Source organism: Podarcis muralis, chromosome 4 (genome assembly GCF_964188315.1).
Source record: "Podarcis muralis chromosome 4, rPodMur119.hap1.1, whole genome shotgun sequence".
NCBI classification, from domain to species: Eukaryota; Metazoa; Chordata; class Lepidosauria; order Squamata; family Lacertidae; genus Podarcis; species Podarcis muralis.
The window spans coordinates 103,897,153-104,041,331 of record NC_135658.1 but is presented as its reverse complement, the minus strand read 5'-3'; the positions used below and the strand labels follow the sequence as shown (position 1 = coordinate 104,041,331).

At 42.8% G+C, this 144,179-nt stretch overlaps 2 long non-coding RNA genes across 13 annotated transcripts; one reads left to right on the top strand and one right to left on the bottom strand.

Moving 5' to 3' along the window:
- Positions 1-61,181: 61,181 nt before the first annotated feature.
- On the bottom strand, positions 61,182-123,989 carry LOC114595436 (uncharacterized). Of its 12 annotated transcripts, XR_013392704.1 has the most exons (11): positions 115,984-116,041; positions 105,430-105,477; positions 100,704-100,813; positions 85,495-85,541; positions 83,599-83,670; positions 83,452-83,543; positions 72,823-72,852; positions 72,680-72,741; positions 72,036-72,181; positions 66,718-66,837; positions 61,182-61,415 (listed from the first exon to the last, which is right to left on the bottom strand). It is a non-coding gene; the product is annotated as an uncharacterized LOC114595436 (long non-coding RNA). The 12 variants fall into 12 exon arrangements; XR_013392713.1 differs by lacking the exons at positions 72,680-72,741; positions 72,823-72,852 and adding exons at positions 66,427-66,611; positions 85,766-85,950 and having other exon boundaries at positions 83,452-83,670; positions 115,984-116,047; XR_013392703.1 differs by having other exon boundaries at positions 72,680-72,852.
- Positions 66,850-71,991, top strand: LOC144327561 (uncharacterized). Its single transcript, XR_013392715.1, has 2 exons — positions 66,850-68,944; positions 69,437-71,991. It is a non-coding gene; the product is annotated as an uncharacterized LOC144327561 (long non-coding RNA).
- Positions 123,990-144,179: the final 20,190 nt, after the last annotated feature.

Sequence of the window (144,179 nt, the reverse complement as noted above, 5' to 3'; positions counted from 1 at the left end):
CACATTGAGGAATACAGTTAATAAAAAGCCAAAAATAAAACATAGCCTTGGATATAAATTGTGTCTGGAAATATAAAATGATTAATATACAATGGCATCCCTCTTAATATCAACAACAGAAGTAGTTATACATACATTTTAAAAAAAACACGGAAGAAAACACATGCCACCCCTCCTTTCTAGCACAATTCAAAAACATGGCATTCTCCAATCTTGCCAGCAAATCCCTAAACAATGATGGATTGACACTCTTCACAGAATGAGTCTTGGGATACCACATCGCCACTGAACAAGCACCAGAAATGTGGAGAAGAAAGAGGATCTTGTAATTGTTGTGGTTTTATAAGAATCCCTTTGGATTACTTCCCATCGTTTTCTCTTATGAATGTATATTTTCATTGTCTCCACTACAGACAGGCATGCTCTCCGTCACTCATTCACTATTGGGGAATTTACCGATTATTCCATTGAATTCCTTGCTGATCATCTGCTCTATTTGCCACTGCCAATGACTCTTTGACTTCTGCAGAAACTGTATAGCATTTTTATTGTATGGGATTTGCATGTGGGTAAGCTTCAGTGACTCCCTGGCTTTTCTTTCTTTCTTCGTTTAATGCATCATTAAAGTTATCCAGTCAGGATTATTCAGTCATCTCTCATTAGAACAAGAGGCTATTGTCAGAAAGGCAGAGGGTTCAAAAGTATCCTATGCTAAGCAGCTTCTCTCAATAATTAATGGACACAGTGGTTTTTAACACTATTGTTTTAATACAGGCCATCTCATAAGCCAATTTATCTATGTGAATTTAACAGTCACTGCACAGCCAGACTAGTGTGCATGTGCAAGCTGATTTTGCCTCCTGCTAAGGACATTTTACATTCATACGGGACTCAGAATGCACCATCTTTCCATGAGTTTCCTCTTTCAATGGGAAACAATACTTTTTACAAGCTTTCCGCATAGTCTATCAATCAATCCAATTTACATTTATAAAGTGGCCTTCTTGTGAGCACCCCTAGGCACTGTGAACAACTAATTTAAACGCAGATACAATAAATATTTAAAAGACTCCAAAAGCCAGAGAGCTGGTTATAATTTTCAGCCTCACAGAGAGGCAGTAATGCCAAAAGGATATGTGTGTATATTAGGGCCTATCCTTAAATGTTCACTGTACTTTAGCATCATAAAATACCAATTTCCAATTATTTTTCAGCATTTTTAAAGCAATGTTCACCTCTCCATTCCCATTGCTCTCTCTTTCTCTGCTTTATTGAACTTTCCTGCCCTCATTGATGTCATCACATGCTGCACAGCATTTGAATGCCATTCCAATCACTGGCTGGAATTATGCAAGTGACTCAATCCAGGACTGTCTCTCTCTTGGCATCATTATGTGGCTAAATCTGATTGGTTACATAATGCAAACGGCAATATGGCACTAAAGTCACAGCAGCTAGTTGCACAATTACTCCAAACAGTCCTGGATAATGCAGTAAATGTGATGATATCCCAATAATGTATAATTGATTTGACTGTGGGATAAAGGCAAGGGCAAATGACAAACAATTGCAGCTGTATATAAATTTACTCAGAAGTCCAGCTGACTTTAGTGAGACTTATTCTCAGATAGAACTGGGTGAATCTGCCAATTTTGGTTTTTCTGTTTCTTATTTTTTTCAGTTCCACATCAGTTTGCAATTTTTAAAAATTCAGCAGCATTTTAGTGCAATTTCCTGCTAATTACACATTTTTTTGCATTCTATTTTGCCTAACATACCTTTTTTAGTGACCAGAGGAGCACAGTGCATCTGCAGCAGCACAACAGGATGCCTTCATCTGCACCACCTTCAACCAAACATGTCTCTCCCATAATGGTTTGACTTTACTCCTGATAGCACACTCTTCCATTGTCTCCCAAGACAGACAGATGTCAATGAACAGCAAAATCACACTGCAAAATTCAGAAAAGTGTGACTTTTCTGGAGAGATGTGTTTCAGGTCTTGTATTGTTTCATAAAGTGCGAACTAGGAATTATCCCATCCCTACTTTCAGGGAAGTGGGTTTAGGATTGTTGTCTATGTGAACAGTTTTACAAGGAGTACTGGGAAATTGCTCTTGCATATTAAGACTGCCAAAGAGGAACCTCTTGGCCATTCCATCGTCCTTGGTTGTTTGGGGGATGGCATTGTTGAAAAAGACATTCTCTGTGGCAGCCTCTGAATTGTGAAATGCTTCCTTCACAGAAGTGCATCTGGCATCTTCATTATATATCTTTAACTATATGCTGATGATGCAGCTCCTCACTCTGGGCTGTGACACATGAGATACATATTTTTAGCATGCACCCTATTTTTTTGAATTCAATTTGTTTTAGCTGATTTCCATACTGTATTTTTTCACTGTGGAAACCTACCCTGGGACCTTATTGTGAAGGGTGGGGGAGAAATCTAAAATCTAAAATCTAATAATAATAATAATAATAATAATAATAGCAGAAAGGGAAGTAAATAAATAAATAAGTGTAAGTAGCTTCAGCTCTGCTCTGGAATAAATGAAGTATAACGTCAAGCCCACTAGCAAGAAATTCCCCACAAGACATAAAATTAGCTGCACCAAATAAGTCTATAGATCACAATACTAGACATGGTAAGGCTGGAAAATTCAGCTTTCAGTGGAAAGCTAAACACAAGCCAAGGTAACGGCTGTCACTGGATGGTATGGAAAGACTGCCACCAGTTACAACATTTTAGAATATATTCAGGAAAGAGCTAATCAATAGCAAATCAACTTAGCATATGTTCAGCTAAAGACATCTTGAAGAGATACGTGCTTGAATATCTCATCTGCAATTAAGAAATACATGAAGCTGCTTCACAATCTTTTGGAAGATGTGAGTGTCATCTAGCAATATGTGAACAGAATACTTACAATTTGGGCAAATGAGAAGTAAGAAGAACTGGATTCAACTAACCCAGCAAGCTAACGGAAGCCAGAGCAAGGGCTCCTACTAGTGCCATGGAGTTCTTTCTCTCCTCCTCCTCCTCCTCCTCCTCCTCCATCCTCTCCCAAATCCACTCCGGAGAGTGGGGAGAATCCCCAGAAGGGGCTTTCGTCTCTCTGGCAAGCGGAAATGCTTGTGCAGAGGGAATGATCAGAAGAGTAGGATGCTGAATTCCCCCCGCAGGAAGAAAGTAAGTAACACACACACACACACAGAGCGCCAAGATAGTTTCTTCACCCCCATTTCAGTGGTCTTCTTTTAAACCAATTAATTATTTAATTAATGGGTTAAATGGAAACACATTAACATATCTGCAGATATGTGCTTGGAGGAAGTATAGCAACTTGCAAAATGACTCTATTTTATAAATGTTATTTTACTTTTTATTTCCCACTACAAAAGCTAAACAACTGTGTTTAGGGAAGTTTTTAATGTTTGATGTTTTATAGTGTTTTAATATTCTGTTGGAGCCGCCCAGAATGGCTGGGGAAACCCAGCCAGATGGGCGGGGTATAAATTATTATTATTATTATTATTATTCATTCACAAACATGTCTGTTAGTATTTTCTCACACAAATTTCAATAGGCTAATAAAATTGCAGCCCTCCTTTTTAGAAATTTGCACAATTGTCTCTCTGTATTTAGCACCTGCTGTGATTGAGCAATTCATCATTTTGGCAAAAAAGTCAGTGTTGTACATGCGATGACTCAATTCCAACATTAAAATATTGGGAATATTACTTACTGTTCTCCATCTGTGAAATGGAAGAAGAGTTTTGTGAGTCATAGTGGAGTAGACAAAGCAATACTATTCTCTCATCATAATATTAAACTAAATTACTATTTCATGCATGTGAATTTCCATTTGCCTGGAGAGGAGGGTGTCACAGATAGTGCAGGAATCCAGTGACAGGATATAATATTATTTGGGTTTGGGGGGTGTTTTTTTAGAAACTGGAACTTTATTAGCATGTTAGGCAATGCCCAGCCCAGTCATGGAACAACAGCAATGTGAAAAAATTCTGTTCTTCTTTGAGCATGGGTTTGCCATCCATTGTTTAAAAATCTTTTCAAACAGGCTCAGGGAAGACACACAGCTCTAGTTTCGTTCTGACTTTTTCTCACTGATTTATTTCCATAATAAAGTTTTCACAGCTATATGCTCCAAAGAGCACCTCAATTAACATATCTTTATCCTGCTATTTGATTATTCTCAAATTATAAATTTAAACAAGCTCTCTTTCACACTTCCCTTCGTTCTCTCATACATACACACACACACACACACACACACACACACACACACCCTTTCAGAGTAGACAAGCCCTGATGCTGCTGCCAGGCTAAGGTCTGGAAGCATTTCCCCCTGAAAGGCCCATCTGGCTTCTCTGAATCTTCTTGTGAGGAGAAATTCACAGCTTACCCCATGGGGAGCTCTGTAGCGCTGTTAACAGCTTTAGAGTAATTTCCTCATTAAGTAATAATGTAACCTGGTCAGGAGCTTTTGCTAAGTGATAACTGTTTAGCTAGAATTAATTAAGATGTTTAGCTAATCTTTAGTAAAAAGAAAGACAGAATGGTTTAGGAGACAGGGAGTACAACTGAAAGTGTGCTCTAAGAACCTAAAAGCCATGTTGGACTGAAGGAAAGGTCCGATATTCAACATCATGCTCTTCTGAATGTTCGTCTGTACAAGCATTGCAGTTTGCCAAATGGAACAACCCACCCTTTCCTCTCCCAGCATGCTATTCTGGATGTTTTCATGACACCCTGCCCCCAGGCTAATGTGCAGGAAGCACATTGGGAAAGGAGGGTGAAATCCCCAATGCAAAAGTGGGTGTTCTCATGCAGACCTTCTGCTGGCAGGCTGTGTTAGGTGAATCCTACCCTATGCTTCTAACACTTGGGGGAAGCTTTGAATGAGAATACTAGTGGTCAGGGCTGGTTCAAGAAGCCCATAAATTATAGGAGTTGTCCCACTCAAAGGTAGACTTTACAAAGGAGTCTGGTAGATAAGGCCAAATTGCTTTCAACACACTCAAACCTTTCAAAACATTTATCCACCTGGGAATTAACAGATTATTTCCTCTTAACCATGCTAGGACAAACATTAGTGCCTGCCCTGTATTGTATGATCTGTCTGCAACTTCCATCATGGGATCATATTGGAGAGTATCTGGTGCCCCCAAGAGGCTGGTGACCCAGAGGGGATTTTATGAAAGAAGCAATTGTGTGAACTGGCACATGGGACATGAACACCCACCATCACAGAAGAGATTTGTATTATCTTGAAGGCTCACTAAAGTGCTTTCACAATAGCAGGATTTGTGGGGACTTTTGACGATTTTGAAATGGATGTGCCATATTGCTGACTGCTCTGTGCTATCACTGCTGGTGCTGAGTGCTGCCACAGGTGTTCATTGTAAACCCAACCTAAATCCTAAGGTTCACCAGCTTCCATCATAAACATAGTGACTCAAGATCCTCCACTGTAAACAGTGATCCGAGATCAAGGCATTAATGGTAGCTGTGCAATACTTTATCTATGCACCCATAAAGAGAAGGAAAGAGATGGAGAGAATTAGTCATGGCTTCACATCCTTGAGACCATTCTGGCCCCCTGGAGGTAAAGAAGGATTTACTACTGTACCTGCAGTCAGTAATACAAAATCGAAGTCATCTATTTAAGCCTGTGTGCTGACATTTTGGGACTCACAGTACTCAGACTTCTCCTCAGAATCCAAACACTACAGAATTATACTTTAAAAACACCACCTCCCTGGCATTTGAATTCAAGACTGTTCTTAAAAGCTGAAGTAGCTTTTGTGCCTACAGGGAAACAACTTTCCCCTTCTCCTCTTTCGCTGCCTGTAGTGTACATGCCCAACTTAGTACACATTTATTCTTGAAGTCAGAGGGGGGAAATGATATATGGTAGTAATTTTTTAAAAATAAATTGGATCTAAACATTATACAATGGAATGGAATGTACTTGGGAATATAGTACAGGAGGTGCTTGAATGAAAAGTGTTTTAACAGTGGTGCCACTTATGAATGTAATAAATGAGTGAACCATTCATTTGAGTAGTTGTTTTCGCCCATTCAAACAACATCTGCACCGGGTCTGAAATTTAGCAGTTTATATCTCCAGCACCCTTGGGAGAGGGTCCCTGCAGAAGACCACATCTCCTCCATGATGAAAAAGTCTGTATCTTGCAGAGAAAGACAAGATATTCTATTTCTCTGAGAAATAGAATCTTTTTTTCCTTAAAACAAAAACAAACAAAAAACACAATTGTTGAGTGGATGAGGCTGAAATGAAACCCTCCTGAAAGCTCAGGGGAAATTGTTACGAAGTTTTAGGCAGCGGGGTACTATTTATCTTACTTAAACTTTCGATGCAGTCACGGGTTTCCCAAGTTTTCCTTGCTTTTAAAATGTTTTTAAAGTTCTGCACTGCTCACATTGGGATAAGGCTCTCTCAAGAGCTTTCTCCTGGCCACCCTTTCAGCAATGCTTTCATGTCATGTCCCTCCCAAGACATTCCTGGATATGCAGCTAGGAGGAAGCTGTGGTGGAAGCTTTCCCCAGTTGTGTTGCTGGGGATGTTGCTTTTGTTTCAAACATTGCAAGCTTTGGATGGGATGGATTGTTTCAGGAGGCGGCAGAGGGATGTTTCTAGATTTGTTTGGCAGGGCAGGAAGCCTCGAGTAAAATTTAAGATATTGACGGAGCCAAAGAAGGAGGTGGACTTGCCCTGCCAGACCCCTAAACTTTGTTGTGAACCATCTGCTTTTTGCTGGTTGAGAGAATGGCTGCTTCTTGAAAACACTGAAGTGTTGGATAATGGCAGACGAAGTTGATGGACTATATGGAATTGGCGGAAATGACTGGCAAGATCCGAGACCAGGGAGAAGAGTCGGTGGAAGAAGACTGGGAAAAGTCTAAAGACTATTTATAGAAATATTGTAAAATTAATGAATGTTAGAAGAATGTTGGAATGAAGTTATATGGCTTTAGTAGAAATGTTATAAGGAATTAAGTATAAATAGATTAATAGAAAATTAAAGGAAAAAATAAGGCAAGAATGTGTTAAGATAATTATAGGATAGAAAACAGAGGAAGATGGAAAGGAATTGCTGAAACAATTAATAGAAGTGGAATACAAAAAGGGAGGTGTGAGGAGGTCGTTGGAAATAAGCGAATGAAAGATAAGATATTGAAAATGTTTGAGGTGTTTTAAAACTGTTTTTGTTTGTTTTTGCTTTGTTTTGTTAGTTTAATGTGTTGGTGTTATGTAGTGTTTTTGTATTGTATTTGTATTGTTCTTTTTCTTTTCTTTTTTGTTTGTTTGTAGTCTTGTGTTGAAAATGTTGGAAAAGTAATAAATATCATTTAAAAAGAAAAAAGAAAGCTTTCCCCAGTTGTGAGCTGTTAAAAAAGCAAATGGGAGAATGGAACACCCTCAGTCACCTATCCTGTAAGGTTAAATGAGGTAAGCTGTAACCTTCTCAGAAACAAACAAAAATCTGGTTTTGCAGAGGGAAAATATTTTGGGGAAACTGGGCGAGGTGAGTTTTGTCCCAGCCTTCATGAGAACCCTCCTCCAAGGTGCTCATGGGAACACCGGAAGTCAGACCCCTGGTCTATCTAGCCCATTATTCCCTACACTGCTGGCAGCTGTCCTTCAGACTCATCTGAGGCCACGCACAGAAACAGATATCTGCATAGGTAAGACTTCTCTAATAATGCCTGTGCCAGTTTTTACTGAGCAGCTGTTTATTTGGATCCTCCCTAAAATCGCAGGCAATGTATCTTAGTAATATACAGCCATTTCTTGCAACCCAGCTGGTGAAGAAAGAATGTGTTGAAGCAATTGCAAGACTAGATGGTCTGTTTGTTTGTTTGTTTGTTTGTTTGTTTGTTTGTTTGTTTGTTTAAAGTAAGAGCAGTCATAAAAAGGAAGAATAAAATTGCAAGATAGTGAAATAATCATAGAAGGCTTGAGTGAGTGGTGTACAACATATATAATGGAATACAAGATCCATATTTGTACCAAACCTGCCATGAAACATACATCTGTATTTTTCTCTCAACTAGCTGAATATTTCATACTCTGGCATGTGTTGACCTGTAAGAATAAATGAGCATGAGAAGTGTTCTGCCTTGCAGATTCCATACATGGATTATTCAGATAATGTATGAAAAGTGCACCAAGAACACTGTGGGGAAAGAATTGTGTAAGTCTTGTTTGGCCCTTCATTTTTAGAGGCTTGAATTCTGACCCCTGCAAAGAGTGTTAGTAATGCCTGGCTCAGAGGTGGATTTGGGGCAGCACAACTGGTTCCACCACACTGGACACCTAGTCCAGGGGGGCCACAGGGCATCACAACTATGACATAGTGAGTTGAGCTGAACAGAAGGCGGGAGGTGGGGGACACCAATTTTGATCTCATATAGGGCACTTCCCCCGCCTGTCTTCTCTGGGGGGGGGGCACCATTTCCGATTTCAGTGGGGGGGGGAGGAAAAGGGAACACAAATCTAGTATATAAGCAAAATTCAGGGCAAGATTCAATGGATGGATTCAAGACAAGACCTTCATAGAAGTATGTATCTGGAAGGAAATCTAAGTGAGTTCAGTTTTAAAAGAAGTATTTTATCAACATCTGTGTAACTGTTTTTTTTTTTTAAACTCCTAATAAAGCCACTTCTGAACCTGAGCAGGAGGTGGGGTTGCGGGCTTCACGCCCACCCCACGTGAGCGGGGGCTGGTTTCAGCCCCCGCGAGAGCAGGGGAATCCCGGCCACGTTGTTCCCCACAGCCAGCCAATCGGGTGGCTGGGGGGGTGGGGCCTGCCCTATTTAGGGCCGGCGCGGCCAGGCTCATCCTCTCTTGCTGGCTAGCCCCCACATTTTCCCACCCTCCCTCCCTTTAGGTAGGTTTCTGACTTTGCTATGGACTTCGGTCTGTCGCCGCAAGGGGCATGGTAGGAATTTTTTCCCAATCGGCAATTTACAGCCTTTTGGTTTTTCGCCTACCTCATAGCAACTCTTCACAACTCCTCGGCATTGGCGGTTAGGCATTGGTAAGAAGGGATTAAGAGGATGGGGGGGGGAGGAACGCCATCACCTCCCCCCAGTGAATGAAGGGTGGTCCGATAAAGGACTCCGGGGGGCGTGGCCCTGTCCGAAGCCTATGGAGGTGTGGGCCAAAGGTACGCCCCCGAGCGGTGACCCGGGGGAGCTCCTAGTTGATGTGCCTCAGCAGGAGACTCCCCCTCTATGGTGTTAACCCTTCCCGTGTCTCCAGCAAATGGGCTGGAGCCGGATAGTCGATAGGACCAATGCCTAAGCCAATGCCTCTCATTCCTGAATTCAATAAAGTTGTGGCCTAATTCGCCCATTTAACCTTAAATTATGGTGTCTCATGTCTTTATTTATCCTTGGTGGGGAGCGGGAACTCGCCAAGCAAATACATATGGCAACGGTCCAACAAAGACGGCAATTTGGCAGGAACAACCTACCCAGTCAAAGTCACCATGTCGTCTCCTTACTCAACTTGCTAGTTATTGCAGTTTTCTGGGATCGCAGCATGGGGAAGCAACTCAGACATGGGTTGTGTGCTGGTGGTCTAGTTCCAAACACCAAAAGCACTCTTGTCTTGTTAACAGCAGTCCTTCTCCCAGGTGCCACACGACAAACAGCTTTGGAAAGCGAGGGGGAGTTTCAAAAGCACTTTGTGATATGGCATTCAGGTTTGCTGTTGAAAGAGGGGGGAAGTCAAGAATCCCGCTGGGAACAAACTAGCCTTTAGGCATGCCTCCATCCTGGTCTCTATTGTTGTTTTGAGAACACTTGATCCTGGATCAAGCAATGCACTGCAAATGCAGCCTTGTTACTTGAAACCTCAAGAGATCAAATTTGTTACCTTTAAAGAAGTGCTTCCTTTTTATTTTCTTCCCTTGGATGGTTTTCTTTTGTCACCCCTTTGTAATACAGGGAACATCTGAAACCAAAAACAATTTACGAGTGGCAATTATATAGCCTGCCAAAGCTATATTCCCCATTACCATCTGGCTTCTCTTATCCTTACAAGCTAGACATTGGAAAGATAAGCAATAGAATTAAAAAGAATAAATCTTTTGTTGATCTTGAGACAAATAATGATGGTATCATTATGAAAATGGAGCTGCTTCTTTTTTTAAAATGTCACACATAATTGTGCACAGCCAGAGTTAAATGAACCGGTAAATGGATTGGTGTTAATAATTATATTGGATATGCATGAGATTTTGAGTATTAACTAATAAAAATGATTTATAATTTTTAGATAATTGTGCAAAAGAATATGAAAGAAGTTTTAACAAAATGTGACTTGTCACTTTTTAGAGGAGTTAATTAAATACATGTTAAACATAATAATAATTTATTAGATCAATGGTGGCTTTATGAATAAAATAAAATACAAAAGAAAGCCATTTATACTTTCTTTAAGCTGCAGTAAGTGTCAGGGACCTGTAAACATCGATCTTCATTCTTTATGTCTACTCCAAGCTTATTTGGCTTTTTAGAATTTATATTTGGTCTCGCTCCCATTAATCTACACAAAGAATCCTGCATTTGCTTCTTATTATGGGCTTCTTGCTGAGATATCTGATAGTTGCAATGGCGAAACAGAGAACACTGAAATTACTGAGCATTTCAAGCCTTCTGACCCTGGAGCTTTATGGAGATACTCAAGATTGAAGACAGAAAAGGACAGGGGAGCGGGGGGGGGGGGAGAGACTAGCACTTTTGTTATTGTAATAAAATCCAAAACATTCTTATCACTTGGAGTTGGCGCTCAGGCTGTCAATCCAGGGAAGTGATAATTGCTTCAAATAATGGGTCTAATTTCCACAGGATATAAAACACATTTCAAATATCGGCTTTGATTAATAAATGTGCACTAGACCTCTAAAGCAGTGCTTCCTAAACTTCTGATAGTTGTGGCACACCATTCAGAATGAATATTGGAAATGTGTAAGAAGAGAGATGCCTCTGAGATTCAGATTTCCTGGCTTGGAAATACGAATCTCAGTGGATTGTAATAACATTTTAACTCTCAAATTCTTCTCTGGTTAGGATTTTAATACAATGCAGAGACGTTCAACTCTTTCACCGTCCTCACCCTTAGACCCCTTGCCTCCTACCACACTTAACAGCACACAATGAGCCTGCTGGATCAGGCCAATGGCCCCTCTCGTCCAACACTCTCACACTCTCAGAGCGGCCAACCAGACGTCTGTGGGAAACATTTGAGCCCCCCTCCTCTGGTTTTCACAACTGGTATTTGGAAGCATTGCCTCCCCCAACTGCAGAGGCAGAGCAGAGCCCTGGTGGCCAGCAGCCCTTGACAGCCCTCTTCACTTCATTGCTGGTCTAATGGCAAGACGTCAGAGGGAGGGAGCTCTCTCCCCACTCCAGCACCTGGCATGCAGCATAGATGCCAGCAGAACTGGGGTTTAGCTTTTTCCAAGGGCTTCAATAGCTATGGTAGACAGGAACAGCTAGTAAGGAGGGGTGGGGGGCACCTGATCTCACTGTGGCCTACCAGGAATGAGTGGAGAGGGGCAGGGGCTGAGGCCAGTGGCATAGCGTGGGTTGTCAGCACCCGGGGCAAGGCAAGTAATTTGCGCCCCCTAACCCATGGATTTGCGCCCCCCTAACCCATGGATTTGCCCTAACCCCAGATGTTGCGCCCGGTGCGGCCGGCCCCCCCTACACCCCCCACGCTACGCCACTGGCTGAGGCACAGTGCCAGCCACCCCACTCCACCCCACTGCCTTCCCCTGCCTTCTATAAGCCGCAAAGAGTGTGGCTGCTTCACATGCTTCTAGGAGCCACAGGTGAGAGTGGAGTGCAGGTTGGGAACCAAAGGTGGGCAAACTACCCCAGAAGGAGTACAAATTGTCCCCCACCAGAGGTACTGCCTCTCCCCTAACACCTCATTAATTGTAGTATTGTGCTGGTTCTTACTTCCGTGATTTTTAGTATACTGTATTTCTATCATTTTTGCTTTAAATAATTTTAATGCATTTGTCACTCAGAGAACATGTTATAGATAGCCCATGAAAAATAAAATAAATAAATGAGATAAAAGGTAAAGGTAAAGGGACCCCTGATCGTTAGGTCCAGTCGTGGCCGACTCTGGGGTTGCAGCGCTCATCTTGCTTTACTGGCCGAGGGAGCCGGCGTACAGCTTCTGGGTCATGTGGCCAGCATGACTAAACCGCTTCTGGGGAACCAGAGCAGCGCACGGAAATGCCGTTTACCTTCCCGCCAGAGCGGTACCTATTTATCTATTTGCACTTTGACGTGCTTTCGAACTGCTAGGTTGGCAGGAGCAGGGACTGAGCAACGGGAGCTCACTGCGTCGCGGGGATTTGAACCGCCAACCTTCTGATCGGCAAGCCCTAGGCTCAGTGGTTTAACCCACAGCGCCACCCACGTCCCCAATGAGATAGAAACACTCTTTTTGTCACCAGCTTTTGAAACATCCCACTGCAGAGTGTAAGGGGATGATTCAGGCAAGACAAGCACATTTAAGTTTCAGTGATATGGACAGGAAAGATTTAAGTGCATACAGAACTTTCTTATTGAAATCAATGGAACTAAACAGTGGTTTCCTTTGCCTGGATCATGGCCTTTGTTCAGAGCAAAGGAGCATCGAAGAATAGCAGTTATCTTAGCTGCCCTGCCCTCTTGTGTCTGATAAAAAACAAAAAGGCAGGAAATATAGACTACAAATAAATATAGCTAGACTGTATCTATATTGATATGACTTGGAACCTATGTACAGTAGTACCATTGTTAATAAAAATAGCTGTCTGTAAGGAAGTGAGTCTATAAGGAATTTGTGCTAGATGCACTAAATGAAATTGTGTTAAATTTTTGCAATAAGCCCAGAACAATGGAATAAATACAGATATAGCATTCCAAAGCAAGATCAAGGACAGTTCTGTTGTCAAACATTTCTCCCCAGCAGTGCATAATGAAACGGATTTGCATTGTGTAAGTGCAGAAAATATCATTACAAATCAACTTAAATGCTGATCTCCATGCAGCCAACAAACAAAAGGCACTTTAAAGGATATACTAACAAAGACGTTGCAGGCTTTGTGGGGTTTAATTTACAAAATGTGTATCACCTTAGCACACACCACATCTTCAGACATGAGAATCATGACTTCATCTCAAAGCAAGTAGCTTCTTGGCCTAACAAGAAACCCACAGAACAAATGATAAGGCCAACTAGGAATGAGCTAAAAGTGTTCACTTGTGATTACTTTTCATCAACATGTCTTTGAGGGTTGTTCATTATTCCTTGTGAAAACACATGTTTATTATTTGCATCCACAACCAGAAATAAAGACAATGAAATTGAGTTACCGTAACTAAGGTCACAACTTTGTAACAGTCAATCTGCAGCTAAAACCTGAAAGCTATGTGGACAGAGGCTTTGACACCTCTTTCTGACCTGCCAAGCCAATCCTGAACACAAAAACTATATGAGTGTGTGCCCAATTGGCCATATCTTGGTTGAAGATGACTTGTGCAACTCCCCCTCCCCCAAGTCTCAAGACTCTCCCAAGTCTCCAAAGAGCTTTGGACAAACTTTGAAGTGGGATCCTTTCCCTACACCGGAATCCCAAGGCCATTGGAGCAAGTCTCAGAATCCCCATTTAACCTCTGTTTAAAAAGCTCCAAGGAAGGAGAGTCCACCACCTCTTGTAGGAGTCTGTTCCACTGCTGAACAGCTCTTACCATCAGAAAGTTTTTCCAAATGTTTAGTCCTTTTTTATAACTTGAAGTCTTGAGTCATACCCTCAAGAGCAGGAGAAAACAAGCTTGTTCCCTCTTCCATGTGATAGCCCTTAAGATATTTGAAGATGGCTTTCATATCTCCTCTCAGTCTCCTCTTTTCCAGGCCAAACATACCCAGCTCCTTCAAGCGCTTGGTTTCCAGACCCTTGAACATCTTGGTTGCCCTCCTCTGCTCAACTTCCAGCTTGTCAACATCCTTCTTAAATTGTGGTGCCCAGAATTGGACACAGTATTCTAGGTGGGGTCTGACCAAGCCAAAATAGAGCAGGACTATTACCTCCTTTGATCTAGACACTATACTTCTGTTGATGCAGCCTAGACTACAATAAGCCTTTTTTGCTGCTGCATCACACTGTTGACTCATGTTAAGCCTGTGGTCACCAAGACCCCTTGATCCTTTTCACATGTACTGCTAGTAAGCCAGGTGTTTGGCATCCTATATTTGTGCATCTGATTCTTCTTGCCTAAGTGCAGAACCTTACATTTGTCTTTATTGAACTTCCTTTTGTTAGCTTGCACCCAATTCTCCAATTTGTTATGGTCATTTTGAATTATAATTCTGTCTTCTGCGGCATTAGCTACCCCTCCCAGTTTGGTGTCATCTCCAAATTTGATGAGCATCCCTTCAATTCCTTCATCCAAGTCATTTAAAAAGACGCTAAATAATAACGGGCCTGGGACAGAACCCTGCAGCGCCCCACTTGTCACCTTTTCCAGGTTGATGAGGAACCATTAATGGTTTGGTCAGTCTTTGGGTTTGGCCAGTCAACCAGCTACAAATCTACCTAGCAGTTACCTCGTTCAACCCATATTTTACCAGCTTCCACATAAGAATATCATGGGGGACTTCGTCAAAACCTTACTGAAATCAAGATACACTATGACCACAGCATTTCCCATGTTTGTAATTCCATCAAAAATGGAAATCAGATTGGTCTGGCATGACTTGTTTTTGAGAATAGCCCCAGCTCTGCCCCTGATAAGAGATGCCATAGCATCATCATCATCATTGTCATCACTGTTGGGATGCTACCTTTCCACACACAAAAATTATGCTCAAAGAATGTGTAACAGCATAGAACAAAACAACATTTCATTACTATAGAGGTAGTAACATTACACCTTCTGGCAGTAGCAAAAATAGCAAGGGAGTCTGAACAGTTTCAGCTTGGTCCTAGCCACGACTTATATGTCTACTTCAAATTAGCCAGGAACAAGTTAGTCTAATGCCATAGCAGCAACTTCTCAGCTTCTCGTGTCCCTTCAGCAGCAGCATTCAGGCAACATGAAGGCTTTCCAAGGTCAGGGCCGGGGAGCTGGAAAGACCCCTCAATGATGCTACACTGGACAGTGCCTAACTTATCCTGGGTGGCACAAAGCATCTTCCACCACCCCACTCACTTCATGAAGCTTTAGGGGAATAATAAGGGAGGAGACGTTTAATTTTCTCTCTTGGCCTCATTGTCTTTATTTTCCTTTAGTGACATCTTCATACAGCAAAACTGAATTGTTTGTGTGCAGTATAACAGCGGCATCATCCCTTTCATCTGGTTCCTGTTGTGTAGGATCTTGTATGTGATAAATCTGGGAAGGAGAAAGCAGGAGGATGGGAGGGAGCGGAGTGGTACCCAAGCAGCTTACCAAGGAGGGGTTTGGGGAGGCGTCTGGCATAACTTTATGTGAGCTTAACTTACACCACCTTGCTTTACACCAGCTTCTATGTATATGATTGTTCCCTTAGGCTCTTCACAAGCCAAAATCTTTTTGTTGCCTTTCTTTCATTTTCCATCTTGTAGCCTTGTAATTTTATGCCTTACATTTCCCCCTCTCTAGTGATTTGGCCTTGAGAAAGAAGTGGAAAATGGTAACATGAGTCTTGAAAAATCAAGTTCCACTTCAAATAATGCATTTCGGTGAGAAAGTGATATACATTTAATGCAGTGTGGCACCCTTCATTGCTGAGCCAAGTTTTTTGCAACTTCAGGAATCTCATCTGTCTCTTAAGTCATTCCCTTTGAGTTTTAGAGGGTGCAGTTAGTTCCCTGATGTGACTTAGTTCCCTGATGTCAATGAAAGTTAAGCAGGCTAATGGTGTTCAGAATCCCCAGTCCACTGCAACGTTCAGAATCCCCAGTCCACTGTTTCATAAGCCCCATTGAAACAAATGGGAACAACCTCTTCATTTCAGGAACCCTATAACACGAGAACTTCCTACTGCTTTGTGCCCCAAGATTCCCCCCCCCTTTGCATATGTAAAGTTCTTGATTATAGGTTTTAATAACATCTTTTTTAAAACACTACTTCCTTAAAAAATAAGCCTAAGCCCTATAATGTAGCATTCACCTTCAAAAGTATATTCAGTCCCACACATTCCAGTACATCTTGTTTCAAAGTCATATTATAATTTAGCTTTTTAAAGAATTCTTGATTGCTGGTATTTAATTTTTTTTAACAGTCTTTAAACAGGATTTCAGAAGCATCTCTCTAAAAGAAAGCTAATCCATATAATTTACCATTCACCTTCAAAGCATATTAGATTGCCCTGTTCTTTTTGTTACAGAACATAAAAGTGTAAGGACAAAAATGACTGCATAGTATTTCAGTCAAGATTGCTTCTGGAAACTAAGGAAAGTCCATCATTGTTATGAGAAGTACAGCTATCAAGGAAAAGCGGGATTCAGAAACAGATTTCTGAAGTGTACCTTTTCCCCAGAGGATACAATGCAGTAGTAATAGGGCAGGAAAAAATACAGCGCCTCCTTCCATCGATTGTATTTTGTGGAGAAATAATTGTCTTGAGTTTCATATGATATGATTGTCTGAGATCAAGTACACAGGATTTTAGAAAATGTCAGTGTATACATAGCTCATTGTAAACAAGAAACAGATCCAACTAATCCGACAGGTTTCTGGAAATGATCCACAACCTCCGACGTCTGTAAGGAAGAGCTGCCATCTTCTGTCTGAACTGAAACCACCAGAAGGAGACATATTTGCAAAAAGCAAGCTGTCGTGTGCTTAACACAGCAGTATTAGGCTGTTGTTTTTCACCCTCAACTGTGGGCTCTTAATATGTCACTTCACCTAATTAGGAACTGGAAATGAAATACAAACTAAAAGCAGATTCCCAGGAAGGGAAACAGACATAAATCTGGCATGCTCATACCTCTGTTTTGCAATCTCAGGGCCCGTTCATGCCATTTCTACATGCTTTTTCTTTGAAGATGAAGAATCGCAGTAATTGAGCCTATACAGAAACAACCACACACACACACAAAGCAGCAACATCTCATATCACATCACAGCTGAGACACATGAACAAGATTGAGAGCTGGGCTATCCCACCTTTCTAGTGATTTAAATTCAACTATGTTCATATTTAAAGCCTAATCAACCACATTTACACTTTCCAAAACAATATGCAAAAAATTACAGCCACCCTTAATATTTTGCATCTGTCCAAATTTTCCAGTACAGTTCTCCAGCCAAGTAATGGGTACAAGAATGCATAGGCAACAATAAGTTGTGCATTAAAACACATAAATTAATATACAAAAATGTTTCGTAGTAGAGGAAATGACTTGGGAGGGAGTAAATAATAATAATAATAATAATAATAATAATAATAATAATAATAATTTTTTATTTATACCCTGCCCTCCCCAGCCAAGGCCGGGCTCAGAGCGGCTTACAAGCAATAATAAAAACAAGAAGAATGACTACAACTTAAAAACAAAATTAAAATACAACATTAAAATAATGAAACATTAAAATATTAAAATGTAGCCTCATTGCAGGAGGAGAAGGAAAAGAAAAAAGAAAGAGAGGGAGGGAGGGAATCAAATTGGCTCCAAGCCAAAGGCCAGGCGGAACAACTCTGTCTTACAGGCCCTGCGGAAAGAAATCAGATCCTTCAGGGCCCTGGTCTCATGAGGCAGAGCGTTTCACCAGGCCGGAGCCATCACTGAGAAGGCCCTGGCTCTGGTTGAAGCCAATCTAACTTCCTTAGGGCCCGGGACCACTAGGGGGTTGCTATTTATGGACCTTGAGGCTCTCCGTGGGGCAGACCGGGAGAGGCGGTCCCGTAGGTACGAGGGTCCTGGGCCGTGAAGGGCTTTAAAGGTCAAAAGCAGCACCTTAAATCTGACCCTGTACTCCACCGGGAGCCAGTGCAGTCCATATTAGGAGAAATTCTCACTAAAGCCCTAATGAATTTTCATTTTTTCTAATATTAAAAAACCCAAACTGATTAAATGCAACAATTCAGTAAAAAGTAAAAAGCAGAAAAAGAATAAAACAGAATTAGTCTGAATGAGTATTTAGAAAGTGTAAGCAGTTTCATAATTCTGTCCCACCCAAAGCAGTAGCATATTCACCCAGAGATGCCTGAGTCTGTGACCCCAGCTGCCACCCCCACTTCCTGCACACAAATAGGCAGCTCTAGGTGTGAAGGGAGAGTCACACATCTCCACGGTGAAACACATATAAACCTGTATCTGAAGAAGTGTGCATGCACATGAAAGCTCATACCAATAACAAACTTAGCTGGTCTCTAAGGTGCCACTGGAAGGATTTTTATTTTATTTTATGTCCTCTTTTGGGGGGTCAACATGCCCATCTGGGTGGATTTTACATTTCAAAGGAAATTTCTGGGTTTGGTTTTTTTATTTTTATTTGGGAGGTTGGGGTGGGGTGGGGCACAGCCTGGCAGTGGAGCAAGACCATCACAGCAAAGGTCAGGTAGGAGCTGGGGTCCTGCCTCCACTTGGGCTGGCAGCGGCTTGGACTTGGGCTCAGGCGGCTCTGCATACCTTGGCTGCTGCCAGCCCGGGCCAGGGAAAGAGGCATGTGGACGTAGAGGCAGCAGCCCCTTGTGCCTGCGTCTCTGTCTCCGGCTCAGGCTGGCAGCAGCAGCTCAGGCTGTCTTCTTTTTGCTCTTCAAGATATGGCAACCCTACTCTAGACCTGCTTTTCATGGGGAGGCCCAAGATGGCTGGTCCTTCCTCAGGCTGCCCACAGCTGCATCTTATTCTCAGCTCTCCCCCCCCCCCCTCCGTCCTCTCCTCCTCCTCCTCCTCCTCCTCCAGCTGCTCCTCCTTAGTCATGACTAACATAAGTCCTTGATTTCAATAGTGCCCACAGCTAACTTCTAATGTTGTATTTTAATGCTATAACCTGCCCTGGGAACTTAGTGTAAAGGATGGTAATCAACAACAACTCTGGGTCCCACCCCTTGTATCTTTCTTCTTGCAAAAACAGCTTCTGTTTCTCTATCAGTCTAGTGTAATTTTGCTGTGTGTGACTTGGGAACAAACTGAGTAAAAGAGAAAGAGAGAAGAACTTTCAAATTCACCATAAAAACAACTGCATATAATTTACACTTTGTAAAGTTCATCTTCAAGCTACATAAACTGAAGTGCCATAATGGAAACAAATGAACTTCCACTCAAATTATACTCAACACTCATGTTAACATAACAGATTCTGTCTCCTTCATGTTCCTACTTCAACAATTCTCCTGCTTTGACCTTTTTCAGCAAATGAAACTCCTTAAATTTTCAACACCCACTTCTGAGCAAAATAGCCTAGAGTGGGGGGGGGGGGCAGGAGTACTTGACAAACTGGTTTAAGATATAAGGGGGATGCTGTTCATTGATTCTCTGCAATTCTTCACACCAGTAATCTTTCATTTCAATGCCTTCTAAAAATTTCTAATGTATTTTGGGATAATTCATCTCTGATGGGGTTCCATTGATTTCAAAGGTATCACATCAGGGATTAATTTTGTCCAATATGTTTACCGCAACACTCAATTATCACTTCAGCTCACAGCCATTTGTAGCATTAGAAGAATTCTGTTCTTGTAAATCCCACACACCTCATAATCCTGTCTGTGACTTCTCTTTCTCAATTGTATGGAATGTTATCACATTCTGTTGACTGAAGTCTTTTGTGATCTGATGTTATGTCAAAAGTATACTAATCCCCTGATAATTCACTGTAATGTCTAGTGTAGTCATTTCTATGCAGTAAACAAAAAAGCCAAAATTTGACTGACCATGGGATTCTAACTAGTGCAGAAGCAAAACTGTTTACCTCATTTCATGTTCCTTATTATTAGTGTTAAGAAGTTACTTTCATTCTCCTAGTTACAGAATCATAATAATAGAATTGTAGAGTTGGAAGGGACCCCAAGGGTCATCTAGTCCAACCCCCTGCAATGCAGGAATCTCAAGTCAAGCTTCAGTGACAGATGGCCGTCCAGTCTCTGTTTAAAAACCTCCAGGGAAGGAGACTCCACCAGCGTCTGAGGGAGTCTGTTCTACTGTCAAACAGCTCTTATCATCAGCTCTGAAGTTTAGTCATGTTCTCCTTTCTTGTACAGTGGTACCTCGAGTTACAAACGCCTCAGGCTACAAACTCCACTAACCTGGAAGAGTTACCTCAAGTTGAGAACTTTGCTCCAGGATGAGAACGGAATTCATGTGCCAGTGGTGCAAAGACAGCAAGAGGCCCCATTAGCGAAAGCACGCCTCAAGTTGAGAACAGTTTCAGGTTAAGAACAGACCTCCAGAATGAATTACTTTCGTAACTAGAGGTACCACTGTAACTTGAAACCATTCATTCGAGCCCTACCCTCTGGAGCAGGAGAAAAACAGCTTGTTTCCTCCTCCATGTGACAGCCCTTAACATATTTGAATATATCTCCTCTCAGGCTCTTCTTTTCCAGGCCGCACATACCCAACGCCAGCATTAGCTACCACTCCCATTTTGACATCATCTGCAAATTTGATTAGCATCTCCTCAATTCCTTCACCTAAGTTGTTTAGAAGGATGTTGAAGAAGAACTGGCCCAGGACAGAACCCTGTGGCACACACACACACACACACCCCATTTGTCACCCCCATTTGCCATTTTTTTCCAGGATGATGAGGAACCATTTGTGAGCATTCTTTGGGTTTGGTCAGTCAACCAGTTACAAATCCACCTAACAGAAACCTCATTCACCCCCATTTTACCAGCTTCTCCAGAAGAATATCATGGAGGACTTTATCAAAAGCCTTACTGGAGTCTAGATATAAAATCTGAACCCAGATTAGAATGGAACTAAATAATCTGTGTCATCTAGGAAGGCTTGCAGCTGCCCCACCATAACCCTCTCCACCACCTTCCCCCAAAATATGTCATTCGTGACTTGTCAATAGTTGTCCCAGTCTAAGAGCAGATTTATTTTTTTAAAATTTCATTATTATTTTTTTTAAAAAAAATTATTAAGTTTTACATAACAAATTTAAATTCAAACACAGTTACTTACAGACTGGTTGCAATACCATCAAGTAAATGATGTGTTTAAAATAGATAAGAAAAGTGGATTTTCAAGGTTTGAAAAGGAATTATTGGAAAATAATGTGAAGTTACTTTCTAAAATGTATAATTTGTTGCCAGAGTGGCATACTAAGGATGAAGAAGTCAAATCAGTAATAATAAAATGGGCTCAAGACATTGGGCACAATATTCAATTTCCACCTTGGGAAAAATTATGGAGGGAGGATTTAAAATTTACAGCATGCTGTGCGCTGAAGGAGATTTATATGAAAATGATGTATCGGTGGAATTTAACACCTGTAAAACTAGCAAAAATGTGTAGAACTGCTTCCAATGTTTGCTGGGAATGTAAGGAGAAAGAAGGCACCTTCTACCAGATGTGGTGGACGTGCAAGATAACTAAAGCATTCTGGGAAATGATTTGCAATGAGTTGAAAAAAAATGCTTAAAATAACATTTGTGAAAGAACCAGAAGGCTTTTTCGTTAGGCATTTTAGGCACAGAAATTCCGAGGGAGCAGAAACAACTCTTCATGAATGTGACGACAGCAGCGAGGATACTACTGGCCCAGAGATGGAAAGAAGACAAAGTTCCAACCAGAGAAGAATGGCTGATGAAGATGATAGACTATGCCGAAATGGCGAAACCGACTGGGAAAATCAGAAACCAGGAAGAGAAGAATTTCAGGAAGGAATGGGGGGAAATTGTAATGTACTTAAGAGAACACTGTAAACAACTAAAAACTTTGGCAGGATTTTGATAATGTATGAAAAACTGGAAAAAATGATTATTAATTTTTTTGGACAAATTATAGAAAATAGGATAAGCAGATGAAAAAAAGATTGATAATGGTAACCATGGAAGGGCGGAGGGAAGTCGAAGGATTCAGAGAATCCTAAATGAAGAGGTGAATGATGTGTAAGAGCTGATTTCTTTAGGAATGGCATCACCACTGCTTTTTTCAGGCCGCAAGGGATCATTCCTTCCCACAAGTGAGGTATTAAATCATGCTCTGGATACAACCAGTCAGACCCTGCTCTGCTAGATTTAATAAACCAGGTGGGAGAGTGGTCAAAAGGTCATGTGACTGGACATATTTCTGTCTGCACTTTGTTCACATCATCTGACTGCATAAAGTGAAATAGATTCCACAACACATTTCTGATGCTTTCATTGAGTACGTTAACCGGAGCTGCAACAAGTGCAGAATCTAGATCACTCTGAAGTTGAGCAACTTTGTCCTCAAAGTGTGTAGGCAGCTGTTCACCTCCCACAGTGGTCCCCCTCCCACAGTGTGAATCAGTAACCTCTGGACCAGATACTAGAGGATGCAATGCAAGCTGCGAAATGAGCCTTCTTTGTAGCCTGCATGGGCACATGGTAGGCACAGTTTTATGCTCTAACCATTGTCCGGTCAGCTTCAAAGCAAGACTTGTGCCACTGGGGCTCTAGTCTTCCTTTGACTTGCTTCATAGCTTGAAGCTGCTCAGAGTACCAAGAGGCCGCTTGTGCTCCAAAACACCAGAGAGGATGTTCAAGAGTGATCATGTTAACTGCCCATTTCATCTCACTATTCCATAGTGAGGCCAAGGCTTCAACAAGATCATCAGCTTTCTAGAACATTCAGGAACCCATCAGGTTCCATCAGTCGGGGCGGGGAGGACCTGAACAAGCCCAATACCCTTTTGTCTTTTTAGCACCTTACTGAGAAAGTCAAGAAAATCCAAAAATATGTCAGAGAAAACAAAACTTCCCCAGATACTTAAAAATGGAATCATATTTCTACATAATTTTAAATTATAAATCTGCACCATTCAAGCATGTCCTCCTTGATCCAGTAAGAGAGAGATCAATGTGGGGAAGCAGCCTCCCCCACACTTAGCTAATCAGGATTCAGGTGAATTATTTCCATCTGCTTTGCAATGCTCACCTCTGAAGTGTCTGGATTTGTCTTTTGATATGAATGGTGTTACATTTCTCTGTCTGAGGCCATCTGTAATTACATACGACCAATTAGGCATGACTAGAGTTGGATAGGGGCCAATGCTTTAGTTTCCCCCAGAATGGCCTTATTTAAACTCTAGCGTGTGTACACAACTGATCAAGTCTTGTACGCTTACAGGCAAATTACGCTTACCTAAATTTAACCCCCCAAAGTAATTATTCTGGCAGGTAGTGCTTTTCACTCTTTTATACCAACTTTGATCATTGGCCAGCCAGCTCTGCCTTTCCTGGTCTGTATGATGCTTTCTGTTCCTGCAGCCTTAGAAGATGGCAAGCAAATGGGCCAATGCATCGTGTCAGAAGCAGAGGAATACAAGCTGGAGGCAGGAAATATTTCAGAAATCTGAGGAATTATCTTATTATTATTGTTTATGCATTCTCCAATGTTTGTTTAACATCTTTTAAATTTTCCATCTTACAATATTTCATTAATTTGTTCAAGCTTCCCAACCTAACCCTCATTGGCATTCTGGAAAAAACTTAGTTTGCTGCAGCTCCATTTATTTCTCCACCCTTCTTTCACCCTATCTTTCCCTTGGCTTATGTTGACTGCTGTTCAGAAAGTTATTCCTACTTGCTGATTAAATCTGACATCTTCTCTTTTTAAGTATTCCCGTTCAACCGTTATTTATTTTTTCATTGCAGACCCTTATCTTGGCTGGCATATCCCCATATCTGTAACTGCTGTATCCACTTATTCATTCAGGACAATATCATGAGAGTTGGGGAACGAAACAGGTTGGACAGTGCTGGATCACAAATGGCAGGTCCCATTGCATAGGCAGCTGAAAATGGACCTTGTGCATTATTGTGTGGCTGGTTAAGCAGGCCTCCTTGGCTGCTTCACTGCATCCTCAGCTGAGCTTTTAAGAATTTTCTGACGGTTGTTGACACCTTTCTCAGCTAATGAAGCTTTGGATCCCTTGATGGCTTGCTGTGACGCTTTGACATGGCACCTTGAGGATAAACTCACCAGTCTCTTTGTTGAACCTGGTGCTGTCTTAAGAGTAAGTCCAAGTGAGATGTGCAATGCTATGTCTAGACCAATTTTGTGGGATCAGTTTCAATTGATGTGGCCTGATGATGTGGACAAGGTGCTTACAGCAATATGGCTAACCATGTGCCCTATGTTTCTCTTGGCTAGCTTGGGGGAGGGCAGCTTACAGTCTGGGTCCAGGGTCCACAACATGAGACAGTGGTGCCTGCCATCCTCAAGGGCTTAATGGTTTTCTGCATCTACCATTCCATTGGTAGCACACACACCCTTCTGAAATACAGTGGTACCTCGGTTTTTGAACGTAATCTGTTCTGGAAGACCGTTCGAGTTCTGGAATGTTCAAAAACCAAGGCACAAAATGCGGTCTGCAAATTTAATAAAGAAAATTGAGAAAAATGACATATACACCCAGTGGAAGCCATTCGACTTCTGAGGCATGTTCAAAAATGGAAGCATTTACTTTTGGGTTTACGGCATTCGAGTTCTGAAACGTTCATCAACAAAGACGTTTGAAAACCAAGGTACCACTGTAGTTGTGACTTCAGGCAGGGGCGAACGAAGGCGTCATGACACCCGGGGCGGCAAACTGCTATGTACGGCACATGTGTGGTGTCGCTACATACAGTGCATGCGCCGTACGTAATGACACCGCACACGTGCTGTACATAGCAGTTTGCCAGTGGCGGCGCTCCAGCACCGTACAGACGGTGCTGGGATCCTCTGGTTGCGGCTGTAGCAGCGATGGAAGGATCCCACCACCGTCCGTACGGCACTGGAGCACCGCCACTGGCAAACCACTATGCACAGCATATGTGCAGTGTTGTTACGTAAAGTGCATGCGTGCGACACCACACATGCACTGCCTTCTTGTCACCCTCCCCCCAGACATGGCACCCGGGGCGCACCGCACCTCCCCCCCGTTGCAACACCACTGACTTCAGGCATGCTTGGTGGTTACTTGTTATTTAATCTCATTTCAATATGTGTTCAGACATAATTTTGAGGTTAGATATTGCTGTTTGCCCTGATGGATGACCTTTATCAAGAGAGAGATGGGGGAGTAAGTTCCCATTATTCTTATTTGATCTCTCATTGGCTTTTGCTACCATTGACAATGATATCCTCCTGGACTGGTTTGGTGAAATGAGAATTATGGTTACCAACTTGTACCCTAAACTATTTAATATCTGTATGAAGCTGTTGGGAGCAGCCATTAGAAGATTTGGAATGTGGATTATGAAGTGATGCCACTCAACCCTATTTCTCTGACAGTTGACTCACTTAAGGGTGTGCGAGCCCAGAACCGTGTCTGAGCACAATGGTGAACAGAATAAGGCCCAATAAAATTTCTATGAACATAAGAAATGCATAAGGGCAAATGTAATATAATAACTGCCTTAAAGAACACACTCTTAGTTTAGAGGTCAGTGGTCCTCATATCCCGAAAGAACACTAAAGCAAGATGTAAAAAGCTAATGTGATTGTATTAATTAGGTTGTTATAAAGAGCAGACCTTGTCAGTTTTATTGCTGTGCTAAGGACCATAGGGTATTTATGCCTTCTGGTCAGAACAGCATTGCTGAAAGCAAAAGCTAAAAGAAGTATCCTTTGGACAAGATGGTTGTGGTTACCCCAAAGGTCTAAACCAGTGATTTTCACACTGTGTTACAGAAAACCAGGAGGATATTTGGAAGGTTACCAGGAGTAAAAAAACCAGCAATGGCAGCGGACAAACTGCATGGAAAGACAGTTTGCTCACCACTAGCAACCTTTCCATTCAACATTTAAGTCTCCTTTATGCGTACAGGATCTATGAGATGGTGGGACGTGAAGCTGCACAACACCCTGAACATGTTTACTGGCACTGATGACTGCAGTGGGGAAATCTATGCACAAGTAGCTGCTCACAAATAGGCTTCCCTGGCTTAGAAAGCTGCATCAATGTGCAGACATCCAGGAAGCAGGACAAGGAGCAAGACTCCATTTCCCAGTAACTCTCTGGAGCCCCTTTCATTCAATGGATGTGTGAAGAGGCCTGTAGCCAGGGGCGGACTTGTTCCTAAAAGGTAGAACATTTGAACAATACTATCTTAAAAGATCGTGATGGAGTTTTAATTTAGACAGAGAACAGAATGAACTTCATTTCCGTAGTCGGACTATATGCAGGGCTTTTCTCTTGAGATTTCTCATTTGTTCCCAGTACCAATACTGGCTTGGACTGATGGAGCTGTAGTCCAAAATTCCTGGAGAAGCCAAGGCTGGGGAAGGCTAATGCACACTCTGATCACTTATATTGGTTTTACTGGCACAGCTTCCCCCAAAGACTCCTGGAAATTGTAGTTAGTGAAGATACTGAGACCATTGTTAAACACTTCTAGGTCCCCACAGTGCTCTTTGTTTCCTGAATTCCCAGGTGAGTGGGCATGTTTGCTAAAACAATCAAAGTGTGAAATCCATATACACTTGAGGTGACTTGATGCCTAAGTACACTAGGAATAAGACCCATTGAACTCAGTGGGACTTAGTTCCAATAAACATAGCTCAGATTGAAGAATTATTCAGAAACTTATTAATGTTGTGTAGTCTAATTAACAGGAGCTGTTACACTTTTTGGGGGGGGGATAATGATTCAGTCTCTGTGCCTTTGATACTCTACCATTCATGCTGACATAGACAATGACTATTGGAAAGTATTTTCACATATAAACATGACAACTGGTAGAACCTGATCATCAATTATGCAAATCTTACACTGAAAAAAGGAAGACATTAAGGAACAGCTTCTAAAACAAATCTGTAATATAATGTCAACCCCTTTACCTTAAGTTTAGAAAAAATACCCACCACTGGCACACTTTAAAGTAGACCATAAATAGCATCCTTGAGCATAGTTCCCTGCTGATTTCTACCTAGTGCAATCTGGACATACTGAATATTAAAGGCCCAAAACCTGCTCATAAATTGCTCGAAATCCCAGTTTGTAGTAGAAGGAAGTGTGGAATAAGCAGCCTCATATAACCAACACACTTAAGTCTAATTACTGCATGAAGGAATTAAGCACTGCTGTGCATGTGTACCAGGTGCGGAGGCAGTGTGCTCTCCTCAGCTTAGTCTGTCATTCCCATGGCTTGGTGAGAATCTACCTGCTCCACTCTGTGTGGCCAGCCCACTCAACATCCTCAAACTTCATTGGGGTTGGAGCCAGCTGTGGAAGGTGGAGAGAGGGGTAGAACTGTTGGCAAGAAGGGGGCAGGAGTCTGTTGTCTTAACACCTTCATTCTCTTCCTAGGCAGGAGGAGAGAAGGTGCCTGGAAGCCATTAAATGAGTCTTGGGAAGGAAGGAGGAGGCCCCAGCCGGGACGGCTTCTGTAATTTCAGGATTGTCCCTGGAAAATAGGGACACTTGGAGGGTAGGCTTTCTGTGTTATAACTGAAGAGCTCTCTCCTGTCAGATGTGCCACAACGGAGTTTATTTCCAGTGTGCACACAGGATTGCAACCTAAGCCATCCAAAAATCTCCTATTCCCTTAAGCAGCTCAGGCTTTTCTTCTTTGCTGACCCTTATACCTAATATTCAAACCCAGAATATCTGCATGGTGAGACCTCTGTCTTCTTTCAAAGCCCTTCTCAAAGCTCAGCTCTTCTATGAAGGTTGTGACTTAAGTATACTTCACCCTCAACCCCTCACCAAAACAAAGTCTAAAGATGCGTAAAATCTCTTCTTCCCTTTAATTTTGCCTCTTTCACTTTCATTTCTTCCCTATGTAGCCTTCCCATTCTTTTAAATCGCACTCTCTTCGGGGCAGCGACTTTCCTCTAATGTTACTCTGCACAGTGACTGCATATTATAGATGGAAAGAAGGAGCAAACGGTTTGTAATGATGGCTGGGATTTTACCATTCATCCAGAGGGTATAAAAATGTACAAATGTTAATGAGCACTCTCTTGTGATATTCTTAACAGAAAGTGAATATGGATTCATACAATTAGCCTCCTGCAGTTTTTCAGTTACTTTTATAAAATGAATGAGTACCTCAATAGAGCTGCTTTGGTCTACTTGTTAAGGAGTAAATGCTTGGAAAGTGTTAGCTTCACAGTAAAGCAACCTCTCTTCCTAGATTGCATTGATACCAATTCAAGAAAAAGCACAGGGTGTGATGCAGTCAAAATTCAGCATTAAGAAGTCCCACTGATTCCAATGGGAAAGTTGATTTTGTAATTTAAGGTTGTGCAATGACCATGAGATTTGGCTTGGACCCTAATTACTGCTTTAAAAAACCCAGGCAAATTTGGTCTGAACCACTTTGGAGGCTGTCTGATTTGGTTTAGATCTGAATGCCCCTAGGTCAGAAACCTGCCAAACTGCAGGCAAATAGACACAGTGCTTTTCTTGCTAGGTACCTTTAAAGGTGGTTTTGGGGAGGAGGGAGAGCTAAAAGGGATTTACTTCCTTCCCTGTGGTTTTGTGGGCAACAATTTTGTTATAAAAACAATATCAATTGTAAAGGTGCCCACATTTCAGGGTGGGGGGGGCGGTTATGATGAATGGAAAAAAGAGCTTCAGGCACGTGTTTAGCTAAATTGGCACCAAAGGTTACAGAAACGAAGTAGTTGGCTTCTATTTCCCATGGTTGAGTCCTCCAAAACTCTTGCAGGTTGCAACACAGTGAAAAATTCAGGTGTTTACTCTGAGGGCTTCTTCTCACTTGTTTTAGGAGAGCTTGTTTCTGCCTCACAAATATACATATGAAAGGAAGACAAACCCACATGGAACACCAGTGTTGCTCCTCTGAGAAACTGAGGAAATACTGGCATGGAGAGGGGCTACAGGATGCGTCCTGCTCCATGACCAGAGTCTTCCAAAATTAGAGATGTAATATGGTGCAGTAGATCCCTTATCATGAAGAAAATGTGAAAAGGGAGGTATTAGTCTCTTCTGGAACCATTTTGGAAACAGCTTGAGAATTTATAGTTCTGCCCTACATCTGTCAGTGCCGGAGTACCCCTTAAACAACAACACCCCAGTTAGCTGCCCGGTCTACTTCTATGACTTCACTCTCTACATCTTACTTCTTTTCCCTGTCACCAGAAGGAGAAGGGGATGCTCCGCTTCATAAAAATCTGAGCTTAAAAAAAAGGAAACCAAGGAGATGTTGTAAATGTAGGAAGCTAATTGGATTAAAATGAGAAGCCCGTCTTTCATTTTTCGTAATTGCTGCCATTGTACAGAAAGGCCATTCTGGAAAGATAATTACTCTGGACAGTTTAGAAGACTTGCTTTGATTTTCCTTTGTTATCATCTTATATAAAGTAAAAAGCTAATGATAACAGATTTAATTTTTATAAAAGGTTGACATTCTATCAATGTAAAATATCATACGCTCTCTCCAGGACCTCTTATGTTCAGCAATACTCTTGGCTCAAAAGTGGAGCATGGAGGTGGCAGTGATAGGCAAGGGTGGCCCCAAAATCAAACCAGCAGCCGCTCCCAGAGGCATTCAGCAGGCAGAACAAATTCTGCATCAGTATCACACCAACCACACAGCTCCCAGAGGGTGCACAGCAAGCTCTTTATTATTTTATTTTATTTATTTAGCACTTTTAAGTGGCATACGTAAAAACAATTCACAGAAAATGGGACAATAAAGCAATATAAAATTATCATAAAACCAAATGTTACCTGATAATGCCTGCTGGAACAAGGAAGTCTAGTCAGCAAGGAAGGTGCCACCTAAGCTTGGACTGGAGGGAGTTCCATAGGCTTTTGCCCACTACACTGAATGCATGGCTTCTCGTTCCTATGAGCCAAGCTATGCATCTGAGCCATGGCTGCCACTAGCAGAGGACCCTGCCCAAGACCTCAGTCATCAGGCCAATGTACAGGGGATCAGGAGGTCCTTAACAACATTTTACACACAAGGGGGCTCATCCACACTTCCCGTTTGCCTGGCCACTTTCCCTTGAGAAAACCTGCAGTTTGGCACTGAATCAGAGCAAACAGCAATTGGCTTTTCCACGGATTGTCATTTGTCCCAATTTGATTTCCGGGTGGAAGGGAAAACCGCTCAGACCTGTGCTTTCTAGACATGGGACAATTGGAAGTGTGGATAAGCTCTCCATTTTCCAACTTTTTGCTGCTTAACACCCTCCAAAACTGACTTCCAGGGGAGTAAGTAAAGTGCACTAGTAGGTGAGACATTAACAGAGAGAGAGAGAGAGGGAGGGGGAGAGAGAGAGAGAGGGAGGGAGAGAGAGAGAGAGGGAGGGAGGGAGAGAGAGAGAGAGAGAGAGAGAGAGAGAGAGGGAGGGAGAGAGGGAGGGAGAGAGGGAGGGAGGGAGAGAGAGAGAGCTCCCTGCCTCTAAGGAGCTCATATTCTAAATTTGGAGCAGGAGGAAACCCCAGAGGGAGGAGAGATAAAGGCAACAGGAGAATGACACCCTTTTGTGCACATGGAAGGAAAGCCCCTCTCCTGACACAGTGACATCCTGCTGGTCCTCCTTACCCAATATCCATACACTCAGCAGGATATCTGCAAAGGAGGGGCTATTCCTATACAACTGCATAGACACAGTTGCACATGTCATGTGACAAAGGTCTTTGAAGAGCAGAAGCAGTAAAGTGTATAAAGTGTTGAAAAATGCTGAAAAGTGCAGATTCATTCAGCTAGCTGACTCACTCTGACTCATCCTCTGGAGATGACTCATCCTTTGTACAAATATTGTATCTTTAAAGACATAGGGAGCCAGGAAGGATAAATAGAATGAGCTGAGTGTGCTTCTCTAGCCTAGTCTAATCTTCTTCTGTTTTACCTTGCTCTCCTACATTATGTGTTTGTAAAGAAGTATGTTTTGCCTCAGTAAAGTTTTATTCATTTACTGTGAAGACTCTGCATTTTTACTTCGCTGCACGACAGCACATGTGTAGATACTCAATGTGATTGCAGGTAGTGGCTGTTCCTTGGATCTCCTGGGCATACACCCTGCTTAACATACAGAGATAAGTTCGGGTTAACATGAGGACCAGAAGGGATGCTCCTCTTCCTACACACATGGACTGACGTGTGAAAGGGGACTGAAAAATATTGAGAAGTTCTATTAAACTTCATTGCCAGCTACAATCTCTCACTCAGGCTACTTGAATCCCACTGAAACTCTGCAGGATTTACAGCTTAATGGTTTAAGCCAAAAGCCTTATGGGAAACATGGGTTTTTCCAAAAGGTACTGAAATAACCAAGTGGCACACACAGGTGTTTTAATAGTCAGCCATGCATCTGGAATTTCATAGTGGGGAAGCCCGTTGGCCTTATATCAAGCCTATTTGAAGAATAGTTTACAACAGAGACGCTACAAAACCCTTCCCCATTTGTAGACCCTGTTCTGCCAAAGGCAAAGAAGAAGAAGAGGAAGATTCGACATCTCACGCACTGGCAAAATCTCCCATCTCTCTCTCTCTTTGTCTCTACAAACCCCAGCTGCACTCGGGCTGTCCTTCCATCGGCATCAACAAACAGATTGCTGGGGGCAAATGGTACTGGTGCTCAAAAGAAAGAGAGGCAAAAACAATTGACAAGGAAAGGCATTTCAGACAATCTAGAAACAGGATTTTAAAAATTGCAGCTTGGAAAGTCAAATTCTATTATCAGGATAAGTTGCCGTACGGAATACATGTACGCAATGTGGCTGAGTTTCAGAGCATCAGTCTTAAGATCAGAGCAGGTTCAAATCTACACTCAGTCACGTGCACCTAGGGCTGACCAAAAACATTTGGTAACTGAGGTGAACCACAGAATGGAGCCCACCCCACCTCCCCACCCCCGGCAGTTTAGTGAGATGGAGGTGATGGTGTGGAATAACTTTGCTTTATCTGAAAAAGTACAAAAGCAGACTTTTAAACACAACTGCAATGCATACCACTTGGTGGCCCCCACACAAAAGTTGACTTGTAGTGTTTTGTGCCCCCTGGAACTTTCAAAAGGTTACCTGCTTTTAGCATTCCAATGCCAATACATGTGAACGCTGAGTTGCCCCAACCACACCTGCCCAATGTACACAGTGACACACTCAGGGATCAGGTTCAAATCCCAGCTTCTGCTTAAAGCTTGTATGGTCACCTGGAACCAATGTCAGCCTCTCATCCTCACCTACGTCTCAAGGTGGTTGTGAAGGGAAACGGGTCATGGTCAACACCTGTATCTCCAACCAATAAACAGAACCTACCTCACAGGGTTGCTGTGGAGATTAAACGAGGAAGAGAAGAACCATGTGCACCACTCTGAGCTCCATCTGTTGAATAAAAAGGCAGTTTCTTTACTAAACTCCTTGTTTTTCAGGCTGTAAGACTATGCACACTTGCCTTGGAGTAAGGAAGCATCAGGATCGGGGGGGGGGGGGAGTAAAGATTTGCATGGGGGAACGGAAGGAAGGAGGGAAGATCAACACTGGTAAAGTGCCAGCTTTGGCTTCGCCTTGTTCTCCTCCAGCTGTCTCACTTTTCAGCCTCAGTGAATCAAGGCAGTGTTGTTGCTGCACAGCAGACTCTGGGCAAAAAAGGAGGTGGAATGGCCGAAACTGAGCCAGAAGCCGAGGCCAGAGAAGGAGAGAGGTGGGCTGAATGGCCAATAAGGCAGTTTCTGAATGTGCCATAGAGGGAAGTGAGGGGGCTCAACCTGGAATGGTAGCCCATCTAGAAGAATGAAAATTCTGGTCCTAAACCTCTGCTGCCTTTAGGATACCTTTGGGAAGAAGAAAATGCTAAAGAGTAAACCCTACACAAATCCAGAGTGGAGTCCCTAAGGTGGTTGGGTGGTGCCTTATATGCCTCCTTCCAGCAGCCAAGCTGGTGCCAAACGAATTGCTCTGCTTTCCTTTGGACCACATCAATGAAGACGAGAGTCTTGTTGTCCTCTGGGTAGCCCAGGACCTCCCCACACACTGCCCAGGCTTGCACTCTGGAGAGGTCACTTTGGTGCTGCTAGGGCAGCAATTTGACTTCGCCCCCAGATTGTTGACGGACGCCAACAATATATATGAGATATAGAACTCACAAGATTTTGACAGGCAATTGAATTCCACATTAAATGTTATACTCTGTATTTCTAGCTATGCAGATTTCTCAGTTTAACCTGAGCGATGTACAGTTTTGTTTTGTTTTTAAATCTGAACTTTGTAATGGAGAAACAGCTGCCTCTAAATCTGCACCCCCAGTGAGTTTTTAAAGTGATCAAATAATAGCTTCACATGGGACACCGCACCCCTCAATATGACAAGAGTACAAGAGAGAATTGTTAACTGAGTGAAAGAAAGCCATTTCTATAATATATCCAGAGCTACACTTTGATTTAAAATCAGCCAGATATATTGTTGTGTGGATGATGACTGTATAGATGAAAGGGGCATTCTGGGCTGGTGATTGCAGAAGTGAATAATGAGAGGATCCTTCCTTGATTGAGACAGAGAAAATGTTACCTTTTCACATTCTTTGCTGGGAGAATAAAAGTCATAGATGAGGTGTTAGAGCTTTGAAGTAACTTCCTTGCAGGGGAAAATGAATAATGACACTTTTCAGTGAGGCAGCACAGATATAATGCTATGGTGGTAATAGGACTGCGCAAGATATGTGACAGAACTGAGCAGAAAAGGGGGCCCTGGGAAGGAGGGAAGGTCACTTTAATGATCAATGCAAGAAAGCATTTTTACTACTAATTTTTTCCTTTCTTAAAATACGTCAGATTAAATTAACCTCAATTCCTGTCTAGTAAGAGGTAGGTTGGAATAGCCTAGAAGGAAAATGTGTGGGTTGTGTGAAAGCACCAAAGCAGGAAGCAAAAGTGCGTCATGATACAACTAACTTTTTCTAAGGTTACCCGCTGTGTCTGGGGGGAGAATGGTGTGGCAGAATGGCCTCTTTCTCCAATTCAGCAGTGAGCATTGGTTGCAGCCATTGCTGCTCCCCCTCCCTAGCCACCACGGAGCAATCTGGGCACCACCAGGACCTCTGTTCAAATTCAGCCAATCCGTGGCAGGCTGGGGGCGGGGCCTGGGGAGCAAACCTGAGTGTTGCAGTCTTCACTCAGGTCCACTCAGAAGCAGCCTTGTGCTCCTGGCCTGGATGTTCTCACTAGCTCTGCTCCTGGACTTTACGGGGGGGGGGGGGCTTCAGGAGAGGGACTGCTCTTCATCAACATGGCCAAGACATCAGTGGCTGTAACTTTGGTGTCTTGTGCTAGAGCTTATTTGTTCTTTATTCCACCTGTTCTTTTTTCCTCATATGCTGTGTCTTCATATTGTGAACCTAACCTAAGGGCAGGTACTATCTTAGAATTTTATTTTATTTTTTGTAAAATGTTCTGAAAGTCTTTTTTGTGGGAATGTTGAGGGTGACAGGAGAGGATATATTGTTTATTAATATCCTTCCTAACTTGCACTAGCAAGTTTCTTCACTTAGCAGAGTGCATTCCCCTTCTTACGCAGCAAAAAGCTGGTTGCAAACTCGTGTGAGTTTCTTAAAACAATAAGCAATTCAATCCGGCTTGTCCAGATTGCAGTATGTTCTAATATTCCTGGTAAGACCCCTTTGACTCCCCCCTAGAAGAATAAAGACACCACAGTCTTATTCATAAGTAACAAAAAGTAGTTTTACTCACGATCAGGCAGAGCACAGCATGATCCCTGAAGGCAGGCTTTAGGCTTAAAGTTACAAAACATGTACAAAGGTTTACCCCATATGGGAGAACTGGGGAGCTGCTGTGGCAGCCGGCAGTCCAGTCCAGATGAGGCAGGAAGCAGGCGGGACAAACAGGAAGGTTGAAAAAAGAGGAAAGGAGCAGCGTGACTTGGCCTTTGACCAGGTCTGGAAAGGTCACGCCCACCAGTTACTAGTCACATGCAAGAAAGGATGCTCCAGGCCAGGAGGAACAGGAAGTTCGACTGGCTGGACCAAACTTTTCCTTGCATGTCCACTCTAACAAAACAAGGAATGTTGTATTTGACTGCTCCCAGTGGATTACATCCCACACTTTTTTCTGGAAATGAGCACTAAACTTGCACTATATGTCGCTATATTTCCAGAAGGGACTTTTCCGTCATGTGAAAGCTCAGTTATAATGTGGAAATTGTCAGTTACAGAAGCACTCGGGAAATTAAATAAAATTGGCATGTGAATGCAGCCCGAGAGTGACTTAAGAAAGCCCATGAGAATCACCTTCTGAGGAAAATATGGATATATGTTCATGTCTCAGAAGGATGAAGCCACCAAACTATGCTGGAAGGTACTGAATAAAGGTTATGGGGTAACAAAACATATCATTGTGAAATAATTAAGAGAAATGATTCAGTCTGGATGTTAACAGTATAAGTTGGGGTGGCCATATATTAAGTAAATGCATCTTGAGAGGAGAGGCCTTAAGGAAAGTAATAGTTATGTAAAAGGTGACTGCTATTTTGTCATTTAAGTTAGGACTCTACTATGTGGAATATATACTTTGCAGGACAGAGAAACTGAATGGGCAAAAAAAGGACATGGGACGGAAATGGTTGATGGGCCAACATCTCTTACAATTCCCAATTTTTTGAAAAAAAATGCTAAGACTTTACCTACAACTATCTGCATGGCACAAATATGGACACTGTACTTCCTTGGTAAGGGGAAATCGTTCTATTTCTATGGTGCCTTTGCCTCCCACTTCTGTGTGCTTGTAGTTGGAGGGAAACTTCACTCAGTGTTAGGTGGAAAGGATTTTCTTCCGAAAGAGGGAACTTTCTCACAAAATAGGAAGCAGCTAGCATCTTAGTTTTCTCAGTTTCCAGATGGCTCTATTTCCTCAACATGTACATACATTGCTTCAAAATGTGCTGCGGGCAGAGGCTGCTTCCTTCATCTCTCTTACATGCATCATTATTATTATTATTATTATTTATACACTATATATATATATATATATATATATATATATATATATATATACACACACACATATATTATTTAAACCACTGAGCTCCTGCCAACCTAGCAGTTCGAAAGCACGAAGTGCAAGTAGATAAATAGGTACCACTCCGGCGGGAAGGTAAACGGCGTTTCCGTGCGCTGCTCTGGTTCACCAGAAGCGGCTTAGTCTTGCTGGCCACATGACCCAGAAGCTGTACACCGGCTCCCTCGACCAATAAAGCGAGATGAGCGCCACAACCCCAGAGTCGGCCACGACTGGACCTAATGGTCAGGGGTCCCTTTACCTTTTATACCCCACCCATCTGGCTGGGTTTCCTCTACCAGCCCTTATGCCTTTCCATACATATGAAAAACTAGGAAACAAATCCGATTTCCCAATGAACCACAGTCAGACTGGGAAGAGGCCCACAAACAAGATGTCTTATTTCTGTCTATGCCCAGGACAGAACATCACAACCAAGCTTTGTACACCAATTTCTGGCTTAAGATATATCTATGCCCTGCACTGCTTGAGGGTAGGAAAAGATATAAACCAGATTTATTGGCTATGTAGTGGACTTTACAGATCTCTCTTCTTGTGTTCACACTAAGTAATTGCTGTGGCTATTGCTCTGGTCCCTAGTTTCTCTTTGATGACTGCCTGATGGCTCTTCTTCCTATTAGCAGCCTTTGATGTCATGCTTCCAGGCTGCCGTTTATCCCACCACATAAAATGTGTGCAGAAACTGTTCAAGATGACAGTTGCCCACATTTATCAACCCCCAGCCATTCCTGGCTCTACAAAATATGATGCTGTTCTTTATTGTTATTTTTATTAATCAGAGAATCTTTACCCCACACCTTTGTAAGGGATATATACAGTAAAGCCAGTCCTTTTATTTCGCCTGCCTTCATACTTTTCTACCCCTGTTTACTACCCTAGTTATTCATTACTGTTTATTTTAAGAAGTTTTACTCTTCTTAAAAGCTGGAGTGGTTTTCCCAGTGGGGTGGATACAGAGAGTGGCAAGAGCAATCATTGGCTTTGCCAGTGCTTCTGCTCAGCTCCAACCTTGCCACCGCATCCCTCTCCCTCCTGGTAAGCTGTGTGTGTGTGTGTGTGTGTGTGTGTGTGTGTGTGTGAATTGTACATTTGGAAGGGACCTCGAGGGTCATCTAGTCCAACCCCCTGCAATGCAGGAATCTAAGCTTAAGCATCCAGGACAGATGACTATCCAACCTCTGTGTAAAAACCTCCAAGGAAGGAGAGCCCACCGCCTTCCAAGGGAGACCCTTCCACTGTCTAACAGCTGTTACGGTCAGAAAGTTATTCCTGGTGTTGAGGTGGAATTTCCTTTCTTGCAACTTGAAGCCATTGGTTTGAGTCCTGCCCTCCAGAGCAGGAGAAAACAAGCATGTTCCCTTTTCCATGTGACAGCCATTTGAAGATGGCTGTCATATCTCCTCTCAGTCTCCTCTTTTCCAGGCTAAACATACCCATCTCCCTCACCCTTTTCCAGACCCTTGATTACCTTGGTTGCCCTCCTTGCACATCTTCCAGGTTGTCAACATCCTTCTTAAATTGTGGTGCCCAGAATTGGAGACAGTACTCCAGAGCTGGATCTACACCCAACTTTTAAACATTATTAGAATGATATTAAAAATATCATTCTAAAACATCAAGACAGAAAATATCCCATTCCACAAGGTCTACCTGGTTTTTGGAAGGGGGATTGCTCTGCGGGGACCTCTGGTGTCACATTAAAAAAAACATCATATTGCTATATTGTTATCAGAACCATTCCTTAACTCTTTTTTTGTATTTATAACCATGAGTGTAGATCTGCCTCTGGTGTGGTCTGTCCAAGGCAGACTAGAGTGTTACTATTACTTCGCATGATCTGGATTCTACACTTCTGTTGATGTAGCCTAGAATAGGATTCACTTTTTTTGCTGCTGCATCACACGGTTGACTCATGTGAAGCTTGTCCAAGATCATTTTCACATGCACTACTGCAATCAAATGCAGCTTATCACATGAGTTACATGCATTCATGGAACAGATCTGAGTCACTGATGAGCTGTGATTGACAGTGGTTCCCTGTTGACATACCTCTAATGGCAACCCTGGGGTTGCATGACATGTTAAAGTAATGATGGATGCAGACGCTTCATTCCTCCACAATTTAAAAGCACTGCAAACAAACAAAAAAGAGAGGCATCATTCTTCATTGTAATACTGTATATAATGATGCCTTGGTGCCAACATCCAGTGTAAACAAACAAACAAACAAACAAAAATCCTCTCATGGCATCGCCATTACTTTTTCCATTTCCTGGAGACAAGCAAAATAACTGACAAACATAACTCCACAAAATGAAAAGGAGAATCTTTTTTTCTTTAAAAGACTGGGAAGGAAATAGTAAGGGATTTCAAATTAATTATTTCATGAATATTTCTGTGGACAACCTATGGGAACAACTGAAAAAAACAAACTTATTTCAATCACAGTCTCCAGCCTTACCAGGATGTTGGAGGACACAGCCCAAGAAGGAGCGCTTGGTTTGCTCTGTGCTGTAAAGTGGCTCCCTGTCTGAAATAAATCAAGTTTGTTTAAGGCATTCCAGGCTGATAGGGAGAGCCTTTGTTTCCCCAGATTTTACTGCTTGCTGTTTCTGCAGTAGCCCAGCATAGGCCTCACACAGGAGCCACATGAGGCACCGCGTGAAACATCCAAAAATCACCTGCCACAAAAGTGCACAGCTGGGAGCATATAATGTTTTATTTAACATTCATTTGAAAATAACTAAGCCTTATGGTTTGAAATATCTGCTGAAACAGGAACCTTCAGATTTAGCCTGAGCTGTGCTGACTGTCACTTGAAGTGTCAAAACTAGCTTTGGACATTGTCCCCAAATTGTGGAGAGTGGGAGGAAAAGGGGAGTTTGTGGCTTGAAAATAAAGCTTTTTAAAAAATCATACTCAGATGCATCAGCCAAAGGGAGCAGGTTCAGATGCACAAGATAAAAAAGCCATTGTCACTGGAAACTCTGACTGAGGCTGAAGTTGAAAACTGGTAACTTCTGTCAAGTCATGAAACTATATTTCTCTGGTAACTGATAATTAACTGGGCTGAATAAAAAAGAAAAGAAAAGAAAAGAAAAATTCTGCTGTGTGCTACCCAGTACAGTGGTACCTCAGGTTAAGAACTTAATTCATTCTTGAGGTCCGTTCTTAACCTGAAACTGTTCTTAACCTGAAGCACCACTTTAGCTAATGGGGCCTCCCGCTGCTGCCGCGCCACTGGAGCACGATTTCTGTTCTCACCCTGAAGCAGAGTTCTTAACCCGAGGTACTATTTCTGGGTTAGCAGAGTCTGTAACCTGAAGCGTATGTAACCTGAAGTGGATGTAACCCGAGGTACCACTGTACTTTAATTTCCTTGGACAAGGGATCGGGGAGGGGGGGGGAATCTTGGTTTTGGATTGAAGTTTCTTTTTAAAATGTATGAAAGGATTTATAGATAGTTCAACATAATGGGTTGAATTACAAACTGTCATCACTTTCAGCAGGGAGCTGTGGCCTGAGTGAAAGTTTAACTCCCACAGTTAAAGAAGTCAAACCAGGAATAGTGCTCAGGAATAGTAAACAGAGTATCTGTTTTTGTCCTACTTAGTTAACCTTAGTTCGAAAATAGAGGCAGCTGTAATAAAGGATTAGGAAAAAAATAGTCATATCTTAGTCATATCTAAGAAAAAACCACAGTAAAATGTGAGACCTCCCCCGTATGACAATTTAAATGTTGCTACGTATAAATTTATTTATTTTTGAAGTTTTATGCAATGATTGCTAAATCATCTGAAAGCATGCAAGGAGATTTCCCAACGTGTCAGTGGTCATTGTGTGAGACCCAGGGCTTTTTTTCAGCCGGAACTCACTTCCAGCCCCTCTCAGGTGGGCACCATTACCATTATAAGAGAACAAGGTTCATGCTGAATTCTGGCACCTCTTTCTCTAGAAAAATAGTGCCGGTGAAACCTCTAAACAGCAAATTTTAAAATAAACCTAAAATCAGCCTAGTCTCACACAGCCTTAGACAGCCAAAAACCAAGTAAAATTAAACTCCAGTACTACCACTAGTTGTTAACAGCTGAAAGGTAAATATTGTACAAGGCGACAGGATTTCAGCAGTGAATTTCCCAGTCACGTCTTTTGTGCTGGTGTGACTGATGCTGTCCAAGTTGTTCTCTGTTACTGATTATACACGATGTTGACTGCTTCAGGTTTTGTGGCAGCTTCAAAGATGAACACCTAATCTCTTCCTTCTAGCTTACAGTTGAACTTAATTCTCTGTCTCTCAGGCCTGCCACAGACTGCTTTACGTGGCCCCGACTGAAGGGTTTCACTGAAGCTGACATCTTCCCCTCATCATCTTCCTCCTGCTAATCATTGAACTCCAGAAAACATTCCTCTGGGACATTTGAAAAGCAATCACAAATGACAAGCCATGTTCTTCTCTGTGACTCCCCCCCCCCCAGCTAAATCACTCGAATGTTTCTTTATTTTATGATAGTGCCTGGGTTTTAGAATCACTTTTCTGTTAAAGTGTAGTTTTCCTTTGGTGTCTGTCAGCCCTCTTTCCAGATTGTCCTCTTCCTGCTGCTTTGATACTTCTTTTCTCTAGCTAAAATTAGAACTCCTAGACGCAGATTCTTCCCTGGCAGTTTTAAATACGACAATGCTAGCTTTTAACTTTAATATTTCATTACAGAGTTAAATCTTAATGTTCATTATGTTCCAGATTTGAATCTCCCCCCAATATAGTACTAATGTTATGAGTCAGAACATCAGTGGGGAAAGTCAACAGAAAGCCACCTGTTTCCATGGATAAAAGAGATGTGAGGGACAAGGCAAGGTTTCCTTAGTTGCAGGTAGCTGCTTAGCTGTCATTCAAAAATCTTGTTCTACATAGTCTGACATCACATTGCATATTTTACATGATCTTTGGACTGACAGGACAAGCAGTTATACACAAGTGTGATCCCCATGCATGACGACGCCCTTTGCAACACTGCTCTAATGGTGCAGTTTTGCCATTCACACCTAGTAGTGCCCATTACAACAGTTGTACCCACCCCTGAACACCCAGCAAATGTATCTGGATGGTAATTGCAAAGATCATACACATGCACTTTTAAATGTGTACATTGAAAATGTTTTGTGCCTGAAAATACGGAACTGTGAAGCAGGGCTATCACATATCATGTATTTTGTCACAAATACACAGATGGGGGAGCAGACGACTATACCAGTGTGTGCGTGCGCGCGCACACATCGCAAAACAAGCCACCATGCCAGACATCATGCACGTGCAAGCTTTCCCCTAAATGATGGTTATCTCAGTGTGAGAAGAATGTTGTGTCTAAACTGGATGTAAGCATATGCCATTATGCCATCAGATTCACGGCTGTGGCCTGGCCTTATTGGTGTACCAGAAAATAGGCTTGACAATTTTACTAGCATGAGTAGCAGAATACAATTTTTTTATATTTGTAACTAAAATATTCTAATTTCAGTTCTCCTGTCCTGTTTAGCAATAGGTAAACTCCACAGTTTATTTATGAGTTTTCTCATAGAAAATGTCTGTGGGGGATTAAGATTCCAACTCGCAGATGTTTCCTACCACCCCCAGCTATGATGGTTTTAAGGTAACTACCATTCAGAGTTTAATTACTGTTATCCCAAACATCATAACTAAACAGAGCTTTGGGAGAATTGTGCAAAGCCCTCTGAAGAATGATTTTTAAGACCTCAGGGAAGTGTGTGGTACCCTATGGAAGTTCCTGAATCCTCAGCACAAGGAGTGTGTGTGATACCTGAATTTGTCTGACCAAACATGGGGAAAGTCCATGACCAAAATTCAATGCAGCTTAGGTAGAGGCTCTTTGTATTACTTTATTTGCAAGAGGCAAGAGAGTGAAAGTAAGCTGTAGCCAGGCTCTCCTGCTGTGGTTTAAACTTGCCACAAACCCCCAATGGCTTGACACAGCTTGCACCCACCCTCAAACACACAAACGCTGTAGCTTTGGATAGTTAAAATAGGACGGATAATATTTGTTTCCTATAGTCATTTTTAGCCATGAAGATTTTTGAGGTATCTGACCTTCAGCTGCTGGCTTATTTTCTGTTCTAGTCAGTTCACAAAACACACCAGGGAATAATTTCACCCACCAGTGAAGTGCAATCATTTCTGGAATAAAATACAGAAATTGCTCATGAGTGCACAAAAAAACCTTACAGAGGTTAGGACACGTGTGAAGTAGATATTACTGCAGAAGTATTTTAATGTGTTCACCATCTGTTCATGAGCTGCAAACAGATCAACATGCTCTAATGAATGCTCCTGGAGGCCAAGCCAGACGTGACGGTGACAGGTCAGTGCATTTAAACATAGATCCAACTGAAGCACATTGGAAGAAAGTGGCAAGGAGTCTGTCTGCAATAGCAAAAAAAGGGGTGCACAGGTTAGGAGTGCAGACTTCTCTTCACAGCTTCCTTCCCACAGCACACTTCCCTTGTCAGAGTGGGACCAATAAGAAAATCACTTGGAGAGCAGGTCTCCTGTCGCCAACCCTTATCACCCCTTATCACCACCCAAGTCATGACAACAGGCATTTTCCCAGTAAACTGTAAGGACAAGTTGATATCCACATCATATTTTCCCCAGAAACTTTTCTTCCTTTAGGATTTGTTTGTTTACTATTTTCATAAACCAATACCATTTTATCTACCCTTCTAAATATTCATCAGTTTAGTGCCTGCATTTTCTTAGCTTACCAAATTGTGAATGACATGTTAGCAAGCCAGCTTGTAGTTCCCTCAGCTGAATTCCTCTGCATGCAGACAGCGCAGTTTATTTCAGTCATTTGTTATGGATTGTTTCACATCATCTCAGCTGCACGAGCCAAAGTTATTCATAATTCTTCTCTTTTTCAGGGGAAGAAATGCTTTTTATCCTCTGCCACTTTAAAAAATTATAATTAGCCTAGATCTCTGCTTCTAGGTTCATTCATCATTTTCTTCTATTACTCTTCCCTTTTCACCAAGCTTCAGAGAATTGGCTAGTAACATTGCTACTATGTCACGTTTGAAATAAGGATATCAAAACAGATCAGTTTAAATGCCACTTCTTTGCTAAAAGTATAATTGTAAAGAATAGTATACTATGGTACTGGAATGGAAAATTCTCAGCTGGAATGAAGGCTGTTCTCCTTTCCTTTCCTCCCTCCTGGGCAACTTTGTTTAAAAACCAGCTGGAAACTACAACTAGTCCAGAAAACAGCAGCTAGATTGTTGAAAAGGGGAGCTGAAAAGTTCATATTACACATATTTTAAAGTGCCAAAGTAGTGAGTGCATTGCTCATATCTCATTGTTTTAAAAAGGTACACCAGAAACAGCATAATTTCCCTATTTTCCATGGGTTTTTTTTTTTTTTTGGGGGGGGGTCCTTGCCTTCCCCTGCTGTGCAAGAAGCAAGCTGCCACTGGTGCAAGAGGACGGAGTTAAAAAACCCTCTGCCCACCACTATAATCCCAAATCCCACTATTTAAAACAAATCCACATCCATAAAATAGGGCCATGGATTTCACCCCTCCTCTAGTTTGGTCCAAAGGAGCCACACTGGTTTCCAAATCGAATAAAGGTTAGCAACAGCAGTGGTGGACCTTGGGCAACGCCGTGCAATTTCAAAATTCCGTGCCCCTTCCTCCCTTCCATTATATATGGTAGATGCAGCGTCCTCCACGGCACCCAGAATGCTCTGCATCCCATGTGACTGAACTGGCCACACACCCCTAAATCCGCCTCTGGCAACAGCTTGAATTGTACCGGGAAAGCCTAGGTTGGGCCTAGGTTCATATGAAGGGACACCTTCTCCAGTATGAGTTAGGTCAGACATTGTCAGAGGGGAACCTTCCATTTCAGGGAGCAGGTTTGCTGGGGAACAAGATATTGGACCTTCTCTATAGTAGTCATAAATGTAAAGGTACCCCTGACCATTAGGTCCAGTCGTGGACGATTCTGGGGTTGTGGTACTCATCTCACTCTATAGGTCGAGGGAGCCGGCGTTTGTCCGCAGACAGCTTCCGGTCATGTGGCCAGCATGACTAAGCCGCTTCTGGCAAACCAGAGCAGCGCACGGAAATGCCGTTTACCTTCCTGCCGGAGCGGTACCTATTTATCTACTTGCACTTTGACGTGCTTTCGAACTGCTAGGTTGGCAGGAGCAGGGACCGAGCAGCGGGAGCTCACCCCATCACGGGGATTCGAACCGCCAACCTTCTGATTGGCAAGTCCTAGGCTCTGTGGTTTAGACCACAGCGCCACCCGCATCCCTTTTAGTAGTCATAATAATGTCCTATTCTAGACCAGTCTGATGGTAGGAGTAATATTATCCATTTACCTGGAGAGGATGGAAACTGGGAGTCTGGCTGCAGACCAAGATCATCAATCACATCCTTTGTGCCAGTCTATCTTCCTGGAGGACATAACCCAGCTGTTTCATTTCTGGATTATTCAGCAAGGGGGAAAGATTGCAAAACTTCAAGTAGCATTTGCCCAGGCAGGCGCATTATGTGACTCCTGAGAGTAGCAAAATAACCAGAATGTACAATGGTGATATGCCTGTTGTCTTTGTCCATGGAGTTTTCTTGGGAGAAAAGCAGTAGTGATGTATGGAAGTGAGAGCTGGACCATAAAGAAGGCTGGTCGCCGAAGAATTGATGCTTTTGAATTATGGTGCTGGAGGAGACTCTTGAGAGTCCCATGGACTGCAAGAAGATCAAACGCATCCATTCTTAAGGAAATCAGCCCTGAGTGCTCACTGGAAGGACACACAAGCTTGGGTTTGCCATGGTCAATCCTCCCCTCAGAGTCCATATGGGGGGGCCCTATACCATGCTGATCCTGATCAATGCCTTTTCCTCATACAATGTTCTTCCTAACAAATGAAAGTCATAATTTCACTGAGGGAAAGGCAAAAAAAGCCCCCAACCAAGTTCCAATCAGGTTGAGAGAGAGAAATGCCTTTCTGGCCCTGTCAACCAGTGACCCAAAATTGCACAGTGAAGGCTCTAACCTGAAGCTCTCAAAGGAAAATGGGTCTGAGCTCCAGGGGAAGCAACCTTATATAGGCGGCAAGGGCTTGTGGGACAGCTTTTCCCCATGAGCCCATCACACAGGGAAGATACTGAGCAAAACCTTGCCCAGTATTTAGCTGCAATCCATGGGGCACAGCGCTGCCAGGCAAAGGCATCCTGTGCTTATTAGGCATGTAACGGGGCTTCTTAATTATAAATTTTATATCTATCATTTTGACTTAAAATCATGTGCCTGATGTTATTTTCTTGCTGTATAGCCATGCAGATAGCATAGTCCATGCCTTAGAAGAGAAAAACAATTTCCCCAGAATTCTCCATACCTTTTCAGGTATTACCACAAGTAATGAAAAGAATCCAATCTGAATATTCACATCTACCATCTAGAGCTCCCAAAGCAAAATTAGAAATGCAGAGAGCAACAAATTGTAGTTTAGAAAGTCAGCAAGCCAACAAAAATAAAATAATCATTTCATTCCAGGTGCCTCAGAGAATTCTAGGAGAGATGCTTAATGGAAAAAGGTAAAGGGACCCCTGACCGTTAGGTCCAGTTGTGGACGACTCTGGGGTTGCGGCGCTCATCTCACTTTATTGGCCAAGGGAGCCTGCGTACAGCTTCCGGGTCATGTGGCCAGCAGGACTAAGCCGCTTCTGGTGAACCAGAGCAGTGCACGGAAACGCCATTTACGTTCCCACCAGAGCGGTACCTATTTATCTACTTGCACTTGGACGTGCTTTCAAACTGTAATGGAAAATACAACATTAAATGGCTTCAAGATATGTGTCTACAACTGTCAGCTACAGATGGGAGGACCTCTACAAAGTTATTTCAAAACCCAACTTGTCTGTTGGGAATAAATTAATTTTAGCAAATGAAATGGAATATCCCTTTTGTTATTGCTTCAGTGCAGAGCTGACTGTGACGCAGCTCCAGTGGTCGGCTTCTTCCCCTCCTGCTGCTGCTATGGAGGGGAAGGAGGGTTGCAGCAGCCACTGGCCATTGAAGCTGCTCAGCCACCACGTTTTGCTCCACCTCGCAAGCTGGCGCCTCTGCTTGCCATAGAATGAACATGTTGTCTGCTGATCTACTAAGTGTAGGACTGAGGTTGGAATTTTTCACAGGTATGAGAGCTGTATTCTTTGATATTTTCATTTTATTTTCATTTATTTCTCAAGTAGAATTGAAGCCCAGCAGAATCTAACAAATTCCAGGTCCAATCAGTCATTGGTGCTGTCGCAAAGGGAACATGGGGTTTTAAGGGACAGTACTTGAGTCTATCCTTTGGTGAAGAACAACAGGTAGTTTCATCCAAAAAAAGCCAAAAACTATGACACGCAGGAACTTCCATGAAAGTTTAAGTACACTTTCTTGTACACCTGTGCTACTTGGTAAGTTTTTGCATTATTGAATATTGAAAATGCAAAATGATGTTAGACTTGATTTCCAATTGGATGGTGACAGTCAGTTATGCAATTTATTTTTTAAAATATTTGTTAAACCATATCCCAAGAGCTACTATTTTAAGTGAACTATAGTAAATGATTTTGACACATTCTTAGTCTGCAGTTTAGTGAAAGCTGATTGGTTCTCCCTTTGATATACAAGAAAAAAATCAAGGTTAAGAACAAGGGTCACAGAAGTCAGTGAGATGCAGAGGAAAAAATGACAGGAAACAGCTGAACTACGTGATGCACCTCAGAACACCTGGGAAAACATGGCTCTCTTGGCTTTCTGAAAGTTGAAATAAATACACCTTTCCATCATTTTAATTAAAGGCCATTAATTATTTGGCTTTACACACTTCACAGACTCTTTAGCAATGGTGACAGAGCACAAGCAATTACATCCAGGAGTTCCTTTAGACACCTTTAAAAATGGGAACCAAGAAAGAAAAATAAAGGAGATGGGGAGCAAAACATTAGGGGGAAAGTTCAAAGCAAAAGCATGAATTTGAATGGAGATTCTTTGTAAAGGGTCAGTCTTGAGTTGAAGGGGCTTTACAAAGAAAATAAAGAGGGTACCTTGCACTGTGCAAAAATGCATGTGGATTGCACATACCTGTGTCATGCACTCCATAGCCTTAATAGGTGCTTATGCACTCAATATATCTTTCTACCAGCAGGTTTCACAGGGCTTCCTGCCTTTAGACCTCTAAAGCTGTGAGGTGTGCGGTAGTGAGGAGTATCTCAGAGCTTCCCTGTTTGCTGAACAGAGAACAGGAATTACTCCTTTCATCCATGGTGGTAGAAGAAAGCCAGTGCCATTGGGGGGGGCAATGATAGCTGGATTTTTTGACTTGGGTGAAGCCTCCAGAGGGGCACCATTGAGGCTCCCAGCCTCTGTCTGTGTGCGGATGTGGGTGAGGGGGTGTCCATACCCTCCAACATTTCTCTGTTGAAAATAGGGACAGCCTATTCCAACATCATCATAACAATCATTTTATTATTCATACCCCACCCATCTGGCTGTGCTGCCCCAGCCACTCTAGGTGGCTTCCAACATATATAAAAAACATAATTAAACATTAAACATTATACAGGGCTGCCTTCAGATATCTTTTAAAGGTTGTATAGTTACTTACCTCCTTGGTTCATGGGGTCTCATAACTCTGTACCCTGAAACCTTTCTCTGATGAAAATAGGAACGTCCTTAGGAAAAGTGGGGCATTCCAGGATCAAATCAGAAACTGGGATGGCTTCTGCAAATCCAGGATTGTCCCTGGGAAATAGGGACACTTGGAGGGTCTGGATGTGCCAAACTGGGTCTTTGACCTGGGTGAAATAAAGCCCAGTTTCGCCCCTAAGAAAGCTAGTGTGCATTTGCTAGCACACCTTTCCAAGCAAAATGGAAAGTTTTTAAGTCAAGTTGCAAGGAAAATACTCAGAATGGCAGGGGAACATGCTCTCCTGACAACACTTCCTTACCATCTTCCTCTCAGGGACCCCCCCCACACACACACACACACTCCCATAATCATGGTCCCCACTCTCACTGTGCGGTTATTTCATTTACCAATGAAATCACTCCACCAGATCCTGAAGTCCCAACCATAATATACAAAGTTTCAAAAATCATAAAGTCTCTCCCGCACACTCACATCGTTACCTCTCATTCAGGAAAGCTTCCCCTGCCACAAACAAGCTAACCTCCAAGCTTGTATTGCTCTTACTCACTGGGCCGGGACAAGCAATTTCAGCACATTTTATAGTAGTCCTGAAATAGTTTAACCACTGAGTATGGCAGCATACTCTGCCATATCTCTGTTTGTACTCTAAATGCCTCAGAGACTGACTCTCCCCATTGTGCCACCAAGATCAGCAGAGGACACTTACTGGGCCAGCCATGAGCCTGAACAGCAAGGCCTTGTATATAGTAGGTGTTCTGCTGGTTGAGAGGAGAGGCCACAGCTCAGTGATGGAGCATCTGTTTCAAATACAGAACACCCAGGGTTCAGTCACTAGCACTTCCAGTCTGAAGGAACTCAGTTTGCAGGGCTGGAAAGCATCTTTGCCTGAGACCACGGACAACTGCTGCCAGTCAGATAGACTGCACTGATCTAGATGGATCAGTGGCTTGATCCAGTATACGGCAGCTTCCTATGTTCCTATGTTGTGGGACTTCATTTTATATGAAAATCCAGAACTGAAGCTTTTCTTCTTTAGGGCTGGTGGACAATAGCCAGGATTAAGCAGGTGTGTGATGGTTAACCAAAATGGGTATTTGGTTTTTAAATTGTGTTTGTTGTGTTTTGTTTTTAACTGTTATCCCTTGGGGAATGTACATAAAAGGAACTGAACTACAGTAAATTCTCTGCAGAACCAGCCATTCTTCCTTGACTAGGACCTGGATTCCTTTGTTAAAGAATTTATAATCTAGGCATTTCCTCAATGCTATTAATGGCTGCAGTCCCAGTGCATTATAATCAAGAGCATTTTGACATTGATTTCAATGGAATGCAGACTGTACTCAATAAAACAGCATATCAGGTGGGGAGAGAATGGAATGTTATTCAGGAAAATTTACTCACTTCAAGGCTTACCATTTTACACTCACAAGGCATAACTTGACAACTCCAAAAGCGTATATTGGCATCATGACAGCATTATTATAGCTTAACTTGCATTTACTCTGTAATTACTAGAGGAGAGAGAGATGCAGAGGTCCAGTGATACAACAGAGCAAACAAAGGAGATGTGTGATGAAACCCTACACTACAAAGTCAAAAGAGTTCACTAATTCTTTCATTGTGGCAACCAGTACAGCCCCAAACAGCAGCATCTGGTCATTGTAGCCATCGTTATTCACCTTTGAGAGTCTAAATATATCCCTAGTGTTAGCTCTTTCCAGGAAACAATTACTTACTCTATTTTCACAATGGATTTTTAAGAGACTATGAAATATTGCGTGCCATCACAAGACTCAAGTACTCAGCATAAGCACAGTGGAAATAACCAAAACAGACTTATTACAGTTTTGCACAAGAGTATTCAGGCGAGTGAGCAGATGCTGGATTTATGATCAACCAAGTACATTCCTTAAGGTAATTAATGACAGATTTTAAATTAAATCAATCGGCCATGAACAATTCTCGTCTTTCAGTAGCAAATTCAATGCCTTTAGCAAATAAGAGAGTAGAAAAGGACAGACAGGAAGAAAGACCAAAATGTGGTCTGTCAAGCAACAGAGAACAACAAAATCATATTTTCTCTGCCTTGAAGAATTTTCATGCTAGGGTTAGCCACTCCTGAAGTGATGCAGGAAAGCCCCATCAAAGCCCCAGAAGGCCACCATGACCAATGCTGTATGTTCCAGCCATGGTGGGGAAAGCCATGTCTCCTTGCATGACACTGCTAACATGAACTTGGATTCCTCTGAAAGCCTGGAAGTAGCTGAAGATGGGCTCTGGCATTTTTATACCATTAGTGGTAACATGCAGTTCCTCACAGCTGTTTCCTGGTTCTGCTGGATCTCAGCAGCTTTTGATACCATCAACCATGGTATCCTCCTGGACCATCTAGGAGGGCTGAGAGTTGGGGGCACTGTTACGTAGTGGTTCCACTCCTTCCTCCTGGGTCATGTACAAAAAGTGGGCAATAAGGGAATCCCTGAGCACTCACTTGTGGGGTGCCTCAGGGCTCTGTCCTCTCCACCATGCTTTTTAACATCTATATGAAGTTGCTGGGGGAGATCATCCGGCTGGTTGTTCACCAATATGCCGATGATACCCAGCTCTAGGTAAAGGTAAAGGTACCCCTGCCCGTACGGGCCAGTCTTGCCAGACTCTAGGGTTGTGCGCTCATCTCACTCTATAGGCCGGGAGCCAGCGCTGTCCGCAGACACTTCCGGGTCACGTGGCCAGCATGACAAGCTGCAACTGGCGAGCCAGTGCAGCACACAGAACGCCATTTACCTTCCCGCTGGTAAGCGGTCCCTATTTATCTACTTGCACCCGGGGGTGCTTTCGAACTGCTAGGTTGGCAGGCGCTGGGACTGAACAACGGGAGCGCACCCCACCGCGGGGATTCGAACTGCTGACCATGTGATCGGCAAGTCCTAGGCGCTGAGGTTTTACCCACAGCGCCACCCGCATCTACACCCAGCTACACCTACATATTGCTTAAATCAGAACAAGTGAAGGTGGTGAATATCCTGTGTGAGTGTCTGGAGGCGGTTGGTGAGTGGGTGACAGTCTATGGATTGAAGTAGAATCCCAACAAGACGGAAGTACTGTTTCTGGGGGCAAGGGGCAGGAAGGTGTGGTCCTGAATGGGGTAACTACCTAAAGGACCAGGTGCATAGCCTGGGAGTCATTTTGGACACACAGCTGTCCATGGAGGCACAGGTCAATTCTGTGTCCAGGGCAGCTGTCTACCAGCTCCATCTGGTATGTCAGCTGAGACCCTACCTGCCTGTGCCCTGTCTCACCAGTGTGGTACATGCTCTGGTTATCTCCTGCTTGGACTACTGCAATGTGCTCTTTGTGGGCTTTGCTACCTTTGAAGGTGACTCAGAAACTACAATTAATCCAGAATGCAGCTGCCAGGCTGGTGACTGGGACCGGCTGCCAGTACCATATAACACAGGTCCTGAAAGACCTATATTGGCTCTCAGTATGTTTCTGAGCACAAATTTAAACTATTGGTGCTGACCTCTAAAGCCCTAAATGACTTTGGCCATGTATACCTGAAAGATCGTCTCCACCCCATCATTCATCTTGGACACTGAAATCCAGCTCTGAGGACTTTCTGGCCGTTTCCTCATGGCAAGAAATGAGGTTACAGGGAACCAGGCAAGGACCTTATCAGTTGTCACGCCCACCCTGTGGAACACCCTCCCGTCAGATGTCAAGGAATATACAACTATTTAACTTTTAGAAGAGAACTGAAGGTGGCCCTGTGTCAGGAAGCTTTTAATGTTTGATGTTTTAATTTGTTGGAAGCCACCCAGAGTGGCCAGTTCAATCCAGTCAGATGGTTGACATAAATAATAAATTATTATTATATTATTATCATCAGAGGAGCATCAGATACCACTAATCTCCTTCCCTGCTGATCTCTGGGAGCATGGAAGTGACTGTCATAAAAGAGGCTCCCATTCATAAGTTTTGCCAGCTTGCAATTCAAAGCAAACCTCCTGAGTTCCAGAAACCAACCTGGAAATGCAGCAATCACTCAGGATGGCAGGTCCTCTCTCCCACTGGCGTCTAGGTTTTCAGCAGGCATTCCCCTCTCCTCGCCCCACATTCAAGCATATATCACAGGCTGTATGGGCTAGAGCAGAAACTTGCTGAACCAGGCCAATGGAGCAGCCAATCCAGCATTCTTTTCTCACAGTGGACAACCAGATGCCCATGGGAAGCCTGCAAGAATAACGTGAGTGCAAGAGCACTCTGCTCAACTGCGATTCAAAGCAACCGGTTTTCAGAGGCCTACTGCTTATGACAGTGGAGGTAGAACATAGCTGTAGAGGTTAACAGCCATTGATAGCCTTATCATCCATGAATTTGTCTAATTCTCTTTTAAAGACATCCAAGTTGGTGACCATCATTGTCTCCTATTGAGCAGGTTCCAAAGTTCTATTGTTTAACCATGGAATCCACTGTTTTCATAGCTGCTGCACACTGGGGCAACAACTTTATTGAGTTATATCCACTATGACCCCATGATCTCATTCCTGGTCAGACCACATGAGTGTACAGGTGAAATGAAGACTTACCCCCCACCCACCATGTTTACATTGAATGGCAGTTCCCATTTTACTGCCCATTCACTCAGTTTGGAAATACATTCATACCTTGGGTTGAATACACTTCAGGTTGAGCGCTTTCGGGTTGTGCTCCGTGATGACCTGGAAGTAACAGAGCGTGTTACTTCCAGGTTTCGCCGCTCGCACATGCGCAGATGGTCAAAATGACGTCATGCATGGAAGCGGCAAATTGCGGCATGCGCAGACGTGGGTTGCGTTCGCTTCCGGATGCGAACGGGGCTCCAGAACAGATCCCGTTCGCATCCTGAGGTACCACTGTATCCTTTTGGAGCTCTTCACAATCTCTTTTTATTTTAACTACCCTGAACAATTTGGTATCATCAGCAAACCTAGCCACCTCACTGATTCCCTCTAAATCTAGATTGTTTTTGAGCAGGTTCCAACAGTGATCTTCAGGAGACTCCGTTTTCTACGTCTCTCTAGTTTGAGAACTTTCCCTATATTCCTACTCCTCCCTTGCTGCCTCTTAACAAACAACTGATTCACAAGAATACCCCAAAAGCTTTTTGAAAGTCCAGGTACACCATATCAACCAGATGACCTTGACCAATATGCTTTTCGATACTCTCAAAGAATGGAAAAAGGTTTGTGAGACAGGACTTTCCTTTGTAGAAGCCATGTTAGCTCTGCTCGACAAGGCTTGTTCTTCTATGTTCTTGGCTGTTTTATCTTTAACAATACCCTCAACCAGTTTTCCAGGGACAAATGTTAAGCTAACCAGTCTGTACTTTCCAGGATCCCCTCAGCGGATCCTTTTTTAAAAAAAGGTGTTGTATTTGCTGCTTTCTAGTCCTTAGGTATGGCACTTTTATCACATGGAAGCTGAGACTCTTGAGAAGATGGGGTTTCATACCAGGACTACACAGACTTGCTCCTGGTAATGGAATCACGTCGTCAGCCTTTAACAAAAGGATCATACATAATCCAAATGTGCTAATGTTATATATTACTCTTCTTCTGAGGCAGATATTCACAATAAACTTTACTGAGGATGTAGCAGCATTCAGAAGGGCTCCAGTTACAAGATTTATATCTGATCTCATTTTAAAATGACATTTGAAGAGAAAAGTAAAGGCATCAACATGATAATTAAACAGGAGGAACCTAGTGGAATGTGTTTAAAAGCAGAGAGCTTTTTATTTTTTTAAAAAAGCTGAAAGATCACAGCAGTAAGGACTTTGGCTAGAAAAATGAAATTGCTACATCATATTTTCTACAAAACTTTATATAGGGGAGGTGCATTAGATGCATGTCTGTTAGTTTGCAAAGACAGCAAACGAAGAGACAGAAATAAGGGTGTGATTCCAAGTGCCAAAATTAATCTTATAATGACTTCCCATGCTTATATTGTACACACATCTGCCTCTGCACACTATCACACAGAGCATGGACAAGTCACTGACAATACTGTACTTAACATAATCTCTCTATTTCCCAAATGCCCTTAATACTGTCCGCAGAGAAGTTATTTCAAAACCCAACTTGTCTGTTTGGAATAAATTAATATTAGCAAATGAAATGGAAGATCCCCTTTGTCATCACTTCAGCAAAATATACTTAAGAGTGACATTTAGAAAAAGGATAATAACACATGAAACCCCATTGCCCAGCAGTTCTGTCTTCAATCTGGTTGAGCATTTTATCTGTGATGCTAGGCTGGCAGTTCTTGCAAACATGCTCAGAACCTCACTGATCAAAATTTAAAAGGAGACTCTGATGGTGATCATTGCACGACTTTTGTTTCCCCCATCCTGGCAGTATGAAGCACTCCCCCAAAATATAAGTTAAATTGAGTTCAAGGAGCAAAGTTACGGTAACATATAAAACGGGGGTTGGGGGCCTGCTCTTTGCACAAAACAGCACATAGGGAAGGGAAACCAATTCTTCTCTGCCTTATTTACATTATTTGTAATTATGGAGCTGGAAAGATTCAGAAACAAGCCAGCTAAACGCTAACACAGCTGGTGCAGCTTCCCTGTAAGAAAAGGGTTCAGTGTATGGGACTTTTAAGGTTAGGGAAAGGGTGTGGAAGAGGGGACTTAACGGGGCGTATAAAACTATGTCTAATGTGGAGAAAGTGAATTCAGAGTTTTTATCCCTCTCTTATCCCATGATTAAACTGAATGTAGGTAGGAAAAATCAGGACAGATAAAAAGAAGTACATCTCCACACTGCACACATTTAAGCCAAGGAATTCACTTCTACAAGAGAAAGTAATGGGCACCAAGAGGTGGCTCTAGGAGGGGGTTAGACAAAGCCATGGGCTACTAGCCGTGGTGATTGTTTCCTGTCTGCAACATCAGAGGAGGGATGTCTCTGAATGCCAATTGCTGGAGAGCACAAGTAAGGAGGATGCTGTTGAGCTTCTGTCCTGATTGCAGGCTTCCCATAGGCTGGCCCCAGCAAAAACAGGAAGCTTTTCTAGACAGGAATTTGGCCTGATACAGTGGGGCTCTTCTAATGATTTACTGACTAAATCTGCAGTTCTGTAAACAGTTACCTGAATGTTGCAGCAAAAAGAAAAAAAGCAGATAGGTCAGGCTGTTGGTTGAGGATGTACCCACATCCCATCACATCAGAATTAAAGTTCTGATATGGAAGGCAGGCATAAAGAATGATGGCAACACAAAAACTGGTTAAGGACTAGATCCTTTGACATGATGGTCTAGCACTGTGGCCTAATAGATGGGTTAAGTCAACTGTCATACCTTGAGGTGTTAATTTTACAGGATCCTACAAGATTTTTGTTCCTTCAGCTCTACTACCCTTAGGAAAATGAAATTCTTAACAACCTTTTTTTTGTCTTAATCCATCAGTCTTTAACATTTTAGACCCTGTCTTAAAATTTAAACTGCACGTTCCCTGGAGCAGAGAGTAGAGACCTGTCTTTTGTGCAGGCTACACTGTAAAGTGGCATGTAGACTGATGGTATTATTTAAAACCAGCAACTAAAACTACAACAGAAGTACCTTGAAGAGGTCTGCATTTTCTGGGAGATGACAATTGCCTAGGTCTGGTGAACAGTGGCTGGTTATTCTCCAAGGCACCTTTATCTGAAATGCTGCTGGTCCCACGTTCAGGACCAGCTAGGCAGGCACAGCTGCCTAGTATCAACATGTGGGTGTGACAGTGGCATCAGGAGTGATTGTGAGGCACTGGGGAACAATTTGGGACAAGCCACGCCTGTACAAAAGGTATGGGTTCCACTTGAACCAGAATGGAACCAGACTATTTGTGCTTAAAATGAAAAAGCTGGCAGAGCAGCTTTTAAACTGATTGTTTGGGTGAAAGCTGACAGGAGCTGTGGAGGGACTGATTGGAACAAATCTCCTCCCTGGGATGAAGCTGAAGGTGAAATAAAGTATGATTTGAATGTGGGAAAATTATAAGCATTATAAGTGCAGAGGCAATTCAGACAGAACAATGCACTGCAGGCCAAAATGCAAGTGCCAAAGTCAAGTAGAGAGCAACACAGTACAGTGGTACCTCGGGTTACATACGCTTCAGGTTACAGACTCCGCTAACCCAGAAATAGTACCTTGGGTTAAGAACTTTGCTTCAGGATGAGAACAGAAATCGCGCAGCGGCATCACGGCAGCAGCAGCAGGCCTCATTAGCTAAAGTGGTGCTTCAGGTTAAGAATAGTTTTAGGTTAAGAACAGACCTCCAGAACAAATTAGGTACTTAACCCAAGGTACCACTGTATTGGAAACCTGGTGGAATGGAAAGAACTTGTGCAACACAGTTGTATCTGGATACAAACTCTATAGGAAGGACAGGGAAGGATGTGGTGGAGATGGAGGTGCTCTGTACATGAAAAGAGAGCATGGAATAGGATAAGCTAGAAATCCCAAAGGAGTCAGGTTCCTCCACAGAATTGTTGTGGGTCGTGATACCTGGCTCCAAAAATAATCTATTACTGAGGTGATGCTATTGTCCCTCTGATCAGACTGTTCAGGACATCTAGAGATGGAGAACGAGATCAGCGATGCATCACAAAGAGGAAAAGTTGTAGTGATCAGTGGCTTCAACTATCCTCACATAGACTGGCTACATTTGTGTTGCTGACACAATAAAGAGGTAAACTTTCTGGCCACCCTAAAATGACTCTGCCCTCGGACAGTGGGTCATGAGCAGTGGTGACCTGGATTTAATTTTAAGTGACACCTATGACCTGGTGTGCAATGTGGGTGTTGTTAAACCACTTGGGAACAATGACCATAGACATATCAAAGTGTGTGTAACCAGCCACTTGCGAAGAAAACCCAACACAGTCATTATGACTTCAAAAGAGAAAACAAAAGCAAAGTGAAAGGCTAAGTCAAGAGAGTCAAATCATTTCAAAATGCTTGGGAGTTGATTAAAACCACAATATTAAAAGCTCAGCTGGAATGCTTGCTGCGCATCAGGAAAAGTACCACCAGAGCCAAGAGGATGCCAGCAGGGCGGCCCAACAGAGTCAAAGATGCTATTAGAGGCAAGGAGGCGCCTTTTGGGAAATGGGAGTCTGGTCCACACAAGGAGAGCAAAAAGGAATAGATGCTTTGGCAAAAGAAATGCAAGCAGACAACAAGGGGTGGTAAAAAAGGACTTGAAGAGCACATTGCTAAAAACATAAAGCTCATCAACAACATGAATTTTAAACACATTAATAGCAGGAGACTGGCTAGGGAGGCAGTTGGACCTTCGCATGACAAGGGTGTCAAATGTGCTCTACAGAAAGATAAGGAGATTGCAGAGAAGCTGAATCTTTCTTCACAGCAGGAGATACAGGGCAGATATACAGTGGTACATCGGGTTAAGAACTTAATTCATTCTGGAGGTCCATTCTTAACCTGAAACTGTTCTTAACCTGAAGCACCACTTTAGCTAATGGGGCCTCCCACTGCCGCCGCACCACTGGAGCACGATTTCTGTTCTTATCCTGAAGCAAAGTTCTTAACCCAAGGTACTATTTCTGGGTTAGTGGAGTCTGTAACCTGAAGCGTCTGTAACCCGAGGTACCACTGTATATGTAGGCTGAGGAACTGAGGCAAAGAGTGATGGCACAAAAAGAAGTTCTAGGCTTTAAGAACAAATTGCCAGGTCTGGGTGATGCCTCCCTGAAAGTTCTTTTGAGAATTCAAATGTGAAATTGTTGGCCTCCCAACAAGAGACCAGCAAGTGTCCCTGACTCCCTGGCAGCCACCAGGTGTGCCCTGAAGTTAGGGTTCATTCTGGGGGTCTGAGTGCTCCCAAAGCCCACACTCTTCCGCTGAGCTACACCTTGGATTCTCTCTGTCTGAGAAAGTGTTATGAGGATAAACGCACATGAAGCCATTTCCCATCAAACCCTAAAGGGAGAACATCACATGTACGGCAAGTTGGAACACGCGTATTCTCTGAGGTATGCCCACAGTATACAGTACTTGGCTGCTGTCTCCTTATCTCTGGGTCACCATGAGAACAATGAAACACATTCTTTTCCTTGCACCATTTCACTTACTGAGACATATATAAATCCCTATAATAGCGGTGAAGGTCATCGTCAAGTATCAGAGACTCACACATTTTTTAGATTTGCCAGAGGGATGTTAAACTTCCAAAGAATATTAAACATCCAAACAATTATCCTTATTAAATGCAAACTGTATCTTTAGAACAAAAGAAATTACAAGCCTCCAAATCAGCACTCTGGCATAAATCTGTAGCAGCATTTGATTCTTTAAGGAGAATCTTAACTTTATCAACTGCACTAAGGGAAAGGCAGCTTCCATTATGCCTTTCTTAGAGCTGCAAAGGCTGGAGGAGGGCAAGCATTGTAGTTTTAGGTCATGTAACTTATCCAGATACATTTTTTAAAAAGTATTTTGTGTCAGATATCAAGGAAGACTCATGATGAAAGGGATTGCAATGGTAAACCATACCACACTGGCCTACGCAAACAACCCGACTTGCTGAGTAATGTGAATGCACATGTATAAAATCCTTTCCACATAGGTCCCACAATCAGAACACTCATTATCTGAATTTTGGTTATCCGGACACAAAGGAATTATACCCAAACATCATAACATGAAAGACAGATTCTTATATCCAAACAGCCAGAGTTTGCCCACTTCCTTATTTGTTTGTGTTTTGCTGCTTGGTGGCAGACATTTTGGGCAGAAGTCATGGAAGGCGGGAGAGATCAAACAAATCATGAATTAGAAAGGTTCCAATAGGAAATAATGGAAATGCTTGCCTATTGAACAATTTCCTGGGAATGCGCTTCGTTCAGAAAGCAAGACCTGCATGTGTACTTTGTTGTTCATTGGTCCCAAGGAATGGTGATACCTTTTCACACACATATTATTTTATTTTATTTTGTTTTATTAACATTTCTAACTCACCTTTCCTTCAAAGTGGCAAACACAGATCTCCATCCTTTCCATTTTGCCCTTACAACAACCCTGTGACATAGGTTAGGCTGTGAGGTACCAACTGGCCCAAGGTCACTGTGAACTCCATAGCTGAGTGGGGATTTGAACTCTGGTTCCTCTGGTCTTCCTCAAAGTTATATGGGAATTCTGAAAGCAAATGGTCCTTAAGAGTCATTTGGAAGCAATCCTGCTTAATGGGATCTTGAAGGGCTTGAGTGTTCATTTTGCGCCTTGGTTTCCTTCCTTGAAGCCTGTGTTGAGGTATAATCTTTATCATATTATTCATATTAGTATTATTAGTCATATTAGTCATATTAGTATTAGTCAGTGATCTGTCCAGCAGTCGTCGGCACTCATCATAGCTCTGGTAAGGAGCACATCTTTAGCACGGCGATCTTTAGCACGGAAAATAACATAGTCTAAGAGGTGCCAGTGGTTTGACTGAGGATGCCTCCATGAAGTTTTAAATTTATTTTTCTGTCGAAAGAGTGTGTTGGTAATAACAAGGTTGTGCGCTGCACACATCGTCAAACTAAGATTCCGTTCTGGTTGCTGTTTGCCAATTCCTTCTTTCCCAGTAGTCCCAGGCCACAGATCGAAATCTCGCCCAACTCTTGCTTTTAAATTGCCCAGGAGGATAATTTTATCTTCCTTAGGTGTCTCTGATAGGACAGTATCCAGTAAAAAAATTCTTTAGTGTCATCATCGGCAACCAGTGTTGGTGCATAAGCGCTTATAATAGTAGCCTGTTAGTTTTTGGGAAGTTTTATTTGAAGGGTTGAGAGTCGCTCATTAATGCCGGTAGGGACTTCTGACAGGAGCGTCACAAGATGGTTTTTGATAGCGAAGCCTACCCCATGTATTTGATGTTCTTGTTGAGATAGACCTTTCCAGAAGAATGTGTAGCCTCCTTTTTCTTCCTTCAGTTGTCCCTCGCCTGCTCTTTGAGTCTCTTGAAGTGCTGCAATATCGATGTTAAAACGTCGCAGCTCTCTTGCAATGATGGCAGTTCTGCTTTCAGGATGCTCGCTGTCTGTGTTATCTGACAACGTCCGTATATTCCATGTTCCAAAGCTCAACTGTCTTTTACGACTGCGAGGTGGTGACCCCACTAGCTGCCGTAATCCAGTCAGGGGGAAAGGGAAGCAGACTATGTTTAGGGCACCTTTTCTAGCCCCTCCCCCTTTTCGGGATGAGCAGAGTGGGTCCTAAAAAGGGCTTCTCAGTCATGGATACAGCTGCCGAGCTGCTCAACTGCCTCATTGCTTGAGTCAGAATGACTGAATCTGTATCCACCGCCCATGTGCCGGTTCATGGCTAGGGACTTTCAGATTTCATGATTCTGCCCCCGTTAACATTTGCCGATCACCATGGAACTTTTGGGGCTTGGGTTTGGGAAGGGTTTTGGAAGATGCCCGTGTGTGAATTTGTTTTATGTGTGTAGATCAGTGCACGCTGACCAATGCACAGTCTTCACAGTAAGACTCTGTTCCGATGGCATGAGTAGTCATGACGACCGGTAGATTCTTATCCGCTGCAGCCTTCATCCGTCTTCACAGTTGTTGTAACATACCACTTGTTCTCTTCCTCCTGTTCTGCCATTGAGGACTTCTTGGATCATTCTTTGTCTAGCTCCTTCCCTTTGACCTTACCACCTTGGGTAACCCTGCTGGGAGTATGAGATTCCCGATGGCTTCACTCACAAGGGTCATAGGAATGTGCAAGCCCACTCACCATGACAAGGTGATGATCCAGTGAGTGAGTCTCATAGTTAGACGTACAGTGATCATCTTTTTATCACCTCTACCCCTTCCCCATTCATCAGCAACTTCAATCATTCACCAAGGAACAGTGTCAGAGAGATCACCTGTTCAACAGCTTCACAATCAGATTAGGAGATATATCCAAGCAAAGAAAATATGAAATAAACAAATAAACCTGTAATGGCAACAACAACAAAAATACAAACTGAGAACATGGCAAACTGTTCATGCATCAATTTTGAAATTAAAAATTTAAAAATTCTCCAAGTTTGACTGGAAGGGTGGGTGGAGTGGAACACAAGGCAAAACTAATCCATGGAACAACAACAGAATTTAACGGAACCACCACTCCCTCCTGGCTTCAGTGATGCCCATGGAATAATATTTTCTTTTTTAATCTAAGGACAATTTGTACTATTTGGATATTTAAAGGCCATCACATTAGGAAAGATTACATGTGTTTGTCAATCTAGAGATAAAAATATATTTATTGATTAGTTTAATTAACACTTTTTTAGATGTGCAATGTCCTGAGCAATGGCTCACTTTTAGCGTAGAAGCCCAAAGGCCAAATCAAAGTGGGAAGGGGGGGGGGCTCCAGAGGTTTTCTGGGCTTGTCCAAGGCGTACAAGGTGGCCCAGGTTGAAGCAGGATCTCCCTCAAAGCACTTCATGCTTCCTTGGCGTCTCATTGCAGGTGAGTATCTGTGAAAAGCAAAATGAGTGACAATATAAAGGAAATGCCAGAGTGGTGGCAAGAGAGGGCAAAGGTCAGGGTGGGGGACAGGAGCCAAGAGAGCCTCATTGGGGCAGGCAGGTCAAGACTGTAATGATTTACCCCAACCTTAAAAAATCCCAGGGCTATGGGAGGGAAATTGACAGATGTCAAATAGTGTTTTTGTCTCGTGCTTCTTGCTCTTTGTCTTTGAAGGGCAGCAGTGTTAAAAAGTTCTGCTGGAGGCTTTTGCTGGACACATCATTTCAGCCTAGTTCCTTACTCATGTCTCCCTTTGCTTCCAAATTACAGGTAAAGGGTAAAGGGACCCCTGACCATTAGGTCCAGTCGTGGCCGACTCTGGGGTTGTGGTGCTCATCTCGCTTTATTGGCCGAGGGAGCTGGCGTACAGCTTCCGGGTCATGTGGCTAGCATGACTAAGCCGCTTCTGGCGAACCAGAGCAGCGCACGGAAACGCCGTTTACCTTCCCGCCGGAGCGGTACCTATTTATCTACTTGCACTTCGTGCTTTTGAACTGCTAGGTTGGCAAGGAGCATGGACCGAGCAACGGGAGCTCACCCTGCCGCGGGGATTCGAACCGCTGACCTTCTGATCGGCAAGCCGTAGGCTCAGTGGTTTAACCCACAGCGCCACCCACGTCCCTTTCTTCCAAATTACTACAGCTCTTTTTCATTTCATTGGGTTTAATTCTGCTTTATTTTTTCTGTTTTGCTTGGGTCTGCCTAAGAGAGCCATCCTCTACACAAGAAGTTGGCATGAAACAAGCTTAGCGTAAATTAAACAGGCATAACATTTTACCAGATCCAAGCTGCTCAGCAGCTGGGCTACTGCTGCCTAAGCCTGCCCAGGCCTAGCAGAGCGAAAGTGAGCCTTTATGAATTACACCACCTTTTTGGTTGTCTGAATTTACATTGAATTGTCAAGTCAGATGACCAAGCTGAACAGGCACAAGATCCATCCTAAGTTTAGGTTCCCAGATTTTTTTCAATGAATCTGGGGACACTTTTCAACTTCAATGGATTTTGTATGGGGACTGATTTGTAAATCTGGGAACTGACTCTGGAAAACGGGGACGTCTGATAACCTTATCCTAAATGCCCCTGACATCCTGCTATGTCATGCCACCAGAATGCCATTTTTCAGGGCTTACACTGGCTTAAGATCTGTCAGGCTTGTATTAGTCCGCTGGGATGGAAGGGAAGAGATACAATGGCATATCTCTGGAAGAGCTGAGCCTGAGGGAGTTAAGCTGGTTTCCTCTGGATGTGCCAAGAACCTTCTGGCTCAGCCAGAGATCCACTGGATCCTAACCATCCTCACACAGTGGATCATGATATTGGATTGTTCCCTAAGTGTAGCTTATTTGTTCTTATTAGAGCTAGTGAATAGAATAGCTTAGAATTGTTCTTTAGAATAGTTCTGAGTTTGTAGTCTCCTTTACACCGTCTCAAGCTATTTTGTTATTTTATTAATTTATCTGCCAGTGTGCCTTATTCATTATTGTACAATTTTTCTTTGTGTGTCTGTTTCACTCACTATTGTCTGTTACTGGGCTTCAGTGCTAATGTGTGCACAAGTGCTCACTGTTGTAAGCAGGAGAGTATCACACAATACAATTACTCCCTATTGCAAATAAGAGGCTTTGCCCCAGTGAAAATAGGAGCACAGCAGAGACAAAGATTTGAGCCCCACACCCTGCTAGAGCCCCGTTTCTAGTTGGGGGCTTTGCACCTAGACATTGCTAATTGCATCACAACTACGGTAGTTTGGCCCTCTGTGATTCATGCTCTTCAGAAGTGACTCAAAACTGACATCCAAATTATGTGGCATCTTATTGTTTAGCCATTGAGTATTGAAACTTTGAAGCCCTCTTCACTTTGAAAATCTTGACAACACTGCCTGAAATCGTTACGACAACTGAATGACTATACATTAAGGGGATTACATTTTTTAATGTTTCCAGTGGCAACATTTTAATCAAGTAAATCACTTCTTGTATAGAAAGTGGATGCAAGGTTACTTAGAAGTTCTAATAGACTTTGCTAATCTTCATAATTGCTTAAGAACTTGGACAATTAAATACCTCAGAATATTAGTATCCTGAGGCTGTGTACAGACAATAGTTTTTCATAGATTTGAAGGAGATATAATGCAGCAATCATTGCTCATGGTATGCATTTATTTTACCCATCCTTTGCCAGTGTTTGTCAAACTGGCTTTCTACATATTTTTATAGCGCGCCAAAATTCTGCAAAACCTCTTCAATAGCAAACATCTGATAATAGAGGCAAGGTAACACTATTCAAATGTTTCATTGAACATGTGGGATGGGAAGTCAGATCACTTGTGTTGTTCCCAATCCCAGACACAAGAATGTTCAGCTTAACATGGGCATAGTTTATATGTGTATGCATGCACATGACTGGGATCTTTGCTTTTCCAAGGTTCTTGATTGTACATAAAGAACTTGTTCCATTGTACGAATCAATGCATGTAAACGGAACACATGGAGGTTGGAAATGGAGATGGCAAGTGTGTGATCCCACTCCCCCTACCCTCAGGACATCAAAGAGCAATTATTCCTCCAGAAATACTATGGGAAGCCTCCTCTGCAAGTGATTGCTTTAGGCTCCCAGGGCCTTTTTTAGTCAATCTATTGAGCTTTGTTTTTGGCATACTAGTGTCCACCATTAGCATGAATTGCTGCCATGATGGGACCAAAAAACTCTGTACACCACAGACAATTATAACACCAGCACACAGCAGTGCTGCCTAGATCATAGCAGTATCAGAGCAGGTGAAGGATCTTAGAAAAGGGATCAGAGATGAATCAGGGGCCCTGGGAAACAAGGTTGGAAGCTGGCCATGAGGGGCAGAGCAGAAGGATAGAGTGGCTTTTCTGAAAGGGAAAGGAAAGACGATAGGCAAACAACAGAGATGTTCGTGGTGCAACTCTGCAGAGCTAAGAAGAGCTGAAATTCAAATATTAATCTGATAACAAAAACAGCTAAATCCTTGGCTGCAAGGCTCTGGAAGAAATATGAAAGACAGCAAAAATTCTGGTACCCATGAAACATGTCTTAGGCCTGGGATTGGGATCCTGTGTCTTCCAGGTGGTACTGGCCTCCCCCTGCCACTGCCTCATGGCATGGTCAGGGATAGGGGGAGTTGTATTCCACACCAAGAGCATCTGGGAGGGCACAGTTCCCCACTCCTGTCCTAAGGAGAACTGTGGTGCCCCATGTTGCACGTTCAGAAAAGTGATGGCATTCCTACGATAGTTGGACAACTGGGCACTCTGGGGGGGGGGGGACCCCATGTACTATATTATCAGTCAGCCTGCTCCCTTCAACAAGCTCCTCAAATACCAATTAGGCAAGCACCAGCTTGCTTCCAGGGGGGAAACTGAATGACTCACATTGTGTTTCTGGCTGATAGCAGAGTGTCCATGTTTCTAAGACAATAACAAATTCTGCCACATCCCTCTGTGAAGGAATTATAGACATGGATACTAGACAGGAAGAGTGTTCCAGGACTTATAAGCTAGCCCCACCGGATGCTCACATCAATTATTAGTCTGGCTAGGTTTAATGGAGCTCAGAAATAAATTTCATGAACAGAATGTGTGCAGCATCTCCTTCCAGATTTTTAGTATGTTTTGTCTGTCACGATTTGACAAGAAAGCAAGAATTAGCAAGTTACAGATGCAACCAGACTCTTTTAACCTATAATTTCATTTTATCTATTTTTTTTTCTTGAATTGCACTGAGACTCATGTACATTTTTTATAGCTATAGAGAGTAAGTTTACACCAGAGGTTGTCAAACTTTGGACCCATTTGAGACAGCTGACAATTACTGCTTCACAAAAGAGTGGTGAAGGGGCGCAGCCAGTCACTTAGGGGTTGTCCGCACTTCTGCTTGTCCTAGAAAGCACAGGTCCAAGTAGTTTTCCCCTTGCTCTATTCCTTTCCCAGGGAAAAGCCACTCTTTAGCTCTAAATCAGAGCTAAATCTAAATCCATGGAAAACCTGATTGCTGTTTGCTCCGATTGAGCGATAAAGAGCTGTTTTTCCAGAGGAAAGCAGCAGAAGAAGAGGAAGTGTGGATAAGCTGTAAATGGCGGCAGATGGAGACAGAGTTTGGGCATAATCAGCTTGCAATTACTGGTATCTCTGTTGATATCCAATCCATCTTTGGCAACTGCTAAATTCTTTGCCACAGCATTTTATTTGTGGTAAGGAGTTCCATAGTTCATCTTTTCTCAAGCTAACTACAGGCATTTGCTCTGAAGGTCTTGTGAGAGCCTTGCCAGTTTAATCAGAGTTTTCTTTTTCTTTCATATTTTCCCCGTTGCCTCCCTCAAATGCCTCACAAAGTATGTGTATACATTTCCTGTAATTTCCCTGTTTGAGAAACACTGATTCACACTGTTTCAAATTGTTTCCATTTATAAGCTTGTCCACACAAAATATGCATGACAGCAAAGCACTCTTTTAAAAGGAAAATAAAATAAACCTTAAAACCTTAGCAAAAAATAAACACACCAAATATTTACATTTTGAGTCAGAACAGTAAACCACATTTATTTGTTAACTTCATTTTTTCTGTTTTCCCTTTGCTTTTGTTTAAACCAATTCACAAACCAAGAACATATTGTCCACTAATAATGAACCATTTGTCATTGACATTACTACAAATTTATTATGCTACTTTTGTGATATAAAAATGGCACGTGAAAAATGGTCCATTTATTTATTTAAATCATTTATTATTCCTATGATCCTTGTTTATAAAACCCAATGCAAGTTATTCAAAGAAAGAAAGAAAGAAAGAAAGAAAGAAAGAAAGAAAGAAAGAAAGAAACCAGTATACTACACATGACTGATTCGCTTTCCTTTTTGTCTTTAGAAGCTGCAAAATGCATCTGAATAGGGCCACCAGGTAGCAGGCGTGGCAGCTCTAGGAGGCTGAAGGTACCTTTGTTTTCAGGGGAGCAGACCCCTCAATCTCGAGGCTGCCCTATGCATGTCACACACGCTGCAGGTCCAGTGGCTCCTCCAGCGCGCTCGGCCTCCTCCATCATGGGCTCTCTGGGCCCGCCCAGTCTTGGGGGCAACCTGGCGCCTCTGCCATTCATTATAGTCATGGAAACTCTGGCCAACCTGATTTGTCAAAGCACCAAGATGGAGGGGATATCGGAAAATGGTAAAGAATATGTTCTCGTTTTATTTGAATATGATATTCTACTCTTTCTGATCAGAGTCTTACCTGAGATTCAAGCTGTGTTGGAGTCCTTTCATGCTGCAAATAGTCTGGAGGTTAATTATCACAAATCCATTATGCTATGTAGGTAGGTATGCCTCTGGATGATCAGCTTATGGGCTCATTCTGCAACCAAAAATGTCCAACAACTTAAGAGGAGGAATTATTATCCATTAGTAAAGGAAATTAAGGCTGATTTACACAAATGGGGCTCTTTAGATCCCTCTTGGTTGGGGAGAACATCTGCAGTAAGAATGACACTCTATTGCCCAGGTTTTTATTTTTCTTCCATTTGCTTCCCAGTTGGTTAGGTGGAAAATGACGTTATCAATGGCAAAAACTCCCCCACAGCCCACAACCATATTTAAAAGGGGATTGGATCTCAATCAGCCAAAGAGGCATATTTCTGCCTGGTGCCTAGAGGTGTAGAATGAAGGCGCCAACTGAGCCTCCCTGGAGAGAGCATTCCACAAGCAGGGAGCCTCTGCAGAAAAGGCCCTTCAGACCTCTCGTGGAGGAAGCACGTGAAGCAGAAGGGCCTCCAATCTCTCACCACTGGTTGTGTTTGATGGTGAGACTGTCACTCTCCACCTAGCAGAGGCTGGTCAGGTGGGCGGGGACAGCTGGCCCCTTCATCCCCATGCACCCCTTCACATATTAGTGTGCACAGTTGCCTAAGGGCCTGTGGCTCAAACTCCACATTATAGGAATGCCATGTTTTGTTGCTTCACAGATACGTTTCTGAGCACAATTCAGAGTGTTGGTGCTGACTTTTAAAGCCCTAAACGGCCTCTGTCCTGTATACCTGAAGGAGCGTCTCCACCCCCATCATTCTACCCGGGCACTGAGGTCCAGCGCCGAGGGCCTTCTGGCGGTTCCCTCCCTGCGAGAAGAGAAGTTACAGGGAACCAGGCAGAGGGCCTCCTCGGTAGTGGCACCCACCCTGTGGAACGCCCTCCTATCAGATGTCAAAGAAATAAACAACTATATGACATTTAGAAAGCATCTGAAGGCAGCCCTGTTTAGGTAAGTTTTTAATGATGTTTTAATGTATTTTTAATCTTTTGTTGGAAGCCGCCCAGAATGGCTGGGAAAACCCAGCCAGATGGGTGGGGTAGAAATAAATTATTATTATTATTATTATTATTATTATTATTATTATTATTATTATTATTAACAGAAAAAACAGCTGAACATGTGGGTGGAGGAAGAATTATGGGAGAGGAGGAAAGTTGTGTAACCCTTTGTCCGCTGGTCGTTTTTCACCTTTCCCCAAGCATTTTGACTCACAGGTGGAAATGTATCAGGGGAAATATAGAACTCCTTTATGTTTCCCTGTGGTTGGGGCAGGGAAGAACAGCTTCATAGAGAGCAATTTTGAACTGGAAAAGGACAGGAGGAGAACAAATTAAGCAACCGCCATGGCTCCTTCTACTCAAACACAGTCAGACTGATTGTGCTTTAAAATGTCAAGGAAAGACAGTCTCTGTAAAATGTGACTTAAGTCTTTCTCAGTGGTAGCCCTGGGCCTCTCAGAAGAACTGTCTCTCAGAGAAAGCCCATCAGAGCACAGGGTGTGGAGGCTGACTGCTTTTAATCTGTTGCTGTGGGAAGGTATTCTCCTTTGTCTGACTAGCTTGTCAGTGCATTTCAATTGTTCAATTGTTCCAATTGCTTCAAATGTTGCTATGAGCAGCCTCAAGCCTAGGAGAGGCAGGCAGGGCAGAATCGTTTTGAATACATTTTACACTTGCATGGTGCATGTGTGTATTTTGTGTTTGGGGTTGTTTTCCTGACAACAAAAAGGCATATGAGACTCAGTTCAGGTATTGCCCTCCGTCTGTTCACTAAAGGATGTTGCCCACAATGCAGATGAAGCATCGTTCATACTTTTGATCTGGTGGGAGATCATCTACACTGCAGCTGAGGCAAAAGCTACACATGTTGGGGGGCTCTGTGGTTTCCCCCTCTGCATTTTAAAACTGTTAGTCTGGGCAGGCAGTGAGTCAGAGCAAGGGAGTGTGGAGGTGTTTTCTCTTCTGGTCCTTTTTCAGTTTGAAAAATCAGACTCTTCAAGCTGCTTTTTCACTCCAAGCTACAGAAAACCTATGGAGAGCCCGTATTTTTTCCTTCTGTGAGGAGGAGGAAGTGTTTGTGCTGAAGAACCCTGAGATGAAAAATAAGTATGAATTCTCCACATACCTTTCTCCACTTCAACTGATCGTCTGCCCAGGTAAATTTTGTTGTTATTGTTGTTTTTAAAAAAGAACTGAAGGAGGGGGAAAACCAATGTAACATGTAGCTTGAGCCCGAAACTGAATGGTGGGCCCATTCTTCAGGGGCAGCCTCTAGACGGAATGAGTTTTAAGACACTCCATTGCTGAACTCCAGTCACCAAATGTAATTTAAGAAGCTCCATGACAATTACTCATGAGACGGGGCAGGTGGTTTAACAGCAGTTAACACCACATCTTTCTTCATAGACTTTGCTTTGTTCTCCTGCTGAGCATCACCAAGGGAGCAGAAGTATTATAACTGCCTACAAATATCTAAAATATTAGTTTGTCTTTGTGAAAACTTTCTATGTTTTAACTTGGCAAAGCCATTCCTATTGGCATCATTAAACAATTGTATTTAACTGGGAAATGTTTGCTACTGATTTGGGGAGCGCAAACCGATTTTCATTCTGTTGCCTCGCCTTGCCTTCCCCTTTCTGCCTTTCCAGCTCTTTGTATACAGGTTATAAAGGATCAAGAGTGAGAATAATGAATGGTCAAAAATCCAGCTGCAAGACGGCTGTGCAAGATGGGGGTGTATCTGGAGTAATGACCTTTAAAAGCAGACAGATACAAATGGGCAGCCAGGCTCTATTCAGCCTTTCACACACAATTTTTTTATGGTCTCAGTGGGATTTCTGTTGTCAGCAGTACGAGGAAGAATATGCCTGAACTCTCTGCTTAATGACCAACTGAAGGGGAAGAGCTGAAGCTGAAACGGTCAGAATCACACACAATGTCAGCCCTGTAAAGGATCTCATATATGCAACATTCAGGTGTAATTTTTTTTTAAGTGCATGTGTTATTTTCCATTATCCTTGGTGGAATCACACATATATTGAAGGGCAAAATAAATGGCCTAACTTCAAAGCATGTGGATATCTCCAGGTAGTTACTGAATGTTTAATTTAGCAGTTGATGAATTGTATTGTTGGTTTTGTTGCATGTCACATCTGGTGCTTTGGGGAAAAGTGGAAGCAACGGATAAATACTGTCACAGATACTGGCTGACCATCCGTTGTTAATATGATCACTTGATAATCAGAAAAGATTAACTGATATTTCATCACTGTGAGTTAAGAACAGGATATGTCCTCCAGGCAGCTGGGAATTTTTCACCAGATTTTGGACTTTTGAAGAATTCCACAGCAAGTAGCTTTTCCTATGGGGGGAAAGGTTGTACTGTCTGCTGAAGGTGTACATTTACTAGAAGTGTGCACAGGCCCCAAGATTCACCTGGTATCTGTGCATTTAAAAAAAGAAAATCCAATCTGTTTCTGAGTACTCTGCTCTCTCTCTCTCTCTCTCTCTCTCTCTCTCTCACACACACACACACACACACACACACACACTGAACTGTAATTCTGGTCTTGTATAAAATGAAACTCTATGTTCTTCACTCACTGCAATGGGGGATTTAATAATGCCAACCACTTTTTCCCTCTTTGGTCAAAGTGAATGAAATGTGCCTGCAGAGGAGGCCCTCCAAAGTGGATTAAGCCTTCCAAATTGCAGTCAAAGATGGCTTTTCATGGGGGAAGTAGAAAAAAAGGATTAAGATTTATCTATAATATATTGGGGGGTGGGGAGTCCGGGCTTGTCTTTCTAGCTTTCAAATAATTAGGAGGCAGACCACTGGTGCATTCACAGATCTCTCTCCACAAAAGGTGGTAACAGGCTCCTTGCAAGCCACCTAAAACGTATGCGCTGCTGGCAACCCTGGCTCAGACAGAGGGGGGCACCCTGCTCTGCTTGGGGGCGCAGAGCACAGCTTGTTGGAAGATGTGCAGCAGCAGCCACCTGGCTGCCATGCTGAATCTAGAGCCCTGCTGCAGCTGACATTAGAATGTGCCTCGTCCTCTGGATGCCTCTGGGCGGCACTAAATAAAAGTGAAATTCTTTAGCACTGCCTATGGGCTTCTCAGGAATCAGGCTAGTGGAGAGACAGATAAATTTAGGAAAGAAACACCTCCCCCCGACCTTTGCAGGCTAAGCATAGCACAGACATCACCCACCCCAAAAGGGGTATGTCCCTTACACCAGATGCATGCTATATCTGGACTAGGAAATATTATACTCAGAAGGGGATGCACGCTTGATTGGGCAGGTTTTAAGAACACTCAAACAAAATAATCTAGATGGATTGGGGAAATCTGCAATCAAAGCAACATGCTAGGCTAGGCACAGCTGCCCAAAGTGTCTCAGGGCAGGTTTGAACTAGGTGAATCCATCTCAGATGGTTGTATGAAATTGGCTCCTGCAGGCTGCACCCATGACTTATCCACCCCAAGTAGCTTTAATTACTCAGAAGCACCCCATACTTTGAGCAATGAACTCACCTAGGAGGAAACCATCAAAATCATCCTTGCCCTGAATTAAACATCTCCCTAAGCATGCATGTCTATCCCTTCCCAACATTCATATCTACCCATATCATAAATCAGACACAGAACAACTTGGCCACAATACGGAAATTTTGCCCATGGTATGACTATTTTCCACCTTCCCATTTTGACTCTCTGGCACCCTGTGTGTATAACCTAGCAATTCTAAAACATAGGTGCGCTTTTACTATCACAAGTTTGAATGTATTGCTCTCAGCTGTACTCAAGGGACGATTCCAACAGATTCCACACACAAAATGCTTATGCCCCTGTGGAGATGGCAGTACCAAATCGGTGGTACACGCCCTTCTGGCTTGCACTCTTAATAAAAACTTGAGGAATGAGATTATCACCCCTCTTGTATTGTCCATTCTGGGTAGCCCAGCCACTGCCACAGTGTCCTTTCTCTTGGCAGATCAAGATGAGCAGGTGACAGCAAAGGCTGCAAGGTTTTTAGCTGGGGCAATCAGAACAAGATCCACTATTTGACTACTGATTCAAAACCCTAAAATGTGTTTTATAGAATTGACTTTTTATTACTGTTTTCTTACTTTGTATATAGTATTGTTGTTTTATTGCTATGGCTGATGGCTGACACAAATAAAGATTCAATCAATCAATCAATCAATCAATCAATCAATCAGAGAGATAATTTTTAACAAACCTTTGTTGCTTGCATGCAGTTGACCATATGAAGATTTCTTGGGGCATTTGGGTAGTCATGGTGTACTTGGGTTTCTGGAAAATTGGAGCTGCCTCCTATACCTCGAGGGCTGTTTCCTCTGCCACTCCTAGTCAGAATATCTTGTCCTGCCCAGAACACAGATAAGAAACTGAGCTTGAGTTGAAACCATGGTGGAACTCCCTTCCTTGTCTTCTGGATTCCTAGTAACTCTTTCCCTGTTCCATTCAACTATGCCCTAATATCAGATATGTAACAGCTGGATCACAACTGGCATGCTTTTTCATACAAGATGAAACATCTCAATGTCAAGGAAAACCAAAAGACTTTTTGATAAGGCTAGTGAAATTTATCAGTGGTTGACACATCCCTAATTCTGAGCAGGTTTCCAAGTGAAACAGGTCCTGCCTACGTAAGTTCTCAATTTGTCTTTCTTGATACCAGCAGTCAAACGCAATTACCCAGATTATGCCAGCAGAAGCTGCCAGTGATGGATCAAGTGATTGGCTACCCATGGCTGCACTCTCTGCTAAACCATTCTATGCACACACTTCGGATGAAAGCCCCTGAAAATGTGTGGGATTTGGATGTACTTTTCCTGAAAGTGCTTCAACTTTGAGACTTACACAACATGCTTTACATGCTTTCCATTAGGGTCACACAGTCTGACTTGCAGTGCCTGACATTGCTGAGGGAAGAGAAAATATAATGCAATGGCTTGTTTTTATTAGTAAGAGTAAACTGAAGAAAAGGAAGCCAAAGAAATTACCTATTGCTTGTCTTCTGTAGCAGAGAGATACTGAAAACACAAATTAGTCATTAGCACGGCTCAATTTGTTACATTGCTGCCTTGGAGCCAAAATGGTTTTGTTGCTCTTATTATTTCTGCCACAGTATTTCCTAGGGTACCAAGCAAAGGGACTGTGAGATACAACCTGCCAATTATTAAACAGAAACATAAAGTAAAGGGACATTTCTTCCCCACCCCCAAATCTATCAATCTAATTTGTTGAAAAACAATGCTGAACAGTGTGAAAAGAGGGTCGGGAAATGTCAGGGGCAAGTCTTGGTATTTCATTCCCATGCTAGCACTTGGCCTGATCCCCAGAATTAACACTAATGATAACATTGGATGCCATACTAATAGAGCTGTAATCCTCTTGATGAGACGCAAGACTGGTGGCTATCCAAAGTCCCTTCTGCAGCGGCATTTCATCTGGAAATATACTAGGTATATATTTCCTAAGGGAGTTCAATCAGAAGACTGTCCAATTACTACCTTGCTAGCAGAGTGAATGGTAACACTCACAGAAACTTGAAATGGCTCCCCTGGTTATGAGTACATCTGATAGAAACATGAGCCATGGTTCATCCTTCCTTTCCAACACTGAGTGCTGGTGGAGACATTTAAGGGAAAAATGGCCTGTGAAAAATAGCCCTGCTGCTCAGGAGAATAAAGCCAGTTCAAGCAAAGAAGATACAGGTAACCCTGAAAAAATGTGACAATCTGTTGCAAAGGAAGAGCTACACAGCAAAAAGCAATGCAGGCCCCAAACAACATTTTCAAAAAACAGAACACTAGTAATCTGATAGAAGAGAAGGCATTTTTTCCAGGGAGTATATATTCACTTTTAGTCCAGTGATGTGAACGTGAAGAGAGGGGAATGCTGTTTATTTCTGTGATCTGTAGGCTACCAGCAACTGTGTCAATGCTGGAACATTATGAGACTCCTTCCAAAAATGAGACATACAAAATACAAACAGAGATCTACTCTTTCGAGCAGATTTTTCTTTGAATGCTACAGTTGAAATTGCAGAGCAGAATCACAAAGGGGCTGCTCACCTATGAAATAGGTTGGACAGAGCGGCAGTCTCACGTGTGCTCCATGACGGGCCCATTCTACCTTGTTTTTTCCAGATTTTGTTTAATGCGTGAAAAATTCACATTTGAATTTATAAACAACTTGGATGAAGGAATTGAGAGGATGCTCATCAAATCTGCAGATGACACCAAACTGGGAGGGGTAGCTAATGCTGCAGAATACAGAATTGGTATTTAAAATGACCTTAAAAAGGTAAAGGTACCCCTGCCCATCAGGGCCAGTCGTGACCGACTCTAGGGTTGCGCGCTCATCTCGCTCAAGAGGCCGGGAGCCAGCGCTGTCCGAAGACACTTCCAGGTCACGTGGCCAGCGTGACGAAGCTGCATCTGGCGAGCCAGCACCAGCGCCGCACACAGAAACGCTGTTTACCTTCCCGCTAGAAAGCAGTCCCTATTTATCTACTTGCACTTAGGGGTGCTTTCGAACTGCTAGGTAGGCAGGAGCTGGGACCGAACGACAGGAGCTCACCCCGCTGCGGGGATTCGAACCGCCGACCTTTCGATCGGCAGGTCCTAGGCTCTGTGGTTTAACCCACAGTGCCACCCGCTTCCCCAAAATGACCTTAACAGAGTGGAAAACTGGGTCCAAACAAACAAAATGAATTTCAGTAGGGATAAATGTAAGGTTCTGACTTAGGCAGGAAGAACCAGATGCACAAATATGAGATGAGAGACACACAGTTTACTAATAGTATATGTGAAAAGGATCTAGGGGTCTTAGTGGACCACAACACGAGTCAACAGTGTGATGCAGCAGCAAAAAAAGCTACTGGGCTTTCTCGGCTGTGGCTCCGATCTGGTGGAACACTCTGTCACAAGAGACCAGGGCCCTGCGGGACTTGACATCTTTCCGCAGGGCCTGCAAGACAGAGCTGTTCCACCAGGCCTTTGGCTAGGGCACAGCCTGACTCCCTCCCTCGGCAATCTTTGCGGAGCTCTGGCCCAATGGTTGCCAGTGGCTTGAATTAATTAATTAATTTTTATAATGAATGATTTTAGAATGTTGTTTATGCTGTACTTTTGTACTGTTTTATTGTTGTTAGCCGCCCTGAGCCCGGCTTCGGCTGGGGAGGGCGGGATATAAATAAAATTTATTTTTATTATTATTATTATTATTATTATTATTATTATTATTATTATTATTACTGCTATCCTAGACTGCATCAACAGAAGTATAGGATCCAGATCAAGGGAAATGATAGTACCACTCTATTCTGCCTTGGTCAGACCATGCCTGGAATCCTGTGTCCAATTCTGGACACCACAATTTAAGAAGGATGTTGACAAGCTGGAAGGTGTGCAGAGGAGGACAACCAAGATGATTAAGAGTCTAGAAACCAAGCCTTATGAGGAACAATATGCTTAGCCTAGGTATCTTTAGCCTGGAAAAGAGGTGGCTGCGATATGATAGCTATCTTCAAATATCTCAAGGGCTGTCACATGGAAGATGGAGAAAGCTTGCTTTCTCTTGCCCTGGAGGGTAGGACTCAAACCAATGGCTTCAAGTTACAAGAAATAAAATACCAACTAACATGAAGAAGAACTTTTTGTTTGACAGTGGAATGGTCTCCCCTGGGAGGTTGTGGACTCTCCTTCCTTGGAGGATTTTAAGCAGAGATTGGATGGCCATCTATCATGGATGCTTTAGTTGAGATTCCTGCATTGCAGGGGGTGGACCAGATGACCCTTGGGGTCCCTTCCAATGATTCTGTGATTCTATGAATTATTCTACTTTCTGGTGAAATATGCGTTTTGAATGAATTTGTTTCCTGAAACACATTTCATATGGTTTTCAAAGCATTTTTCAATGCATTCTTTCTGTAAGATACACATCTTTATCCACACTTTTTGAACTGTACTGCAAAAATTAGTGAGTAATCTGATTTATTGTGGTATTCCAATCTGCATTTAAGTAGAGGACCAGTGCATTAGCTCAACCTATGCTAAAATGCAGACCAAACAAATTTCTCTCCATCCTTACTGTTTAAAGTCCCTGGTATACAACCGTCAAAAATAGAATAAATGTATGTGCTTTGGGGGAACCATGTCCTGCTTGCTAAGATTTCTTCTCATTTCACTTTATAGGAGCTTGTGAGGGGAATAAACAAATACCTCATTTATGACAAAAAGAATACTGTTTCAGTTAGGCTATTTGATTTTACTTTTAACCACAAGTGTTCAAGATGGAATACAGAGCAATTAAGACAGTACAAATATTTTACTATACTTTGGTGTGACAAGAATTAACTTAATGTTTTATATAGTCAAAAAGAGGAGCTCTTAAGAGTATTTAACCAGATAATTAATCAAGCTATATATATAAAACAGTAAAAAAACCTGCAACTCCAGTTTATAAAAAAGTATTATTATTACTGGTTGAAAGGCAGCAACCCTGTGCTCATGTTACTAGGAATAAGGCTCAGTAAACATGCACAGGATGGCACTGCAGTTTCAGAAGCTCCTACTGTGATCTCCCACAAACAATTTATGTTAACATGATAAGACACTGTAGGGTGGCATACCAGCATGATGAAAGCTTTTGGGCCAACATAATTGCTTTCAGCTAAGCATTATTGGCTCTAAAATATTACTAAATAGGTTGTAAATACTCAGAATCCCCTTCATGGATCACTGCCTTGCCGTGGCGAAGGGGCTTGAATAACTCAGAGAAGCTATGAGCTATGCCGTGCAGGGCCACCCAAGATGGACAGGTCATAGTGGAGAGTTTTGACGAAACGTGATCCACCTGGAGCAGGAACTGGCAAGCCACTCCAGTATCACTGCCAAGAAAACTCCATGGACAAAGACGACACGCATATAAAAGTTATGACGCTGGAAGATGAGCCCCTCAGGTCGGAAGGCGTCCAACATGCTACTGGGGAAGAGCGGAGGGCAAGTACAAGTAGATCCAGAGCTGATGAAGCGGCTGGGCCAAAACCAAAAGGTTGCTCTGTTGTGGATATGCCTGGAAGCGAAAGGAAAATCTAATGCTGTAAAGAAAAATATTGCATAGGAACCTGGAATGTAAGAACCATGAACCTCAGTAAGCTGGATGTGGTCAAAAATGAGATGGCAAGAATAAATATTGACATCCTGGGCATCAGTGAACTAAAATGGACGGGAATGGGTGAATTCAGTTTGGATGACCATCATATCTACTACTGTGGGCAAGAAACCCGTAAAAGAAATGGAGTGGCCCTCATAGTCAACAAAAGAGTTGAAACCATGGTGGAACTCCCTTCCTTGTCTTCTGGATTCCTAGTAACTCTTTCCCTGATCCATTCATTTCAGCATCCAAATAGTTTGGATTATTCCATGATCCTGCAAGCCATGGTTGCAAATTGGGAAACCTTGGGCTAGTCATAATTTTTAAAATCAGCCTAGGTTGCATTTTTTTTTCCAAAGGACAAGTTGGGATGATGCCATAGATGCCCTGGAGCTCCATGGAACTGACTAAAACTGACTGTTTCAATCTGTGAAATTAAAAGGAGCAATCATTTTTAGTCAGGCTTTTTATGCAAGTAAACTGCTTAATAATTGCATGCAAGAACATACAACGTTTTAGAACAACAGCAGAAACAAATTTAAACGATAGGGCAGGTCATCAGTTGACTTAAACCAATGCCAAATTCTAATTACATTTTTTGAATCCTGGGAGTTCTGATCTTTTTAACACGCCAGCACTTGACATTTGTAGTGATCTATTCGCAGCCCCCATCAATATAAATTCAGTGTTTCAAGATGTTCACCCAACATATTTGCTGAATCATATCCGAAACATTCATTAGCTGTTACAACACAGGTTTAACTCACTGTGGCTAAGGGGAGAGATAGAAGAATCTGTCAATTTTGGATCTCAAAGGCCAGAACACAGCTATCCTTCAAAATCTGCACTTATCTGAATTTTGTGGTATAGTTTTCCAAGCACAATGTTTACCAAAATGCATGTACAAGGGTAAAGTATGCATAAAAATAAATATGTTACTGGAAACATTGTGCAAAAAATATATTATATTAGAAAGAACCGCTTGCAGATATGTGTACATTAGTCAAAGCTGCATATAAAATGTGCTTTCTAGGAGAAATTATCACTCAAAATACTAAAACAAAATAGTAAAATAGTAAAACAAATTGCTGCAAAATGTGAAGAACAGTATTTAAGATTGGAACAATGAGAAATTGAGGGTGAATCCAATTGAGGGTGAACATTTGAATCCAATTTCTCTCCCATCCTTAGCTGAAGGAGTTCTAGTTAGCTGACAAGAGAGGAAACATTGTTTAATCACTACTTGCTCCCTATCTGTAAGATATACAAGATTACAAAATACATTGGTCACTTTCACAATTTTGGGGGAGATGTTTTAACATATGCCTAAGAAAGTAGCATGAAAAGATGTGCTGAGATAGTCATACTAATAGTCAAGACACGTTTGTGGAGAGAAGATGAGATATGAATGACAGGCTGCTCTCTGGAATTTTGTCATGTGCAGTTTTATGAAAATGTGTTGACACCAACCCCTCAAGGCCCTTATTCTAATAAAGCAGAATATTAGGGAAAGGCTGGCTTTAGCCTTCACATTTGAATTGGTATTTAGATGCCCCCTTTTGGGGCCCCAATGCTGACTCCTATTTGCAAAGCTGCTTTATGATCTGGCATTAAGTGAGGGTCGTGCTTTCATCGAGGTTCGTCCTCGTCTGAGTGTCTGAGACATGAGCACCCTTGAAGTCTATTTCCTTGATGAAAATAATATTTCTAACAAATGACAATCAAGTGGTGTTTTCATTATTTCAAGTAGTTTTCTGCCCGTATTTCAAGTCTCCTTAGTAACAGAATTTGGGGGAGAAGGGTAGCTTTTCAATGCTCAATTGTATGCATCTTACTGTCACTCACTGGGAACAGAAGTATTTAGTAGAGACACTTGTACATTGGAAAAACGCTACTCACTCCCCCCCCCCCCGCACATCATTTCCCCTCCTGCCCCTGTAATTTTATACTTATTTCAGTCAGAAAGTGCTGTTTCCACATCTAGCTTCAAGTTACAACTATGATGGAGTGGAGCTTTAAATTATCGGCCCAGAGGGCAGCCGACACCTAGTCACCCCCTTAAATAGGCCAGTCTCTGATTGGGTGAGTGGGCACTGCTCACCCTTACCTGAGAGTCTGACGCAGTCAGAGGTGGGCAGTGCCAGCCATCCCCTCCCCAGGCCACACCTGGAAAGATGGCAGCCTCCTTAAACCCACCACGGCCGCGCCATGCAACAACGGTTGCCTACTTGGAGTCCCAGGTGAGCAGATATTATTTATTCATCATCATCATCATCATCGTCAATGAGGCATTGAATACATATAACAAAATGTCCTTGCCGAAATACATATATAGGCTGCTTCTAACAACAACTTACAGAAGTCAACAATCAACATCAGAAAAAGAAGAGCAACGAGGCACCAGTTGGGACAGCAGCAATTGTACATTGGTGAATAGGTAACTAACATTCTTTGCTAAGCAATGTATGAAAAAGTTGGAACCATTTTGCGTGGGAGTTCCATTCCCAGCCCGCATGCTCGTCAGCGGAGCACATATAAGCAAGGCCTGCCCCCCTTCCATTCAACCCCATTCCACCTCCGTTCTGCCTTCTTCTGGGTGCAAAAGAACCCACACGACCCTTCCCCTCTGCAGGGAGGTGGAACTGATTTGGATGGTCCACCCCCACCACTTAATGGATCAAAATGGTTTTCAGAGAGTGGTAGGGGATGTTTTATCCCATGTTGATGGCCTTTCATCTGATTCCCTGGTGTCCTGCTGGAATGTGGATTTAACCAGGGCTATCTACTCCGATTGCACCCTCTCCGATTGCATGGAGCCCAGACAGTCCCATGGTTTTCCCGGGAGCTGAGGGCAATGAAACAATCGCTGAGATGGTTAGAGCGCCAGTGGTGGAAAACTCACTCTGAATCTGACCGGACACAGGTCAACATCAAGACTACCAAGTGGTGATGGTGATGGCAAAGAGGACCTTCTTCACCACCTCTGTTGCAGCTGCAGAAAACATCAGTGGGAGACTCTTTCAGGTAGTTCACAATTTAATGGAACCACCTTTGCCATCAGGGCCTAGTACGAACCCCAAGATCTCCTGCAATGGTTTTGCAAAGTTTTTTTGCAGATAAAGTTGCTCCGATTCGGAAAAAGTAGACTCCACCCTGGGAGCAGGAGCAAGGCGGGAGAGTGCTAGAGTCCAGTCTAGTCGAGTTGCATGGTATCAACTCCAATCTGTTACCTCCAAGGATGTGGGAGGGCTGCTTGAATGAGTGAAACCAACCACCTGTCTCTTTGATCCTTGCCCATCCTGGCTCATAAAAACGAGCCGGGAAAGGCTGGGCGATGGGCTTCGCAGGGTGGTGTCAGGAGTGCGTGCAGGAGCCGGGCCTTGTGACCAGTAGGGCTTTGCAGGACTGGGGCCTTCCTAAGTATGTTCTGGAGAGGCAAGGCGCGGCCGCACAGGTAAGGCCGCTTGGTAACTCACTTGACCTGGTGGCTAGAGCTAGAAGGGATATAAGGTCAGCATTTCCCTTCGGCCCTTTGCCACAGAAACACGTTTCCTGCCTTGCTGCGTTTGGCTTCTTGCTTCCTGATCCTCGGACCTTGGCTTCTTGACTCCTTGCTTCTTGACCCTTGGACCCTTGACTTCGTGACTCCCTGCTTCCTGACCCTTGGACCCCTGGCTTCTGGACTCTTTCCTGCTTAGACCCCGCCATCTCGCCCCCAGTCCCGATGTCCTCAGCCGGGACTTCGATCGCCCGTAGACCGGACCGTGACAGCCTGGGATGTCTCCCGAGCCTGGGAGTCATTTTGGGCTCACAGCTGTCCATGGAGGCACAGGTTAAATCTGTGTCCAGGGCAGCTGTCTACCAGCTCCTTCTGGTACACAGGCTGAGACTCTACCTGCCCGCAGACTGTCTCACCATAGTGGTGCATGCTCTAGTTATCTCCCGCTTGGACTACAGCAATGCGCTTTACGTGGGGCTACATTTGAAGGTGACCCAGAAACTACAGCTAATCCAGAATGCAGCAGCTAGACTGGTGACTGGAAGTGGCCGCCGAGACCATATAACACCAGTCCTGAAAGACCTACATTGGCTCCCAATACGTTTCCGAGCACAATTCAAAGTCTTGGTGCTGACCTTTAAAGCCCTAGACTAAGGTTACAAGACATCCCCATTTCTCAGGGACAGTACCCAAATTTACAAATCAGTCCCCATACAAAATCCATTGAAGTTGAAAAGTTTTTTCATTGGAAAAAATCTGGTAACCTTACCCTAGATGGCCTCAGCCCAGTATAGCATCTCCACCCCCATCGTTCTGCCCGGACGCTAAGGTCCAGTGCCGAGGGCCTTCTGGCAGTTCCCTCACTGCGATAATTGAGGTTACAGGGAACCAGGCAGATGGCATTCTTGGTAGTGGCACCTGCCCTGTGGAACACCCTCCCTTCAGATGTCAAGGAAATAAACAACTATCTGACTTTTAGAAGACATCTGAAGGCAACCCTTCAGGGCAAGGCAAGGTTTAGGGAAGTTTTTAATTTTTGATGCTTTATTGTATTTTTAATATTTTGTTGGGAGCCGCCCAGAGTGGCTGGGGAAACCCAGCCAGATGGGCGGGGTATTATTTATTTATTTATTGTCAATTGGATGTGCCTAAAATGGTCGCCACCTGTATCGATTTATGTATAATGTGCATGTGTTTTACAAATTGTAGAGAACTAAAGTGTAAAGCATTCATAGCATGATGCTGGGCTATGCTGGGGGTTGAGTGGGCGAATGGAAAGAAATCTACACAGATTCCTCTTAAATCAACCCCAAGCAGGGATGATGTGAATTGCAGTCCTCCTGTGCAGCTGGAAGGAATTCAGAAGCAATGTCATGTAGACCCAGAACTGTGGTTAACATTAACAAAGGTTAGCTTAAACCAGCCAACTTCAGGAATGACAGCTTGAAACTATTCAAAACTAACCATAATTAATGTTAACTACAGTTTGTTACTGGGACGCTGTGGTCTAAACCACAGAGCCTAGGGCTTGCCGATCAGAAGGTCAGCAGTTCAAATCCCTACGACGGGGTGAGCTGCTGTTGCTCGGTCCCTGCTCATGCCCACCTAGCATTCGAAAGCACGTCAAAGTGCAAGCAGATAAATAGGTACCACTCCGGCGGGAAGGTAAACGGTGTTTCCGTGTGCTGCTCTGGTTCGCCAGAAGTGGCTTAGTCATACTGGCCCCATGACCTGGAAGCTGTACGCCGGCTCCCTCGGCCAATAAAGCGAAATGAGTGACGCAACCCCAGAGTTGTCCGCGACTGGACCTAATGGTCAGGGGTCCCTTTACTTTTACAGTTTGTTACTACAGACAACACAACAAGCTTTGGTGATCCAAAAGCGGAAGCAACCCCTTCCAGACTCCTCCTCACAGCCCAGCAGAAGGAGGGGGAGTGCGCAAGACTAAGTCTTGCTGCAGCGCATTCATGCCACACCATACGGTATTCCCAATCTTTTGTGTAGCAGGAACATAAATTTTAAGAAACCAATAGCACAGTCCACAATATATACTATTGTACCATAAGGTGTGATGCTTGTCCACAAAACAATATGTTATATTGTATTTTTTCCTGCTGAGATGCGCACTAAGGCTACTACAAATACATGCTTTTAATAGCGCATGTGACAAAGCATAATAAGTAGTACTTGAGGCAGGGAAGCTGTGAAAATGCATTTTCTGCTCCTGACACAAAATCACAGTTGCTGATGGAGGTGCCCTGAATAGACAGCAGCCTGGTCATGGGGGTTAAGGTGGCATTTGCTCCCCCCCCCCACCATATTCCCTGGATTCCCGGCTTTAAAAATAAACAGCAACCTGATCCTTTGCCCTTGTAGAACCTGAGAAACAAGGCAAAATATACAGGCTGTATTTTCTTTCTTTCTTTCTTTCTTTCTTTCTTTCTTTCTTTCTTTCTTTCTTTCTTTCTTTCTTTCTTTCTGTGTGAGAAATTAGCCTGTTCCTGTGTCAGTATTAAGTCAATGAAAGAAGTCTGAACAATGATTGACATTGAAGAATAGCCTATATAGCCAAATGGACAAAAAGAAGTCTAGAGGAAAACACCCATTGTACGTAGAAAGAACTTTTTGCTTTATTTTTAAGCCTTTCTCTCTATCCTTCCTGCTGGAGAAGTGATTGCCATCCAATAGAAAACAATTCAGTTATCCAAGATTTTAGTCTAGCTCTGATTGGAGAGTGCTTTATCAACTCAAAAACAAAAGACTGCAAGAAAAAAATTGGAGTTCACAATCTTTTTAACTTGGGTCTTACTTCATACTCAAACATGGCTTATTATTTTTCCTGAGCTTGTAAAGTTTTTTTTTTTTAATGCTATTGCAGACAAATGATTTGTCACAAATCCATATTATACCCATATTGCAGGGAACTGTGCTGTGGCTTACACCACCTTGCATAATAATAGTGTAATAATACCCAAGGCTTTTTTCAGAGGGAATTCACAGGAACCTCTCAGGTGGACGCCATTGCCATTCTAAGAGAACGAGGGTGGTGTTCATGGTGAGTTCCAGCACCTCTTTTTCTAGAAAAATAGCACTGGTTTGCTGGGGGGGGGGGGAATTCGAGTAGAGTACGTCAACCCTGAAGTGTAGTCCCATCTTTGAAGGTAAACATGGAAGCAATGCATGGAGAAACCTAGGGAAAGAAATAAGCCTTTCATTTGTGGGTCAAAGAGCATTGCTCGGATGCCAGGGCTATCTGCAGATCAGGGGTGGCAAACCTCCAGCCCATAAACCAATTTTGGCCTGCCAAGTTTCCATTCTCTCTCCCAGCATTCCTCTTTCACAAAATCACAGAATTAAGGGATCCCCAAGGGTCATCTAATCCAACCCTCTACAATGCAGGAATCTCCACTAAATCATCCATGACAGATGACCATCTTATCCAGGCTAAACTTACCCAGTTCCATCAACCTCATAAGGCTTGTTTTCTTGATCATCTTGCTCACCCTCCTCTGCACACATTCCAGCTTGTCAATTTTAAGCAGTCCCTTCAACTTCTGAAATTTGGGTGACTTGCAAAGGGCTCAGATTGGCTGTGTGTGCCTGTTCCCTCCTGGGTTCAGGCATGTGCAGCCAGGGAAAGTAGCCTCTTTTAGAGACAGTTGCATTTTGGAAGATTGGCTGTGTGAGGAACTTCTCCCACAGGCAGCTGATCCTTCCCAAAGGCACCTTTCCCCCTCTCAGCCAGGTGAGGCGCAGACTACCTCAAAAGCCTAGACAGAGAGTGTGTAGCAATTTGGCACAGACTTGCACTAAAAGGGAATTGTGAGGGGTATATCTCAACTTGGGACAATAGTAGCAGAGGCCCAGGCAAAGGAAGCAGTATTTTCAGACACTGCTGAACAGCTGACTGGTTGTATCTGCAAAGCTCTGTGTCTTTGCCCCATGAATTTTGAAACCACACCAAGTGTTGCAAGGAAATTGAGTTAAAATGGACCGTGGGGTTTGGGAGAGGCTGGATCCAGTCCCCACCCCACCCCCCAACTTACTCTCCTTATAGTCACAGAGGCAGAGCTAAGCAGCCTAGACGAGTCCGACACAATCAGCACAAAGCAATCTATTTGATAAACTATCAACAGCACAGCTACCAATAGCACTACCTCACTGTCAGAACATCATTACAGGACTGAGAAAATTGTGCTCCAAAGAGATCTCCCTGGTGGTCAACAGTCAGTGCTCATCACAGATCATATATGCAAAATACTGAAATACAGTAAACTTCCTTGCTCAAAATTAAGTAATCAGGTATTGTGCTGTTGCAGTGGCTTTCAAATGACTACACAGACCTTTTCATTGCTGGGAGCTGGAGGAGAGAAATCCTTACACAAGCCCCAAAGACAAGGCTGAAATGCATGCAGCCTACACAAAGGATTAGAGAGGGTTGCTCTTTTGTGCTGAGATTGGCTGCATCTTCCCCCTTGCAGAGGAGATTGCTTACACCATTATCATGCATTTGAAAAAGGCGAGAGAACGTAAGCTGACATGTTTAAAGCAAAAATATTTAAAGCTTGATAGGATCTGAAGCGTGGACTCTCTTCTCTTCTCTCCCTTACCGCACACATCTGTCAGGAAGCGGCAGTGTGCCTCTAATAACACAACCTGGCCTTTGTTTTCTCTTGTCATTTAGAATTACACTTAATGTACGGCTACCTGCTGAGACACTAAACAAGGCTCCTCTGTAGTGTGTTTTTTCCAGTCAGGGAGGCTCACTTCCCAAGCTTGAGGGTAGTCAGTCTAAAATATGTCTCTGAGGGCTCAAATTAGAAATTCCATGTCATTGAAGATGACTTAACACAGCCACTATTCATAAGGGTGCATTCTTTCCTCTATTAATTATGCCCCCTTTTTCCATCTCACCAATACTAGAGACACATCACTGTACATATTTAATGGAACATAACTAAAAATACATCAGAATTAATTAATGGCCATTCTGTCCCAGAATGTTCAAACTTACCAATGCTTTTGCCCCCTTAAAGACCAGCTGCTTTCTTGCTAGAAAATCTAGGAACAAAAAGGAAGAGGTTGCAATAAAGTATTATTTTCACAATATTCTTTTATATAGTCTATGTGTGGGGTTTTGTGTCAGCATCACTATTTGGGTTTTTTATGTTGTATTTATTTTTTACAATATATAAAAGAAAAGCAGTGTTCAATGTACAGAGCAATATAAAATTATAATTCACAGTTCTTCTCTTGCCAAATGCTTAGCACCTAAGATGTCTCACCTTTGTTCAGAAGGGGCCCCTGTTGTCACACTGTTTCTCTGCACTCACAAAGCCAGCATGGTATAGTGGACTAGGACCTCAGAGACCAGGGTTCAAATCCCCACGCAGCTATGAAGCTCACTTGGTGACCTTGGGCCAGTCACTACCCACTGAGGAGGGGGAAGATCTGTGTACATCACCTTGAGCTCCTCACGAGAAATAGGTGGGATGCAAATGGAATAGAATTGTGACAAGCACCACCTCCTCTCACTGGGTTCCCTTTCAAAACCGCTCCCTCCCTTTGCCATTTTGCCACATTTCTATCAAATGTGTTGCTTCAGCCCCAAATCTTCAGTCTTAAGCCACTCAACAAGCAAAACCTGCTACAGAATTGATATACTGTAATACAACGAAAGCAACACTACTTACCTCAACCAGTAATGGTTCTGCACAAAGCAGTAATATGCCGAGAAGCTATTTTCACATCATGTGTTTAAAGGAAGACACATGCTGGAACCAGTTGCCAGTTTCCCTTCTCACAGCAGCAAAAAGAGCAGTTTCCACCACCACCACCCCACCACCATACATAGAATCATAGAATTGTTGAGTTGGAGGGGTCCGTGTGGGTCATCTAGTCCAACCCCCTGCAATGCAGGAATATTTCACCCTGAGGTGAAGAGTCTCATGCTCTGCGCACTGAGCCATCTGTCTGCCACAAGCTCCTGGCACTTTTGCTGCTGTGCTAGGGAGCTGGGGATGAGGAAAACCTATGCCAGCATTAACTCTAAATTTTATTTGGAAATGTTTGGAATAGACATCATACATGAGAAGGTGTGGAAAGACTCTGCTTGCATAAGACTGTACCCTGAAAGCACCTTCAAAACACATTATTTCCCTCAAGGAATTCTGGGCACTGCAGTTCACCCCTCCCCTCACCGAGTGTTAATGATTCCCAGAAACCCTTAACCAACTACCGTGCCCAGAACTCTTTGAGGGAAATATTGTGCTTTAAAGATATAATGTGCACACAATCTCTAACATATGAGTATTGGAGCATAAATTATTATCATTATCCCAAACAGGAAAAAAAGTAAATCCCCCCCCCCCAACACACACACACACAGGGTTTTTTCACACCTTGGAAAATCTCCTTATTCCCCCCCCCCCAACAACTGGAGGGGGGGAGGGAATATCGCTTAATCTATTGTCAGATTTATAGCAACACACCAGAAACACGTTTTTATGGCCACAATTAAACAAAATATCAGTGTATTTATTTCCCCCACCCAAATTGCTTCATGAATGTAATTTCCTTTTTAAAGGTTCTTTCCTTCTTTTTTATTGACAATTTTTATGAAATGCAATAACAATAAAACATCAGGCACTGTGTGGAAGGCCCAGTACATCTGTATTGCCAATTCCAGGAAGACGACATACAGCAGGTCACGCACGAAAAATATATCCAAAGAAGAGCCTGATAAATTACGTCAAAGCAAAACAAAATGGGTTCTGGCCCTCTGGGTTCTCTTATACTAAACATGTTAACCGTAGCAAATATTATGACATTTACATGAACTGTTAACTATTCCAGGTACAGAATGCAAAGCAGGTGAAGGAGCATAAAATGCTTCCCTAAACCCAGCGGAGGGTCGCTCTCCAGGGGAGCCATGGCGCTGCCCTACCAGCTGGAATTAGAAGCAACTCCTGAAAGTTGCCCCCCCAAATCAGAACAACCTTGAAGCCAAACCTGTCCTGCCCCACCCCAGTTCATTATCTTTCCATTTGAACTCATAGAAGGACTCCTGGTGACATTTCCTGTCAATCAGAACTTAGCAATGCTCAGCCAAACTTTTTTAAAAAATCTTAATTATTGATTTTTCACTCCATGCCAAAACTATTGCTATTGCCAGGTGGTCCCTCCCACCCACCTCCAGGCAGAAAAATACAGAGTTAGCAACCCCTAGGAATTCAGGGGGCCTTATTGGCATCGCCTCCTTCTCATGTCTCTTAACTGGGATTTGGAATAAATTAGGAAAGGAGTCTAATGTTAGGGTGTTGGCTTTGAAACTTTAGTGAACCCATCAGCCTAGATATTTTTTCGGGGGGGGGGGGGGCGTTAATACTGAATTTATCCAGCGTTTGCTAAATTGTTGGTTTTTGTTATTCTGAAGTTACTGACATGTTCTGTATTTTGTATATCTGTATTTCCAGTTTTGAGGTTTTGCATGTTTGATGTGAGCTGCTTTGGGCACACCTCGTTGTGGGAAAATGGCAGGTAAGTAAAATCAATCAGTCAGTTGGAATCATTCATAAATTCTGGGCATTCTTTTCTTTTTGGAAGAGGGAAATGTGAAGAGAATGGGTCAAATCTAGTAATCTAAATTATGCAAGCTGCTTGGGTCATTTAAAGCTGATTTGTCAGTGGAGGGGCATCTAAAAACTCTGAAATCTGCAGGCAACAGAAATATTGTCTCTCAGTAAACCTGCCCTACAGGGCTGCTCTGAAGACACCAAGGGGAAGAAATAGAATCATGAATGGCACCTCCCCCAAATTGCTCAAGGTGCCATTCATGGTTCTCCTGTTGCCCATGCTGTCTTCAGAAGTTTATATTTCAGGCTTAAGTTACTGTTGTAGAATCATCTTGCTAAATAAAAGCAGTTTTTCACCATGCCTGCCCCTGCTCATATTCTGTGGTGGATAGGAATGATTTCTTGGTATAATAGTTCCACCACCCTAGGCAGCAGCATGCTTTGAATTGATAGGATATTGCCTACACATTTTCCTTCTCTGAAGCCAACAGCCAAGCCTCTTGTCTTCACACTTAAATAAAATCCCTGCCCACTAGGGATCTTGGCACCTTATTTAAAACCCCTCATTTCTGTCACAGCCTCATTGTATGGTGCTCAGTACTTTCAAAGGGGCAGCCAACTAGCCATGGCTTCAGGAAAAAAATGAAACAATGGTGGAATCTACACACCTATAAAAACTGTTACGAAAATGTTTTTTTTTAAAAAAAAAAGTGTTTAAAAAAATACATTGAATTTTTCATACGGCTCACCATCGCCATCAAGTGTCACATTGTATATTGCACTTAAAACACACTTAAAATGTTTTATTTGCAGCTGTATAGCTGAGCCCAAAAGTCCAGTGCCGACCTAAAGCCTAGCAAATGTATTGTTCATTAAAATTTCACAGATAACCAAGAAAGATGAACCTGTGCTCTACTCTAATAAAGCTCATGCCATAATATATTCATTAAGTCTTCAAGGTGCTAGTGCATTTGTTGCTTTGCTAAAATTACAGTGTGCTGCTGAGTTGTGGTGGGGATTAAAGACTAGAAAACACTTTGGCAAATTTGAAATTCTGTTACCAAAAGTGGGATAGTGCAGATATATGAAGTCTGGGAGCATGGAGGGCCCCCTCCCTGCACACCCCACCCAGGCAAGCCTGTCCCAGCAGACAACCACAAATCGGCCTTGCTATGGACAAATGTTTGCAGGCATTGATTTCCCGACTGTGTCCCAGATGATGATGATGATGATGATTGATTGATTGGTGATTGATTCTAAACCTGGCCAACCTGGTCTCTTCCAGTTCAAAAGAGGGGGAGGCAGGCTGGAGAGATAATGTTTAAAAAGTATTACATTTATATCCATCCCACCTTTCGTCCAAGGAGCTTAAGGTGGTATTCACTGAGTTTCCCTGTCGCCATGTTATTGACACAACAACCCTATGAGGTTAGGCTGACACAAGATCACTTAGTGGTCTTCATGGCCAGGTTCTCCCATGATTCATCTTGTTCCACCATCAGTGAATTCCACTGGGTGACCCTGTGTAAGGAGAGTTGCAATCCCAAAAATGGAACACTTTACTTCCATTGTATCTGCCAAAATATCACTATTGTAAGCCTTCTGGAGTATAAGCCTTTCTAAACATCCTAGCAATAGTCCGAATGACACTGATGATAGAGGTAGACCCACTCATTTTCAAACATACCTTCGTAACTGTAAGAGGTAAATGCTCGCTTTAAATTTAAAAGTCAGCTGTCTTTACAAAGCTGAATTCTGCACCCAACCACAATATTTGTGCTTTCTCATCTTCCCTGTGGGACCTGCAAGATACACACAGCCCTGCCAATAATGATCATGAAACCTTGTTGTAAGGTAAGAATAAAATTTCTACACTGAGTGTTTCTGGGAATTTAGCTATTATAAGTCAATTGAATGTTCTTGCGTGTGTGTGTGTGTGTGTGTGTGTGTGTGTATGTATGTATATATATATATATATGGGATAAATCAATTGTGATTTAGGTTTACAAGAGCTTATCTCAGTCTTCCAATCATTCTGATCTATGTGTGTTTCCTTGTTCCAGCTTCACTTTGAATTTCTGGTCCAAATCAATCACAAAACCTCCAAGCAAAACTCACTCAAAATGACCTTCTTTAAATTGTTTCCACCTGAAACCATAAATCTGCCAGTGTTGCTTCCAAAACAGCCCTGCACCAGTTGACAAATTCACAAATTTTAGCTCATCTTTTGACAGGTTTCTCCCGCTTCCAAAGTCTCAATGTCCCTGATGTTGCCACCTTGGCAATGGTCTGTCTCTGATCCACAGGCCTTCATAGCAGGCAGAGGAGTAAAAGCTCAAATGCCATTAGCCAAATGCAAGTCTACCAATACTGGCATTAAGCTTGTCAGTCTAAGCTCTCACCAAGACAATTTTTAGGCATAGCACAGACGGCAATGTGTATTCAGCATGATGACAGCTCCATGCAGCTGCCTAACCTGGTGTTCCTGGCTGCAATTACATAGGGTGAAAAGACCAGAAACACTAATCACAGGAAAAGGTGTGGTGCTGAGGTAGAAATTTACAAGATAATCCATTCAATTAATGCGCTTGCAATTTAGAAATGCACCATTTAGAACAGGTTTTGTGAAGGCAACCCTATCCTCTTTACAATGTTATAGGAATAGTTTAGCTCTACGTGGGGCTACTGTTACTCAAAAATTCAATACACATCCTGCATAATGCAGACAGAAAGCTGATCTTCACACCATTCCAAACGCATCTCAGCATTTCCAAAGAAAGCAAAGTCTTCCCCTCTGCTGGGTCACACTTGTGGAAACCACATCTGTCATGCCTCTCAGCCAAGCCAAACCCACGTGTTCCCCTTTGTTCCAGGTAGCTTGGATTTGTCTTCAGAAAATGCTTTTTTGCATACAGTTTTAGAAACCCGGTTATTGCTAGGTATGGGTCATTGAAAATTATTTAGCAACTATGTAATCATATTATCCAAATGATTACACCATCCTGAATTTAGCACACCCAATATTACTTCATTGAAGAAGGGAAAGTCAAGTTGTGCTGCATGTTGACCAATGCCATTGATTTTACTCAAATTAGCTCAACTGCAACTCTGTGTATAGGGCTGAGTTTGAATCATGCAAGCCTATGAAGGAGAGGGCAGGGCAAAGAATAAAGGGCTACAATATTAGCCAACTGAGCAACCAGTTAAGAGGAAAGAGCAAAAATCTTTGAGTAAATGAAACAAGTAAATCATTCCATAACATTCCTTGGGAGAGAAAGTAGCTGAATGCAGAAAGAAGGAATCTTCTTTAATAATATATTATGAAAGATTACATCACATAGCCATGAAATGCAAGAGTGAAATGCAAGTGATATTTCTAGCTGAAGCTGGACCTCTGCCCATGGACAGTGGGCACACACTGTTTGTACAAACCAAGCGGGCAGTCAGGGGTCACCCAACCTGCTGCAATTCCACTCTATCTTCAACATTCCTTTATTGTACCCAGAGTGGCCAGGCAAATGATACTAAACTAAGTTCACACAGGTCCTGCTATCCACCCACTTGTTATCCAAAAATTCACTTATCTGAACTCACTACATGCATGGCTGATTCAGATATCCAAACAGCCAAAGTTTACCCACTTCTTTACTTTCTTTTTTGTTTGCGCTTTGTTGATTGGTGGTAGCCATTTTCAGGCAGAATCCTTGGAAAGAGGGAGCAGGGGAAGAGATTAGACAAATCACGGAGCAGGAGAGATTGGCAAATCAATTATTCCTTTGTCTCTCTTTTGCTAGTAGGCAGCAGCCATTCTAAGAAGAAACCGTGCAAAAAACGGGAGAGAGGAGGAGACAATGGATTAGAAATGTTCCCATAGAAATAATGGCAATGGTCAGCTCATTGTGCACACCTGAGGAACAATTTCCAGGGACTGCATTGTGTTCAATAAGCGGGACCTGTGTGTACAGTGACAATTCACAACCGCAGTGAGTGATAGCAAGAAATGGGTGAATCAGTCAATTTCAGCTCTGATTTTCATTTTTCTAATCTTAAATTCAATTCAGTGGCATAGCATGGGTTGCCAGTGCCCTGGGCCGTGTGGGGGAGTGGGTAGGAGGGAGGGAAGTGGGCTGAATACACAAGCACATTCAACTGCCTAACAGCATCCACATCACCCAGGGGATTGCAGCTGCAGAGTTAAGGAAAGAAGATTCACTTCATTGTCTGGAGAGGTCACTTCCTCGTTCACATGGAGAATCTGTTTTCAATGGAGCCCAGTGACAGAGGCGCACAGCTGTATTGAGGCAGCACTGGGTATTGAAATTTTGCACCCCTAACAATTTTGCACCCAGGGCTACCACCCCTGTGCCCCCCCCCACACACTATGCCACTAATTCTACATTTCCACTAACTCCACATTTCAACATCAGCTTGAGATTTTTATTTGAAAAGGTTTTCTTGAAAATTCATCAACATTCCAATATAAATTCCTCATAATATACATATTTGTATGTGGTTTTGTCTAATATAATGCATTTTTGTATCTTATTTTAACTGATAAATGCGTTTTCATACACACTTTACCCTGCTAAATGCATCTTTGTGCACATAACCTGACTGGATAATTGCATTGCAAAATCTGAAGAACTGCAAATTCTGAAAGATCGCTGTATTCAAGTGCTCATTGTTTTGCAGACTGTGTATTAGGCAAGTTCACCTCTACATGCAAAGTGATTTGATTTATTCCCCCATCCCTAGTGACAGCACAAACTTCCTAGCTTTGCTATCTTAAGCTAATATCCAAGGCATTCAGGTACAACACAGAAGCAACATTTGCAATGCTGTAAGCAGTCTTGTCATTCGTTCGACTGTCAAACAGTTGTTATAAATATTTGAAACACTATGAAAACTGGAAACCTGTGTTCTATAATGTCAACTTCAACTGTCTGGAGAAAGATGTTGTCTGTCTCCCACTCAGCCCTGCAAGAAATAGTGGTTCCTTACCATTTTACTCAAGGAAAGAAGGCTCTCCTTAGATTTCCTTTTATTTTAAACAAATTATGGGGTTGTTGATTTGTAGGGAGTCAGAAGGTGATGGTCAATGCAGCATGTTGACTCAAGAGTTAAATCCATGGGGCTTACTCCCAGGTAAACATGATTAGGAATGAGGATTTAGTTTCAGCTATTATATTCCTATGTAAAAAAAATTGAGTATCTTTTAGTGACTGACACTACAAATAGGGTTTTTTTTTTCCTGCTTAGAAAAAGAAAGAACAAGAAGTCAGAACCTGTCTCCCTGGATCTTTCAGAGTTTTTACTCATGTTACAGTGAAATTTAGGAGGAAAGGAATAGTGTAGATGACAAAATAGAAATCTCCAATAGTTTTAGCCCCTTCCCCTTCCTTGAACAACGTGTGCTGTTCTCTGAAGTGACCTTTTTGCCTTTTGTGATGAGGTCAAAAAACTTGCTGTCGATTATGATTAATGATCCATCAGCAGTGACAGAAACCCAGCCACCCTTTCCGGAGTGCAGTGTGGCCGTCTTAGTGGGCTTTCACTGCACCAGCAAAGAGTTCTCTCTACAGCAATCAGTAGCTTCAATTTCAGGATGGCAGCCTTGAATTTCTTTCTTGAAAAAAATCATATTCTGAGAAGTACAGGAGGCATGGTTGTAAAGAGGGGATAGAGCTATATAAAAAAGACTTTTTGTACCAATTAGCAAAATATAGAATAATGAATAATTAAACCCTTAATAATGTAATCCTCTTAAAAGCATAGAACAGCTATGCAAAAAAGATTAAGCACTTAACAGCTTTCCTGTGCAATGAAAATGGTATAAGGAATAGGAACCATTGCCCTATCATTTTTCTTCTTCCTCTTAAAAAAGAAAGAAAGATTTGAAGGTCATTAATTGAATTAAAGTTAATATATACATATTTTTTAATTATTCAGACAACAAAGCAGGTGACATTGAACAAAGAAAAATATGCACTACAACATCATGTTGACTAAAACTGTGTGATGGAAACTATGTCTTAGTTGGCTTGTATCCTACCACTCAGTGGATTTGTAACTGGCTGACTGACCGAACCCAAAGGGTGCTCATCAATGGTTCCTCTTCATCCTGGAGAAGAGTGACTAGTGGGGTGCCACAGGGTTCTGTCTTGGGCCCGGTCTTATTCAACATCTTTATCAACGACTTGGATGATGGACTCAAGGGCATCCTGATCAAATTTGCAGATGACACCAAACTGGGAGGGGTGGCTAACACCCCAGAGGACAGGATCACACTTCAAAACGACCTTGACAGATTAGAGAACTGGGCCAAAACAAACAAGATGAATTTTAACAGGGAGAAATGTAAAGTATTGCACTTGGGCAAAAAAAATGAGAGGCACAAATACAAGATGGGTGACACCTGGCTTGAGAGCAGTACATGTGAAAAGGATCTAGGAGTCTTGGTTGACCACAAACTTGACATGAGCCAACAGTGTGACGCGGCAGCTAAAAAAGCCAATGCAATTCTGGGCTGCATCAATAGGAGTATAGCATCTAGATCAAGGGAAGTAATAGTGCCACTGTATTCTGCTCTGGTCAGACCTCACCTGGAGTACTGTGTCCAGTTCTGGGCACCACAGTTCAAGAAGGACACTGACAAACTGGAACGTGTCCAGAGGAGGGCAACCAAAATGGTCAAAGGCCTGGAAATGATGCCTTATGAGGAACGGCTAAGGGAGCTGGGCATGTTTAGCCTGGAGAAGAGGAGGTTAAGGGGTGATATGATAGCCATGTTCAAATATATAAAAGGATGTCACATAGAGGAGGGAGAAAGGCTGTTTTCTGCTGCTCCAGAGAAGCGGACACGGAGCAATGGATCCAAACTACAAGAAAGAAGATTCCACCTAAACATTAGGAAGAACTTCCTGACAGTAAGAGCTGTTCGACAGTGGAATTTGCTGCCAAGGAGTGTGGTGGAGTCTCCTTCTTTGGAGGTCTTTAAGCAGAGGCTTGACAACCATATGTCAGGAGTGCTCTGATGGTGTTTCCTGCTTGGCAGGGGGTTGGACTCGATGGCCCTTGTGGCCTCTTCCAACTCTATGATTCTATGATTCTATGATTCTATCCTGGAAAAGGGAGTTATTTATTTATTTTAACTCCTCTTTTCTTCATAAAACAAACCCAAAGCAGCTTACAAGGAAGTTCATAAAAGAAATAAAATCCAATTAAAGTTCCTAGTGCCATAAAACCAAAAGCAAGGTGAATCAATTCAGCATAAAAACAGAGAGGCAGGTATGGTGCAGTACATCAGCTAGTCCACTTGAATCCAATGGTTCAACCCCAAGCACAAGCAGTGCTCTGAGCAACTTCCCGGGCAGAAAGATAGTCATGAGGCAGTTGCCAAAGGAGCATCCTACTTGCTGGGCATGTATGCTTCCTCGCCCAACTCTACCCTAACTTCTATTTCCCAAGGAAGAGAAGGGACTAACAACTCATCTATTTTCTCAGCCTGTGTGTGCATGCACACACAGACACACACAGCTGCCAAGGGGGGTTCATGTAAGGATCAAGTTGAAACATGTGCAGCTCTCTGGTTTGGTTTGTTTAGATGAAGATTCTTCCATCACTTTTTAAATTGTATATATTTCAGCTCAAACGTTTTGATAGTTGTGAGAGTGAGCCTGGGCTTTTTCTGCCACCATCCATCTTTATCTGCCAGTTTCACAATGGTGCTTTCACTAGCACCCATCATTCCCCTGCCCTCTGGAATGCCTCATGCGAACACTAGTATGCTACAGAGCCTCATACTACCAGCATGAGTTTGACCAAACTGCGGGAGGTAATGGAGGACAGAGGTGCCTGGCGTGCTCTGGTCCATGGGGTCATGAAGAGTCGGACACGACTAAATGACTAAACAACAACAACATTTCTGAGAGAAAAAACAATGGCTGCCAGCCACTGGGATGAGTGTGCCCCACTGCCACAGAAGCCAGCCCTTTCAATGCCACCTCTCTCCCCTCACACGTAAGTGGGTATAGGATTTGCATTTTCCTATAGTCTGCAACATTTTAAAATAAATAATAGGGCATGATACAGTCATAATTCAGTCACTTTAAGGACCCACATGTTTCAGTGAGAAAGACTGGCATGCACTCAACTCCACTGAAACCACTGAAACTTCAAAATAGATGTGGCTCTCCAGATTGTAGCTGAACTACAGCTCCCATAATTTCTGATCATTGGTCATATTGGCTGGGGCTCAAGGAAGTGCAGAATAGAAAAGAGAAGTGGCTTCAGAAATAGAATTGCATAACCTCCAACATGTCTCTGGCCGCTATGGGAGGCTTCCAACATTTATAGAAACATAATAAAAACTAACCATTTAAAAAACTTCCCTACACAGAGGTGTCTTCAGATATCTTCTAAAGGTTGTATAGTTACTTATCTCCTTGGCTCAAGGATCGCATAACTCCATACCCTCCAACATTTCTCAGAGGAAAATAGAGTCGTCCTAAGGAAAAGCGGGACATTCTGGGATCAAATCAGAAACTGGGGCAACTTCTGTAAATCCAGGACTGTCCCTGGAAAACAGGGAAGGTCTGGAATTGGGAAGGTGAAAAGAGAGCTTAGTAGTTGCTTAGGGTGTAAAGGAGAACATCAGCACTGTTATTGTGGGCTGGTGAATGGAGTGAGCAGCATGGCAGAGTTGCCCCTACCAGTATATACATAATCTTCTTCTGGATAGACCATGATGAGTTTCTCAAGAAAAACATGGATGTTTTACTTGGGGCAGCTGAGTTATTTGCAGCAGAATACTACCTTCAAAGAGCTGTGCTTTAATCTGATAATATGATCTCACAGAACCTTTCTCCCTGTTGCGTAAGCCTCTCCTACAGCGCACTTCCCCTAGCGTACAGGAAAATGCTAGGATATGTACTGAAGGCTTGTTCCCTGGCCTTGACACATACGGAACATCCCCTTTAACTAAATGGAATGACAGGGAAGAAAGAGGAGGAAGCCGTGACAGGGTAATGAGAATTTTTAGCATTGAGGGGGAAATGGCCTTCATAAAACAAGGATAAACAACCCTGCAGCTTAAATTACCCCCACATAAAATTCAAAGTAAGACTCAGCATGTAATAAAACATGAGTATCTTTACTGCCAGCATAATCTTAACTAATCACTTCTTATATTATTTCTACACTCTCAGTATTTCATCAGCACTAAACAGAATAACAGCAAGACCACTCTAGTTTTCTTGGTTCCTCCTTTCAATTAAAAATAACAAAGAGTCTTGTGGCACCTTAAAGACACAATTTTGTTGTGGTGTAAGCTTTTGTGAATGACAGTCCACTTTCACTGGATGCATGAAGAGCTATCCTCAGGATGAAATGGACTATGGGCCATAAAAGCTTATGCCATAATAAATTTGTTTGTCTTGCTCCCACAAGTCTTTTTGTTCTTTTTGCTACACGAGACTAACATACCTACCCTTCTGTGGATTGATTCATCAAGCATTTCATGAAGATTTGTACTTATGTCTCAGCTGCTCCGTACATAGAATCCTCTTCCCAGAACCCTGGATTAACCAGGGTGCTAAACTGCAGAGTAGGAACCTTCAACGAGTAGTAATGCCTGCAGTGTTGTGTGCCTAACTCTCCACAGAATTCCCGCTCAGTAGAAATCAAGAAGGCAGCATCCATAGCAAGTTTCAGTTGCCGGGTGAAAATGGTTTTTTTTCAGGAGGCCTTTGTACCATGATCACTTTGCTAATGTTTCTATTTTATGATGTTTAAATCTATGTTTTAAAGTTTGTGTACTGTATGTTTTATTTTTTCTGTAAGACATTTTGAGATATATAGTGAAAAGTGGGGTATAGATTCCTCAATTAATTACTGGGATGTTTTCCTGTACAGTGTCAATAAGGCATACCTTCCAACACAACACAGTCCAAATCCAGGAAGCCATCTTCCAGGTCTGCACTTCCATGTGCGTCATGTGACACACGCAAGATTGCGGGGGGGGACGACACTTTTCTGGCACAGCACCCCAAAACATGCATTCTGGGGTGACATGCAAGATTGCTGCCCCCAGAAAAGTGAGCAGTGATCTCTCACAACACCCCAAAATGTGTGTTCTGAGGCACCATGCCCCGCAAAAGTGCAGCCTGAAACCATGCAAGATTGCAGCAGCCATTTTGGCCCCTGTTCTCTTGCAAGAAAAACTGGAATGTCCTGTTTTTTCTGGGGCAGTTGACGGGTATGATCTGGCTCTGTAAGAATAGTGACCTGTCCTGCAAACCTGCACAGCTTTAACCTCCTTGCAACCCAGAATGTAGTGATCACATGCTTGCCTCATAAATGCCTTCAAGTTTCTGGTTATGGGGGAAATTAAAGCAGCTTCATGGCCTGTTCAATACGATCCTGATTTGTTTGTTTTTTACACTGTGAACTATTTGAATACGGTCCTATCAGACATTTCTCTGAGAACAGGAGACCACCCACGTTTCTGAAAATTCTTGGGACTGGGTGTTGGGATAGAGTTGACATTGAACTTTCCAGTTTAAACCTAAATCGAAAACAGTTATTTACATGATGCTAGGTGGACAAAATAATTACTAATGGTTACATTTATTGTTCTCTCTGCCCTGGTAAATTGATGATAGCATATTTCACAAACACCACCTTGGGACAAAATCGCTCAGAACATTAATGGAGCTCTACATTTGCCAAACTTTTTTGTTCAATATGCAGCCCGGGCTATTGCTTGCTCGCATTATGTATCATTACTCTGAGTGTGTGTCTTATCAGCAGCTCCAGTTGTTGGGAGACGATTGGAATTAAGCACAGAACACAGCTTTATTATTTATCTTACATGCTTTATTCCTTCTAGATTTTCAGCTTATAAGCTTCTTTCTTCAGCTCAGAATTGGATATATCACCAAGCATTGTAAAAAAATTACATCTTGTGGTTTTTCTTTTCTTTTCGGTATTTGTTCCCAAATTGGATTGAAAACAAAGTATGTTTTTTAATTAAAGCTCCATCGCACTCTAGACACCCCTCCCCTATCTTCTTTATGTGCTGGAATTTCTGATCACTTGTGAGGATTTTGCAAAGGTCTCAGGCGGTGGTGTTCACTAAGCCTCTAGCACAACTTCAATACCTTTTATATGCTAGCAGAGGCTGTAGTAATCACTGTACATTACGGAGTTCATACAGCTTGAAAGTTATAGCCAGCTTTCCTTAAACCCAAACCTAATAAAAAGCTATAGCATTTTAAGTGGACGTTACTGTATGACACTGATCCCCAAACTTCTGAGAGCTGAAACCCTCTTTTCTCCAAATTAAAATTGGAGGCATGCTTTAATCTGATGTCTGGAGAGGTTTACATGAATAGTTCATGAATGATGTGGAAATGCAGAAACATCTCCTCCCTCCCCACTGTGGAAGGGTGAGCATTTCAGAAGGCAAGGTGGCCAGCCCCCCACTGCCCCTGGGATGACAGCATTGCCTTTACAAAAGAGAAAGGAGGGGTTCTTGACTATCTTCTCTAAGAGGGGGGCACATACCCACACCTGTTTTAAGAGTGCCTCCAGAATGAAAAAGGACAAATCCAGAGCAATGGCTTAAATTACACACTTCTAAAGTGAGTAATTATCTCTGCAGTGAGAACTATAGCAACCCCATCAGACCCAATGCAGAGGTGTAATGAAAGAAGCCACCCTCAAAGGCAAGAATTTGCTGCTTGAAATGGAGCCGCACCTTAATAAGCAGTCAGATTTGATTACAAGTGCTATGATCCGTCTGCCAGATGCAAAGGACAGCATTCCAAGTTGGGTCTGAATCTCTCATAGCCAACAAACAGTTCAAACAGTTCACCATCCTCAGAAGCAAGCAGCTCAGCAAATGCTGCTAACTTGTAAATGTTCTGCTTGTTATCTGTGCAAATTTCATACTTTCAGGACAGGAAAGTGGCACAGAGGGAAAGTTTAATTGCTCTCCCTTCACCTGGGAAGGCATGTTGCAAACACACCCTTAGATTCTCTACAAACAGGGTAAGGTAAAGGCAAAGAGGTAAAGGACCCCTGGACAGTTAAGTCCAGTCAAAGGCGACTATGGGGTGTGGCACTCATCTCACTTCAGGCCGAGGGAGCCGGTGTTTGTCCACAGACAGCTTTCTGGGTCGTGTGGCCAGCAGGACTAAACCGCTTCTGGTGCAATGGGACACCGTGATGAGTGCCAGAGCACACAGAAATGCTGACAAACAGTGAACACAAAGCGGGGCATACAATAAATTCTGCTATTTTTGTTCAAATGAACTGTGTTTTTATGCTGATGGTGCCAACTTGATCAAACCACAAACACAGTATGATATCGTGGGTCAAACAAATTAACCATTTGGAAATACATTAAAAGAAACCTGGGCATCAAAACTTCCTTTTCCATCTGAATAAACATTTTTCACATCTTAGCATTTTCTGCTTGGCTTACTTCTAATGAAATTGTATACAAGGTGAAAATAGAAAATATGACCCTTTGTGTCTTTTTCTGTCTTAATATCTCTAATTATACATTTTGGGGAAGTAATTACCAAAGTATAAGGAATTCCAGAATTGCTATAAAATCAGGTTAAAGGATACCCAGTATACACACCTTTATAATATTGGGAAGAAGGATTTAGTTTCTGGTCTATGCCACTTTTGCATATGTTCAAGTTGGTTGTATCCAGCTTCCACAGTAACCTATGAATATGTTTATAAAATCTGCAAGAAAATTTGCATTTAAATACATTTACGTATACATATTTTTGAACACTTTAATGAAATTACACTTTTAAAAACACAATTTCAATGCATTTTTGAACCAAAAACTGTATCACAAAATTCAGTTTGCTAGCTGTATATGATTGAGAAAATAACAATAGGATAAAACTGTATTGTTTTGATGATTCCATTTTCTTTTGAACCTATGGCCTAGCTCCAGGGTCAGCAACCTTTTTCAGCCCTGGGCCGGTCCACCGTCCCTCAGACCATGTGGCGGGCAGGGTGATATTTTGAGGGGAGGGATGAACGAACTCCTATGTCCCACAAATAACCCAGAGATGCATTTTAAATAAACAGACACATTCTACTCATGTAAAAACACGCTGATTCCCGGACCGTCTGTGGGCCAGATTTAGAAGGTCATTGGGCTGCATCTGGGCCCCAGGCCTTAGGTTGCCTACCCCTGGCCTAGCTAATTTGGAAATGCCTGGGCCTAGCTTGTACAGTATAGAACTAGTTGTTTTCAGGTACTATATGTAACAGATGGTCGTTCTGGAAAACTGGTGGAATGCATGGGCTGCTTTAAGCATGGAAAGAGAAACAGTAGGCATGGCAATTGTGATTAATCTTGAATTATTTTGTAGATATTGGTTATCGGGAGACATTTAATGAAAACGAAAATTAGCCAAAGATTTAAGAAAGAAAGACATTGAAAAATGATTATATATAATCACATGATATTATGATGAGGGCTGGTCTGAAGAGCTAAAGGATTTTGATTGGATCAAAAAATGGAAAGGGGGGGGAATGGAAAAGGGGGGAAACCACCAAAGAGGAATTCAAACAAATAGCCAGCACGTGTAGACACAAAGTCAGAAAAGCTAAAGCACAAAATGAACTCAGGCTTGCTAGAGAGGTTAAAAGCAACAAAAAAGGCTTTTATGGGTATGTTCGTAGCAAAAGGAAGAACAAAGAAACCGTGGGGTCACTCAGAGGAGAAGATGGTGAAATGCAAACAGGGGACACAGAAAGGGCTGAACTCCTCAATGCCTTCTTTGCCTCAGTCTTCTCCGATAAAGAAAACAATGCCCGACCTGAAGAATTTGGAGCAAATGATTCAGCAGAGGAAACACAGCCCAGAATAACTAAGGAGATAGTACAAGAATACTTGGCTAGTCTAGATGTATTCAAGTCTCCAGGGCCAGATGAACTGCATCCAAGAGTATTAAAAGAACTGGCAGATGTGATTTCAGAACCACTGGCAGTCATCTTTGAGAATTCCTGGAGAACAGTCGAAGTCCCGGCAGACTGGAGGAGGGCAAATGTTGTCCCTATTTTCAAAAAGGGGAAAAGAGAGGACCCAAATAATTACCGCCCAGTCAGTCTGACATCAATACCAGGGAAGATTCTGGAGCAGATCATTAAGCAAACAGTCTGTGAGCACCTAGAAAGGAATGCTGTGATCACCAATAGTCAGCATGGATTTCTGAAAAATAAGTCATGTCAGACTAACCTGATCTCGTTTTTTGACAGAATTACAAGCCTGGTAGATGAAGGGAACGCAGTGGATGTAGTCTACCTTGATTTCAGCAAGGCATTTGACAAGGTGCCCCATGATATTCTTGTAAAGAAGCTGGTAAAATGTGGTCTTGACTATGCTACCACTCAGTGGATTTGTAACTGGCTGACTGACCGAACCCAAAGGGTGCTCATCAATGGTTCCTCTTCATCCTGGAGAAGAGTGACTAGTGGGGTGCCACAGGGTTCTGTCCTGGGCCCGGTCTTATTCAACATCTTTATCAACGACTTGGATGATGGACTCAAGGGCATCCTGATCAAATTTGCAGATGACACCAAACTGGGAGGGGTGGCTAACACCCCAGAGGACAGGATCACACTTCAAAACGACCTTGACAGATTAGAGAACTGGGCCAAAACAAACAAGATGAATTTTAACAGGGAGAAATGTAAAGTATTGCACTTGGGCAAAAAAAATGAGAGGCACAAATACAAGATGGGTGACACCTGGCTTGAGAGCAGTACATGTGAAAAGGATCTAGGAGTCTTCGTTGACCACAAACTTGACATGAGCCAACAGTGTGACGCGGCAGCTAAAAAAGCCAATGCAATTCTGGGCCTCATCAATAGGAGTATAGCATCTAGATCAAGGGAAGTAATAGTGCCACTGTATTCTGCTCTGGTCAGACCTCACCTGGAGTACTGTGTCCAGTTCTGGGCACCACAGTTCAAGAAGGACACTGACAAACTGGAACGTGTCCAGAGGAGGGCAACCAAAATGGTCAAAGGCCTGGAAATGATGCCTTATGAGGAACGGCTAAGGGAGCTGGGCATGTTTAGCCTGGAGAAGAGGAGGTTAAGGGGTGATATGATAGCCATGTTCAAATATATAAAAGGATGTCACATAGAGGAGGGAGAAAGGCTGTTTTCTGCTGCTGCAGAGAAGCGGACACGGAGCAATGGATCCAAACTACAAGAAAGAAGATTCCACCTAAACATTAGGAAGAACTTCCTGACAGTAAGAGCTGTTCGACAGTGGAATTTGCTGCCAAGGAGTGTGGTGGAGTCTCCTTCTTTGGAGGTCTTTAAGCAGAGGCTTGACAACCATATGTCAGGAGTGCTCTGATGGTGTTTCCTGCTTGGCAGGGGGTTGGACTCGATGGCCCTTGTGGTCTCTTCCAACTCTATGATTCTATGAATTACCGCCCAGTCAGTCTGACATCAATACCAGGGAAGATTCTGGAGCAGATCATTAAGCAAACAGTCTGTGAGCACCTAGAAAGGAATGCTGTGATCACCAATAGTCAGCATGGATTTCTGAAAAATAAGTCATGTCAGACTAACCTGATCTCGTTTTTTGACAGAATTACAAGCCTGGTAGATGAAGGGAACGCAGTGGATGTAGCCTACCTTGATTTCAGCAAGGCATTTGACAAGGTGCCCCATGATATTCTTGTAAAGAAGCTGGTAAAATGCGGTCTTGACTATGCTACCACTCAGTGGATTTGTAACTGGCTGACTGACCGAACGAACCCAAAGGGTGCTCATCAATGGTTCCTCTTCATCCTGGAGAAGAGTGACTAGTGGGGTGCCACAGGGTTCTGTCTTGGGCCCGGTCTTATTCAACATCTTTATCAACGACTTGGATGATGGACTCAAGGGCATCCTGATCAAATTTGCAGATGACACCAAACTGGGAGGGGTGGCTAACACCCCAGAGGACAGGATCACACTTCAAAACGACCTTGACAGATTAGAGAACTGGGCCAAAACAAACAAGATGAACTTTAACAGGGAGAAATGTAAAGTATTGCACTTGGGCAAAAAAAAATGAGAGGCACAAATACAAGATGGGGGACACCTGGCTTGAGAGCAGTACATGTGAAAAGGATCTAGGAGTCTTGGTTGACCACAAACTTGACATGAGCCAACAGTGTGACGCGGCAGCTAAAAAAGCCAATGCAATTCTGGGCTGCATCAATAGGAGTATAGCATCTAGATCAAGGGAAGTAATAGTGCCACTGTATTCTGCTCTGGTCAGACCTCACCTGGAGTACTGTGTCCAGTTCTGGGCACCACAGTTCAAGAAGGACACTGACAAACTGGAACGTGTCCAGAGGAGGGCAACCAAAATGGTCAAAGGTCTGGAAACGATGCCTTATGAGGAACGGCTAAGGGAGCTGGGCATGTTTAGCCTGGAGAAGAGGAGGTTAAGGGGTGATATGATAGCCATGTTCAAATATATAAAAGGATGTCACATAGAGGAGGGAGAAAGGTTGTTTTCTGCTGCTCCAGAGAAGCGGACACGGAGCAATGGATCCAAACTACAAGAAAGAAGATTCCACCTAAACATTAGGAAGAACTTCCTGACAGTAAGAGCTGTTCGACAGTGGAATTTGCTGCCAAGGAGTGTGGTGGAGTCTCCTTCTTTGGAGGTCTTTAAGCAGAGGCTTGACAGCCATATGTCAGGAGTGCTCTGATGGTGTTTCCTGCTTGGCAGGGGGTTGGACTCGATGGCCCTGGTGGTCTCTTCCAACTCTATGATTCTATGATTCTATGGATCAGGATGACAATATTGGGTTGCAACTGCTAAGATTGCCATGATCTTTTGATTAGTGAATAGAAGTCGTTGTGTAATTTGTAAGTGTATAAGAAACACTGCTTTGGGGGGGGGCATTGTTCTTCACAGCCTCCTTCTTATTTTTGAGGATGTCCCTCAAAAAAATAATGTCCTTCTCTTTTCATTTTGAGCCTGCATGCTTGTCTTTTGGGTTTCTGTAAGGGATACCGCCAGTCTAGGAACCCCTTTTAAATTTCTTCAACCTGTTCTGGTATGTACCAGGGGGTGCTTCATATCAGGTTGCTTCATATCAGAATTGACAAATAATAAATAATTCACACATTGCTAAGCATAGTACAGGGCCTTTGGCAGAGATTGCCAAGATTAAACCTTAACTTAAGGTTACCAGATTTTTTTTTTTTTTCAATGAATCCGGGGACACTTTTCAACTTCCTACTAAATAGATGGATTTTGTCAGGGGACTAATTTGTACATCCGGGGACTGTCCCTGGGAAACAGGGACGTCTGGTAACCTTACCTTAACTGAAACTGCTCACAGCCAAGTGCAGGTATTAATATTCCACATCTGTAAGCAATAGAATGAATAAAAACTGACTTTTCTTGAAAGAAAAATTGTCCAGTCCAAAAATATGGTTCAAGGGTTTTACTAACAGAACTCGTTCCAAAGTAGACACAAAAGCAAAAAAAGTTAAATCCAAATAGTTGCATAGTATCACGTACTGGTTTAAGCACAGCTACAGCATCTTAGAAATATTAAATATCAAACAGAGCTGGGGGGGGGGGGCTCAGTCTCTCACACAGTCTGCATTCCAACCTGGAGGGAAATCATTAGCACACAAAGACCACTCTCACAAAAATGGAGATTTGCAACTGAATATCCCTCCCATGTAATCTAAAGTTAAACACCACATGAAAAAAGCAGAGATACATTCTCAGTTAATTATCAACTGAGAGCCTTACTTCAGTGGAATTGAAATGAATTTTCTGCAGCAGTTTTTGCAGCACATACCTCTTTCTGAAGTCTTTATTATTTATAAAATTTGTATACCACCCTCTATCTTTAGATCCATTGGCTTTACAGAACACTTCTATAGCAATATCTGCTGGGATGCGCAGGATACGATCCAGTGGATCTGTGGATAAGCCAGGAGATTCCCAGCACATCTGATTAGCTATGCATGTTTAACTCCCTCATTCTCGGTTCAGGCAGGGATGTCTGGCCCAGAGGACCCAGACAGCTGAGCAAATCTGGAGGATATTAAAGTAGTATAACCCTAAAAAGGGGAGGTTCCAGTGGCATGGTGGGGGCAGGGCCAGAGAGGGGGGATTTAGGCTGACTCCTAAGACTATTCAGCTAACCAAGCTGAATGTGACCTGGCAACTTGGCATAAATTAAGCTGGCAAAAAGGGTTATGTAAAGCAAAGCCTATTTTAAAGGCTTGTTTTCCCTCTGCTAGGCTTAGGCCACACCCACCACTGAAAAGAGTTTGGATCTGGTGTAATTTTAAGACATCTTAATTTATACTAGCTAGCTTTTTGCTAGTTTCTTCTTTATAGAATCATAGAATCATAGAGTTGGAATAGAACACAAGGGCCATCGAGTCCAAGGATGGATTTGTCCCGTATTGAATATGGTCTAGAATGGCAATGAAGGGAAAAAAGGACAATTAAACTAATATTCTGCAGAACCAATCAGTCAGATGACAACTCAGCAAAGAAGAAACTTACTGCTCCTTTGATAAACTACAGTTTAAATATTCTCAGAGTAGTTCTAACTGAAAGACTACAAAACAGACAGCCACAGCCACACCCCACGCACCTTAAGTATATAGAAAGGAAGCAGGAAAAACAATATATAGGAAATGAAAGGCAAGTTTCAGGTTTGACAATACAAAATAAAAATAGGTTATAGCCAGCTGCCATATTTGATACTGAAAAAGTATCTGATATGGGCCAGTGGAAATCCCTTTTTCCACATTAAAGGCATTTGGTTTCCTAGCCTATTTCAGTCTTTATTTAAAAATAAGGTACAGGCTGTCGACATTGATTTGTAAAAGTAGCTGCTACTATCAAGTGTACACGAGTCAGGAACAGCCACATATACAACAGAGAGCCACATTAAAGTTGTTGCAGTTCTTTTATTTATATTTTTCTTCAGCTTATTCTCTTGTGGCCAGACAATTCAGCAAGCTGTTTTGACTGTAATTGCTCCACAGAACATGAAATTTGGTCTCTAACTACTGATTCTAATGAAGTTTGCAAGCAGGCTTGCAGTATGAATATGCACTGATAATAGTTGTTTTCATTACAAGTCAAGCAGCCTTATTCCAAATTCTTACCCCATTCCCAACAAATAATAAGGTATATTTCAAACTGATGTCCCATTTTTGTACCTGTATGGTCAACATATATCAGAACGGGCCAGTGAGGTTAATGGTAACTGTTTGTGCACACTCAGAACTTATTAAACTCTTATCCGCTCTCAGTGAAAAACTGTCCTTCTTTCATGGTAGCTCCGTTTTAGTTTAGTCCTAGAATTACCAAGTTCCTTATTGTTCTACCAGGAACCTCACAATGTTGCTTGCCGGCAAGAGGAGCAGCTTCCACCAGGGAAAGAAGGCACAGTAGCGAATGGAAATGCACAGTGCTGGAACATGCAGCTATGAGGCAGCAGCCATCTGCCAGTTGAAACGAAAGACGACCACCACCAGAAGCGGATTTAGGGAAGGGGGGCCGGTGCAGTCACACTGGGCACAGAGCCTCAGGGGAGATGCAGAGGATGCCAAAACTATGACTTAGAATGAAGGGGAGGGACACCAAATCTTGGTGAAGCACAGAGAAAGCAGAAAATTGGGACCTCAAGGTCCACTGCTGCCACCACAAAAGCTGCAGATTGGTCTTTTTCATCCATATTCCAGGGCTAGTCCGTTGTTACTTCATGTGCTTAGTAGCTGATTGAGTAGTTGAACCCAGAGTTTCCTAGGGCAAGTCAGGTGCTCAACCCACTAGACATCACTCTGACTCTTGATGTTCTTATGCAAAGAGCAGGACATCCAGTTACACATGCCCTCAGCCCCACCTTGGAACACCACTAAATAAATCACTTTTTCAGACTTAAGATACACAAAGAGTAAAGAGTAAGAAAAAACTACTCTGAAGATTATCTTCTTTGTTGTGTCAGATGAAGGGTCCAACTAGTCCACATTTGTTTTCAGAAGTGGCCATCCAGGTACTTTCAAGAAGCCCATAACAAGAGGCATGAAGACAACAGTCCTCCCCCATTGTTTGTCTCCCGGCAAACTGACACTCTCAAGTGCACTGCTGAAATGAAATGCTTCCATTTCCCTGTCACGGCTATAGCTCAGTTGCACATATCCAGATCTTTGGCAAGCACCCAAAGGGTCTGGATCACAGCCCAGGACTGCCCTGCCCCTGCATAACTATTTTTTAAAAAGAAAAGCAAGATGGGCAGCATCCATCTTTGAAAATGGCCCCCAATTACATAGTTTATTTTTACCACAAGTAACATTAGCTGCCCCACCCAATAAATGATGATGTCTGTGGGCCCTGCTACCCTATGGTTTTCATGAAACTGAATGCAGGGGTCAGGCCTGGATTTGAATATAAGATGCGACCTGAACAGGCACACTAACTTGTATTCTGTGTCAAATCTTCCAAGGCAGATACATATCACATCTTGTGTTTTTCCCCTCAAGATTTTCATACCTCAAAACAGAAAAAGTATGTTATAAAAAGACATAGTGGGTTTCATTATGATCTCTCAGTCTTCAAACCAGATGTCACATTGTGTGCTTGTATGTGCGATATATACATTGCTCCTCTTGGAGGCAGTCATCATGGTGGGGATTTATCACTGAAACAGAACCTTGTTCTGAGGTTGCAAGTTAAATTGCATTCTTAGATCTCAATGTTCAAGGGTCATATCACATGGTGCTATATTTTTCTTTGCTCCTAGCTCCTTTGAAAATGTGGAACTTGAGCAGTTATTCAAACCTGAAATATAAAGTAGTATCCTAAACATGTGAATAACATTTCAATCCAGAATCCCAGTGCTGAACAGGTTTACTGTGCTACGCAGAAGCTGACAAACATGGTATTCCAAATGGTGCTGGGACTACAACTTCCATAATCCCTAACAATCTGTGATGCTGGCTGGGGCTGATGGGAGTTGGAGTCCAACAGAGAACCAGTGCTGGAGAGCACCAGATTCCCTATCCCTAAGTTAAGCACAATAAATTCCTCAGACATATCAGTCAGTCAATAGAGCTGAGGTGTTGAACTGTCTACCATAAAAGTTGCTTTAAAAAAATTAAGCATAAATGTTTTTCAAAAAAAGTAAATTTGATGTATAGAACAGACTGTATTTGTAAAGTGAGTAAACTATATTAAGTACAAACCTTCCTAGGTTGCATACACACTTACCTAGGAGCAAGTTCCAGTCACTTTACCTCTCTGTCTCAGGGAACATGCAATGCTATTCCATGCATGTTTACGCAGAAGTAAGTCCCATTGGGTTCATTGGCGGCTTACTCTCAGGTAGATGTGACTAGCATTAGGCGGCAGTCTATGCATGCTTGCCTAGGAGTAAGCCCTGTTGAACTCAGTGAGGCTTACTTCTGAGTAGAAAAGCAGAGGCTTCCTCGATTAAAGTGTTTTGCACAGATGTAAACCAGATACGATGAACAGAGTTCAGCTTCTGGGCTATTTTCAAGATTTGACCATTGCAGAAACCATTGGAATTATAGCACATTACAGATCAATCAAGAGCTAAAAGCGATCTTTGGAAGGGAAAAAAAAAAGAGAAACCTTTAGATTACTTGAACGAAAAGATTTGGGGGGAGAGTCTTGAAATGCGTAATCTTCTGTTTTTCTAAATGTGCTCCCTGACTCTGGCCGTGTGTGCCAAGCTTCACCCTGAAGCAAATTGTTATAGCAAAGCTATTAACTTCTAAAAATAGGGAGTTGTAATGGAAACATTAAGAGAGCCACTACTGGGCAGAGCTACAAAACCAGAAAAGATGTAACAGGAACAGCCCTGTATTTTCCTCTGACTTTCTAGCACATCATAGCGCCACACATTTTGCCATAGAATACTAGCCTGTGGCATTATTGTGGGCATGTGGGTGTAGTTTAAGCACCTTTCTTCTTGGCATCTTTTACAAATTCTTGGGTGAATAGAAAGGTATTTTTCATCAAGCATCTAAAAGCAATAAATGGTTCAAAGTTTGTTCCATAGAGCTAAATGCAGACAAGCCTTTGTAGAATTACAGCCTAGCAGGGTGCTAAGCAAGGCTCCCTAAAGTGAGCATTCCATAAACAGGGTGCCAGGCTGAAAGGGGCTTCCCCTAGTTGCCTCCTGCCTAATTATGCAGGGGGGGGGGGCTGTGCAGAAAGGCTTCATATGGTGAGCTTAACAATTGGGCAGGTTCACGTTGGAGCAGGAAGGTCTTTAAGTTCCTTAAGTTTCTTGGCCAGGTCACCTGGAGTCAACTTTTATCTGCCACACAGGCAGTAAGATGAACTGTCATTTCAAGACAAAGCTAAAGCAAGGAGAGTGTTGATAAAATAAAATTACTTTTAAAGCGAGTGTTCAGAAAGTGTTTCATCTATGCTCTGTCACCTTCTTCCTTGTCAGACCAATGGTTCATCCAGCCCAGAGGTGGGACAGCTTTGGTCCTCCAGATGTTGCTTAGCTACAGCTCCCGTTACCCACAGCAAACAGAGCTAATGCCAAGGATGGTGGAAGCTGTAGTGCAGCAACAGTGGAGGGCCAAAGGCATCTCACTCCTCATCTAGCCCAGCTTCATTCACTGTGAGTAACGGTGGCTTTCCAAGCTCTTAGGCAGGGATCTCTTTTCCAGGCCTGCCACCTGAGATTCTTTTAAGTCAAGAATGGGGACCCACGGCCCCCCAGAAGTTGCTGGACTCCTGTTTATTTATTTATTTATTATTTATATAGATCTTTATTAAACATTCAGCATTTATAAACATAATAATATGCAATGTAACATATATACAAACTACATATATAAACTTTGCTAAGGAAGGAAAAGAAAAGAAAAAAGAAAAAGAGAAAATAAAAGATAAAGGATAAAATAAATAAAATAAACTTCCGATTATTCTCATTATACTCTATTTCAGTTTGTAATTTTACACACAGTGTCTTTTTGTTGTTTTGTGTTTTCTCAGTTCTTATCAAAAGGTCATATTATTTGTCACCTTTAGGTTACAAGAGTCAATCTAAGTCTGCCAGAAGATTTTTGTTATCACAATAATTATTCAAATATTCTTTAAATACTAGCCATTCTTGATTCACCTTCTGCGTCAAGTATCCTCTAAGTCTCCCTGTAAATTTTGCCAATTGTATGTATCATTTGTGCCTGCCAGTTGGTTTTTGATGGGATGTTCTCACTTTTCCAATTTTTCGCCACTAAAATTCTGGCTGCTGTTGTTGCATACATGAAGAGCGGTCTGGCATTTTTCTTAATTTCTGAGCTTGCCAGGCATTGAACATGGGAGGTGGTACCTTCTGCATGCCAAGCATGTGCTGTATTACTGAGCTACAGAATCTCAGAACAAGATTTCCAGTAATAGAATCAACACTGTTCCGTTAACACCAGGGTGTTTTTAGTTACTATTGAATTTTCCAGTACAAAATGTGATCAGATTTAACAATAACCTACCTTCAGCTAAAATGAAGAGTGCACGTGGGTAAGTGAACTTTGAGAAGGTGGCTCCAAAAATAAGGTGCTCCCACTGAAAATCACACAAGGCAGTGACTCAAAAATTGGTATTTGGATTCTTGTTTTTCAACTGTCTGTTTGTGCTATGCAATAAATAATCTTCAAAAGTAGTTATCAGTAATAGGACACAGAACTCCTTCAAAGTCAAAAGTGCGGAATGTGCTCTGCAAGGGAGGTGGCTCACAACAAAATCACCCAGAGCTAGGAACAAATATCCAAGGAAGGGAAAGAGGGAAGAGAATTATCTTTACTGAGCAGTGGAGAATAGAGAAAATTGATCTTGGGACTGAGGATAAGCTATTTATGGAGGTCAATCTGCATCAGGACTGTTGTGCAGTAAAGACATTGATGCGGGTCTTACAGAGGCTTGATGAAAAGATCAAAAGATGAGCACAAGAAATTTGAGGTTCTTTCTCAACATATAGTATATTCCTTTTCCATGTTGCCAGGAATAAGGTGCATTTTGATTAGAAAACAACTGCAAGAAAGTATGGGCAAGAAAACAAGTGTTCAGGTGCAAAAAAACATCCAGTCAGAATTGGGGGAAAGATTATAATCTCCTGCCCAAATACTTTCTAATGCCCTACATTACAGAGTGTTTATATGGATGTGTCAATCCTCACCCCATCCGCAAAATAATAAATGTTGTTACAACCACTTTCCTATTCTCTCATATCTCAGATATTTTTGTCCAAGTGGGAGCAGTCCAGATTTGTCTCAAGTTGTGATTGTGGCAACAGTCTGTGACAGTGATGGGAGTCACTCCTGCCACCAGGAATTTTTGTACATTTTGTCAAGCTTCCTGAATCTCCAGATCAGAGGTATGTGACTCTAAGCATGCTCACAATTCTTCTCCATTCCTTTCTTTACTTTAAGATGGGGATGCAAAGGAAGAATCTTTGCAGTCATGGCCTGACCTCTAGCTGTGGCTGTAAAGATCCCTGTCGAAAGAGGAATCTTGCAATCAGCACATGCAAACCCCACTTTTGGGGAAGATGGCTCAATTCAGGAACTGGTCCCAACGGGGCTTGCATTTTATGCCAGATTTTAAAGGAACTTTATGAAAACTCCACCCCCAAAAGAGCAGCACATTCTAAGATTCCCAATTCTTCCTCTCTAACTGTGGTTTTACCTGCCCACCTCTATGGAAAAATGGCCAAATTGTGGGCCAAATTGGGATAGCTAACAAATTTAATTTGGCCTGTGGGCTGGAGGTTCCCCATTTGGAGTTAACAGTGGTGCTCCAAGGTTTGAGACTGGGGTCTTTTCCATCCCTATCGAAAGAAAGAACAAACCTTGGACCTTCTGCATGTGAAGCATTGAGCTATGCCTTCTCCTTATGCATTCACATGTACAATATTACTCCTTGATACACATTCCTATCATCCAGCTGTTCTTGTCCCTCCTCCTGCGCAGATTTGGCCCTGCCACTGATCTCACCTTTCTGTTCCTTTTGGTTTTTAAGATTAATTGATCCGTTAACCTTGACTTCTCTCTGTTCTCTTATTTAAGATGGATTAAAGGGGGAAATCTTTCCCTATTGAAAGCAATGGGATCAAATTGTTCAAATGCTGAAGCTTAAGAGGGCAAGATCAATGTACCCGAGGCTTTAAGTGACCACAAGTTTCATGAAAGCGCTTCTGATTTCAAGTACTAAAGGCGGAAATAACAAACAGGAGTCAGACATACACCCCCCCCCCACCGCCGCAAGTACAGAAATTGAAACTAAGTAAATTAATTCCACACATCAGGCAAACCAAAGTCAAGGGAAAGACTGGTGATTCTCATCAGGATTACAGAAGGAAAGGGCAAAGGCTCACCTTTCTAAGGTGCAAGGAACCAGCAACCACAACAGTTGAAATAGCAGCTCTAAAAGTTTAATTAGCTGCAGCCATTGGACCAGATGCTCAAAAGCTCCCACACAATTGTTTTAAGGTCAGAAAACATCCCTCTCTCTCCTTTCCAGCGTCCAAGAATCAAAGAGGAATTCTTGCCCATAGATTTGCAAGGTTTTGCCAGGTGATAAGCCAGAAGTGTCTGGCATCATCCACAAGCTCACTAGTTTGGGGAGGGCTGAGGGGTGGGTCCCAGAAGCATATCAGGATTTCATCTCACTCGCCAGGGTTCCTGTATGTAGGAGATCCAATTCTGAGTTTGTGTTACCAGTGCTAGGCAAGTGGAACATATGTAGGGTTCTATTGAATTACCAACAACCCCACTAACATTACCCCTTCCTGACCCTGAGAGAAGGTAGTGGGGAACCCCAAAATGGTGGGCCTGGAGGATCATAATATCCATCATGGGCGTAGCCAGGGGGGGCATTTGACCCCTGACCAAGTAAAACAATAGAAATACTTAACTAACTGACCAGTCACATCGATTATGTTCCCTCCAATAAAAATCCTGGCTATGCCCATGATATCCATACTGAGACACCCTTCTAGGAGGCTGGAAATCAAGCCTTATGAGGAATGGTTGAAGGAGCTGGGTATGTATAGCCTGGAAAAGAGGAGGCTGAGAGGAGATGTGATAGTCATTTTCAAATATCTCAAGGGCTGTCACATGGAAGAGGGAGAAGACTTCCTTGCTCTGGAGGGCAGGACTCGAACCAATGGCTTAAATTTACAAGAAAAAGGAGATTCTGACTAAACATCAGGAAAACCTTTCTGACAGTAAGAGCTGTTTGACAGTGGAACCGTCTCCCTGGAGATTTTTAGGCACTGATGCTTTAGTTGCAGGGGTTGGACTAGAGGACCCCCGAGATAGGACTGCCTCAATATGACATTGTTCCAAGGCAGGTTATGCATGTGTTTGGTGTTCTGAGTGGTCTGGGTATGGGACATTTGTCCTTCACTCCTTTGCCATGGTCAGACCACATCCTGGCAAGGTCCTGCAGTGATTTCTTCCCTCCAGTCACAATTGGATTACATTATTGGAATCCATTTAATCTGGTTTATGGTCTGATCCTGATGTGTGGCCTGTGCTGGGATAAGTACAACCCTGCTAGTTCTCTTGTGCCTTTTATGGTCTTGGGTACCATTCTCTGAAGTGTGGATTGGGGGCCCTGAGGGGCTGCCTCCAGATGGTGACACGGGAGAGGAAGGCTTCTGCTCTACCTCATAGCTGTTGTGTGATGGTGCTTCATCATGCTCTGTTTCACCCACCATCCAAATTAGCATTATTATTATCAGTACATAAATGTACTTTATTTTAACATCAATTGAGCTTCAGCAGTTATCTTAAGTCAAATAAAGGGTGCTGCTGGCTATATTTAGCACAACACAGTGTCAAAGTGGAGAGTTCAGCTGTAACATAGATCCACACAAATGCCATTTAATTTCAAAATATAAAAGTGTACAACTGAGGTGCAGGGAACAGTGCATTTAGATTAATCAGCAGAAGCTTCTGTTGATTAATCAGGGAGGCTAAGAGTTAAAAGCACACTTGTTAATTTTGAAGCTCTGGCGTTTTAATCAATCAATAAAGGTGGCCTCTTTTTCTATGACTGTAACTAATAGATTTTTTAAAAAATTGTTGGTTTGCTTGATGTTGCCCAGACTATCCCCTGCCTTCACAGCTTCCGACAGTATGGAATTGCCACAACTTTTCAGAAGGCAATCAAAGATGGAGTCAAATAAATTTCCCAAGGGAGTTCCATAGGTGTGGTGCAACAATGTGATGTTGTTGCAGTCAACAACCTGAGGTGGTGACATGCAGAGAAGAACTTCTCCAAGAGACCTAAGAGCATGAGGAGGTTCATACAAGAGCAATCAAGACATTAGTTACTTAGGTCTAGGCAGTGAAATGTCAGAGGACCTCACACATACATAGTTCCTTCTTATCACTTTTTGAAGCAATTGTAGAAAAATAGGCCAACTGTTTATCAGACTTCTGGGCAAGTCCCACTGGAGTAAAATGTCATCTGGGCAAGTGAATGAAGCAGGCAGAGAATAACAGCTGTCACTCAATGGAGCCCTAGTAACAGATTTTCATGGACAGGCACAACAAATGACATTATAATCGAACTGCACTCTTGTTGTTGCATGGTTTACCTTTGACACCAGTCTCTAAGAGTTATTCACAGATAGCTTCAGCAATGAAAGACCTGGCCTGGATTTCTGTACTCCTTTTAACATCCACTGTTTACTTAGTCAAACAGCATAAGCCATGGAAAATTACATTTTTTATTGCTAAAATATATTAAGTGGAGAATGGGCATAAATATAAGTGATTCTCTGCAAAAACACACACACACAAAACCACCACCAACAACAACCCAATGTTATGAACTGGATTTTACACATTACCTGTCCAACATGCATAGTTGCCAAGAGACACTGGAAAATTTGCACAAGTAGACAAGGTCTGTCAACCTGTAAGTATATTTGTCAGTCAATGAATATAGCCTTTGAAGGGACTAGACATATATCTTGGGCAATGTACAGAACTGACATGGACTCCATGAATATTAACTGAGCAATATATGAAAAGTCTAATCAATGCACATTCTCTGATGGGTGATTGCCCATATTGATGAAGCAATATGTGAAATCCCCACTAGAAATTGTTACTTTGTGAAAATTCTCCATGCCTTCCTATAAATGTACTGAGTTTCTGATGTTTATATAAATTCTCCAGTTGATTCAGATTAATTCCAACATTTTAGTGTTTCTTTTTCTTCAAGGGCTAAGAAATAACAAGACTTGAGCTGATCCACACAGTTCATCAGAATCTGTATACTTCTGCATGTGACCTCAATAAGCACCAGCCCCAAATACAGCAGCACCATGCTGACTGACTCATTTGCCAAAAACCATACTTTTATGCTATTTCACACTTAAAATGTTGTAGCAGAAATGCAGTGAATGCATCTTGCCAGCAACAACAACAACACAAGCCTTTTTGGAGTCTTGTCAGCTCCACCCTAGCCAATTTGATGAGCTGCTCTAATGTCACAAAAGCCCCAAACAGGGAAAGGCAGCAAGGAATAAGGAAAGTGGGCAAGTAACACTGACAAGAGTTCTAAATGCAGGCTTTTAATTTAAGCTAAGTTCTGAAATGGGACTTTGCTTCCAAGCATATATAAAATATAGCACTTCCTCATTAAGTAACAGTTGACACCGCTAGATCTCTGCAGTTCAAAGATGGACAAGCAGTGACTTCTAGCCACCTGGTATCCTGAACTCTTCTCATTTTGTCACTACTCATTTTGTCATGGATGTGAGGGTGAATGAGGAGGAGGTGCAGAATGGTGGCTATGGCCATGCTCCTCCCTTAGTCACTTCTGTGAGGGTAGCAGGAGAGAAGCAAATTGGGGAAAAGCAAGGTGGGAACTGTGCCCTGGTGACCACAGGCCCTTCTAGAACATGGGTGAGGAATCTTAGGTTTGTGGGCCAAATGGGGCCCTCTAGGCTTCCTTATCCACCCCTCAGTGGCCCAGCCCTGTGCCCTCCTTGAGGGCTGGCTCAAATGTGCCCTCATCCTCTTGCTGGAATGAGGTCTGAAAAGGGTTCTCCACCCATTCTGGAATGTTAATCACAGAAATATACTTTCAGTGTGTACACTTTAAAGGGAGCATAGGAGAACATTTTGCAGCGTTTTTCTGTTCTTGGAAGTAAGCCCCTTTGTGTTCAATAAATGAGGCCATCATTTTATTTATTTATTTGATAAAGTGTATAGACGGCTTAATCAAGAAATAAAAATATATCTGCAGTTTAGCACTGCGATCTTGCTGAACGTAGCCAATATATCCGTGCATGTTAGTAGTCCATGAAAAGAAACAGAACTGAGAATAAAAAATTTCCATGAGGTGATTGGTACTTCTGTGGAATTAATTTACATTTGTCTTTTATTCTTACTATTGTTGGAAAAAATGAAAATGAGAGTTCCCCTTTCTTGCAAGTGCAATTGAGAAGCAGTTTACAGGTTGACCTTTAATCATAACAAAATTCCATTGACTAGAAAGCTAAATCTTTGCAGGTGTCTGCTGACATCCAGATTCAACTAAGCACCTACTGAGGCTATGTATAAACATAAGTTAAAGCATGATGTGACCTTATTACTGTTGTATGGTTAGGCCTATATCAGATGGAGAAAGGCCCTGACTCCCAAGCATGTCTGGTAATTCTCTGCAATTTACCATTGCCAGCCATGTCCTACCCTCCGTGGATATGGCAAACAATTGTTCTCTATGTTTCTGGCTTATTATATTTCATTTTATTATATTGTTCTTCTTCTCTCTGTGCAAAGCATGCACAATTCTTCCAGCACACAAGTGATAGGCAAGGCCTTCTGAGTTTTTCCTTGTGGATGTCTCTGCCATCACATATTTGATTCAATTTTCATAGGATATTCAGTTCCAGCTCTTTCTCTTCCCTTTCAAAAGCACTGACAAGCTATTTCCCATCATGCTGAGCCACTATTCATCAGTTCCCGTTTACAGCACATCCATGGTTTGCTATTGTGCATGCTGATGGGCTATTGCCAACAACTTCTTTGCATTGATCTTACAAGTTTTGCAAATCTGTTGCTTGTTCAAGGTATTTATCACAAGCCTGTCATTTTTTGCTTTCAGGGTGGAAAGGCAGGAACATTCACAGCACACCTAAAAAGTAGTCCTTTACTGTTTCATTAATGCCCCCCCTTTAATATGAAAATTCTGAGTTTCCTAAGTGCCCACATTTCCAGTCCTCCTTAAAAGACTTAGTGCCTCTATCCTCATTTTTATAACAAATACACATCTAGGTCACTATAGCAGTAACAAACAGAAATTTCTGGAGCAGAAATTAAATCTAACATTTTCTGCAGTAGCACAACCAGAAACCTTATGTCTCAACAATTAAAGTACACTCCTAGTCTTAGGCAACCATGAAAAAACTCTGTTCTGCTTGGAACAGTATTGTGCTAGCTCAACATTAGAGTTTTCAGAAAAGCCATATGATGCAGACACCTTGGCACTGTGCCACCCAAGACTGCAGATGGGAATACTTTATTAGAAAGCTACCATTGTAAGCTCTCTGCTGGTGGGATACTTGCTTGGCAAGGAGAAAAATCATCTGGAACTCTGCTCCATTAGCTTCCCACATGCAGGGTACTTCAGGAGTCCAAGCAGGAGTCCAAGACCAACCTAAGATATTTTCTGAGGGAAAGGACAAGGTCCCTTTTGCCTAATGCACCAGAAGTGCCAATGGGCATCAAGTAAGTAAAGCAACACAAATGTAATGCCTGGTGCAGTTCATGGCCAGCCGTAACTGCTCTATCTGTGATGCATTGGGAGAAGGCAATTAGGTGAAGCAATCAGCCAGTACAGGTCAGCAAGGAGCAAGCAGCATTTAGGAGGAAGAGCCAGTGGCTTCTGTCACCTCTTTATTTATCATATAAAGGTAAAGGGACCCCTGACCATTAGGTCCAGTCGCGGCCGACTCTGGGGTTGCAGTGCCCATCTCGCCTTATTGGCCGAGGGAGCTGGCATACAGCTTCCGGGTCATGTGGCCAGCATGACTAAGCCGCTTCTGGCGAAGCAGAGCAGCGCACAGAAACACCGTTTACCTTCCCGCCGGAGCGGTACCTATTTATCTACTTGCACTTTGAGGTGCTTTCAAACACCAAGGTTGGCAGGAGCAGGGACCGAACAACGGGAGCTCACTCCATCGCGGGGATTCAAACCGCCAACCTTCTGATCGGCAAGCCCTAGGCTCTGTGGTTTAGACCACAGCGCCAACCATGTATAACATCCTTCTATACCACTTAATACCAAGACAGCCTCTAAGCAGTGTACATAAAGAATAAAGACAATGTATGTGTGTAATAATGAAATGTGAAAATTACAATACCATGCAATCCGCTCAAATCCCCCCAAAGCAAAACCTTAGCAGCACATTTTGAAAATCTATTTAAGATTCACCCTCCCTCTTGCCAGGCACTCATCCCCACTGAGACATGCCTAGTATACCTAGAGTCTGTCTTCCATCTAATCCCAACCAATTTCCTTCTACGTAAACATAAAACATGCAACACTCACTACTTACCCAATATCAGTCATCCCATTCTACTCCCACACCTCTCAATATATCTATCAATACAAGCAAATCCACCCTCACAGCCACCAAACCATTGTCACCAATCACTCCATCTACTCTACTAAAAATGTACTACAAACACACCAGGAGACAATGAAACCACTCTCTAGCAGAACCATATAAAATACAAAAACAAATTGTTACCCACCAATCACACAGATTTACTGCCCAAAGGTATGCCCACCCCCATAAAGACCATTCATGCCAAAATGCAAGAAGCCTCTCTCAAGCTTTTACTACACTGCCATTTGACACCTTTTAGGCTGTCACATATTCTGAAATACACTTCACCATTATGCTGGTCACAAAGGCACCTTCCTTCATGTGTGGTGGGAGGGACAGCTTATTGGCAGTCTATATTCATTGATCTTTCTGCAATAACAAAACAGTTTATAACTGTGGACCCAGTATTAGCTCTCTTGGCCACATAGTGTTATTTAAAGCCCACCCTTGTTCAACAAGGAGCTGCTAGCACTACTGCTGGCTGAAGCCAAACTTGAAATACCCAAATATTGGAAGTTTGCATCAAGCTCCCCCTCCTCAAGCATGGTTTGAGACTGTGTGGGCCATTGCTTTGTTCTGCAGTTAACCCATCATAGAAGGGTTTTAAGAGGGATCCTTCAGAATGCCTGGAGAACAGGTGAGGTCCCTGCAGACTGGAGGCAGGCAAATGTTGTCCCCATCTTCAAAAAGTAGAAAAAAGAAGACCCAAGTAATTACTGATTAGTCAACTTGACATCAATACCAGGAAAGGTCCTAGGATAGAAAACTAAACGGTCAATCTGTGGGCACTTAGAAAAGGTTGCTGTGATTACTAAGGCCCAGCGTGGGTTTCTCAAAAATAAGTCATGGTAGACAAATCTCATTTCTTTTTTTGATAGTGTTACAAGCTTGGTGGGTCAGGGGAATGCTGTGGACTTAGTGTGTCTTGATTTCAGTAGGACTTTTGACAAAGTCCCGAATGATCTTTTTTGTGGAAAAGCTGGTAAAATGTAAGACAAGGTAACTGTTAAGTAGATTTGTAGCTGATTGACTGACCAAACCCAAAGAGTGCTCACTAATGGTTCCTCATTATGTCCTGGCCCAGTGTTGTTCAGTGTCCTTATAAATGACTTGGATGAAGGAACGCCGTTTACCTTCCCGCTACAGTGGTTCCTATTTATCTACTTGCACTGGTGTGCTTTCAAACTGCTCAGTTGGCAGGAGCTGGGACAGAGCAAATGGGAGCACACCCCGTCATGGGGATTCAAACCCCCAACCTTCTGATCGGCAAGCCCAAGAGGCTCAGTGGCTTAGACCACAGGCCACCTGTGTCCCCTAATGGCATTTCCCTGTGCTCTGGTTTCTGTCACGGTGTTCCGTTGCGCCAGAAGCGGTTTAAGTCATGCCGGCTGCATGACCTGGAAAGCTGTCTGTGGGCAAATGGCAGCTCCCTTGGTCTGAAAGCGAGATGAGCGCTGCAACCCCATAGTCACCTTTGACTGGACTTAACTGTCCAGGGGTCCTTTACCTTTAGGGACAAATAGCAAGAGCACAATAGCACAAATATAAGATGGGAGACACCAGATGGCTTCCCAGCCGTACATGTGGAAATGATTGAGGAGGTCTTAGTAGACTTTGAATGAGTCAGCAAGGTGGTACAACAACAAAAGTTAATGCTATTCTAGGCTTCATCAACAACCAAGCCTTATGAGGAACAATAACTGCCAAAGTGCACTAAACCTGTTTATTTTATTCCAAATACAATAATGTGTTTTATATATTTTTCTTTATTATTTGTATGTTGTTGTTTTTTGAAAACCTAATAAACATATTTTTTTTAATAAAAAATGTACTGGCCTAGACAGCAACCTGGCTCTCACTCAGGATGGATGGAAGTGCACAAGCCCTCCCTAATACCCCCTGTCCTCTCTCCCTTCCTCAGACACTTTCAAAGCACCAAACAGGAACTCCACACCACCCACCCACCCACCCAAATAACTCAGCTGAAAGCTGGGCGCCCTCCTTGCAATTCCAAGGCTGTCTGTTATGGGGTTGTCTCCTGCATTGCAGGATTTGTAGCTCTCTGCCTGGCTGGCAGTCATCTTCTCCTGCTGCTTCCCCTCACTTCCTCCATGGCTCTGCCCCAACAAGATGGCCTCCAGAGCCTGTAGGGCTAGCAGGGCATCAGGAGGGTGGATGTTCCTATCTGTCTCTACTATCCCTTGCTCCTTACACCCTGCTCTGGCCGTCTCACACACAGCACTTCCCCCAGCATCTGGCACGTCACTCTGTGCAATGGTAGGGCCGGCCTTGCAGTAGCAACCTAAACTGGCACAGTCCCAGAAGGTCAGTACCATGTGGCTTTTCTGAATGTTTGCAACATTTTGATCGGGGGGGGGGGGGGTTCAAACCTGAATCAGAATCCTGGAAGGGCCTCATCCTGGTTCTCTGGGGGAAAGCCTTCTGTGTCTGCTTGTTGAAGGAAGCAACATCAGATATGGGCTGCACCTGGCCAGCCTACACACTGCATTACTTAGCGCTTTTTAAAGAGTGCACTTAAGGCTGCCACCAAGCCCTGATCTGACACTATGTTTCCAATCTGGGCTGGTGGCCGGCACCACTTTCTAGTGAAAATTACCACCTCTGGCTGCTATTTGCCCTCAAAGGGGCTGCTGGCTGCAAACAAAAATGAAAGCTGCATTTAAATAGCCTGATTCGTTAATGGACTGTTTGCAGAATGCTAGCAAAGCAATGCTGTTGCTGGCAGAGGTGAGGCTGGGTCACAGCATAAGAGCAAGGGGTGTCCCCTTGTACCAGCACAGGGGACCTTTAAAGTGAAGAACGCTGTGGGCAGGCAGAAAAATTGTTACCCTCTTACTCTACAGCAAAGGGATTTGGGCAAAAGTCACTTGCTAGCCTCTGCTATTAAAACTCATAAAGCAAATGGCTCTGGTGTCTTTCAGGAGAAGGATGAAGAGGTACCCATATATGTAATTTAAATAATTGTTTCTGCTTCTGTGATGGAATTTGTCTGCTTCAGCTGAATGCACCATAAGCCCTTATCTAACAAATGTCTGAGAAGCAAGACACTAAGTATTACAGCATATTCAACGGCTACCGATTCCTGAAACAAATTAATATGCAGCTTGAGTAGCCACATTCATCTTGCTTGGAAAATATCCTCCTTTTATTTCATCTTGATCTCCGACCACAGCCTCATCTCCAGGGCCCCAATAAGCTAGGCTAGTAAATTACCCTGGCATCAATTTTCAGTCTGAAGGATTAATAATTTGTATTATATTTTAGGGATTTGATGCATATATTTTTCTTTAGATTGCAGAAAGCAGAATGCCTTTTATTACACCGTGCTTTTCATTTAGGCAAGAGTCTCACATAAAAGCCTAAGAGGATTTTCTAAAGCATGGAAGAGATGGGAAAGAATCCTTTAAAAAAAACTCCACAAAAAACCATACACCTGTCAAGTTATTTTTCTCATGATTGTGCAAAGAAAGATCTGTGGCAGTATTTGTCACAACCTTGCTGTGGCTTAAAAGAAATTTCGAGTGTTAATGGAGAGGAAAGCCAGGCATGTTCACTCACCCTGCATAGAGCCTCTGGCACTTCCATCCCACAGTTTAAGGACACAGTTGGATTGCATTCAGGAGAAGCCATTCAACTCCTGCGGTTGCTAGCCTCCCATTTAAGGAACAGCAGCTTGATTTTCATAGACTTTGGCACATTGTCTCATTACCCTTCCATCACCTTGAAGCTTACTATAGTTGACAAACAAGTTGTCTGATAAACTGGAAGAGCGAAACCCGTACGCATGCCAGGCTCTCTCATTCCACACACAAATTGCTATAATAAACTAATAGTCAATAGTTCTTTGTACAAAGCTACAGCATCTGCAACTAGCAATTGCTTCTGTACCATCATTATAATTGCACAGAGAAGGCACATTAAACAGAGCAAGGCCATAAAGAATAGCAAAGATAATAGAGAAAGAGACAGACGAATGAGCAATATCACCATATATTGTTGCAAAGGATTTTTTTCTTCTAGAAACAACTATGCCAAACATTCTCCAGTTTCACTTTTCTGCTAATAACTAGCAATTTCAGTGGCCTAATTAAAATTTTTAGAAAAGCATACTCAGGTGAATGTTTGCATAATCTTTTTCTGATCCCACTTGACATCACCATTTCCCCAGGCTTCTTTCTCCTTCCTGCATTTGTCACCTGGGTGATTTCTCCAAGTCAGAGATCACACAGTGAATGGGACAGTGACGCTGTCTCTAGGGACCAGTGAGAGCAATGTAAAGACACGTGGTTGCTTTCAGCACTAATAAAAGTGTTCATGAACACCTGAGTTCTCTGGCTGAGTTGAAGTTATAACAACACACATTCTTTTGTGTATTGTTTTCTACTGTGATAGTCCAGTAGTGTATTGGGCTGTAATTCAACTAACTTTTATTAAGAATAGACCCACTGAAATTAATAACCATGCCTAACTTATGTCCATTAATTTCAACTGGTCTACTCTGAGTAAAAGTTGGTTGAACTCCATCCCTTATACTAGCATCAGATATGTTGGTCTTTTCCAGTACAGTGGTACCTCTGGTTGCGGATGGGATCCGTTCTGGAGGTCTGGTCAGATCCCGAGGTTTCTGCAACCCGAGGACCACTTCTGCTTATGCAGGGGTTTGCCGCGCGCACATCCCAAAGTTTACCCCGAGGGTTACATAAATGGAGGTGAGGTATGACTCTATTGTTTTAATTTTGGGCTGTGGCAAATATGTGCAAGATATTGTTATTTGGGAGGTACATAAAAGTGAAAAATAAATAAATAATATAATGGGAAACATTATTTCATCTGCCATAGAAATCATTCCACAGAGCTTATGCATTTATGTTAATTTGTGTAGATTAATCCATATTTGTAAAGGCCACTGGACCAAATATGAGACTAAACCTTTTTAAGTTACTTTTGAGACACAAGCATAGAAACTGAGATCAGTTATCTAAACATAGCATCCCAGTTGTCAGACTCACCTCATTCCCACCTCTAAAACCAACACACTTTTGAGAAAAATAATAATAATGCCACTTAGGGAAGCTGCTTCATGGTTGACATACAAATGTGTCGAATGTGTTTAAATTAAATTTGCAGTTCTAGCTCCCCAAGTAATGGTTCATGTGGAATTTGCTCACTGACGTTTTTTATTATTGCTGTATCACTGAATAAAGATTCCAAGCCATGAGTATTAATAACTGGTTGCAGACAGCAAATACTTAACAAGGTTGTACAGCAAACCTAATAGGATACAAAAGTATAAAGTATATTATTGATGCGTCACAATGTAATCATCACATTTTGGAACTGAATACCATTGGATGTTAAATGCTCATGCCAAATACACAGTGTATACTGAGAATCAAAGATTTGAAGAATATCTGGGAAATATGCATCAAAGTTCACAGCAGAAAATTCAGAACAGAATTTTGGGAATAAGCACATTTCAGCTGTAGCTGGAATAAGAATTCTAGATATCTAGCTGAGTTATATTTTGCCTGTTTTGACTTAATGCCTGGGAATAATTTCTAGAGTGCACCCCCCTATAACCTGCCTAATATTAATTATAATCATAAATATATTATTTATACTCTGCGCATCTGGCTGGGGTGCCCCAGCAACTCTGGGCAGCTTCCAACAATATAAAAACATAATCTAACATTAAAAACCTCCTGAGACAGGGTTCCCTTCAGATGTCTTCTAAAGGTTGTGTAGTTTATCTCCTTGACATCTGATGGGAGGGCATTCCACAGGGAGGGTGCCACTGCTGAGAAGGCCTTCTGCCTGATTCCCTGTAACTTCCCTTCTGGCTGTGAGGAAACCACCAGAAGATCCTCGGAAGTGGACCTCAGTGTCTGAGCTGAACGATGGGGGTGGAGACGCTCCTTCAGGTATACTGGGCCGAGGCTGTCTAGGGCTTTAAAGGTCAGCACCAACACTTTGAATTGTGATCAGAAATGTACTGGGAGCCTGTGTAGATCTTTTAGGACTTAACGTGGTGCTGGCAGCAGCTCCATTCTTGGTTAGTGTAGTTTCTGAGTCACCTTCAAAGGTAGCCAACAGCTGTGAGTCCAAAATGACTCCCAGGGTGAGTACCCGGTTCTTCAAGAGCACAGTTCCCCCATTCAGCACCAGGGAGTCCCTCCACACCCACCCGCCCTTGTCCCTCAGAAATAGTACTTCTGTCTTGTATCTATTCAACCTCAATCTGTTATCCATCATCCATCCTCCAACTGCCTCCAGACACTCGCACAGGTCATTCACTGCCTTCACTAGTTCCAATTTAAAGGAGAGGTAGAAGTGTATATCATCTGTATAAACCCAAACCCCTTAATGATCTATCTCAGAGGCTTCATATAGATTTAAAAAGCATGGGGGAGAGGACAGAGCCCTGAAGCACCCCACAAGTCCAGGGGTCTGAACATTCATCCCCCACCACTACTTTCTGGAAAACGACCCGGGAGAAAGCAGCAGAACCACTGCATAATAGTGCCCCCGACTCCCAGCCCTCCATGGAGGATACCATGGTCAACAGTATCAAAATTTGCTGAGCAATCCAGCAGAACCAGGAAACAGCTTTCCCCTCTGTCCCTAGCCTGTTCTTCTTCGTTAGTCTGTTCTGTGACAATTACCTGGTCTACATACATTAATGAAAAAGGGTTTTGTTGGTGCTGTCCAGAAGGTGTCAAAGAGCCTCCAATAGAAAGATCCAAGTATGGCTGAGGATACAAAAGTGTGAAGCAGCAGCAAAAAAGCTAATACTATTCTAGGCTGCCTCAACAGAAGTATAGTATCAAGATCAAGGGAAGCAATTGTACCACTCTGTTCTGCCTTGATCAGACCACACCTGGAATACTGTGTCCAACTCTAGGCACCACAATTTGAGAAGGATGTTGACAAGCTGGAATGTGTGCAGAGGAGCACAACCAAGATGATCAAGGGTCTGGAAATCAAACCTTATGAGGAACACTTGAAGGAGCTGGGTATGTTTAGCCTGGAAAAGTGGAGGTTGAAAGGAAATATGATAGCTATATTCAATTATCTTGAGGACTGTCACATGAAAGAGGGAACAAGCTTGTCTTCTCCAGCTCTGGAGGGTAGGACTCTAACTAATGGCTTCAAGTTACATGAAACGGGATTCTGGCTAAACATCAGGAAGAACTGTCTGACAGAAAGAGCTGTTTGACCGTGGAACAGACGCCCATGAGAGGTGATGGGCTCTCCTTCCTTGGAGGTTTTTAAGCAGAGGTTGGATGGTCATTTGTCATGGATAACTTAGTTGTGATTCCTGCATTGCAGGTGGTTGAACTAGACAACCCTTAGAGTCCCTTCCAACTTTAAGATTCTATGATTCTAAGTAAATAAGGTGCTGAGGAACACTGAAAGAACTTTCCAAGGAGGAAAAAGGTGTGAATGTTAGTGGGTGCATTTCCCAGGCATGAAGCACAACTGCTTTTCTTCCCAGCTCCTTCCAAGTCATCCTGCAAAGCAGTCACAGCCAACCCTTTTCACATTCTCTTCCAGTGTTCTTTGCTGCTGCACTCCAAGTCTCCTTCCCCCGCAGTGAGGAATGACCTAAAGATGCAGGTACTGCCCTTTCTAAACAAGAGGAAGCAGGTAGGCAGAGTGTGCCAGAAGCAACAACCAAGGCAGCAGAGCCCCATTGCTGGGTGAGAGGGGGAGGAAGGATCAGATCACCCTCTTCTTCTTGGGGCACCTTCCTCTTTCTTCCTGCTGCTGCAATTGCTTCCGCCCCAGTGAAGTAGGGTTGTTGTTGGTGGTTTAATTCATGTGCATCATCATCATTTTAAGAATTAGATAGAGCACTTTCACACACTGGAATGCAGAGAGGGGTAACTGAAGAAAAGGCACTAACTCTCCCACCACAACAAGTGACGCAATTGTGCTAATCACATTGGAAAATTTGGATAACAATGGAGAACATGTAAGAAAGAGGGGGGTGTTGTCAGGATTCACAGTAATAAATGGGGGGGTAGTGTCAATTATGGGGGACATGGCAGCTGTGAATATTCCCACAGCAGGAGGGGGCAAAACTCTGAATTCATCTCTTTACTTTCTTTCATATGAGTGAATTGCGGTCATGCACTCCTTTGGGGGTGAAATAAGGTGCTCAGTTTGTAGCTGACATTTTAGTGGAAATAAACCCTGCTTGTGTCCCCTGGCACCAGGAGTCATGGCCTTTCCTTGCAGCAACCCAACAGGGAGTTGAGTAGATCTGCATGCAGAGACATATATCAGCCATCATCAGATATCTCCCCCACACACTGTGCATTCTGATGGCGGGAAGTTGCTGATTAATCATAAGTCTGGAATGCAAGAGGTAAGTTTAAAGATAAGCAAATAAAACTCCACACCAGGCATTTATCTTGAAAGGACATTGTTTACTCAGTTTTTATAGGAAATTCAGATACTGTCACTGCAAATGTTACATACCAGAGAGCCAGTGTGGTGTAGTGGTTAAGAGCCGTAGTCTCGTAATCTGGGGAACCGGGTTCGCGTCTCCGCTCCTCCACATGCAGCTGCTGGGTGACCTTGGGCCAGTCACACTTCTCTGAAGTCTCTCAGCCCCACTCACCTCACAGAGTGTTTGTTGTGGGGGAGGAAGGGAAAGGAGATTGTGAGCCGCTTTGAGACTCCTGAAGGGGAGTGAAAGGCGGGATATCAAATCCAAACTCTTCCTCTTCTTTTTTCTGTTTGTCCTCCTGTTTATTTTCAGACCTGATTTGTGCTGAAATTATGCAGGCTACCATTGTAAGCATGTGTGTCTAGTGTGGATTGGAAAAGTGCTTAAGGCTTTTCAGACCTATTTCTTAATTATCTCTAGATAATACTAGATAATACCTCAACGTAATTTGAGTTGCTTCCTGTTCATTTGGTTGCCGCATTCCTAAATTTCCCTTAATCAGTACCTGTTCCCTCTGTGGGTGGGTTAATTACTTGATTCCTCTGAAACCAGAATAATTCCTCATTTTTTCCATTGGGTGGAATTCAACGTCATGCTATCACAAATGTCCACTCTGGGTATGAGTATCAAGCTTGCCAGACAAAATGGTCTCCCCTCCTCCAAATGCTGTTCTGGGGGTTCTCCCAGCACACACTCTGGGGCTGGGGTGGGAAGTAGGCATAGCCAGGATTTATTGGGGGGGGGACAGGACACCCACCTGTCATCATCCTCTGTCTGGCTCTGTCTAGCAACTTCGGAAGAAAATGTCTCAACAGCAGTTGTTTTAAATTACTTTCTTTTGACCCTGAGTACTCAGAAAAATCTGTCAAAATCTTTCTACAATTTCTACTTTTAGTTACTCATTTTTATTTATTTACTTGATTTGGGGGGACAGCTGCCCCCACCTCCTGGCTATGCCCATGGGGTGGGGGAGGAGAGGTGGCAAGCGCTGTTGTGCAAGCAGAAGGCATTGCACAGAGCTTCCACTGATGAGGTTCATTAGGTGATTTCCGACCTTTGCAAAGGTGATTCCCGATCATAGTTGCAAAATTGTGCTAATAAAAAAATAAAAAGAGAAAACCAGAATTAAAGCCCCCACCCACGGACAAGAGGAGCTAACTAATTAAAGGGAATTTCATCGCATTGCACTGTAACTGAATAAGATGAAACTAATTAGTTGCCACATTAAAAGAAAGTAAAACTTTTTGACACAGTGGACAAAGAGCTGAACAGTGGGGAAGCATTTTCAGATTTTGCATTCAGATAAGATAACCCAAAAAAGAATGTATGGATTATTTTTCACTGCAGGAATTTACACTAATGAACTTTCCTGTGAATTTCACCGGTGGGGGGTGATATAGTTTGGGCAGGAAAGGTTGGTGAGAAACTTCAGAACTGAACGGAATGGTCTCCATTTCAGTTGTGCCAATAAATAAATAAATGCATGATAACACAAAGAGGATTGTAAAAGTTTCCAATGAATATTTTAATTTGCATTTCTCTCACCATAGTGATAGTTTGGCATCAGCCAACATGCAGGCCCAATTTTGACTTTATATTTCCTATGAGAGCTCGATTATCTGCCTACAAGGAAATTAAGGGGAAGGGAAATCACTTCAGCTGAAAAGATTGCTAAATACTGTTTGAGTATCAAGTTCAGAATGAAAAGGGAAAAGGACAGAAGAACAGTAGCTCTGCTTTTGAAAGTTAACAAGAGTTACTGAATTTTGCATAATAAAAGCTTTTAGTAAGGCTAATTGCACATTCCCTACTCAATTTCAGTTACAGTTTTTCCTCTTGTCTTCTCAAATGTTATTAAGCCAACAATTAAGTAATTTCTCCAGCTGAGCTAAGTGATTGCAAAGACACAGCGATTTGGTGGCTTTGTGTAATGGTCACACTTGAAATGTTCCTTTCCATCTAAAAGTTCCCACAAAGGAATTCCCTTCATTTGTCTAGAAGGGATTTCCATCCTCCCACATTTACCCTCTGATTGAGCCGCCCAAAAAAACTTTCCACAGTCCACAGCAATCGGAGCGCTCCTTAAGTCCTGGAACGAAAGATATCCGCTTGAAATTCACATTCAAAGCACTACCAAATAATTACTAAAACAGGAATGTTGCTGGATGGTCAAATTCATACAAAACCAGGACTCCTGTACCTCAAAGAGTTGCATAGAAGGGGAAAAAATTGCAGGAAAATTAATTTCATTTCATTTCTTTTGTTTTGTTTTGTATGCTGCTTTTCCACAAAAAAAATATCATGCTCAAAGTGGCTTACAACAAAGAAACAGGGATGAATGTCAAAGAAACACAATGAGAACAATGTCATAATAACACAGCAAAGCAAAAACACAGGAACAATTACATAATCATAGAATCATAGAATCATAGAATCATAGAATCATAGAGCTGGAAGAGACCACAAGGGCCATCGAGTCCAACCCCCTGCCAAGCAGGAAACACCATCAGAGCACTCCTGACATATGGTTGTCAAGCCTCTGCTTAAAGACCTCCAAAGAAGGAGACTCCACCACACTCCTTGGCAGCAAATTCCACTGTCGAACAGCTCTTACTGTCAGGAAGTTCTTCCTAATGTTTAGGTGGAATCTTCTTTCTTGTAGTTTGGATCCATTGCTCCGTGTCCGCTTCTCTGGAGCAGCAGAAAACAACCTTTCTCCCTCCTCTATGTGACATCCTTTTATATATTTGAACATGGCTATCATATCACCCCTTAACCTCCTCTTCTCCAGGCTAAACATGCCCAGCTCCCTTAGCCGTTCCTCATAAGGCATCATTTCCAGGCCTTTGACCATTTTGGTTGCCCTCCTCTGGACACGTTCCAGTTTGTCAGTGTCCTTCTTGAACTGTGGTGCCCAGAACTGGACACAGTACTCCAGGTGAGGTCTGACCAGAGCAGAATACAGTGGCACTATTACTTCCCTTGATCTAGATGCTATACTCCTATTGATGAGGCCCAGAATTGCATTGGCTTTTTTAGCTGCCGCGTCACACTGTTGGCTCATGTCAAGTTTGTGGTCAACCAAGACTCCTAGATCCTTTTCACATGTACTGCTCTCAAGCCAGGTGTCACCCATCTTGTATTTGTGCCTCTCATTTTTTTTGCCCAAGTGCAATACTTTACATTTCTCCCTGTTAAAATTCATCTTGTTTGTTTTGGCCCAGTTCTCTAATCTGTCAAGGTCGTTTTGAAGTGTGATCCTGTCCTCTGGGGTGTTAGCCACCCCTCCCAGTTTGGTGTCATCTGCAAATTTGATCAGGATGCCCTTGAGTCCATCATCCAAGTCGTTGATAAAGATGTTGAATAAGACCGGGCCCAGGACAGAACCCTGTGGCACCCCACTAGTCACTCTTCTCCAGGATGAAGAGGAACCATTGATGAGCACCCTTTGGGTTCGGTCAGTCAGCCAGTTACAAATCCACTGAGTGGTAGCATAGTCAAGACCGCATTTTACCAGCTTCTTTACAAGAATATCATGGGGCACCTTGTCAAATGCCTTGCTGAAATCAAGGTAGACTACATCCACTGCGTTCCCTTCATCTACCAGGCTTGTAATTCTGTCAAAAAACGAGATCAGGTTAGTCTGACATGACTTATTTTTCAGAAATCCATGCTGACTATTGGTGATCACAGCATTCCTTTCTAGGTGCTCACAGACTGTTTGCTTAATGATCTGCTCCAGAATCTTCCCTGGTATTGATGTCAGACTGACTGGGCGGTAATTATTTGGGTCCTCTCTTTTCCCCTTTTTGAAAATAGGGACAACATTTGCCCTCCTCCAGTCTGCCGGGACTTCGACTGTTCTCCAGGAATTCTCAAAGATGACTGCCAGTGGTTCTGAAATCACATCTGCCAGTTCTTTTAATACTCTTGGATGCAGTTCATCTGGCCCTGGAGACTTGAATACATCTAGACTAGCCAAGTATTCTTGTACTATCTCCTTAGTTATTCTGGGCTGTGTTTCCTCTGCTGAATCATTTGCTCCAAATTCTTCAGGTCGGGCATTGTTTTCTTTATCGGAGAAGACTGAGGCAAAGAAGGCATTGAGGAGTTCAGCCCTTTCTGTGTCCCCTGTTTGCATTTCACCATCTTCTCCTCTGAGTGACCCCACGGTTTCTTTGTTCTTCCTTTTGCTACGAACATACCCATAAAAGCCTTTTTTGTTGCTTTTAACCTCTCTAGCAAGCCTGAGTTCATTTTGTGCTTTAGCTTTTCTGACTTTGTGTCTACACGTGCTGGCTATTTGTTTGAATTCCTCTTTGGTGGTTTCCCCCCTTTTCCATTTTTTGTACACATCCTTTTTTAATCTTAACTCAGTTAAAAGTTCTTTAGATAGCCACCCTGGCTTCTTTAGGCACCTTCCATGTTTCCGTCTCATTGGTATTGCCTGAAGTTGTGCTTTTACTATCTCCCTCTTAACAAACTCCCAGCCATCTTGAACTCCCTTTCCTTTTAGTATTACTGTCCATGGGATCTCACCCAGCACTTCCCTAAGCTTTATGAAGTCGGCTTTCTTAAAGTCGAGAAATTGAGTCCTAGTATGCTTGGCTGCTCCTTTCCGCTGTATAGTAAACTTCAGAAGAGCATGATCACTCGCGCCTAATGATCCTTCCACTTCTACCCCACTAACCAGGTCCTCAACATTGGTTAGGACCAGATCTAAAATGGCTGTTCCTCTTGTTGCTTCTCCCACTTTCTGGACAATGAAGTTGTCTGCAAGGCCAGTGAGGAATCTGTTTGACCTTATGCTCTTGGCTGAGTTTGACATCCAACAAATATCCGGGTAATTGAAGTCCCCCATTACTACTATCTCCCTTCCTTTTGCATGCTTGGCCATCTGTTCCAGGAAGGCATCATCTATGTCCTCCGTTTGGCTTGGGGATCTATAGTAAACTCCCACAATGAGGTCACTGTTATTCTTCTCTCCCTTAATTTTGACCCAAATGCTCTCACTTTGGCTTTGAGGTTCTAAATCTTGGATCTCTTCACAGGTATACACATCCCTGACATATAACGCCACTCCTCCTCCTTTCTTGTCTGGTCTGTTTCTTTGAAATAGATTGTATCCCTCCATTATTACATTCCAATCGTGGGATTTATCCCACCAGGTTTCAGTGATTCCTATTATGTCATATTTAGTTTGCTGTACCAGGAGCTCAAGCTCATCTTGTTTATTTCCCATGCTTTGCGCATTAGTGTACAGACATTGAAGTCCATTAATCATTCCCCCGTGTCTCTTATTTAAGGATTTTCTCCTCCCACCACTAGGTCTGCATGCTCTTTGCTCCATTCGGTCTATGACATTTGGATGATCATCTTCATCAATTGATAGACTCCTACCTTCAGGAGCACTGTCTCCCTCCCCCACATTAGTCAGTTTAAAGCCCTCCTGATGAGGTTTCTGAGATTTTTTGCAAAAACATTCCTCCCAACCGTTGTGAGGTGCAGCCCATCGCTTGCCAGAAGTCCATCTTCAAGAAACTGCATTCCGTGATCTAAGAATCCAAACCGTTCCTGTTTGCACCATTTGCGAAGCCAGTTGTTCACTTCCACTATTTTTCCCTCTCTCCCTGGGCCACGTCGTTCAACTGGGAGGACAGATGAGATGACAATTTGTGCATTTAATTGCTTCAATTTCCTGCCCAGAGCCTCGTAATCTCTTTTGATCTTCTGGAGGCTATTGCTTGCAGTGTCATTGGTTCCCACGTGAACCAAGAGGAAGGGGTATTTGTCAGTGGGTTTTATGATTCCTTGCAGTCGTTCAGTTACATCTTGGATCTTAGCCCCGGGGAGACAGCACACTTCCCGAGACATCTTGTCAGGCCCACAGATCACTGCTTCTGTTCCCCTCAGTAGGGAATCCCCTATCACCACTACACGCCTCCTCTTAGGTCTGGTCGGGGTTCTTCTGTGAGCTGTCGGTTCCAAGGTCGCCTGGACATTCCCAGAGGACTGCCTTTGCTGCTCGTCTTCATATACCTGATCGACTGTAATGAGGGAGAGATCCTCAAATGGAGTCTGCTCTTCGTCTTCCATGGTAGGGGAAAGGACCTCAAAGCGATTGCGTATTTCTAAACAATCAGAGCGAACCCTGGGCCTCCTACTTCTTTGAGTCACGTTTCTCCATATATCTGGCTCCTGTGTTGGTGAACTAGCCACCTTCTCAGGGGAGTCCCCTGTCTCTTCCTTGGTGGAGACGGTGTGCTCTGTTGCTTCCAAGAAGAGTTCCAGGTCTCTAATTCTTTGGAGCGTAGCTACACGTTCCTCCAGTTGCTGGACTTTGTCTTTTAAGAGGGCAATCAACATGCAATTGCTGCAGGTAAAGCTGCCTGCAACCTTTGGCAAGATGGCAAACATTGCGCAGGAACCACAGGCGACTGCAGCTGTTCCCTCACCCTCCATCTTGGGAACGTGTCGTTGGGGGTGACTACAGTGGTCCTCTATCATAAAAAGTGTGGAGACAGGACAAATAAATCCCTCCCAAAAAACCTAGGTCTCCCCCAACAAATGTTTGAGACTAGCTCCCCTAAATCTAAAATATGGATCAAACTGCGTGCGCCGCTAGGCGCGCGCCGCTGCCCTAAAGCTCTGATAAGCTCCTCCCACAGCTAATCACCTACCTCAACAGAAGCCCTGCCCCCTCTGACCTTTGCCCAGAGAGAGCAGCTAATCAGCCACAAGAAACTCACACAAGAAAACCCTTTTTGTTCCTTCTTCAGCTGCTGCCCTAAAGCTCTGAATATAATAGAACATAAAATATAATAATATAATAATATAATAGAATATAATAGAACAAAAAATACAATAACATACAAAAAACCATATTTTAATACAGTGAGGCCACAACTTACAGGCATTTAACTTGTGCACATTCAGCTTTATTTGTGTGGCAATACAGGAGAAAAAGGAAAAAAAGGGGGAAAGAATTTTGGGCGAAATGACTTTCAAAATCTCACCTGCCATTGAACCCAATGTGTTTTAACTATATAAGATTTTGGCTTTAGGCACGATCCCTGGAATGTAAACCCCATATAAGTTGCAGGCTTACTGTACTATGACTATAACAAGAATGTTTATAAACAAAATACAACAAGGGAGCATCACCATGGGTGTAACCAGGATTTTTTTTTTGGGGGGGGAGGCACTTTCCTGGGCAGTATGGAGGTGAGGCAGAGAGCAGCAGGTTCATGGATGCCTGAGTGTAACAGCAAGAGCACCCGGCCGGCTCTACTGCAACACCTGTTGTTACCAGGTGTACCTCTGACTTACACGTGTCCAGTGCTCACGTGTATTCAGTGTTCAGCTCAGAGAAGACTGGAGCCTTTTGCACTGAGTCAGTACATGTGCCCATTAAAAATGGTGTGTGCCTTTACCCTTATACCCAATAAAGATCTTTGCACAGCAGAAAATTGCGAAAGTTCGTTTTATTTCACGGAAATGAGAAGAGAGTTGTGGGTGCTGCTTCAGACAGCAATGTTACAAATATGCAGGCAGTAATACAATCACTGTGGGTGGCGCTGTTGGTTAAACCACAGAGTCTAGGGCTTGCCAATCAGAAGGTCGGTGGTTTGAATCCCTGTGATGGGGTGAGCTCCCATTGTTTGGTCCCAGCTCCTGCCAACTTTGAAAGCACGAAGTGCAAGTAGATAAATAGGTACCGCTCCAGTGGGAAGGTAAACGGCGTTTCTGTGCATTGCTCCGGTTCACCAGAAGCGGCTTAGTCATGCTGGCCACATGACCCAGAAGCTGTACGCCGGCTCCCTCGGCTAGTAAAGCGAGATGAGCGCCGCAACCCCAGAGTCCACAACTGAACTTAACGGTCAGGGGCCCCTTTACCTTTTAATACAATCACTAAGGACATGCAACTAAGATCTAAAGAATCAAGAGAGTCCCTAACACACCCAATGCCTGAAAAATGGGTGTAGCAGGTGCAACAGACCTGTGCTAGAAGAAGGGGGGGGGGGAAGGCATGCAGTTTCAGAACCATAAATTCACTCTTGAAAAAGGATTACATTATCTTCATGAAGTCTGGTTCCTGCTTACAGGAGGGTGCTAATTAAACTTTGCTGGTAAATATAATCTCTACTGTAACTATTAGGGTTCAGGATGTTTGCTGTACCTTCCAGGTCACATTTAAGAAAGCAGCTTGTGTCAAGGTCATAAATAGTTCTGCTGCCAGCAGAAGCACCAGCGGGGAGTATAAAAGGAGTAAACTGCTGCTCTCTATGTAGCTGACTTCATTCATGCACAAAAGCCTGGCATCAGCAGTCTTGGGGGAACCTTGAGGTTTGCAGAAGTACTAAAAAATATTTAGAGGAAGGGGAAGTGCGAAGAAGGGACACAAAACAGTCCAATAAGGACTAAGGCTCCTCAGTGACCATGGAAAGCTCACTGTCCGCAGAATACTAATTGAGCAAAAGATCACATCAGATGAGGGATGGAATGAGGTATCCCAAAGAAGGAACCACCCACAAAGAAACATTTTGTTGCAGACCCTACTTGTTCATACAATTAATAACTGGTATAGTAGTATTTGCATGATTTTTAAAAAAAGAAATGGCAGCTGTGAGTGGCCTAAGTATCAATTGAGACCAAGATGCAGAAGTAGGAAAGCTTTATCTCTTTGTCCCTACCACAGTCCTGATTTAGGGACAGGTCCTCCACAATTGCTATTTTCCATTGGGACGTGAGGTTTGGGATTAAAAATTGCAACCGTGGGGGTGGGGTCTGGTCCAGAATAGGACCACATGAGTTTCAAAGGGTAAAGCCTTTCACACTGCGGTCACGATATGGGCTGGGGGAAATCAAGTAGTATTTACTTCAAGAAGTATGTCACATGTGTTTAGGCCCTAAGAAAAGACAAGATCTGTGAATTTAATAATACAAAAATCTCCTTCCACATTTCAGGAGTTTTATGCAAGAGCCCTTCCCCCAACATGCTAGTCTTGTAAATGCATGGAAGTTCTTGCAAGGGGCTCAGTTCAAAAACATAATCCCCTTAGTTGCACTCAGCAACAGACATCTAGGCCACATGAGCCTGCTGATCGTGTAACCTGGTTCTCACTCTGATAAAAGGCTGGGAGCACACAGCCCAACAGAGAAACCGCACAGCTATACCTGGCACTGACTGTAAATATTTTACTGATATGGCATAACTCTCTTGACTATAGCCTATAAAATCCTATTTGATCCTTTTTTTTTTTGAAATGTAGCCTTCATAAAGATGAGATAAAGCAGGACTTCCTACTTCTGTCTCGTTAAAATTATTGTGGAGGTGGGGAATCAACTCTCAAGTCTCTTTGTTGAAAGCTTATGAGCTTACATTATAACATATAATGATATGTAAATACAATTTACTGTACCAAGACTATGTATAATGATTTACTGGATGTTACAATTCACACAAAAAATAAAGTTTAAAAAAATCAGTCTAGCTCCAGATGCACATATATATCAGACGGTTATTGAGATCATTTTAATGTGAGTCAGCCTTTATTGTATGCTAACCTTGTAGGGCTAACAACTTCCATATTAGAGAACTCTGCATAATCTATGTTAGAAAACATCAAAGGGTGGGGGAAGAAAAGAGGAGGAAAAAAGATGCTATGAAGCTATAATAATCCTTGTTCCTTTAAAAACTAACAAACTAACTAAAACCCTGAACTATTATATTCTGTGCCATTTATCATGAAGAAAGAGGTAACTATCACAGCAAAAGTCAGGAGGCCATAAAAAAAATATTGCTCACAGACACAGAATTCAAGCCTCCCTCCTGAAAATAGCATGGTTAAGATGGGGGCGTAAATTACACGTTTTATTTAAAAGCTTTGCTTCTCCTACTGAAACGTCATGCTCCCCCTGTTCCGCCTTCCACCTGCCACCTGCCATCTGACAGCTACGCGATGTGAAGAGCCTGGGTGTGAACACTGTGAATAGTTGAGAGAAATGTATGTTTTGTCAGCCTAAAAACTTATGGTCATGAGTTCGTGCAAGGCAGGCAGGCACATTTACCCAAAGATTTAAAGCTCTTGGTGTTAGAATAAGATGTAGCAATCACTCAGTAAATACGGGGGGAAAGTAAAGGTGCCACAACTGGTTCAGTGCTTACACAGCCTCCCTGGAAACTCCAGAGAAAGAGAGCACCCCATACTGTAAGAATCACCTGTACGCTGATGACTCTTTAGTCTGAATCGCTGGATGATTTCCTGCAGCAGTTTCATGTAGAATCTATACTGTATCTGCCAAAAAGCATTAGAAATAATAAATATGCACCAGGGATTTTTTTTTTAATGATATTTATTCAAAGTTTCATGGATACATAAGTTTGAAAAAAGAAAAAAAACAGAAAAATACAGCAAAAAAATAAGATAAAAAGAAAAACCAAAAAAGAAGAAAAATACAAATCTCAAATTACATCTTTTCATTTGCTTATTTCTTGAACCTCCTCACACCTCCCTTTTTGTATTCTAATTTAATTCATTATTCCAGCAAATTCTTCCCATATTTCTCAATTTTAATTTAAATAATTTATCTTAACAATCTATCTTATTTATTAATTCAACATATCTTTTCCATCTTTTAATATATTCTGTTATTCAATTTACCTTAATTTCTTTAACCTTATCTTGTCTTAAAAACCTTAAAATTTCAAAATTTAAACCATATTCATACATAACTCCTTAAATCTTTTTTACTAAAGCCACATTAGTTCCTTTCCAGCATGTTCCCTGATATTTCATTAATGTTGCACTAATTCCAAAAATAAAAATAAATTTTTCTTAATATCTCTAATTTTTATCCAACGTCCCTTCTTCCTGGTCTTGGGTTGTGTCAGTCCTTTCTAACCATTACATCCAGTCCATCAATCTGGTGATCTTATGTCCGAGGCCCTTAAGTCTCTTCTAGGCCCCTTCTGCAGATTTTCTTGTTCTTGTTTGTGCTTACGCACTTCTTTGTCTTTTGTTGGTTTCTTCCGTAATTTCTCCCCTTTCTCCTTGGGGAGTGGGTCTCCGGAGGATTCCATCCGGTAATAATTTCCATTTTCCTTCATCAGACTAGCCCATTCCCCACAGTCCCACTCCCTGTCATCATCTTTGTAATCCAAAAAATAGTTATCCAGAAGATAGTTGTCCACCTGTTTCATAGTCCCACTAGAGTTAAGAGCTTCCTTGACTCGAAAAACTTCCAGACACTCTCCAAGTTCAATCTTCCAGTGCAGTGGCTTTTGCTCCTGCAGGACTTTGGATCTCTCTATTTGTGTTGTTTGAGGTGTAATCGCAGCCTCTTCCTTCCTCATCTGCCCTTGGACTTGCCCTGTCAAACCAGATTCCTGAATTGGTCGCTGTATAGCTTCTTTATCCTTATTTCCTGTTAAATCATATTCACTGGCTACAGCATTCATCAGGTCCAACTTTTCATTCATCAAGTTCATTTTCTCATGCAGCTGTTCCAGCAAAGCATTTGTCATGCCAAGGGCAGACACCAAACCTTCCTTCCAACACATTTCTGTTCAAGGTCAAACGGCTGGTCCCACGATCCCAATCTCGCAAGTAAGCTGCAACAACAAACTGACAGGCTCCCTCTAGGGGACACAATTTCTATTTGTATCCATTTTTAAAATGTATCCAGCAAAGGAGATTACTTTCGGTTTTCAAATACTTTGTTTCTTTAAAATGCAGAAATGCAGAAAGTAGCGTTGAAGTTAATTTGTTTCTCTTTTTTTTTTTTTAACTATCTGTCAAAATGCTCCATTTTCAATCAATAGACGTCTCAAACAATTTCTGTCCAGACACCCCGTCCCCAGGTTTGGGACGATGGAAACTTAAATTCCTTTACTCTCCTCCTGCAGGATTAAACAGTCAAATCCCCCCCCCTTTTCTCCTGCTTCCAAGGGGGTTTTATTGGTTGTAGATGCAGGAAATTTCCAACTTTAAAACAGTTTTCCAGGCTATTAGCTTCAGTCTATATACAAAAAGCAGGAGGCGGACTTCCTGTTTAAACCTTCCCGCTTCGTTGCCTAATTCACAAATTTTGCAGATTTCTTAATCCAATTTTCCGTTTTTACTCACGGGTACTTGATTTAGAGTCCAATTGTCATCAGGAAAAAGTCAGCGCTCTCCGGCGATGGCTATGCGGCTTCCCTCCGTGGAAATAGCAATCGGTTCACAGCACCGCGCTGCTCACCCCACTTCACTCCGGAGCCCCGAAAAGGGGTTTCCTCGCGAGTAGGGGAGGCGCTCTTGGTGCTCTGCCGAACCCCACGTTCCCAGGCTTCTCCGCCTGGGATTTCTAGTGGGTCCCCGTCTTCGCCGCGACGGGAAGACCCAATTTCCACAGAGCCCGTTCCTCCGGTCGGAGGAACTCCACCATTCGCCGTTGGCGCTAACCCGGAAGTTCCTTATGCACCAGGAATTTTGTGGCACACCCAAAAGCCACTGGCCATGCGCAGAACAACAGACAACTATGGACTTCTCTACAACTTCTTTCATGAGAATATACATCAACACAATCCTTGAGAATGATGTCGGCAAGGGATTGTAAAGGATTGACCTTAATGGGCCTTACTTCTCAATAGACATGCATACGGTTGTGCTATGAATATGCTATCCTGTTTAAGGCCTTTATACTAGTTTGATCGGGACGCGGGTGGCGCTGTGGGTAAAAGCCTCAGCGCCTAGGGCTTGCCGATCGAAAGGTCGGCGGTTCGAATCCCCGCGGTGGGGTGCGCTCCCGTTGCTCGGTCCCAGCGCCTGCCAACCTAGCAGTTCGAAAGCACCCCCGGGTGCAAGTAGATAAATAGGGACCGCTTACTGGCGGGAAGGTAAACGGCGTTTCCGTGTGCGGCTCTGGCTCGCCAGAGCAGCGATGTCACGCTGGCCACGTGACCCGGAAGTGTCTCTGGACAGCGCTGGCCCCCGGCCTCTTGAGTGAGATGGGCGCACAACCCTAGAGTCTGTCAAGACTGGCCCGTACGGGCAGGGGTACCTTTACCTTACCTTTACTAGTTTGATCAACCATTTCTTCATTACAGTTTTCCCCCCATCTCCCTAACATGTTCCATGGTGGCACAAGAAAAAAAATTATTGAGGGGCGACAGAAGGGGCAAAGTATATTTCTAGGTGGGCAAATTGTGTTTCACATGTTAAGATCTCTGAAAGGATAGCAACACTATATATTAATGACAGGAGTCCAGCAATGTGGGGATTGGGGGGTGCGCTAGCCATGTTGGCTACAGGTGATCTGAATTGTAGTGACTAGAATGTACATTTGGAGGGCACCAGGCTGTGGAATATTGGGCGGTACCCAACTAAACAATTCCAGGAATGCAAGTATTTTTGGCTGTGCAACAAAACTTCGTTTGCCCCTCCCTCTCCCCACATGCACCCTAAATATGTTCTGGGATTTTCCCCAACCCTCCAGAGCAGATTTAGAGAACATGGAAATGTTTCACTGGATAGCACCCATTGTCTCCTCTGACTAGAAACTGCTCACTAGGTTCAGGGACAGATCTTTTATTTTTATTTCTACCTCAGATCCTTATTACTGGAAATTGGGCTGGAACCTTAGGTTTCCCCCCTGAACTGTGGGCCATCTGGCCTTCCTCCCTGACCTGCTCCCTCCAGCAGCCAAGTACAAGTTCTCATAAACCCCATACTCCACATGGATGCATTTCCAATAATATAATAAGACTTTGTATTTCAAGGCTGAATCTCGCATGAGGAATACCCAATGGAATCCCAAGAACATTATTGAGATTATGGAGTTTGTTCAAAAAGAACGACATCCCAGTCTAAGATACCACCAGTAACTCCTTAATTTAAAAGTCTAAGTCTCAGGCATGGTCTACATCTCAGAAACTCAAACCCTATCAAGTACTTCTAAGACACAATATGGGGGAGACAATATGAATAAGAGACTTGGTTGTTGGAAAGTCACCTTCTTCTGATTTATTTCTGGAAAAGATACTCGGAAGCCATCGTAATGTTCTACAAAATAAAATAAAATAAAATAAAATAATAGAAAATTGTTTGATCGAGTGAGAATCTGCTGTGCGTTTAAAACTGGGGGAAACCCAGCTTTACTAAAGATATAGACTGGACAGAAAGTAAATAAAGCCACTTAGACAAGAGGTTGCCTTGTTTGGAGTAAAATATAAAAAATCAATTTATCTCTTAATAATTATGGGTCCATTAGATGCTGTATTCTTTAGCTGAATCAATGCATTCATTCTAAAATGAGTCAGTCCTTTGGGACCCCTTGTTTTTCAAACTGTTGTAGCTGAAGCTTTTCAAAAAATGTAATGATTTGGCTGATCTGTCTTATCATAATAGTTTACGTTTATGAATATTTTAAGCCAGGATCTCTTTTACCCCTATAGCAATGCTGAGAAATTGGTAGTTACTTATTTCCAATTGTACATTTTCTTTGCATTGGTATAAATTTCCACAAAGTTCCTTTTATAGAAAGTATTGGCACTTCTATTCATTAGCAGGAGCCAGCTTGGGGGGGGGGGGGAGATTTTTTAAGGAATGTATGTTATAGTAAAGGTAAAGGTACCCCTGCCCGTACGGGCCAGTCTTGACAGACTCTAGGGTTGTGCGCCCATCTCACTCAAGAGGCCTGGGGCCAGCGCTGTCCGGAGACACTTCCGGGTCACGTGGCCAGCGTGACATCGCTGCTCTGGTGAGCCAGAGCCGCACACGGAACGCCGTTTACCTTCCCGCTAGTAAGCGGTCCCTATTTATCTACTTGCACCCGGGAGTGCTTTCGAACTGCTAGGTTGGCAGGCGCTGGGACCGAGCAGCGGGAGCGCACCCCGCAGCGGGGATTCGAACCGCCGACCTTTCGATCGGCAAGCCCTAGGCGCTGAGGCTTTTACCCACAGCGCCACCCGCATCCCCATGTATGTTATACACACCTGAAATTACTATAGTAAAGGCAAAAAATGTTGAGAGGTGACACAAAATTAAAAGCTTCCTTTGAAATAAGCCAAAAACTTCATGGGACACAAGGCAAATACCTACTTTCTTTCATATTAATCCCCCCCCCCACTTTTATCCTTGCTCTAGGTAAAGGTAAAGGGACCCCTAACCATTAGGTCCAGTCGTGGCCGACTCTGGGGTTGCGGTGCTCATCTCGCTTTATTGGCCAAGGAAGCCGGCATACAGCTTCCAGGTCATGTGGCCAGCATGACTAAGCCACTTCTGGCGAACCAGAGCAGCGCACGGAAACGCCGTTTACCTTCCTGCCAGAGCGGTACCTATTTATCTACTTGCACTTTGACGTGCTTTCGAACTGCTAGGTTGGCAGGAGCAGGGACCGAGCAACGGGTGCTCACCCCATTGCAGGGATTCGAACCGCCGACCTTCTTATCGGCAAGTCCTAGGCTCTGTGGTTTAACCCACAGCGCCACCTGCGTCCCTACAACAATCGTTGCTCTACTCTGCTGTAAATTTGAAGATTTTAGGGGAGTTAATTTAGTATGTTAACTTCACATTTACAAGATGAAGTCATCCCTGCCTGAGATTTTGGTGTGTTATCAAGTTTACAACAAACAGGTAATGAGGTAGCATCACCTTAGTCTTCCAAAAGTTCAGTGCAAAGGCTCTCAGCTGGAACAGCAGGCATGCCTCCATTTTGTATTACAGTACACCTAGTGCACACTGGGGTCATTCAGAACTCATAGCTAATTATAAACTACATTTCTGTTTTAAGGGATTGTTTAAGTAACTGCTTGTGGTGCAAAATACAATGGGTTGTGTATGTTTGGCACATTTGAGCCTAGCTAGCCGTCGGTAACTGGTAATTTTGCACTGACCACACACACACACACAGCTCCACACAGAAGAGCAGGGAAATCATCAAGATCGTGTGGGCAGCAGCACAG